At 37.5% G+C, this 144,179-nt stretch overlaps 2 protein-coding genes and 1 long non-coding RNA gene across 5 annotated transcripts; 2 read left to right on the top strand and 1 right to left on the bottom strand.

The window, feature by feature from the left end:
- The first annotated feature begins 31,346 nt into the window (after positions 1 to 31,346).
- On the top strand, positions 31,347 to 101,622 carry LOC129443147 (guanine nucleotide-binding protein G(q) subunit alpha). The gene is made up of 7 exons (XM_055203575.2): positions 31,347 to 32,591; positions 73,496 to 73,680; positions 74,622 to 74,776; positions 80,272 to 80,400; positions 86,275 to 86,404; positions 88,638 to 88,791; positions 100,649 to 101,622. Exons 1-7 carry the CDS (start codon positions 32,456 to 32,458, stop codon positions 100,837 to 100,839), a joined length of 1,080 nt encoding a protein of 359 aa, XP_055059550.1. The 5' UTR covers positions 31,347 to 32,455; the 3' UTR covers positions 100,840 to 101,622.
- On the bottom strand, positions 42,355 to 45,750 carry LOC129442392 (uncharacterized). Of its 2 annotated transcripts, XR_012368237.1 has the most exons (4): positions 45,418 to 45,750; positions 44,663 to 44,702; positions 44,389 to 44,536; positions 42,355 to 43,673 (listed from the first exon to the last, which is right to left on the bottom strand). It is a non-coding gene; the product is annotated as an uncharacterized lncRNA (long non-coding RNA). The 2 variants fall into 2 exon arrangements; XR_012368236.1 differs by having other exon boundaries at positions 44,663 to 45,749.
- Positions 101,623 to 113,427: 11,805 nt separating the features above from the next.
- LOC129443150 (TLE family member 5) lies at positions 113,428 to 140,906 on the top strand. Of its 2 annotated transcripts, none has more exons than XM_055203578.2 (7): positions 113,428 to 114,043; positions 128,781 to 128,878; positions 132,409 to 132,472; positions 135,967 to 136,011; positions 136,256 to 136,318; positions 138,327 to 138,401; positions 138,486 to 140,906. In XM_055203578.2, exons 1-7 carry the CDS (start codon positions 114,017 to 114,019, stop codon positions 138,711 to 138,713), a joined length of 600 nt encoding a protein of 199 aa, XP_055059553.1. In that variant the 5' UTR covers positions 113,428 to 114,016; the 3' UTR covers positions 138,714 to 140,906. The 2 variants fall into 2 exon arrangements, with proteins under 2 accessions (XP_055059553.1, XP_055059554.1); XM_055203579.2 differs by having other exon boundaries at positions 113,431 to 114,043; positions 138,489 to 140,906.
- The last annotated feature ends 3,273 nt before the right edge of the window (positions 140,907 to 144,179 follow it).

Here is a 144,179-nt window from a genome sequence, read left to right as displayed (position 1 = left end):
CTTGTGAGACACACAAAACACCTGGGAGTGAACAAAACCCTCATCTCATGCAAACCTGTGAAGTGAGTGTAACATCAGGCCAAACAGAGAGACCCAATCAGTGGGATCCCCCAATAAAGCTTGAACACCTAACGGAGGAACAACAACAGGTAGTACGACAGTTATTAAGAGAAGAGTGTAATGCTTTTGCCGCCGATGATAATGATGTTGGTTGCATTCCCTCACTGCATATGCACATTACTCTGCACGACAAGACACCTGTGCAAAAGACGTACATCTCTGTGCCTAAACCCCTCTTACAGGAAGTGAAGGAGTACCTCCAGGACCTGCTGAACAAAGGGTGGATAAGCAAATCGAGATCCCCTTACTCCTCACCAGTGGTATGCGTGAGGAAAAAGGACGGTAGCCTGAGACTATGCTGCGACTATCGAGAGCTGAATCGCAAATCTGTACCTGATAGACACCCCATCCCAAGAATCCAGGACATGTTAGACTCCCTGAGTGGCAGCTCTTGGTTTTCGGTCTTGGACCAAGGTAAAGCCTACCACCAAGGTTTCCTTGACGCAGAGAGCCAACCATTGACAGCCTTTATTACACCATGGGGGCTATTCCAGTGGAACAGGATCCCGTTTGGCCTTAGTTCGGCCCCAGCTGAATTCCAGAGGAACATGGAAGCTTGTCTTGAAGGTCTACGTGATACCATCTGCCAACCCTACTTGGACGACAACCTTGTACATAGCTCTTCCTTTAATGACCATGTGAATCATGTTCGCACAGTACTCCAGAGATATCAAAAGCATGGAGTCAAGCTGAGTCCCCACAAATGTGAGCTGTTTAAAAAGAAAGTACGTTTCTTGGGCCGCATCGTGTCAGAAGAGGGATACTCGATGGATCCTGCTGAAATAGCACCTGTGCAGGCATTAAAGCTCAGGTCACCAGCTACAGTAGGGGAGTTGAGAAAGATGATGGGATTCCTTTCCTACTACAGAACATACATTCCTAATTTCTCCCGTCTGGCAAGACCTCTCTACCAGCTGATAGCCGCACCACCAAAAAGTATGCTACCTGTTGAAACAAAGGGAAAGAGAAAGAAAGCGAGTACAAAGTCAAAAGGACAGGTACCACCCAACACTCCCATAACCTGGACACAGACTCACCAAGATGCATTGAATAACTTGATAGATCACTTAACACAGCCACCAATCCTTGCATACCCTGACCTGACGCTGCCATTTGTCCTCCATTGCGATGCATCACAGGATGGTCTAGGAGCAGTCCTGTATCAGAAATGTAAAGAGAAGATGTCAGTGATTGCATATGGATCAAGAACACTTACACCACCAGAGAAAAACTACCACATGCATTCTGGAAAATTGGAGTTCCTGGCGTTAAAGTGGGCGATTTGTGAACGCTTCAGAGATTACCTGTTCCATGTTCCACATTTTGAAGTGTACACAGATAATAACCCCCTAACGTACATCCTCACAACAGCCAAACTTAATGCAACAGGACATCGCTGGGTCGCAGAGTTGGCTGACTTTAACTTTACCATCAAATATCGTCCAGGCAGATGCAATGCGGACGCAGACGGTCTTTCAAGAATGCCACTAAACATTGATCAGTACATGAAACTGTGCACAGAAGAGGTAAATCAAGATGTTATCAGTGCTACGATGCAAGGCGTAACATTACCTGTGAATGATGCTCCTCTATGGACAAATGGAATCGATGTGCAGGCCATGCAGTTGGTGGATGATGAAGTTTTACTGCCTTCTGAACAGTGTCTCTCTCTGGAACAAATAAAGCAATCTCAACAGCAGGATTCAGTCATTAGCCGTGTTTTGATGTTCAAAAGGAACAACAGTCGTCCATCTGGCCATACCCTCAGGAAAGAGCCGACGGATGTTAAGATGTTGCTGAAACAGTGGACAAGGCTTTATTTGGATGAGGGAGGGGTCCTCTACAGAAGAGCAGGAAAGAGAAACCAACTTGTTTTACCAAGAGAACATCACCAAACTGTCTATAAAGAGTTACATAAAGAGATGGGACATCTTGGAGTGGAGAGGACACTAGACTTAATACGTGAGAGATTCTACTGGCCTCAGATGCAAAAAGAAACGGAGAACTTTGTGATGCGCATATGTGAGTGCTTAAAAAAGAAGAAACCTCACAGGACTCCAAAAGCTCCATTGGTCCCAATTCAAACTACATACCCATTCCAGCTAGTGTCCATCGACTTTCTCCATCTCGAAACATGCAAGAATGGATATGAATACATACTTGTAGTGATGGACCATTTCACACGCTTTGCTCAGGCCTATGCCACAAGAAATAAATCAGCAAAAACTGTGGTGCAACATGTTTTTGGAGATTTTGCTCTCAAGTTTGGCTTTCCTGAGAAAATCCATCATGACATGGGGAGGGAATTCGAGAACCACCTGATGGATCAGCTCCAGAAGACTTGTGGTGTACGTGGATCTCACACAACGCCCTATCATCCTATGGGCAATGGACAAGTTGAAAGATTCAACAGGACACTCTTATCCATGCTCAGGACACTGAGTGATGTTGAGAAAGCTGACTGGAAAAATTCACTGTCTAAGGTGATTCATGCATACAATTGCACCCGCTGTGAAGCAACAGGGTTTTCCCCATATTACCTCTTATTTGGCCGCTCACCCAGACTTCCCATTGATCTCATGTTTAACTTGCCAATGGATGAAAAACACCAGAATTATGCAGATTATGTGAGAAACTGGCAGACCCGGATGCAGGAAGCCTACGGAATTGCATCAAGAACCGCAAACAAAGAGGCACAGAGAGGAAAACAATACTACGACAAGAAAGCCCAAGGTGTTGAACTATGGCCTGGCAACCGAGTGCTGCTTAGGAACCTCAGTCAAAGAGGAGGGCCAGGAAAACTACGTTCACATTGGGAAGATTGTGTATACACTGTGATCAGTAGGAAGAGCCCTGACAGTCCCGTGTACGAGATCAAGCCTGAAAACGGTGGACCAAGCAAGATAGTACACAGAAATCTTCTGCTACCTTGCGATAGTTTACCAGTAGAAAATCCTGTTAGTCAGAAACAGCAAAAGCGTAGGAGCGTGGGCAGAGCCAAGAAAAGTGAATCGCCAGAACAGTACAATGACTCAGACAGTGATGATGATGACAGATATGCACTACGCTATCGATTTCCACCTGGCTCAGACCAAAGTGAAACTCATACCACTCTAAATCCTGAGGCTGAACCATTCGAACCTATAGCACAGAGAACAGAATCCCCTGAGCACTTTTCTGTCCATGAAGAAATGGAACACCAGGAAATCCTGACGGCAGAGGAAGACAATATCTCACAGGCGGACAACATCTCTGAAGAAGAGGATCAAGAAACAGAGTGTGAACATGAGGATCGAGAAATGGAGTGTGAACAGGAGAGGACTCAATCATACACTTACCCTCAACGACAGAGACGCCAGCCAAAGATGTTGACTTATGATGCCCTGGGAGAACCGACGGTGGTACCAAGAACCTCAGAACTGAAAGAATTAAGTTTACATCCCACAGATGGACTGAACCTGTGGAGGCCCTGGGGATAAATGGAAGATATGACAGTAAATTAGAGACAAATAAAGGAATAAGAAGAAGAGGATATATATTGGTGACCTGTAAAGTAAGCAGAATAGAATAAAAGTTGACAAGATTTAGTGAATATGTGGCCGATACTGTTGGAGTCTAGATTTATGGTAAGATTGATCTATTATAGATATTACTGTTTATATGCTTTCATTATGGGTAGTAAGAGACAGAATAAATGCTAAAGTGCTTAGTCGAAAAACTTTACAATAGTAAATAACCCCCTTTATTTTTCTAGAAGTAAACCATGGTAAATAGGGGGCTGACTAAATGAATGCACTTTATTGATGCTTACTGATAACCTACCTTTTGTCTTGTAGCAGAAACCAGGTCGTCCAGGAAAAATAATCCTTTTGTGGTAAAATGTAGAAATACATTTTTTTTTTTTTTAAGTGGGGGAGGGTGTAGAGGAATGGAATTTAGTTGCCTAGTACTTTATTTTATTTATGTTCAGCAGATATAAATATAAAGAATGTTTAGCTTTTTCCACACTTGCTATTTGTGCATTTTAAAATATCATTGAGATCTGTGTGGGTTGGCGAGTGACGCTAGGGGGCGATAGAGAACAGCCTTATGCTTCATAAAACATATGAAGAAGTCACACTGCCAGCAGTATAGAAACATCCAACAACTCACAGATTTGCCTTTGTGTTTATTGTTTCTACAGGTGAGATCTGTGATATATATCTGCACAAGTCATGGTTGAGATAACGTTCCTGTGTTTATATAATGTTTTACTGTGTATTAATATGTAAATTAGAGCGTAAATCTTCGCATCAGCGATTCAAAGCAATATCGCGTGTGAGTTGGCCACGAGCCAAGATCGCACGAGTGAGATGAAACAATGTAATGTGTTGGTATTTGAGAGTAAATATATATATATGCAGTTCAGTAAATATGTATACAGTTTAATTGTTAAATAATGGATGTTACAGTTAAGGATAAATATTATGCAACCATTAATTGTTTAATGGGTTTGAGTTGGAGGCTATGTAGCAACATAATATTAGTATGTGGCATATGCATTTCATACATTTAGTGAAAATACAAGTGTTTTTGTTTTTACTTTATCTATAATTTGTAAAATCAGTTTGTAATTAGTGAAATATATGCAACGTCTGTTGTGTAATATATGCTTCATAAAACATATGAAGAAGTCACACTGCCAGCAGTATAGAAACATCCAACAACTCACAGATTTGCCTTTGTGTTTATTGTTTCTACAGCTGTGACAACAAAAATAAAAACTGCTTTATGTGACACCAGAAATCTCTCTTTTCTGTGTGGGTAACAATAGCTTACCTGAAACTGACCACCTTTTCAACACCTGGCGTGGTTTAAAGTTACCGGAACATCGTAGTTGAACCATTTCTTGGGATAAAGGTGTTTCTCAGTTTGCTTCCCGTCCGTTAAAATTGGTAAGAAACAAACATAAAGGTGTTTGAGTGAGCTTTTTAAGTTTAACGCGACGCCTTCAGACACTGCCTCAGCTACTCATCATCTATGCGGCCGGAAGTACGTTGACAAAATGAGCGCAATGGCGCCGCCCTTGTTGTCGTGAAAAATAAGTTGAATAGATAAAGTCTGAAAATGCTGGGTTATTTTCAACCCAGCATTGGGTCAGATTACCCCGGAAAATGTTTTTTGACCCAACAATTGTAGATGAAACAACCCAGCATAGGTTAAATTATTACCCAGCGGGTTGGGTTTGTGCCTTTTTGGCCCAGTTCTGCTTTGAAAATAAACCTATTTTTTGAGTAAATCTAGTATATTTTATCCTACTTTTTTCTTCAGCCTGTTTTGCACAGTGAAGCAACCAAATGATTCATCTGCAAGACTTTTTGTGCATCTCGATGTGGCTTTCAATGGCTCTATACAGCCAAGAAATCTCAAGTTTTTGGCTCTAACAAGAATGTATAACAAGAGAACATTTGGGGGATGTGTGAAAGGTCTTTAGAGCAATTTAATTCAAAGTCCAGTTGAGTCACAGTCTCTCATTACCTTTCCACCCACTGTTCTCTCCCAGCAATGCGCTTTTCATGATCAAAGGATTCATTCTGTAGTTAAAGGCAGTTCACACAAAAATATACATTTGTTCTCATTTATACCCTCATTGCATTTCAATCCATGTCATTTTCTTCTTTCAGGTTTCAGGTTCAATATATCAGGATTTGGTAGGTAACACCCTATATGTCAAAAAATGAAATCTATTATGAAAAGTGTATTTTCACCAATAGGTTTATTTGCCATTTATATTTATGTCGCATTGGAAAAAAACAGATGTTACCACTCTGGGTTATTTTCAACCCAGCACTGGGTCATAAAGGGACGAGCTCAGCTCGCTGGGTTGTAATTTAACCCATTCTGGGTTGTTTCAACCCCAAATCCTGGGTTGTTTTAACCCATTTTTGGGTCAAATATAAAAAAATTTGGGTTAATTTCAACCAGCTGCTGGGCTTGTCCCTTTATGACCTAATGCTGGGTTGAAAATAACCCAGCATTTTTTCAGAGTGACATAACAGGTTTGAAAATATTACATACATTTGCGGGTTCTTTATGGACAGCTAATCTGTTGCCCCGCTTTAGCTCTGAAGCTCTGATTGGCGCCGATGCAGCCGAGCTCCGCCTATGTATGCGCTCTATCAGAGCCCGTCTACATGTTTTCCAGTCAGTTACAGTAGTACAGGCGAGAGAGTGGTGGAAAAGACGAGGACTGTGCATCGGCGTTGTTCAGCAGTTGTTAGGTATGTGAGTGGAAATACATCTAATCAGGGCTCTCAAGTCTCACGCATTCACCTTGACACACACGCATTTCAGTCAGTTCACACGACTTTGTATTTCTCACGCTGAGAAGTAGGAGATAAATTGTCCTGCTAATATACAATTAATGGACGAGGCGCAGTTCTGTCGAGTTCAGCTGCTTTTTTAAAGTGTGCTGTGCTCAACTTTACGCAGCGCCATCAGCGTCAGAGTACCGCGAGAAAATCTTGCGAAGGAGGCTGATTTCCAATCGCTCTCGCGTTACTCTGACGTCATCCACTTGTCGTTTCTTGCAGCGCCTAGTGAAGTCGTCACACCTATTAATTCATCCTACAAGCCTATTTTTTTTGTTCTTTAGTACATTGATATGAAATAAGGCCAAAATGTAATTTTAAAATGTATTTAGGTAACACTTGTAATACATTTGAACCCATATTTGTATGAAAGATAAGTATAAGATTACTTAAAGAGGTATACATTTTTGAAATACGAGATAGTATGTTAAATGCATTTCAGTTCATATTCATGACATCTGAAAATAACACTGATAAGGACACCTATGTTTTTAAGATTATCTTAAGTACTAAAAAAATGCCTTCTTCATTTTTGTTTTGCTTTTCCCTCCATTGTACCGAAAGTGAATCGAACCGTGGCACCTGAACCGAGGTACGAACCGAACCGGGACTTCTGTGTACCGTTCCACCCCTATACTTTATACATATTATACAAACTTTAATATTTTGGCCAGAAAAAATATATTATTCCAGTATGGGTTGTAAAATTACAAATGTATTTGTTGCCCATGAAATACATTTTAAATATTCAAAATATATGAAATATATATGATATGATTTTTGTCTTATGGGACTTTAAGGTTGTTGCCATTAGAAATGCATTAGCTAACATGAGCAATATGGATTCTAATAATATTTACTAGCATTTATAAATTTTTGCATTAATGTTAACAGTTACAACTTTTGATTTTAAAAAATGCACGAGTAAATGCCAAAATGAACATGAAATAACATTGTTCATTGTTAGTTCATATTAGCTTTAGCTGTTGTTTAAATGTATTGGGTTTGTTTGTTTGTTTGTTTTTCCTTTTGATATATTTGTTTTACCCTTTGCATCCCAAAGCGACTCAAGACGTCGACTCGCGGTCATGCCGGTATACCGCTGAGTCTGAAGTAATTAGTACCTTTTATAGTTGCGTTTTTGGACTCATTTCCCTCTCAGTTTTTATGCAGCCAGCGAGGTATGTTTGTGTATTTGTGATGGTTTATTTCTTGATTTATTTGCTCTTTTGATTGTGTTTTTGGATTGTTTATATTATATTGTTTATAAATAGTTCGACGGTGGATTAAGAATGAATTAAATAAACGAAATAAATCCATCAGTAAACGAAGAACTTTGGTTTGCGTGTTTCCTGGAGGGGAGTGAAATTAGCATTGTTAGCATTAACTTACATGTTACCAATATCAACTTAAATTTCTTAATTTTGGTCTAAACTTTTTTTTTCTAAGTCATACAAAGCTATTGTAAGCTAAAAAGCTCAGATTAAAGGAATAGTCTACTAATTTTCAAAATTAAAATATGTTATTACCTTAACTAAGAATTGTTGATACATCCCTCTATCATCTGTGTGCGTGCACGTAAGCACTGGAGCGCGCTGGGACGCTTCGATAGCATTTAGCTTAGCCCCATTCATTCAATGGTATCAAACAGAGATAAAGTTAGAAGTGACCAAACACATCAACGTTTTTCCTATTTAAGACGAGTAGTTATACAAGCAAGTTGGGTGGTACAAAATAAAACGTAGCGCTTTTCTAAGCGGATTTAAAAGAGGAACTATATTGTATGGCGTAATAACACTTTTGGGAGTACTTCGACTCGGCGCAGTAACACCCTCCCTCTTCCATTATGAGAGGGAGAAGGGGAGCGGACTTTTCAGGCGAGTCGAAGTACTCCCAAAAGTGCTATTACGCCATAAAATATAGTTCCTCTTTTAAATCCGCTTAGAAAAGCGCTACGTTTTATTTTGTACCACCAAACTTGCTCATATAACTACTCGTCTTAAATAGGAAAAACGTTGATGTGTTTGGTCACTTATAACTTTATCTCTAAATGGTACCATTGAATGAATGGGGCTAAGCTAAATGCTATCGAAGCGTCGCAGCGCGCTCCAGCGCTTACGTGCACACACACAGATGATAGAGGGATGTATCAACAATTCTTAGTTAAGGTCATAACATATTTTAATATTGAAAATGAGTAGACTATTCCTTTAATGAACAGATTTATCCATCCACATCCCGTTCTCTACAAAAACGTCCATGAAACACCAGTGGGAGTCACATCAGTGGTGATGCTGGAGGATGTGATATCGGTATAGGATCTTTAGGCAGGTGTCAGCACACATGTCGCACGTGATTAAAACCTCTGTGATGGATTTCTTAATCTCCCGAGATTTTCTCGTAATACCATCCTAATAATGTGCAGGGTCGACCAGCAGAGGGATCAATCTTTCTAAATGCCACCTCACAAAGGAGAAGCACTAGTTAAACCGATGAACTCAGCTCTATGAAGCAAAAGCACATGATCAATATTTCCTCTCCTTTGATAAGTTCTGGTTGGTCAATGCTGCATTGAAAATGTAAGACTGACCCAGAGCAAGTGTCGGCAGGTGCCGGTGCTCTCCAGCGTGGAAGTCAATTACGAAAACAAAAGCAGCTTGGAAATGCCACTTTAGTAAGGAATGATTCATATGGAGGCTACGCAGCACAGCTGTCGTGTTCCCTTTTACAGATGTGCGACAGGGAAACGAGTCAACACCAGCAGGGTCGGCTTTACATCAGTTGCTGGGGCAACTTTCAATTTCTCTCCTCAAAGTGTGTGCTCTCGTGTGACAGAAATGAAGGGAAAATAGCAAAATATATATCACATTACACAATCCCAACTCCTCCCGCTGTGGAACTGAGTACAATTTGCTTGCAGAGTAATTTGCAGTAATGGTTATTTACCAAGGGAAACGACTATAACGTTTCTTTCGAGTCTCAGCCACCAGAAAAGTGAACCGTTTACAGGCTATTACAAATCACAGTGGTCACATTTTGTTCCTGTAAAACATAACTAGAGGCAGACAGAAAACAATAACATGTTTTGGAGGTGCAGTTTTAAAAGCCCGAGCATTTATGTCTTTATTTTTAATTGACATGGTCTTCAACACATTTGAAGATCTCTCCCACACTTTAGTCAACACAGATATCTCAATAAATAGTTTAGAGCCCAAATGGGGACTTATGTCTTGCTTCAGCTGGGTTTACATTAAAACGTGAAGCGAATCTTTTCAAAATTTGCAAAAAAAGAAAAACAATCAAATGCGCATTAGGTGCGTTTCCATCAAGTTGTTCGAGCAAATGAAGATGGTATTGGTAACCAACAGTAAATAAAACAAGGCATGCTTAGAAAATGGAGATAGGACTGCATGTAGTCACGATGGGGCAAATTATAAATCTATTAGCATTGCAGCTTGTAATTGCCAAAATAAATACTGTGCACAGAAGAAAGAATGCAACATTTTTCAATAGTATCTTTCTCAGTGTTGGGGATAACACATTACAAGTATTGTGTATTACGTAATAATATTACATTTCTTAAGTAACGAGTAATTACGTTATAAATGTACATGTTAAAGGGATAGTTTGGCCAAAAATGATATTAATCCCATGATTTACTCACCCCCAAGCTGTCTGAGATGCATGTGTCCATCGTTTTTAAGACAAACACATTTTCAGTTATTTTAGAAAATGTTTTAGATCTTTCAGTTAATCAAATGTGAAGTTACGGGGTCCACGACCTTCAAGTCCAAAAAATGTGCATCCATCCTTCACAAAATAAATCCAAACGGCTCCAGGATGATAAATAAAGGTCTTCTAAGGGTAATACGCGCGGTGTTGTTGTAGAAATATCTCGCATCCGGTAATGCCGCCATCTTAGACTCCTCTGTATTTAGTAGAGAGTATTAGCGTGTGTACGCACTTTTCTTAGTGACGTATGACAAATTCGGAGGGCGGGGGCACAGAGCAGCAGCAGAGTAACCTCCGTACGCTGCGTAAAGCTCTGATCTTGAATGTGGACGCGACTAAGATGGCGGCATTACCGGATGCGAGTTATTTTCGTTTATAAAGTTTTAAATGTGGATATTTCTTCAACGAAACTGCACGGACTACCCTCAGAAGGACTTTGTTTATCATCGTGGAGCCGTTTGGATTTATTTTGTGAAGGATGGATGCACACGTTTTGGACTTGAAGGTCGTGGACCCCGTAACTTCACATTTGATTAACTGAAAGATTAAAAATTTTCTAAAATAACTGCAAATGTCATCGTCTGAAAAATGATGGACATATGCATCTCGGACGGCTTCGGGGTGAGTAAATCATGGGTTTAATATCATTTTTGGCCGAACTATCCCTTTAATATTTGAGTTACTTTTTTAAAAAAGTAATGCAAGTTACTTTTCAGTTTAATTAATTTGATGTAAAAAAAAACAATGTAGTGCATTAAACTGAATGTATTAACATAGATTTACGTACTCTATGTGTGCGCGCCTGCGCAGTTTCAGTCAGAAACGGAGATGGCAGGCCAGAGCTTGACATTTTTAAGATGAAAATAGTTTCTGAATGCAGAACTTTTCAGTCATAAAAAACACCTGCAAGGCCTGAAAGAGATCAAACCTCAGCCAAGTAAGAAAAAGTAACGCAAAAGTAACTTAAAAGTAACGTAAGCATTACTTTCCATGAAAAGTAACTAAGTAATGCAATTAGTTACTTTTTTGGGAAGTAACCTAATATTTTAATGCATTACTTTTAAAAGTAACTTTCCCCAACACTAATCTCTCTGCGGATTTTTGATCCAGGCACTAGCAGCAAGGGTCTAGAGCAGTGTTTCCCAATCCTGGTCCTCGGGCACCCCCTCCCAGAAAGTTTTAGATGTTTCTTTATTTAACACACCTGATTTAACTCATCAGCTTGTTAAGGAGACATGTTTACCATTTTGGAAGGAGGCTGATGAGTCGAGTCAGGTGTTTTAAATAAGGAGACATCTAAAACTTTCTGGGAGGGGGTGCCCGAGGACCAGGATTGGGAAACACTGGTCTAGAGGGTATGCAACGAGGTCACTTTTCCATGTGACCCCGCAAGAGCTTGCCCTGTTGAGTAGCAAACATTCAACAACTGGTTTTCATATCGGCTGCTGCGAAAACGCCAGTAAAAGTGACTATTATCAGCTTAAATTTAATTAAGTTGGACTTAACAGTGACGCTAACAACTTTCTAAACAACCAGTAGTCTGTGGACAATGGCATATGGCCAGACATTGCTTTTCCTGACATATATGTTTGTCTTGCCTAACATTATTAAACCATCCCACCTTTGGATGTTTTTTAATAAAGGCACGCTGACAAAACTTTGCAATTACACAGAATTAGAATACTCATTGGTATTTTTTTTTATCCCAAAATTTACATACCTGACATATGGTTAGTGCTACTGATTTACTTCTCCTTTGAGTGTTTTTGCAGTCTGGAAAAAGACCACTCCAAATTTTGTTGAATCTGTTAGCACAGTCGATCACACAACTACATTCCCCATTTTAGACGCATTTTTCTTGCTATGCTAATGCTGTCACACTTTTTGCCACTCAGTGAGCGTAACCGCAGTCACTTTCGCCGAAGGTGACGTCACGTGCATACCCTCTATTAAGACGACGTCGAGCCCCATATATTGTAATGAGAACATCAGTGGAAACAGTTAGACGTTCAGTCCGGTGGGTTTCATGTTAACTCTGGCAGAATTTATTCGGCAAATGCGTTTCCATCTCACAGTATTCGTCTTTACTCTTTTTCGCATAGCTCAAAAACCACATCAAGCGATCGTAAAAACTTTTTTGCAAATTAAGGGATTTTTATCAGGAATTTGGCATTTCCATCACTCGTTTTTGATGCGTTACCATATTTTCCAGACTATAGGTCGCTACAAGGTATAAGTCGCATCATTAAAAAATGCGTCATGAAGCCGAAATAACATATATAAGTCGCAGTCATAGAATGTAAAAAAAGATGGACGACGCCTGTTCGCTCTCTTCCATTGGTGAAAAGTGAAACCGCCAGCGTCCCGATACGCCGCTGACCTCTTGGGTCTTGAGTCTGCGCAGTAGTGATTTCGGGACCAGTCATGCGCAGTAGTGAGCAGGAAGTAAAGCCGCGAAATCAAGACCCCGCCCTCGCTCTCGCAGAATGCGCATATCACAGCTGTCAATCATGACGTGACACCACCGTTTTTTATATCATTAAATAACTAACTAAAAACAAACTTATTTTTAAAACAAACATTTGAATTTACATCAGCGTGATAAAAACTACAGTAAATGACAGAAACCAGCTTCGGAAAAAAGATAATTGAAGTGTAATTAAATTGTTTAGTTGGTCTCAAGTCCCATTGAATAACATGGGGAGGTGGGGTTTATGACCTATACTGGGACCAGTCACTGGGGGGCGATCGAGACGTTTTGGCTTCACTTTTCAGGGCTTGTGCGGCACGCTTGGTCGCAGTGGACTATATGCCGCATTTATTTAGAAAATTATTTCACAAAATCCAAGCCGAAGAACAGACATTTAATCTGAAAAGGCAAGTTATTCAACTAAACAATAGCACAGAACAGCAGGCTGAATAGATGTCTGTACGTTAAAGTAATATTATCAGTTATTTAAATGATAAACAATAGCATACAGAACATACCTGGAAGGCTTAATAGGCTAAATGAACCGAACAAGCCAACAAGCTTGAAGTTCGCAGGCTTGTCATTCCACATGAATGAATTTGTTGAATTACATAAATGTAGAAGCAGCATATGTTGACTCTTGATGATGTCTCTTGCATCATAAATGTCAAAATTACTTCTGACTATAAGACGCAGCACCAGCCAAATTATGAAAAAAAATTTGACTTATAGTCCGGAATATACAGTACTTTAAAAAAGACACTTCTTTATTATATTAAATGTATTTGGATGTATTAAATTGTAGAAAATATATAATCCAGTGAGTTTAAATAATTTTAAAGTAAATATTTGCTAGTAAGAGAGGAATTTATAGTTTAAACTTAAATTAAGTTTTTTTTACCCCACTGGCAGATGTTTTTTACGTTTTAAGCATAATCTTATTGTCAATGTTTTTCAGAAAACAAGACTTGTTCCTTCATGCCATGTTCTTTCTCAAGTATATCTATCTCAATTTAAATTTATTTTTAGATATTTTTACTGGAACAAAACAAATACTAAAACTTTGAAAAAAAAACTATAATGATGTTATTTTGAAAGGAGAGTTTTCCGGTGTATTTAAGTTATTTACTTTCATTATATGGATATATGCTATTGTAGACTTTTCATGCTATATTTTATTCGTCTTTTTTCTGTCATATGTGCCATAGCGACTGTGTAATTCTGGTGTTTCTATTTGCAGGTATGACTTATCTGTGTGGATAATCAACTCCATGGTGATAAACAATTCTGACAGTGAAAGCTGAAACAATAACAGATGATGCTAACATTACATGATCAGCAGCAGAAAGCCCAGAAGCAATAAAATAACTGTTATTCAGTATATGTGCCAATGCTCACATGTACAGTTTTAACAAAAGCTCATCTTAACTAAACAAGCTTTTATTTGCTTTATCCAAATAATTAGATATGAGTAAATATTTACCAACCTACACAAGCAAAGGTGGTTTGTCCATCAGTAGAGGTGTTTTATAAACAGAATAGACCTTATTTTGTTTATTTTATATAGATGTTTGGATACATTATGTAATAATCTGAGCAGTCTGATGTCTGCGCTGTCTTTCTGGGTATTGTGTTTTAAGCTTTGTTCTTAAGACTTATGCCTGAGGACACATCTTGGTTGGTATAATTTAATTCTGAGGTAGATTTGATTCAATTGACCTAATGATGATCCTAAATCAAACTAGATCAGGTTTTGGGATCATTTTATTACAAATGTTTGAGTTCAGATTAAGATTGTAGTAACACTTTACAATAATGTTGTATTTGTTAACATTAGTAAATGCATTAGCTAAAAGGAACTATGACCAATACTGCAGCCTTTATTCATCTTTGTTAATGTCAATACAACTGTTCATGTTAGTTCACTGTGCATTAACTAATGTTAGCAAATTTTCATTCTGATTTTTTTATTTTTAAGTATTCTTAAATGATGAATTAAGATTAATTAATAATACAAAAAAAAAACGTAATCGCACCGTGTACATTTAAAATATTGTTCAGATAGATCATAAAAGTAAATATATACACAAAAAATGGCTTGGTTATTTTTAACCCATGCTGAGTAAATATTAGACTGAACACACCACTGGGTTAAAATTGACCCAATGCTAGGTTGTTGGTTACATAACAAGAACCCAACGTTGGGTCCTATGTCCAATATTTACCCAGCATGGGTTAAAAATAACCCTGCCATTTTTAGTGCATATGAAGGAAGCAGCTTTTGTCTCTCTTCTTTAGTGATTGGCCAGATTATGAACATGCTCCACTCAAAGTTTTCCTTTATAACACTAAAGATGTTTAATTTGGACCCTTAAAGGGCTCATATTATGAGATTTTTTTAAGATGAAAAATAAGTCTTTGGTGTCCCCAGAGTGCTTATGTGAAGTTTTAGCTTAAAATACCCCATATATAATTTATTATTACATGTTACAATTCCATTTTGTAGGTCAGAGCAAAAAGGTGCCGTTTTTGGGTGTGTCCTTTAAAATGCAAATGAGCTGATGAAATGCAAACACTGATCGCCATAATGGTGGTTCGTTGCAATTGTGCTGTCAATAATTTTTTTCTTTCTGCACTAAATGGCCGTGCTGTGGTTGGAGTGCAGATTAAGGGGGTGGTATTATTGTAATTGGCCTTGCTACCTACCTCAGAAAACAGGCAAAATCTGAACGACCTAAGTTTTTCACATGCTTGCAAAAAAATGGCAAAACTAAGTTACTGGGTTGTTCTTTTTCAAGTTTTCTAGGTTGATAGAAGCACTGGGAACCCAAACATACAAAAAGTCAGATTTTCAGGCTATGACCCCTTTAATAGTGTATACTAAACTGTAAAAGTCAAAAGTTGGATCAACTTAAAAAATTACTACACCTAAAAAAATGTAATGTCACTTTAGGTGAAAAGTTAAGTTGAAAAAGACCATCTGAAACAGAATACCATACACAAAAGTGAAAAGTTGGATCAACTTCTGTTTCAGTAGACTTTTTTAAAGTTCAAAAGACTTCAGAAAACAACCGGGAGGATAAAATCATTATACTAGCTGTCTCAATATAGTTTTGCTCGTTCATTCTTCATAGCTTTGATTCACACTGTAATCTTTCAGGCTCCTGTGGTTGTTATTTCAGTTTTTACGTGTTTTCATCCTCGCTGCTGGTGGGCCTGTTTTAAGACCAACCGCTGGGTCTTTTCTATTTAATTTTCCTCCCTGGCAATTAATTGCTCTCATAATTGGATCTGTGCACCTTAATTGCAAAGGGTATCTTGGTTAGTTTCAATCTGTGATTGAGATGTTAAAAGAAATGAGGTTTAAATTAATGACTTGGGAAAAAGTCAAGACCCCATGAGATATCCAACTGTTTACATTCACCGCAGGACCCCGGCTACCTGCTTTCCTCCGCTAGTAGGGAACTTGTCAAAAAGCATGCTGTCAGGTTCGTACTTAAGACCGTTTCATTGCAAAACAAAAAGGATAAAAAGTTAATTGAAGGTGACAGTGCGGAGCTGAGTGGCAGGGTTGCACAGGGAATTGTGGGATTGAGAATGAGCACAGCAGGTAATGACAACATCAAAAAGATGGGAAATGCTTAACTTTATACAACTAAGAGGTAAAAACTTGATTTACTCAACCTAATATTTTATTTTTTGTTTTACAAATATACTGATAAATGTATAGCTTAAATGCACTGCAAAAAGTGAAAGTTGGATTAACCTCAAAGTTGAAATGACTTGATTGGTGAAATTCAAAGGTTGCATTATTAGGAGTTACCAATTTAAGTAATTTTTTAAGTGCAGGAAGTACAGTGGAAGTCCTTATATGGACACTTTAACCAGAATAGCGCAAGCACACTTCAACCAGCTGAAACGAAATCAACGTCACAGAAGAAATGTGGTGGGTAAAAGCAAAAAACTCTCTCAAGATCTTTGTAATCTTATTGTTGAAAAGCATTTTGATGGGAATGGTTATAGGCGCATTTCAAGAATGCTGAATGTTCCTGTGAGCACTGTGGGGGCCATTATCCGAAAATGGAAAAAGCATCACTTCACCATAAACCGGCCACGATCCGGTGCTCCACGTATGATCCCTGTCCGAGGAGTCCAAAGAATAATCAGGAGAGTTCTCCAAAAGCCATGAACCACTCGGGCAGACCTTGCATCAGCATGTACTGTTGTTTTAAAGAAACAGAAGACCGCCATGGCATCCATGCCTGCTCGCCACGCAAGACTCCATTGCTGAACAAAAAGCATGTTGAGGCTCGGTTAAAGTTTGCAAAAGAGCATTTGGATAAACCTGTGGATTATTGGGAGACTATAGTATGGTCAAATGAAAGCAAAATTGAACTTTTTGGCAGTCATTCTACACACCATGTTTGGAGAAGAAATGGCACTGCCCATCACAACAAGAACACCATACCAACAGTTACGTTTGGGGTGGAAGCATCATGGTTTGGGGCTGCTTTTCAGCAAGGGGTACTGGCAGACTTCATATTATTGAAGGTAGGATAAATGGAGGAATGTACCGGGACATTCTGGATAAAAGTCTGTTGCCATCTACCAGAAAGCTGAAAATGAAAAGAGGGTGGACATTTCAGCAAAATAATGATCCCAAACACAAGGCCAAAGTTGCTTGAATGGTCCAGTGAGAGATCTGAAGATCAAAGTTTATAAAAGAGGCCCAAGGAACCTTCAAGATTTAAAGACCATTTGTGTGGAAGAATGGGCTAGAATCACTCCTGAGCAATGCAGACGACTGGTCTCTCCATACAAGAGGCATCTAGAAGCTGTAATCACCAACAAAGGCTTTTCTACAAAGTATTAAATAAAGTTGTTCAATACTTATTCCCGTGTCATTTCACTTTATTTATTATGACTCAACTTGTATACTTAAATGTTCTGATTTCTTTGTATGAATTCAATATTTGGCTTGATGGCTACATCTGGTAGAAATTTTGTGTCAATAGTGTCATGACTCTAGTTTGATTGATTGCTATTTTGGTGTCTCTGTGTTTTTGTGTTTTGACAGCTTCACATGTGCGCGTCTCTATCACGGGTGTCATTAATGTGATCTTCTTCACCTGCGTCATTCACAGCTGTTGCTCATTTGTTGCCCAATCGGCTCAGTATATGAAGAGTTTGGTTCCAAAACGCAATAAACGCCATTTTTGAAAAAAATGAGTTACTGCCAAAATCAGTATTATATCAGGTCAGTAGTTAAAAGTAAATAATTAATTTTACGCAAAATCCAATACCCGCCGTGATATTCTGTCATCTTTTCTCCCTTTTTTCCCAAAATGCGACAAACGCCACAGCTCCTTTTTTACAGAATGCAATAAATCCATTTCTGATATTACAGCGGACCATTCACGCAATGTAAACAAACATGGCGGCGCGCTGAGTACACGGAGTCCTAGTTTTCCTCATCTACTTTGTACTTCGTGATCAACAAACAAAACAAAATAATACTTTAATAGCATTGCCAAACCTGTGATGGTTTTCTGTGACGGGAAAGAAACGTAAACCATCAACAGCTAATAATTTCCGCGAGAGGCACTCGGTTGCTTGCTCTCCAGACAGCATCAAGCTTCTCATGCTAAAACATTGTGTTCTTAATATAACAAAGTAAGTGTTTTGGTTAATGCCATTAATGTTTATTTTTTAATCATTGTATACCACTAGTCAACTAAATAAATATAAAATGGTAAAGATGAATGCACATTTATACATTGATTTAATAGATTTATAGCATTTTGAAATAAAAAACTGTCATGGATTTATTGCATTTTGTGGAAAAAATAATCTGTTTTTATAATAAATCTTTGAAAATCAAGTTATGGATTTGAATTTTTTATGTTTTTATAACCTAAAGATGCTATGTGAAAGTTTGTAACAGAAAATACTGGTTTTCATCTTGTGACTTTCTTGGTATAGAAAACACGTTTTTACCGAAATTTGTCAAAATGGATTTATTGCGTTTTGGAACCAAACTCTTCATATATTCCCCGTGTGTTTAGTGTGTCTTTGCAAGTTCGTTTTACATGTTCGTGCCCGCTAGCTCTGCTAGTTCTAGTCTTGTCGTGTTATCTGTGAATTTTGCTAATTATCGTTTGTGCCTTCTGCTGTCCTTGCCCTTGTAGAGTTCCCTGTTCAACTATCTGCCCGCCTGTGTTTTGGAGACTCTACATCGCTGTTTGATTATTGGAATATCACAAGTCTCAGTTTTCAGTTTGGACTGCTCTCAGATTTGTTTTAGTCTAGGACTAGTCTAATCTCTGTATGGGAAACTGCCCCCATGTGTTATGTGAGATATAAGTTGGAAAAACTTACCAATTAAAGTAAATTTTTAAGTAGATCCAACTTTTACTATGACTAGGGTTAAGTCGCTTTGGATAAAATATTTCTGGGGTTCTTTGTCCTTTGGAAATTTGTTAAAAATGATGTATGAATGGCCAGCATCCCAATACAAAACAATAGGGCTTTAAGTGCACGCTCTGGACTTCAATCCCTCACAGCCTTGTTTTGGAATCAATATGGCGGCAGACTGAAAAAGGTGTATTGATGTGAAGAACCTTTCCAGCACCATTATTTTTAAGAGTTTAACTGACTTTATCTGCACGACAAAATATAATATCATGTGCTGGAAACAACATGGGAGTAAAGAGGAGATAAACTCATATTCCGTTTATTGACTGTGTCATTTGAGAGATGCTAATCCTTGGCATGCGGTGCGTTCTTCTGCTGGTTGCAAACTGCTAACCACCCGCTTGCCAATCAGATGCCACATGAAACTTCTGCTTTCCCTGTGGATACTGCGCAGAATTCCACATATATGGTTGCTATGGGAAACAGAGGCTTGCCTAAGCTCTGGTGGGTATAAAGTGATCTCCACGCTCCCGGCTTAGATCCAGTTTAAAGCACATAAATCCAGGGTGAGCCCACATCAAAACAAAAATCAGTACTGCTTTTATTTCCAGTTGACAACCTGATTTTCTCAGTTTGGATGTAGTTGGTGATATCTGATCATTGTAAGAAATAGGCAACAGTCAATAACTGTAAATTTCTTTAAAGGCTTTATAAAAGAAAGAGATGTTTCAGTTATATATCGAGTTAATAACTAGTAGTACATTTACAGGTCTCATTAAGTGCTTTGCAGACTGACCATCAACAGAATTGGTAGTCAAAAACTTTTTACCAGAGTGAGAAGGACGTCTCTAAGGTCTCGCCATTGCAACTGCATAGGGACAGTTTTGCCATCTGTCTTCTAATGAGCTGCCGGTGGTTGCAACCGTGAAACAGTTTCTTTTGTCGTGCTGTCGGAGCCCATACTTGTTATTCACAGCCCTTTTAATTTTTGCATGTTTGTGGTCACCGACATTCCCATATCTCAAGCAATGAGAGTATAAAAAAGGACATTGTTGCTGCAAGATGCACAGACAAACAAATCACAGCCTTAACAATAAAGGTGATGCCATAGATGCCCAAACTTAGTCTTGGAGGGCCGGTGTCCTACAGAAGATGTATCCTAAATACCATAACCTATGGCACTAGTATACTTACCCATCTAGTGTATGAATTTCACCCCAAATAAAACACTTAAAGGGGCCAAAAAATGCATTAAAATAATATGATAAATTGTTCTCTGATACCTACATAAAAGATATACGTTAAAAAATTTCTTTGGCCAAAATAAATACATTTTAAATAAATGCTAAATACATTTTGTAGAGAGTAAAGCTTAATTAAATATATTTATTTTTACCTTCATATATAAACATATTTCAAAATGTATTTTAAGGGCAACAAATACATTTCTAATTTTACAACCCATACAGCAAAAAATATATTTTTCCTGGCCAAGAAGTATATAATGTAATGTATAAGTATATAAAAAGTATAAGTATATAATGTATAATGTAAAATATAAAATTATTATTAAGTATATTTTTGTTAAAATATATATTTAATTTTAATCTTTTCAAACCTGTTATGTGACAATGAAATGTAAATACAAATGCTTTAAAATTTATTTATTTTAAATATATATTTTAAAGATATAAACAAATAGGCCAAAACATACATCTTTGTACATTTATTATTACTATTATCATTTCAGTACACATATTTTTTTGCCCATTTTTGTATATTTTAAAAATTTTATATATATATATATATATATATATATATATATATATATATATATATATATATATATATATTTATTTTATTTTTTTTTTGTCATATGGGTGTGGCTTTATTAAGTGCATAAATTATCCAGAGACAGTTTTACATGTTCATTTACAACCATAGGATTTGCCTTTAGATTGAAATGGTTTATTGTCATGAATAATATAGTTGAGCTCTGCTCTGCTCTGATTGGTTGTTTCTCAGAGCGGCTCATGTCGGCTCATTTTAGTAGCTCTGCGTGTGTGTAAACAGACCTTATATATTTCAGCCTATATCAGATGAAGATACAGATTTTGATGCATAATCAATTGTTTGGAGATTGTTATCGGATGTTTCTAAGTAGTAAGTTTGTGGGGGGGTTTTTCAGCATGCACCAGCAAAACGTAAAAACGTAACTGTAAGGTCAATAGTAGAACTTCAGCCTAAACGCTAGCATATAGCATTTGCATATATCGCTAACTCAGGAGTAACAACTTTGTTATTAGCATTGTAACAACATTGTACTTAATTCAATGTGTAATTTAATGTGGGTGTTGAGACTGGTCTGTTTTCCAGCGGTCTTGTGTGTGCACAAGGTTTACATAAGAAACAATCACGTTTGAGGCTCACCATATGTCATCACCATGTACAGGACTCTTTTAATTCAACTATATGCATAGATACAGTTTTACATTCTATGGCACCTTTAGTTGTTTTTATAAGCAGACAATGGCAAATGAAGTCAAACCCATTGTACAATCCAAGTCAATGAAAATAAATTTGTACAGTTTTTTATGTAATTTTTATTTGTTTGTTTAACGTGACTTTAGTAAGCGCCAGACTGAGGTGTAATCGTCTCTTCAGTTAAACTTTTTCTCTCATGGTATCTGATGGCCCCTCTTTTCTTCCATCACACAAACAAAGGCCCGTCCCATTTCTACCCCCTTAAAACTTCCACTTGGTTTTGAGTGCCCTCGACAGTAAAGTCCCCTCAACGAGGGAAGTGGGGGTTAAAATCCTCCCACTAAATGGGACACCGCTATATGGAAAGTAGCGTAGGGAACCTAGCAAACGTGCTCACCAGCATACCAGCACCAAAACACAACATATGCTGGTCTTGCTGGTATGACCAGCATGGGATGCTGGTGATAATGCTGGTTTGGTGCTGGTTTAGCTGGTTCTGATGCTGGTTTGGTGCTGGTTTAGCTGGTTCTGATGCTGGTTTGGTGCTGGTTTAGCTGGTGCTGGTTTGGTGCTGGTTTAGCTGGTGTTCACTGGCAAACCAGCACCAAAACACAACATATACTAGTCTTGCTGGTATGCTGGTTTTTTGAGCAGGGATGTCCTACCCCTACACATGCATGCCCAAAAGCGAGGGTTAGGGCAAAAATGTGTAGTAAAAATGTAGGTATTGGGACGGGCCCATAGTGTAACGGTTACAGAGGGTATGATAGCACCTCTGCTATCAAGTACAACTAAATTCTATTTGAGCTGTTAATAGTCAGTTGTACTGGCATTTTCGCAGCAGCCCTTATGAAAACCAGCCATTTTGTTGAACGTTTGCCACTCGACGGGGCGAGTTCCGGCGTGGTCACGTGGAAAATTGACGTCAATGCATACCCTCTATTCCCTTAGTTGCCTTCATTTGCCCTCATGTTTTATTGTTTGCACCTGTTCATTGTTATCATCATTGTCATTAGTGTCTTCACCTGTGTTCTCCTGTTTTCATCTGTGTATTTATACCCCTGTCTTATGCTGCGTTCCAGGCAGGTTTTTGAGCCCGTGAATTACGACTTCAAAACCAAGACTTAGGACCTGTAACCCGTGCTTTTACAACCTTCTACCTGTGAAACTGCACTGGAACGGCAGTCAAACCCGTGACTTCCCACCCGTGAACTCGTACTAGATCGATGTACTCCCAGTTCAGAGTCGTGAGTCGTGGTTTTGAAGTCGTGATTTACGGATTACAGGTTGCCTGGTACGCAGCATAAAGTCTCCAGTGTTTTGTATCCCCGTCTTCATCGTCTTTCTTATGTAAGTGTAAACGTGACACAAAGCCGCAACCGTTGAGTGCATGAAGTGTTTAACATTGCACACTTTCGTTGAGTGCATCACCTGGGTACTTTAAGTACACTTTCTTTTTTGGTAGTCTATTTATACTAGAAAATGACGTAGGAGAGCGCATAAGTGTGCGATTTGGGACACACCTAGATTTTACCCCCAACTTGCCTCGGCACACCTGCCTGGAACTTCTAGTATTTGATTGGTGGTCAACTCTGCAGGACACCAGCCCTCCAGGACTGAATTTGGGCACCCCTTCCATAGAAGAACCTTTTGTTTTTTCTATGTGGTTCGATAAAGAACCATTAAAAGCTCAAAAGAACCTAACACAGAAAGTAAAAAGATGATGGTAGTGGGATAAAGGGGGTTCTTTAGACACTAAAGTTTTTTTTTGAGCAACCAAAATGATTCTTCTATGGCATTGCTGTGAAGATCCTTTTATTTTTAAGAGTAGCATTGTGGACACTACTGCGTTGAGCAAAACTGCAGGAAAACATACTGTATATGATGATGCTACATTCAGTTTAGTAAGAAACTGTTTACTCTTGCAAAGAGGAAACGCATCGAGCAATATGAGATGTTTATGCAACATATTAAATTATTGAGACTTAAAGGTGCAGTATGTAAATTTAGCGGTATCTAGTGGTGAGGTTGCAAATTGCAACCAATGGCTCCGTTCACTGCTCACCCCTCGCTTTTGAAACGCGTAGAGAAGCTATGGTAGCCACCACTGGATAAACATGTCATCGTTGGAGACAACTTAGTAAAAAAAGTTTGTCCATTAAGGGCTTCTGTAAAAACATTGTGGCACAAAATGGTGACTTCCATGTAAGGGGACCCTCGGTATGTAGATAAAAACGACTCATTCTGTGGTAATAAAAACATAACGGTTCATTATGAAAGGTCTTTACACCCCTGATAATATAGTTTTGTATATTATTTTGCATTTCTGTCAAGAGATCCTTCTAAAAATTACACACTGCGCCTTTAAATAGGCCTATGAGAAAACATTTGAGCCTTTCATTAACTGTTGAACAGAAAGGTTCAGATGTTAAAGGTTCTTTATGGAACCATTTAGCCAAAAATGTTTCCTTTATATGGCATCGTGAAGCATCTTTATTTTTATGAGCATGAGACAACAAACAGCATTTGTAGTCAAGCAGTGCCATCTTTTGTTTGAAAAAGCGTATAAATTCAGTACAATAATATTGATCACAAAACAAACTTTGCTGCCCTCTACTGTTTGAACCCTGTGCTGCTTATATCCAATGTTATTCCACTTTATAATAAACTGACATTCAGCTAACACTTTACTATAAGGATGTATTAGTAAACATTAGTAAGTGCATTAACTAAAATGAACAAACATTAAACAATATACTGTAGTTTTTCATTCTTATTAATGTTAGTTAATGTGTCACAGTATGTGTTTGGAGGAAGATGAGGAGACAAAGAATGAACTGAGTATGAATAAACTTAATATTTAAAACAATAAACAGGATGATGGGTAAATATCACAAAACATTAACATATAATTGACAATATAATGACAGGAATGACGGCACAATGGCAAAATCTAAACACTATAATGATGCAAACGGACAACCAAGGATAAAACAGACAATGGAGATTATAATGGTCATTGATGACAGGTGAGGATAATGACAAACACAGTTCTGGTGAGGGAGGATTATGGGATGTTTAGTCCGTAATGATCACAGAATGGAGAATAGACTTGGAACCTGACATAATGTCAATACAGTTATTCATGTTAGTTTGTGGTGCATTAACTAATGTTAACAGCAGTTACACTTGATTTTTTTTAGTAAATGCCAAAATTAACATAAACTAAGATAAATAAATGCCATAGAAATTTGTTGATAGTTCACGTTATCTAATGCATTAACTAATTGTTAACAAATACAAGCTTATTGTAACATGTTTCCAACATACAGTTAATTCCTATTAAAGATTTGTATAACATTAAATATTATTAGTGTTGTTAACTAAGCCAATGATGTCCTTTACTGCTGTTCATGCATAATGTAAACACACCATCTCTAACCCAAACTATAAAACTTCATTTAAAGGGACACTTCACCCATTTGCATTAATCTTTGTAAAGTTAGAACCCCAGTCATGTTTTTGAATGGTCGTGCATCATTTCCCCAGTTGCCACTGAGACAGGAGAAATACAGATTTCAGTGTTGCACTTCCTTCTTTCAATGATGTAAAAATCATCATTTTGTATCATTGAAAGAAGGAAGTGCTATATCTTTGTTGAGGGAATGAGACTACAAACACCCCTTTTCTCGGTCAAATAGGCATTTGTTACATATCGACTACAAATATGACGCACTTTCAATAAAGATGAATGTTTCTACGGCTGAAATGCTCCTTTAAGATGACGATTGCCTATTAAATATTTAATTGTTTCTCACTTTCAAATGATAATATAAGATTCTGCATACAACAACTATTATTTATTCAGACTATATTGCACATTTTATTACAGTAAATTCATCAGGACCTTTTCCCATGTATGCCGGACTCATTTACCTTCATTGTCATGTTAAAACGTTAAACATAACTATTCAAAAAGGAATAACATTTCAGTTTTCAAATTCATACAGTTGCAAAGCTTATTTCTCTGCAAACTTTAATTTTCAGATACATAGATGTTTTCCTGATATTCTAACAATGGTCAATATAATTGGTCAAAATAGACAAAAAAATTACATAACTTTTTGTTGTTGTTTTCATTTACATTTTACATTTCTATTCGTTTATTTAGCAGAAGTACAAGCAATTTATCTTAAGAAGGCAATAATGGGCTTTTAAAAATAGTTGTGTTGTTTTTAATGTCTACATATGTATTTTATTTATAAAGTAATACAAATAACTACATTTGGTTCTCTGTTAATTCATAATCTGTATAATAAATTAGGCATATTACAACTATCAATTATCAATTAAGCATAAGCATTTTATTTACAGCAACACAGCACTGTATGTGATCTCTTCATATGGTGGTTCATCAGGGAATTGCAGGGGGTTCGTGATATGACGAATAACGAATTAATTACAATTAGATGATAAAATACACAAATCATTTAAAATAAAAACATGAACAAAAATAATATTTATCTAATCTGCATGCCAATTAAACAAAAGTACAATAAATCAGATATGTTTAATGTGCCATTTACCAGATGAAGGTCCAATAACCGGACATATATATACTGCTAACAATAACTATTTAAAATACTACTTTACATCTCAGGGTAGGAAATAATTTAGGACATTGGGAGTTCGGCTGGGAGAAAAAACATTTTACAGTAGAGCAGTGGTTCTCAATTCCAGTCCTCGGGACCCCCTTCCAGAATGTTTTAGATGTCTCCTTATATGAAACACCTGATTCAGTTCATCAGCTTGTTAGTGTGTTAATTAAGGAGCCTGATGAGTGAAATCAGGTGTTTTTATATAAGGAGACATCTAAAACATTCTGGAGGGGGGGTCCCGAGGACTGGAATTGAGAACCACTGCAGTAGAGAAGGCTAAGACACGAGGGACATGTAGTACATGATTTGCCCACTAGATGTAGGCAGAGTTTCACAGTTGTGATTGATGAATTACAGTACAATTATAGACCATTTCAAAAGATGTAAACAACACTGGTCCAAAAGCACTACCTGTTTCACTTTTTTATCACTAGATAAATGTTGGGATAAAATACAACCAACAGAACACATAGAACTGCATCAAAAAGTTAAACAAACATCTTAAAGATAATGATATATGTGAAATAAATAAAAAACAGTCACAAACTAAAACAGGAAGTGTTTCTGGACCAGTGTTATTTACATCTTTTGAAATGGTCCATAACAAGACCTTAACTTGGTAAATAAAAATCACACTAATCTGAAGTTATGTTTATTTCTTATTGTCTATTGTTGTTTAGGCTGTACTGGCCTTAACTGTTTATTGTTTTATTAAATTGTATTTTTTCTAAATGGTTTACATTAAACTTTGTGTTATTCAACTAATTGCCCCAAATGATATGGATATACTGATCTACAAAATAATTTAACTGTTCTAACAATTCTTTTCCAATTGTATTGAAAGTTTTTTTTTTAATATATATAACATAAATACCAGTGTTGGACTTTTTTTATTCGAGGGTGCTCTATGCAAATTTCGTCACAAGATGTATGTAGCCACGTGTGTGGTTCCTTATTTCAAAATTTGTGTTCTGTGCGTCGAGTGATCCTATGTGCATCATGTGTCTTGTCAAAATAAGTGCCTGCTGCAGACGCGTCTAAAGGGTTTATGATAAAAGAGACGCCCGAGTTTGCCAGATACTCACATAATCTCATGAGTAATCAGAGTTTACAAGGAGTGTCTTGCTTGTATTTTTATCATAAACGGTTTTGACGCGTGTGCAGCAGGAACTTATTTTGACAAAACACGTGATGCACATGGTTCACATGACGCAACAAACACGTATTTTGAAAACGCAAGCAACACACGAACACTTATTTTGAATTAGCACCCCTCGGATGAGCAGTCACAAGCCACCACTGATAAATATTTTAAATACTAGATTTCATTGGATCAATTGGGTATGGGTCATCTACCTTTATCTGTCTGTCAGTCTATTATAAGTTTATATTAGTTATAATAATAAATGTATACTTTCTCCTTCACTGTGATAACTATGAGGAGGTGAGAGAGAAACACTGACAAAATCTCAAACCTCACCAAAGTTTTGCAGCTCTTCAGAATCGGATCAATCACACCCTTCTGCCTTCAAAAAAACGCCACAATGTTTTTTCCATCTGCGCTTTTTTAAGATCTTAAAAGTGTCTATATTTTGTTATTTTATTATACACTAGTAATGTCACGACCGGTTAAACACCGGGAAGTGGAAAACAAAAAGGAGAACCCAAACGCAGAGGAATGTATGAAAATATAACTATGAGTTTAATAAATATAACCAAAACACCCACGAGGGGGTAAAACAAGTAATAACAAAAACACTGTGATGAAACACAAAACAAAGCAGAACAAGAGAAACACTGGAACAGATAACTGGAAACATCCACACTGAAAATACGACAACGCACGCACACCACACAGAGAACACAAGGGCATTAAATAGACAGCACATCAATGGGGAACAGGTGAACATAATTAATCACTTAAGACATGATTACATAAGGGAGTAGGGTAAAAGTGACAAGACACTGGGAACACGTGTTACACATACATGATGTGAAACAACACGTATTCCCACATAAAACAATGCTGCCCTGGTCCTGCCCTCTGGATAATAACCAAGGTCAGGCAAGACCATGACAGCCACAAAACACTAGGAACACGTGTCACACAGATATGATGTGAACACACGTGTTCCCACGTACACACACTGCTGCCCTGACCTTGCCCACAGAACATAGACCTGATCTACACTAAGGTCTGGCAAGATCACGACAGCAACAAGACACCGGGAACATGTGGCAGCCACACACAGAATGTGATCCCACATGTCCCCACACAGAACATGATACTGCCACGGTCCTGTCAGATGCACTCAGACCTACATCTAGCACGGATGTCTGACAGGACCATGACAAGTAAACGTTTGAAGTGGATCAAAAAAGTTAATCAAAGTTGTCTTAAGACAAGAATGAATATTGGGTATTGGTGTTAAGACAACTTTTATGAAAGGTTGTGATCCACTTCAAATGTTGACTTGTATATATTATAGGCCAGATTTTAGACCAAGGAATGGATAGATTGGAGGAGCAGGGACTCCACATGTATAAAATCAAATTATGAATGTACATACTTTGTTATGATGTTATTAAATGGGACATATCACAAGACTTTTTAAACATGTCAAATAAATCTTTGGTTTCCCCAGAGTACATATGTGAAGTTTTAGCTCAAAATACCATATAGGGCTTATTCGCAAACACCGGAAGTCGCTAGCGCGGCCATCTTGTTGACATGACATCTGTCCTGCCCCTAGCCGCACGTAGATTTGAGTCCAGGGGAGCAGTAGCCTAATGGCTTCATCTCGTCTATATTAAGAGAAGATGAGCTTGATTATTGTGGAACAATATCAAATAGACCCAATAGCCTTAAGTAAAGATCCGTCCTTATTGCCAGCCGTAACTTATCCGGATATTTATAACTATATTGTTCATACAGTATCCGCATTCATCATACAAGCACTGAAGGGCCGTTCACATTATAACCATAACTATAACGATAACTATATCATCGTCCACATCACCAAACAATACGTTTATGCTAATTCGCTCACGGCACTCGCGCAAATCACTTGCCTTTAATGTTGCTTGTAATAAAAACTTTTGCAGATGTCCTCAACACGCTGCGTTTCGCGTAACTCTAAACAGTGAATCTAATAGTTTGTGTAATCTCTTACCTTTTGGCATAACAGTTATATGTAATAGATTAAAAAGCATTACGTAGTCAATTTTCACAGCAACTGGAGGTAATCTAATGTTATAGAGCTCAGCAATGAGCTTCACTGTCATTTTAAGTGGCCGTGCGTGCACTTGAAGTTCAAATAGATTTTAATGCTATCAATGGTTTATCCTTCATCAGGTGGGAAAAATCGCTCAGAAAGTGATCCCAATGATGTCGTTCATTGTATCTGTATCGTTATAGTTTTGGTGTGAGCTCCGCTATTCTGTTTAATATAAAACGATTTTCAAAACTATGTGAACGGCCCTTAATTCCCTACCTAGTATCAATGCCAGACCTATTATTATGTTCATATAGTTATTAATACTAATTTAATAACTGTCTCAATGTATGGCAGCTTATTTGAAAGAGCAGTTTTAGCCACTGCTTACAGCTAACCATATGTGATCAAATTATGGGGACAGACTTTGCTGTGAGCATATATCCCTAACGTTACCTGGGGTAAAATGATGGGGACAGACTTTGCTGTTGGGAGTCTCTCCTTCGCTGGTTCAACTCCTCTGTCTCCTTTCATGTTTTCTGACAGTCGGTATCGCATAAAAACTAATTCCGGGGTTCTTTTTGCTGTTGTTAGAACATCCGTGTATTACACCACACACCATCGCGTGGTTTAAAAAAAAAATTACACCCATGATACCCACGCTGCCTCGCTTGTCAATTGACAGACTGACAGTTTTATGTCAACAATATGGCCGCCGCGAACATTGGGGCTGTTTACACTTGGTTTTAAGATGTGTTTTCATCGATCGGATCACAAGTGGACGAGAGAGACACATTACGTTTACACCTGGTATTTAAATCCGTCTCTTTTGTCCACTTTCGACCGCTTCTGTGCTGAATACTATGAGGGGGTGGTCTGTGAGACGGTGGGCGAGTCTCTCTGCTGTCATTCAAACGCGAGCGGGAGTATTATGAGTTTATATGGACGCAAACTTATATTATGTCGGAGCTCGCTGCTTGTTTAGCAAGTATACATGCTGCACAGTGTTTTGTACGTTTATTTATTGGAGCTTTCTCTGAGTTTTCAGTGCAATTGATGAAATAGGATCGCGCAACTTTCACGCTTTCAAAACGAAACTACGGAGAACACCCGCAGTAGTTTTATCAATGAAAGGCTAAAAATAGCGCTGTTCACCGTATGTTCACGGCAGAAGTCAAAAAAGACGTAAAATTAGTGTTTAATACCTCAGATTAGATAAATGGGCGGAGAGAAGGCGGTCGCGTGTGGCTGTTCGAACGCATTCAACCACATGTGCGTTCCACAGCTCCAAAGCGATCCGATCGAAAGTGGTTTCGACTACCTCTGAATGTGGTTGAAAGTGGTCGAAAGTGGACGCGTTCAAAACGTTTTGAACACCGTTTACACCTGGCATTAACGTCGTCCACTTGTGATCCGATCGACGAAAACGCATGTTAATGCCAAGTGTAAACAGCCTCATTGATGACGTAGATCGAATAAGCCCTATAGATAATTTATTAAATATTTTATCTTCCTAAAAAAAGTGGAGTGTCCCTTTAAGATGGAAAAGTCAGATTTTCATGATATGTCCCCTTTAAAATTATTATTTTTACATACACAGATACTTTACTCAACGTGCTAAATACCATTTTAAATTTACTGAATAGTTTTAAAGGGGGGACCTTGATCAACCATTTTAATCAAGTTTTAGATCATTTTATATGGAAACCTTCATTTCAGTTTTTTTAATCATTCCTATTATTAGCCTTTCATGCATTTTTGTTGGATGCCTAATTTCTTGTTTTTCAAATATATATATTTTTTTCAATATTCAATATTTTTCAATATATATATATATTTGGAGGACCCCAGGTAATAACACCACAGTCCCATGTTATAGGCTTTTTATCCTCTTATTGCTATACTGTTATTGTACGCTATACTTCTTTTTATGTATAATGGATTAGCAAAGTTGTAGGTACACACGATCATCAAAAGGCACATTGAAATTAAAAATGCAACTTCTATCCACAGTTTTCCTTCAGAAAACAAGCGACACACCCCGGCAGTATGGGTTTTGTGAACGCCTGACTGACTCGTGCAGTCCACCAAACTTGACAGTTCCTGTTATCCTCCTCCAGAGCGCGTGCACGCACAGTTCCCGCCTCTCCTTTCCCGCTCGAGCACGTTCTCCCTGTCAATCATCCCAGCCGTGCGGAATTATTGACATCAGGTTTGTGTGCGTTCACGCAGCTCTGGTGATGTAGGAGGAGAAGCTATCAAAAGTGCTATAATCCATTTTTAAAGGCAACGGCCTTTTTCCTCCCCTCAGAATTGTTTTACGTTTTTGTGACTCGGGGCAGTCAACAAATACGGGAAAATATTTGAACATGAACTATTTTTCCAACGCATTATTCGTCGTAAAGCAGTGACGTCTCATCGCGAGACCCCGATCGGGCTGCGATTACTCCTTCGCCGAGGAGGAATCATTCGGTCTCCGTTGGAAACGGATAGACGAGGAAAAGTGGATGTCGCGACTGCGCGACCTGTCCCGTTTTCTCCGGGACCCGTGTTGGTGGTGAGCTGCAGCGGTGCCGCTGTGGGAGTGTCGCGCACGCACGCGAGGATAGTTTGCCCTGGATTTTTCAATCATTTGCCGGACCTCCTCCTCACCGACGCTATACTCCCTTCCTCATCCTCGTCCGCCCCCCTCTGTTTTTCTTTTTCTCACAGCTCCGTGATTTGTCGCGGTCCGTACGCGGGGTAGAGACTCGCGTCCACCGCGACGCAACCGAAAGTAGCGCGCCGCGAGGCCCCCGGCCCCCTCCCCCACTCGAGCCCCCCTCAGATCGTCTCCTTACCTTCCTCTCATTTTTGTCCTCCTCAATATTTTTCTCGGAGGAGGAGGAGGATAAGGGGATCTTTTCGTGTAACCCCTCTTTTTTGTCAACGAACAGAGTGATATTTTATTATTTTTCTCGGGATTTTTGAAGCCCCCGACGAGGCCGGGCTGTGCTCAGAAAAGCAGCGGGGATGACTTTGGAGTCAATGATGGCCTGCTGTCTTAGCGAAGAGGCCAAGGAGTCGAAACGAATCAACGCGGAGATCGATAAGCAGCTTCGCCGGGATAAGCGCGACGCCAGGCGGGAGCTAAAGCTGCTTCTGCTCGGTATGAGTTCCGCCGCCGTTAAAACTCACTCATTCACACATAACTAGTCCACAGGTCTGCTTTTAACTGGGACTTTGATGTGTATGACATACACCAGCTCAGTTTTAGCGTAGCGATAGTTTGTCTTTGTGCATTCGTGATCGTTTTTTCATTTTTTAATGTGAATGGTGTATATTTATTTATTTTTTTGATAATTTTACCTCATAGTTTACAGGCGATCTGTGTTAGCAGCGTGCTAAGGCGTTAGCGCCTAGCTGTAAGGGCCACTGGACAGGGCCTTGCTTGCAACACCACATAAATCTCAGCGCTCTCTCTCTCTCTCTCTCTCTCTCTCTCTCTCTCTCTCTCTCTCTCTCTCTCTCTTCTTCCTTTCTTTCTTTCTTTCTTTCTCTCATTCTCTTTCTTCCTTTCTCTCTTTATTTGTTTTGTATATGTCAGAGGCACAGAACGCGTGGTTATTGCATAATATTAAAGTCCATTCATGAATTGGTGGTTTATTTGTGAATAATGTGTTTGCAGCTGTCAGGTTTGTGTAAGTCACCCTAATGGGTCAATTAGAGTGGTTGACAACCACTGTGTGAATTGCATCTACGCTACTTGAAACAAGGATGTGGTTTTTATTGCACAGCGTAGTGAATAAATATGCAGATGTGCAGTCAAATCTGTACTCGATACTAAAGTTGCTTTAGGAAGGATGTATATAACTGGTGTGACTAAATGCAAATCAGATGTCATGTCCCCAAACTGTTGCGGTTTGTGTAACTTGAGAGGTGAAGAAAACGAACATTCGCTTTATCATGCATTCAAATTTTATGGAAAGTCAGCTGAATGTTTAATGCTTTGCAATGAACATTTAAAGGGGACATTTCACAAGATTTTTTTAGGATGTAAAATAAATCGTTGGTGTACCTAGAGTACATATGTGCAGTTTTTGCTTAAAATACCCCACAGATAATTTATCACAGCATGATAAATTTGCCACTTTCTAGGTGTGTTTTGGGTGTGTCCTTTTAAATGCAAATTAGCTGATGAAATGCAAACACTGATCACCATAATGGTGGTTTGTTGAAATTGAAACTCAATTTCTCTCTGCACTAAATGCCAGTGCTGTGGTTGGATAGTGCAGATTAAGGGGCGGTATTATTATAATAAGATCCCCTTCTGACATCACAAGAGGAGCCACATTTCAATGACCTATTTTTTCACATGCTTGCAGAGAATGGTTTACCAAAACTAAGTTACTGGGTTGATCTTTTTCACATTTTCTAGGTTGATAGAAGCACTGGGGCCACATTTATAGCACTTATACATGGAAAAAGTCAGATTTTAATTATATGTTCCCTTTAAATGCAAAGTTGTGCAGTTTGTTTTCAATGCAGTCTTTCCGGTGTTTATTTTTCTGTGTGTGCAGAGTCTGCAGACATTGGATCTCATTCACTAAGCATGTATACGCACAAATTTGTGCGAGAGATGTTCGTACTAAGGGTGTCACGATTTCGATTTTAAATCGAAATCGATTGAAATTAAGTCACACCCTCGAACTTCGAATTAAAAAATGGGATTGTCGATGCTGCCACGCCCCCATGTCACGTCCGCTCGGCTTGCCAAGCGGGGGGGGGGGGGGGAACTCTCAGAGATTTATATTTTAAACACGAGGGTTGTATTGCTACAACTCCTTGAAATGCATATCATAAACAGGATTACTACCTAGTAATCTGACTTTGAACAGAGCGCAGCTCTCTGCACATGGGCGAGAGTGAGAGAGGCGCCAAGATGCAACGGGTTATATTTTAAACAAAAGGGATAGTTTGCCTCAGCTCGCATGAAACACATAAAACTGAACAAATACGTTAGGATTACTACTTTAGTTTATGTTTAGACTTCGTACAGATGCGAGAAGCGCAGCTGCTTATGACGGATGGAGGATTTGGAGAATCGTGACACCCGTAGTGCGTACGGACGTTTTCACAAACAAATCATGATTCAACAAAAACTTTTGTATCAAAATTTCTTCAAAATGTACGGGGAAAAAAACAACAAGTATCATGTGTACGCAATAATAAAATAATAGGCTATAATTATAATGTAAATAATAATGTTTATATATAAAATTAACATTATAATGTTTAATAGTATAATATTTTCTATATTTTTATTCTTATAAACATTATCTATATTATTATTATTTTTTACTGGATATTATACATTATTATAGCCTACTTATTTTTTCCACACACATAAATGCGCGTAATGACAAATCTTCGGTAATGACAATTGCTTCGGTGACAAACTGCTCTAAAATTTTCTGTGGACCAGCTGTGCTTGGGAAAGCCCTTATATGGAGCTGGTTTGGGCGTGTTTTATGCAAATTGCCAACCTCATGCACGCAGGTGCTCATGTAGGACAATCCAAATTCACTAACGTAACAACAAAGTATAAGAACAAATTTCTGTGCGTACGCACGTGTATGCAGAACGTTTTCGTGAGAAGTTCAAGTGCGCATATAAATACGAAAAACATATGCAATTATTAGTGAATGAGACCCAATATTTCTAATTTTCAAACGAATGAGAAAAAAATAAATTAACACCCAACTCATCCGTAAGTGTAAAACATCAATCTTGCCAGTATTACCAAATGCATTTGTGCCACATGTCAAATATTGGTAACTATTGTATTTTTGTTTTACTTAATTCAACACAGTATTAATGCATTATCTCAAAATGGTGGACAGCAATTGCGTTATGAGGGCGTGAGAGCTCTGCACACTGGACCCTGGTTACTGCCAAAAGAGAATTGGGTGCCATATCAATATGTGAAATTTGGTTGTTATAAGTGCAAGATGCGCTCTTGTCTGTGACTCAGTGGGTTGGTGAGCAGTGATATCTGACACGGACAGCTTCATTCATTTCCTATTAGTCAGGACAGTTTTTCCGCCTGAAACCGCAAAATGAACTGTTCATTATAAAATGGATCATAAAGTAGAAACACAGAGCTGAGGGGAAGGACAGATTGGGAGAGATGAACAGAAGTGTGAGTTTCAGTCATTTGTGCTGAAATGTGGACCGGTTGATGAAACATTTACAACGGAAGTTGGATAATGGAATATTTAAGTGATGTATATGGGATGATTTCAAAAGGAAATCACCCAATTTAAATATTACTCATTTAACATTTCAAGCATCTGTTTATTCCAGGTGTTTTAGCTACAGGGATTATTAAGTGAAGGTTCCCACGGGTTCTTGAACTCCTTGAAAGTTTGTGAATGTGGGGAACGTCTTGGGTTACGTATGTAACGTATGTATGTACACTTGCCATACTTCCTGCATCCCTGTAACCCCATCTTTGGCAATATTTCAGATTGCGATATACTTCCTGGTTCCCGCGACACCCTGTCTTTGTCGTTAAGCCTCACCATTGGTTAAATTAGACATATTCAGGGGCTGTCCACACGGAGACGCGTATCACTGCATACGTATAAATTTGTTATCGTATTGGCGTTTCATCCACACGGATCCGGCGTTTTGGGAGACTGAATCCGCTATTTTTTGAAACCAGGTCCTAAAGTGGAAAAATCTGAAACCGACACCCTTGCGGTTTCGTCTGTACAGCCAATCCGTATATTTTGTGAAGCGAAAACGTCATCACATCACGTGTCGGAAGCGTCACACGTAACAGCAACAACAATAACGGCGGATTAAGTGATTGTGTTCGTGCTACAGAAGCTACTAAAGCCTACTAGCTTTATTACAGCAAAATCTATTGCTTCTATGCAATTGTGGTGACCAACAAGCGACAATGGACAACACCATACGTTGGTTATGCGCATGCTCAAAGTCTTCTTCTCCGTGTATAGTGTATATCTGTGGCAGAAGTACAGCGCCCCATACTGGTCCGGCATATATACTACACCGGTTTCAGTGGTTTCGTGTTTACGGATTATTTTTTTAGAGCAAGGAAAAAAATGATCGGATAGGGAATGCACCGGCTTCGTGTGGACATAGCCTCAGATGCACTTACCCCTGGAGGCATCCCCAAAGTGTCACCGCAGTGATGCAGCATGAGTTCCCTCAAAAGGGAACTGTAACAATGTATCTTAAAAGGTAACATAATGTAACCTTTCTCCACATTTAGTCCTTGAATTGGAGGGTATTGCACCTGGAATGTTCTTGAAAGGTCCTTGAATTTGAGGTTAACTAAGGTGTGGGAACCCTGTTAAGTCCATAACCACACTGCTATAAAGATTACGAATGGTATAGACCGTTTCAGCAGTAACAAACATAAACAAGCGGCTGCACGTAGCTTCCGGTAAACTCCGCTAAGAATAAATAACAACAAAGTTCTTTAAACGTAGTTTATTTATTAGGGGTGTAACGGTTCGTGTATTCGAACCGGACCGTTTCGGTTCAGGGCTTTCGGCACGGCGCGCACGTGCACCGAAAGCATTTTGTGTGCGCCTGTGCGGAACATAATACGTGCGTTTCCGCACGAACATATTAAGTGGCGGAAGTCTCCGCGTTCAGCGCAAGTCTTCTGTCAAACATATAACATAATTCGGCCCGCAGAAAGATTTTTATTTACTTAGTTGTATATCCGTTTGATTATTGATGTAAACGTTTACGTGTCGTATCTAAAAGCGCATGTTAAACGCGTGTCAACGCGCTGCTTTGTTCTTTCAAAAGTCCGTGAGAGGATGCACGTCTTTCGTTGCTACGCATTCATGAGACGCGCTTTCTGTGACAGCAAGAATAAGGAATGCGTGATCAGATTTTTCATCTGCACCTCACGTCAATCATATCATTGTCACAATGCGATCAGCTGGTCGGGACAGAGAAGAGCTGTAACCCGGGGTTACTCAGCTGTCACTCAGCTGCGGAGGGGTTCGTAAGTAAAGTCACAGCTTACATTGATGACACAAGCAAAGATTAGGAGAAACGTGCAAAAGATCAAAGATGGCTATGTATGCAGCTCACTAATCTCAAAATGAGTGTATAATAAGTATATCATCATGTTGCTTGCTATGCAGTTACACAGAGCAGTAATATTATTTTTATACAGAGATGGTACATAGCCAATTCAATACTGTGAGTTAAACAATCCAAAATAAATCAAAACAGAAAATTTTTAGTGGCAAAAATGTAGGCTAATAGTTCATAAATGTATTCAGGAATTGAATTTGTTAGTTCAAGGTTTTAGTAGAAAAAGTTTAAGAGAAGGTTAAGATAAGAGTTACCTTCTGTTATAAAATAATGTAAAAAATAACTTTGCAGTAGTATTTTATTTATTATTTTTTCATTTTATATATATTTTATCTGTTATACTTTAATAAAGTGTTTAAAAAAGTGTAAACAAATTGTAAAAAAAAGTTTAAAGTAATAAACAACCTGCAGTTTAATGTTTGCATTTCTCCCTTACTGTACCGAAAATGAACCGAACCGTGGCTTCAAAACCGGGGTTCGCACCGAACCGTGATTTTTGCGTACCGTTACACCCCTATTATTTATATAACAAGCAAAAAAAACAACACATAGATTACCTAGGAAACCAAAACATTTGTTATTTTCGACGAGGCATTTGTTCAAGAGATCCGTTTAGCAACTAGTCAGAGCATTAAAAAAACGAAACCCGAAGTAAGGTTCGGATCCAGACGTGTATCACGTGCTTCCAATGAAACCGTCTATATCATTCGGAAAAGCAAGGATGAAGCCCCAACCCTAAACCTAACGTCATTGAGGCGAAAGCAGATTGTGCTAAAAAGTACAAGAAGATTGTACGAATTCTTAATTAGACACTTTGTATCATAGTTACGAATTACCATGAGCAGGGATGGTAAAATGATTTGCAATGACACTTTATTCCAGAACAATATTCACTTTTATAATTTATAAAAACCTTTTAATGAGATTTCTTCATTTTATTTCTATTATCTTGTTCACAAATCAAGGGTGAATGGCAAAAAAACCCACACGAAATCGGATTTTTACGAATCCATTTTAAGCTTCTTTTTAAATTCTTTTTCAAATCATAATTCTGGAAATTGGCATAAGCCTTGCTTTTTTCTCGTTTCACGTTCTCACTCCACGTAAAACATTAGCACGTCAGAGGTTGTTGCGTCAACCAAATAGTTGTGTTATTGTCTGTGTGAGTGGAGACGGCATAAAGAAATGAAAACCTTTTATTCTACACATTGTCATATTGTAAGACAACGTTTTTGAATCGATGTGGCACTGCGCAGGAAGCACTCGCTGTATTTTTATGTCACACGCCAATTAGTCTGCGCAGCACTGCATGAACTCGAACACACTTATTTCAAACACCTCCATGCAACATCATTGCTATAGAAACCAATCCGGCTATTCCGAATAAACGGAAAAGCACCACAGGACAGACAAATTGTATCTAAATAGTTGTGATACTCAGTGTGGATAGTCAGTCAATTAAGTCGGATATGTAGAAAAATTGGATTTAAATGGACAATGTGAACATAGTCTAAGAGATGCTTGTCTGAGCGTGTGCAAGCGTAATCGACAAAGGAGTCGAATGTGTCGCTTGACTTAAAGTTTGATGTGTTACATGAACATAATAGTGATATAATCTGACTAAACTTTAAGTATCAGTTACTACAACAGATATTAAGTTTTGAAATTTTGGTGACCCTGTATGAACAATTATGATACTCTTCAATTGAATGAATCACCTCCCAAGCTTATCAGGGCTTATCAGGCATATGAATGCTCCGGGGCTCAAAGTAACATTGAATGATTCGACTTTTGACCTCTCTGAAAATACAAAAGTTTGAGCTTTACTTATGTAAGGGAATTAATAAGTACAATGTTAAGTTTTTGCCTGTATTATTCCAACTATTACTCTGCCTTTAAAGGAAGTACAAAAAGTAAGCTTGTTGTAGGTGCTTGGTCATCCTATTAATGGCCAATCCTAAATAGGTTAAACCTGTCAGCCTAACGCTGGATAAGTCTTGGCTAGTGTGGATTAACACTTTTTTAGGCTTTGTGAACACATTTGCTTCCAGTGTTGATATTGTTGTGTTCTGGTTGAAATTGTAAAAGCTTACATAGTTTACTTTAAATTGTAGTTGTTAGTAAGGCTGGGCAAGCCTTAGAAAACAAACAAAAAAGTTTTGTTTCATAAATTCAGGCGTATTGGCCTGGTTTCACAGACAAGGCTTAGCTAAAGCCAGGACTAAATTAAGATCTTTAAGTATCTTTTATAAACATGCCTTAGAAGAAACATTACTGGTATGTATCTTGAGACAAATCAATGGCACTTGCATATTTTGAGATCTGTCAGTGCAAGTTGTTTTCAGTCGAGACAGCTTAAACATGTGTTTTAGTCTAGGACTAGTTTTAAGCCTTGTCTGTGAAACCGGGGATTAATGTTTGATTAGGGTTGGGGGTATATCAAGTTTTGGTAATATCAATATTTTCCCCAGCGATATAAAGGATGAGACAATATTGTCTATATCGGTATGGTTTGATACGACCCTTCTTTGCTTCAGAAGCTCTGGCAGATATGAAGACTGAGGTCAGACGTAAGATTTCCAACCAACTCTCATGTTGTGCAGCTGTTTATTTTCAAACAAGGAGGAAACCCCTGCTTTTGACATTTATTTTTGTTTTCATAAAGAGGATTGTGACATTTCCCATGAGGCTTTGACTTGCATGTTAAAATTTATTCCACTTTGTAGAAATTATCATATCGACAACCATCCCAAAAGTACAGAGATGTGAATTTTGGTCAGCCCTATGTTTGGTAGCTGTGCTTTCATTTCATATACAGTCATTTTAAACCATTCATAAAAGTTGTTTTTAAGATTTTTAACAATACACGTTCTTGTCTTAGGACAACTTTGATAAACTTTTTGATCCACTTTAAACTTCCATTGTTATGTAAAAAAGGGGAGAAAGGGAGAGAGAGAGAGAAAAAATTGACAGCACAATTGAGTTTTTTCAATTTTAACAAACCACCATTATGGTGATCAGTGTTTGCATTTCATCAACTAATTTGCATTTTAAAGGACACACTAAAAAATGGCACATTTTTTCTCACACCTACAAAGTGGCAATTTTACCATGTTATAATAAATTATCTGTGGGATATTTTGAGCTAAAACGTAACATATGTACTCTGGGGACACTAACGTTTTATTTCTGAATTGTTTATTTACAGTGTTTCCCATATATTGATTTATTTGTGGTGGCCCACCACAGAATCAACACTGGCCCCCACAAATAAAATTTTCATGATTCCCATTTACATTTTTATTTCACTATTTAAAACAGCTTAATTCGGCTTAAAATATTATTTGATATATAATACAGATCAAATACAGATACAGATCAAAGAGTAGAAGTAAAACATATTTCAGGTGCCAACACTAGATCAAACGCAAACACGACATGTTGACATCACATATATGCTAATTAGCGGGTGACGTCATCACCACCACAGTTTCCTCAAAATCCTGTGGGAAACACTGATTTATGAATTGAATCATGTGAATTGTCCCCTTTAAGGACCAGAATGACTGCCCCTACAGTAGTGTGACACCTCTTCCAATCACGATTGCTCATTTATAAAATTTCATGAGTTTTTCTGGTGGTGTAATCAAAAACTATTCACAAAATTTGCTGCGTCTTTCGATCCGGTGAGGGGATCCCAGTGTCTTTAACAAATGTTAATCTCATGAATGCTACCCAGTGAAGAGATGTTCTCCTGGCGACATGGTAATTGAAATTCAGGGTCCACAGAGATGCTTTCAATTTTTTGTTGCATACATTGGCATGTGTGTTTAATGCTATAATGGATTGTTCAAATGAAGTGGATATTATGTAAGATATATTAATAGAACTGTTGCTTTTACATTTGGATTTTTTTTCTTTTGCCAGTGCAGACCGATTGGCGTATGACATTAAAGTAATACAAGATCGATTCAAGAGCAGACTGCTCCGTAATATGCTTTGAAATGTAATGTTATAAACTAGTCGGTCTACACAGATTGCAACACCTCTCACTTATTTAGTATTTAATATTTTTCTTAACACATGAAATATCCTCTGTTTGGAATGGGAATCTAATCTGATCAGAGCATTCTGAACTGTAAATGGTATTTCTTAAGCTTGGAGTATAGTTTGTTTTTATACGTAAATGCATGTGCACGATTGAACGCACTTGCAAAGCATAGTTTATTTGACTCATACGTGTACACAGACGTTCTACACATTTCCTGGGCTACATACTAAATTTTCCTTTTTCGCACATACACAAACTACGCAAACAAAGTACACACGGTTACAAAAATCCGGCGGTGCGTACATGGACCCTTGCGTATGCGTTGGCCAGTCTTACGTTCAGCTAATTCTGAACAAGCAAATTTAATTTAAACTGCTTATAAAAACAGTCTGGCGATTTTAGTATGTGAGTGTATTGTTCACAATATGTGAACATTGTTATATTGCTGTAGTTATTTTGGAGTGCTTTGTTTTTGGCTTTTATTCGTAATAAGATGAAACATAATATGCCGCGGTTTGAGCCCCGGCTAGGGCAGGTGGCCTTTCTGTGTGAAGTTTGTATGTTCTCCCTGTGTCAGCGTGGGTTTACTCCGGGTACTCTGGTTTCCTCCCACAGGCCAAAAACATGCAAGTTAGGCAGATTGGGGATGCCAAATTGTCTCTCCCCCAACCTGTGTATGGATCAGCTTGTCTGAATAAAACTTGTGTATGGATTAACTCGTTCTCCCCACACTGAAAAAAAAAATCCTTTCAATTTACGTAATTTTAATGTGTACATCGGTCCCACATGATCCGATTGTTTAAAACCAAAATAATTTTCCTCAAATAATTTTTATGTGTCAGACCAAAACATTTTAATTATTTTAAGTAGTCTAATACAAATATGTTGACTCAAAGTGATATTTCTCTTTACCATAACACATTTATTTTGTAATGTTTAAGTAATTTAATTATGTAAGGGGACTAGATTTTCATCTGTTATTCCAACATGCTTTTTTAATGCTTATATTATGGGATTATGTAACTCTAAAGCAATTTCATTATGTCTCTGGCACCAGAATAATCACCCATAATTATCCAAATGTTATTTATTTCTTTTTAAATACAAAATACATTTGCATTGGCATAAAAAGCGAAGAGTTTTGTACAAATGTTTAGTGATATTGAGGCAAACCACTGCTTTCAGATCATCAATTCATTTAAATCATTACACATTAATTCAATAACAGTCAATGACTATTATAACAATCAGCACATGCAGTACATACATAAAGGGGCAATTTCCCAAACAGGTTGTAGATTAATCCATGACTAGGCCCTAGTTATATTAGGATATTTTTACAAAAATGTTTACAAACAAACCTACCTTACAAAAACAACAATGGAGAACATCTTTAGACAAAACAAGGGCACTGATATATGGCATTGCAAAAGTCTGGGACTAGGAAAAGCCCCATCTGTGAAACTGACCCAAATGTTTAAAATAGTTCCTATCACAGTAGATTTAGAAGTGCTAAAGCACAAACACTGCATTCCAAAGAGACATGCAAAACAGTATGTACTATTATTTTTAAAATGGATTTACAAACTGGAAAATATCAATCCTTCAGAAAGTCAGAGCTACAGCATTTGTATAAACTGTTAATCATAGATTCAACAAAAACAAAATACAACAACCATTTCCAAAATCGACTCTGAGCAGCAAACGGTTAATGTATTAATAAGAGAAAACACTTAAAACAGATAAACAAAGTCAAAAATGAGCAGCACAGTCTTTCTGATACTTTCACTGAAAGAAACTGTTCGTTAAAGTTACTCTCAATGCAGTTCCATTAAAATCTTTTGGATTTCCTCAAAAATAAAGCGGAGATCAGGATAGCTCAGGTTTAAGGCATACATCAGCTCAAACAACATGGCTCGATGTTGCAACACCTTCATGGCTTCCAGGACTATACAAAGATCCTCTTCATCACAAGAAGCATGTTGTTTGAGAGCACAAATCCCAACACTGGTGTCTTCAAATGACCTCACTGATGCTGACTTCATCCATGCCCTGTACAAAACAAACAAATGTAGTTAAAGAAACAGAAAAAAAGGTTACTGTTACAATAAAAGTGTCATTGGAAATTAGTACAATGCAAACAAATATAAATGTAAGTATACAGTCCCATGTGCATTGCCACAGCATGTTACAATTGGTTACAAATACATGGGTTACAAAGCAAGGCAGCTGCACTGTCCACTGCTCTGTGTGTGTGTGTGTTTACTACACTGGGATGAGTTAAATGAAGAGGCCACATTTCAAGTGTGTGCTACCATACCTGACAATCACAGCAAAAGTGAATTCTCTCATTTTCTCACTCTCATGTTGTTACAAACCTGTATAAATGTCTTTGTTCTGATGAACATGAAGGAAGATATTTATTTTGAGAAATGTTTGCAACCAAACTGTTCATGAGCCCCATTCACTTCAATAGTATTATTTTTCCCCACTATGGAAGTGAATGGGGCTTATGATTGGTGTGGGTACAAACATTCCTCAAAATATCTTCCTTAGTGTTCATCAGAACAAAGACATTTATAAAGGTTTGTAAAAACATGATAGGGAGTAAGTGAGGAGAATTTTTATTTTTGGGTGAACTACCCCTTTAAATCTTCCCAGGTGTTTTAATGACCCGTGTGCCAAAAGATGTAACTAAAACATACTAAATGTTCTGTACTTCCAACAAGGTTTACACATTTTATGTCTATGAATCTATATTACTTACTTCTGTCATTTGATCATTAATTGTTTGAAGTCTTTTTGCTAGATGTCCTCCTTTCTGATAGAAGTGTTTCATCAGGTTTTTGGATTGGAGGTCCAGGTGACACGCAGGAACATAAGACAGTAGTGATTCTCTCAAATTCAGCATTTATCTGAAAACAAATTAACCAACCATTGTATATTTGAGTACTGCGAGTCAAAGAATAATACATGTATATTAGTTACAAAAATAAGATTTAGCTCCTAACAGCAGTAAAACAGTGATAGGAATTACTTACCAATGCTTTTGAGTGTGTAGTGCCTGCCAGGATGAGGCACCTATAAGAGAAAATATTCAGAGGTGAAATCAACACATAACCTCAAATGATTAAGACCACACATACACAGAGCAATAATGAAATAAGTATTATAGGACGCAATGTTGGACAAAATGAGATCTTAAAACAACAAGGTTCTCTTCTGAAAACGTCAGCTTTAAGGTGTGGCACTTCAAAGCGATTTTTTTTTCAGTTAATATACCAGACGCGAGACATTTAAAAAAAGAGCTTTTTCTAATAGAATCAAGTGTTGCTCGTGGCGTAGCGAAGTCACGAATAACTGACGCGGGTCTGTTCATCTGATTAAGCAGACAGTTTGTTTCAAACGCAATGTCATTATTAATGTAGTCAATTGATATCATCTGGTAAATTACATGTATAACGTTACTCTGGACAGAATAACTTTTGGTTAGTTGTTCTATGGAAACCTGTCAGGACAAATAAAACGCTGAGTAAAAAGTGCCTCAAAAGTCAACTCAAAGCTGACAGTTTTCAACTCAGATAAAACTACCAAACGTGAAATAACATTAAACAGCTGACGTTTTTAAAACGATGTGTTTTTCTTTATGAGCTTGACTGACTTACTCCACCTACCTCCTCCAAACTAATATTTACAACAAGTCATTGCAATGGCTACATATTGTAAACAAAAAAATAGTCTATCTAGTGAAGATATATCACGTATGAAGCGAACATAAATAAATAATATAACTTACTTTAATAACGTGGTGTCCGTCTGAGAGAGTTCTTCTGACTGACTGGCAGTGACTGCTGTGCTTAGTCTTCATTTTGGCGCCCAAAAAAACGATCTTTATTCTTCTTTTATGGCAATCACGTCCTTCTCAATGAGCTATACTGCCACCTGCTGCTCAGGAGGTGCCGTTTTGTGTCCAAACCCAATTTTATTGCTTTAAGTATTCAATTCAATAAATTTTAATCAATGTGAGAATAATGTGTTCATTTTACATTCAAACAAAACATTTTAATCCCAATCAATTAAATTATGTTTACACAAGGAATATAAATATTTTGTGTTGCATATACATGTTTATTTTATTTAAATTCAAAGACCCACTAAGTCCATTTTTTTCAGTGCATGAATATAGCCGTAGATACTGGAATAGCGTAAAGAAATAAAGGAAGAAGAAGAAACTTAATGTGCTTCAAGAAGGGCTTGGCTTCTAAAGCCACTTTAACTTTCAATTGTGGTATTTAATTTTTCACAAATATCTCCTGGAAGCAGCTTTTTAGCAGTGCACTCTGATCAGTCCCAATCCAGACCTTACTACTTAATGAGCAACATTAAGACTTGTCAGAGTTCAGTCCCATAATTCCCTTTTCCTGCTCTTTTCCCACATAAGGCTTTACGGTGGTTTCCATAGGCAATGCAAACAAGAGGATTTGAACTTCGGACCTCTACATAAGCAGGTGACGAAACTCTTAGACCGTACATAAGGTCTCTGCACTGGAACACTGGGCTTCTGTGCAAATGCTGAGCATAATGGAGATATGAACGCGCTGCTAACCTCAGACATCCGTCATGATCAAATAAGGCAATGTAGACTTGACCATGTCTCCGTTGTGACAGCTCTGTCTGGAGCTGGAGGGTGCCTTCCTGTCACTTCTGTCCATGTTGGGAGAGCTGATAGACAGAATTTATCACAAAACTGGCCCCTGCTCTGCTTTAAGAGAAGTGGATCATGCTTTGGACAATGCTGACAGTCAGTGAGCTGATTTTTTACTTAATCTCTACTAATTTCTGAAGATTCACATTTACGCTGCACTTGCGTTCTCAACGGCATGCTCGTGTGGTTTTTGCTTGCATTTTAACCCTCTGGGGTCTAAGGAGTTTTTAGGGCCCTGGAGAAATTTTTACCTGCACTGACATTTCCGCTTTTTTCAGTTGCTTAAAAACATAATAATGGCAAAAGTCTCATAACACTGTGTTCAGCACAAACTGGGCTACTATATTATATGATTAACATGTATGTACATGTTTGTATTTTTGAGAGAAAAATGTTTATGCATGGTTTTTGAAAAAGCAACATTTTTAAGTGACTGAAATAAGTCCACAAAACTCTTTCTAAACATGTTTTCCCAAGACTTTTCAAAACAGGATCTTGTAGTCTAGATTCTAGAGTTTTTTCTTTAAAATTATGCGGAAATCATTCTGTCTACTCATTCACATAAACAATATATTGATTTACAATTTCAAAGTCACTTTTTTGTTAGGAAAGCAATATGCAAGGATGGTGGGAAGCTCTTGAATAATCTGTGATTGACAGCTGAGGAAACAAAAGACTTGCATAATGAGATGCATAATGAGCCTTTAGGCAGGAATGTACTGTAAGAAGACAACATTATTCCGTCACGTGTTTGTTTGTGAAAGCAACAAAAAATAAATGCTTTTCAATGCATGATCCTGCGTTAAATAAACTAACTGTACAGAAATATACCCTGTTTGCAATCGTCTTTTATAAGAATACCACAAAATACCACAAGAATACCACAAAACACGCCAAATATGAGGCATCATGTGTTTGTGTGTGCGTTTGGCCGTCGATCGCGTCACACTGTCTGACGAAGCACAAACACGTCTGGAGAGAACTTTTTTGTCAGGAAAGCAATATGCAAGGATGGTGGGAAGCTCTTGAATAATCTGTGATTGACAGCTGAGGAAACAAAAGACTTGCATAATGAGATGCATAATGAGCCTTTAGGCAGGAATGTACTGTAAGAAGACAACATTATTCCGTCACGTGTTTGTTTGTGAAAGCAACAAAAAATAAATGCTTTTCAATGCATGATCCTGCGTTAAATAAACTAACTGTACAGAAATATACCCTGTTTGCAATCGTCTTTTATAAGAATACCACAAAATACCACAAGAATACCACAAAACACGCCAAATATGAGGCATCATGTGTTTGTGTGTGCGTTTGGCCGTCGATCGCGTCACACTGTCTGACGAAGCACAAACACGTCTGGAGAGAACTTTTAGTTACAGGTGCGAGTAAATAAGTATTTAGATGTGATGTTTGCAATCATCTTTTATAAGAATACCACAAAACGCGTCAAATATGAGGCATTGTGTGTTTTTGTGTGCGTTTGGCCGTCGATCGGGTCACACTGTCTAAAGAGCACATAGGAGTTCGCGTCTGGAGAGAAAACATTCGTGACTGGAGAGAACTTTTAGTTACAGGCGCGAGTAAACCACGGTTTAGATGTGATGTTTTTATTTTGTTTTTATTGGGAGTGGACACAAAAAACGAGACACTTTAATGTTTTAAATGATGTATAAAGCATATCTGTATGTCCAAAATCAGCAGAGAATTCTAAGGGCTCAGTCACACCAAAAGCGCTTTAAATGCTTGCAAACGCAAGGCGCGACGCACTGCCTTTTTTAAAAAAGAGCAGTGCAGCGCGGCTTTTCATATTGCTAAGCAACCACCGAGTCAGCTGTCTTGTCAATCAAATATTGAATCGTGAGCGCTCTTTTGCTGTTAAAGGCGGAGTCCATGATGTTTGAAAGCCAATGTTGATATTTGAAATCACCTAAACAAACACGCCCCTACCCCAATAGAATCTGGACCTTCTGTTGATAGACCCGCCCCACACATACGCAAACCGGCATTTGATTTGATTTGATTGGCTATAAGTGTGTTTTGGTAGTCGGCCCGTCTCCTTCTCCAAACCGTTTTTCAAACATCGTGGATAAGACACACACAGTGGCCAGAGCCAAACCGGGCCAGGTGGTCTCAAAGGAGCTTTAGGTGCGAAGGACGAGCAACGTGGGCTGTGTGCCATCATACTGCTTTGATGCTTGAGGAAATTTTGTGAACTGTTTGGGTTTGTGCCATGAGATGTTAGATATTCGTCTCTATATGTTTCTCTCACACTTTCTCAAACATCCATGTCTTTCTTAATGAAATTCTTCAAGGTGGTTGGATAAATTCTGTCCTCTGCTGCCTCTACAACAATATTTAGCCGCCATTCTCCTGCAACGTTAGGGATGAATTACACACTGCAAATGATTGCTGCCTTTTCTCCCTTAATCACCTTATTTTAACATCTACACAATTTTATCCAGCGTTCAAGCTATACATTTATCGCACATCAGTATGCTTTTCCCCTCCAAATCAAACCCACAGCCTCTGTTTTGCTAATGCGGTGCTTAACCAACTTAGCTACGTGAACACTTTATAGTTTTTTCCTGTTCGGGTTCAGTCACAGTACATGATGGACAGAAGTAGGGTGGGCGAAAAAATCATTCAGTGCGGTAACCGTGTGTCTAATTATACACCTTAAACCTCGAATGGCCTTGTCGACCGCGCAGCACACGAACGCTTTTTCACTTTTTCTTTTTCTTATCCTTGACACATTTAACAGATCAATTTCCTCACAAAGTAGGCCGTAGAAAAAACAGCCTGTTAAAGGGAAGAACAGATGACAGAAAGGGCTTTTAGTGCACACTTTTAGTAGATAGCTGCGACCGCGGGCGTATTGCCATCTCTGTGTTAGCAAGCATTCGATTTCTAGCTCGCCAACACCTACTCCCAATGCTCTTAACAGACGCTCGCATCCCAGTCGTTTTTTAAACAAAGGTTCAACTTTATATAATTTAATTCTGTATTAAACACTCGCTCAATGCTCTTCGAACTTAAAAAAAATACTTGGTTACCATCTGTTGCTGTGTTTTGTATGCTGATCCCTAGCGCTGGATGTTAGTGCGCTGATACTGAGCCATCAATACTTGTTTAAACATAAAGACTACCGTCATACTGTCACCTCCTTTCCTACGTGGTGAAAACTTAAGGTTTTATTGTTGTTTATATGAATGTTGCTTTTAATATGCTTTAAGATAAAATTCAATTTGAATGTTCCCCTGTTTCCCACATCACAAACTTGTAACCAGTCAACGTGAAGGCTGGGACTTTTTAATAGTTTATTTATAAAACCTTATAAATTATTTTTGCCATGTTTTTTTTTCAAGAGTTCAGTTTAGCAACTAGTCAGACCATTATATAAACAGCAACCGGAAGTAAAGTTCTGACCAGACGCGTAATCGCATCATCGCACGTGCGTCCGAAGAAACCGTCTATAGAGAACGATATATAAAATGCATTAGCATTCTGATAAATTATTTTGTAAATAAACCTTGTACAATATATTCTTACCCTCCTTCTTCTGAATCAGTTTTTAGTTAAAACAAATATGGCTAAATAAAAAAATATTTCCACTTGCCATGTGTTTACTAAATAATACTAAATAAATACTTAGTAGTGACTAAAGCGGCTGTGACTAACAGTCCTTCCAGAAAAACGCGGAGTTTTTTTGTGGTTGTTGCGGGCAAAAATCCTCGATTTTGCGGCATGTTTTCTTAAAAAATGCGATGGAATATGCGGGATATTTATGCAATTTATGTGATAGAATTGCGGGAATTTGCGAAAATTGCGGAACTTGCAAAAACTGCGGAAACTTGCAAAAGCTGCAATGATGTTCACGTCACATAATCACGTCACTTCATAACGTTCCCATGGCAATAGAGGACACGGCTGCGCTTTTGGGAAGTAAATGCAACATTTTTCAACTTTCTGCTATTATATATGTGACTTTTTGCTACGAAAATGCGGAGATTATGAAATCATGCAAACCCCGCATATTTTGTGCGCGGAAATATGTAATCAATGCAGTGAAAGTGCGTCGTATTTGGAAAAAATGCAGCCCTTAATCAGACTTTGGCTGATTATGCAATATATCGCGCGATCGCACAATCACGTTTTTCTGGAGGGACTGGACTAAGTGAAGATGGGGGCTAATTTGCATATTCAAAATCAACATGTACTAAATAAGGCATGGGTATAGTTGGTATAATGGGATAATGTACACTGAAAAAAATGATTCATTGAATTTAATCAATTTTTTTAAGGTAAGTGGTTGCAATCAATTTATTTAAGCTACATTTAAACAAAAGTTTTATATTTTATTTTACTTTACTAATCTTTTTTGTTTAAATGTAGCTTAAATAAATTGATTGCAACCACTTACCTTAAAAAAATTGATTAAATTCAATGAATCATTTTTTTCAGTGTATAGGCAGACGGTTGTTATCGCAGAAATAAGCCTGACAGTGTATCATACTGAAGGGGGTTATTGCTGCCTGTACATTATCTTGCTTATTACACAGCTATTTACTATTTATCATAATATCGGGCCGATTTTGCGAGTTTTGTGTATCGGCCGATACGTGGCTGCTCTTTGCTGATTTTTTTGTGGCATTATTTACAGACAGACTGCTGGCAGCCGCAAGCGATTGCACGTCATGTGACTAAAAACAACCAACCTTTCCATGACAACATCGAAAGCTCGGCCTAACAGCTGATCATAGCTGGACAAAGATTTTTTTCCATTATTGTTCAATTCAATTAAATTTTATTTATACAGCGCTTTTCACAATTGGTAATTGTTTCAAAGCAGCTTTACATTAATAGGACCAGTGAAAAGCACAGAAAATCGACAGATAGCACAACATAATACATGATATAATAAGCAGCTAAATTTGCTGCGGCTATGAATCAACATTATATATATATCTCCTTGGGAGATATATACTGTATACACATGTAAATGGATAAGGAGATTAAGCGGGTTCTGCCTGTTGCCATTGTGTCATTTTTATTATGTAAACTGAGTGAGCAAAAGCGGTATCGGCTCAAGAAAATCGGCAGCCTGTATCGGTGATCGGCTAGGGCAGATAAAACAAAAATCGGTATCGGCACACACAAAAAAATCCATATCGGTCAATCCCTAGTAAGGAGCATTAAATATTGATTTGAAATATTTTACTTGCTCATTTTTAAAGCATGCAAACCCTTCTGCGAGGAAAACAAGTTTATTTTCAGTTTTAAGATAAGATGTTCAGATGTCACGAACACATTATTTGGTTTAATCATTTGTAAATACAATGTCATATATGTTATTAAAAGACATATTTATATTTAATGTTGTGTAATATTAAACTGTACCTGTCAAAATGATTTGCAGCATTTGGGTTACCATGTGATATCAGTTTTGAGCCGTTATTATCTGGAAATAACAAACCTGCAAATGTCACGACTGGCCAATCAGAATTAAGCATTCCAACAAGCTATTTAATAAGCTATTTTAAAACATGGGGATATTTTGTTCACAAAAAAATATTTTGAAGGGATAAAATTATCGACCACAGGGGGACTTCAAAATAAGTGTTGGTTTGTTGCTATTTACATGGCAACATGGCTTAAAAAATAATAACTACATTGTTATTGACTCGAACCCTGGAGCATTTCCTGTTTTCCTGTAGTAATGCCGAGGCATGAAGCATCCCAACATTTCCCTCCTTCACTCAATGGCAGTGCCAAAAAAACATGAGGCTGGGCTTGCCATTCATTAGCTTTACATTCCTTTCAGAAGGCAGCGTTAACTACAAAACAAGGCGACCAGTGTGATGAACTGCATAGCTCTGAAAGATGACAGACGGCTTTAAAATGAGAACTTTATAGAAGCACTGAAGTGAACCTTTTTAAGAGCAGAGAAGATATTTGTGCTAGCATGTTGTCCGGCTGACATAAGAACAGCTGTGCTTGAATAAATGAGGGGGTTACGTTAGTTTTACGCAAGTTTGACCAGCAATTTTTTGCCTTCTGGGTGCTTTGTTTTTAGAATTGATTTATGGGATCGTAAATGACAATGTGATGAAGAAACATGGCTATGCACTAATGCGTTAGGCAGGTTGTCTCTGAATTTCTGCCCTCAAGAACAGTATTATGCTGATTTAGATGTTTTGAATATGTGACGTGCTTGTGAAAACACAGCTAAAGTAATATTTGTGATTTTAGACTTTGTCTTTAAGCCCAGGCTCTTCTCCTGTGTGCCAGTGTGTGGAAAACACTGTTTTTAAACCCCTGCGTATCTAACAACCTCTCTAATGCAAGGCAATGACAGAGTTGCGCATTTTACAAGCTCATGTGCGAGTCATGCGCATTACAAGTTCAGGTGCTAGAGGGTCTCCATGCCGCGCATTCATGTTTTGTAAAGCTATGATTATAATAACTATCGCCATGAAAGCCCGCTATCGGCCATATGTCTGACGATCGTTGATACTCGATATTATCGTCTATCGGCACAACCAGGGCTCAAAATTAACTTTTTTATTTGGTAGCACTGGTGCTCCCAACTTTAAAGAGTTAGGAGCACCAGCAAAAATTTAGGCGCATCCATCCAAAAATTAAAAAGCACCACAACTACAATGTAAATGTTAATAGATTTATTTTATTAAAAATAAAACACCACCACCGGGCTTTACACGTCCCATGGCCAGCATTTAAAAGTTGGTCTTCTATTTTATTTTATTTTTTTGCTGCATAAATTCCTAAATTAATACCCAAATGCTGTTGAAATAGTATAGCAGCAATAATAATTTAACAATTACAGGTAACATGATTAAGATTACATAGAAAATCTAGCAAACACGTAAAACACTGATTAATTGTGACATTACAAAAGTGACCCTAATATAGAAGGCTAATATATATTGGTATTGATAACTGCATTACCAGGATGATTTTACTACTAAATAGGCAATGTTTTAAAAAATACAACAAAAACATACCATAAGCATTGTCGTATTCCACAGCAACATGGACCACAAGGATGTTTGTCGAATGTCCATTCACCAGCGCATGCACACATACACCATCAAACACACTTTGACAGACAGGTCGGTGTCTCCATCAATAATAAACACATTTGTCATGACACGTCTTGTGTTTTTGGCACTTTCGCCATGTTTAAGCAAGGTACGTCTGGCACTTAAAATGTTTTGATTCCGCCATTAACGCCATTTTACAGGATTTACAGTAAACACAGTAAGTTACATTTTCATAGCGGAGACACTCGAAATCTTTAAGCCACTCTCTCTGAAAGGTTTAACGTCAACTCGTATTTTCCGGTGGTGGCAGGCACGGAGCTATGGGCGGGCCTGGGCGGGCCTGGGCCCGCCCAGATTGACAGCTGGCCCGCCCAATCAGAAATGTAAAAAATACTACTCTGTATAGTTAGACATGTATACTACTTTATGTGGTGTAATTTATCTATTGCATGTTATGTTAAAAACAGTAAAATTATAAGTAAGCCTGATAACTATTTAAAAACTATTAAAGCAGTTGAATGTTGCGTTATAATGAAATATTCCCGAGCAGCTTTCAGCCATGATCACTTTGAGAACTTTTTTTGCAAGCAAGTAGAAAACGTATTTTGAATAACAACACGTTATAAATATGTGCTGCGCGCTTTCCTCTCAATAACATAAACACACAACAAATATGACAGCGGGGTAAAAAATAGAAAGAAAACATCTGATCACAGTGATGTTGTTTGATATAGCGATATAGCAGCACTATAAGTCACGCCACGTTTATTGCTACACTTTATACAATATAGCCTATTGCTTTTAAGCAACAAATAGCCTATCATAACAACCTATAAGCCTACTGTGTAATTGAGACATTAATTTAAGAAATGCATTAAAGCAGAAAGACGTAGGCTGCGGAAATATAGTGGGTTCACTTCAATCCACACCACAGACGTTCTTGGTTTGCTTCTTATTTATTAAATCGAGGCAATTGTTTGATCAAACATTGATTAATATTAAGATACAATTTATACAAAACGAAATTCACGTTAAAGAAAGTCTTTCTACAAAACAAACCTCGCAAAATCGCTTGCCCGACGTCCATTACGGGCTATGGCGAATTCCTGTCGGGCTAAAAAAAAATTATGCGCCTTGGCCGTCGGGCGGAGGAAAAAATATTGTAATGTGTTTGCATTCTCTCAGATTTAGTTAGGTAATTATGTTGTATGTAATTCGGCGTCATCTTGTTAGCCATTACTATCCTCACTAACAAGTGAAACTGTCAGGAAATGAAGTGAAAGCTTTAAATCCATTATTCCTTTCGTTCACGTCTGATATGCGCGCTCCTCGGCTCCGCTCTTCACGAGTAGGCTTGCTCTTGTGCTCATCAAAAAGTATATTAAATGTTTATTTATTTGTCATTTCGTTTAACCCCAGAGTCTAACATTATTCTAGCAGTTCCCTTTTTCTTTCTTTATTTAGTAAGTTAACTTAAATATGTGAGAACGAAAATATATTTTTAGTGATTTGCATGAAGAGAATATGATGTTAGAAGCTTCATTTTAAGCATTTAGTAGCCGTATTTATTTAAACACTTTAATAGGTTATTTAAAAAAGTATAAGGTTTTTTTTGGTTCATTTATATTTCCTGTCACTGTGTGCAGGTTCTTTTTTGTAGGCTATGAGAGCCCAATTTTTTTTTACCAAAAAGGCTTAATAAATGTCACGTTGCATTACAATTTAAAGTATCAATAATGTCAAAAATGTGACGTGCAGTTCGGGTGTGTGTGTATGCTGTTTAAATTAGTGTTCTGAAGTTTTGACGAATTTTATAGACTTGTTATAGTTTCTTATTCAAAAGTGACACCCATAGATTCAGGCCCACCCGGACTTAATCCATGCCCACCCATATGTCACGTTCTGCATCCGCCACTGGGTGGTGGAGTTACATTTGAATCCGGATGGTCGTCAAAAAATACTGTAATAACCTTGGCTGTAATCGGCTCGCTCTCGTCATGCTCGCGACGCGTTCGTCTTTTCACATTTCCGCGCTTCACGACAACATGGAATGACTGACGCTCATATTAGCCAATCTGCGGTCTTCATTAAACGCAAGAACTTAATGGTGAAATTTGATTGGTTATGTATCGTTGGAGAGAACATTGAACCTGGGACAGCGCCAGCACGCAGGATCACAATCAACTCGCGTCACAACAAAATGGGTAGTCGCACAAATGCTCCCAAATATATTTTAAGGTCGCACAGATTAAATTTCGGTCGCATATGCGACCAAAATGGTCGCAATTTCGAGTCCTGACAACCCTAGTTTGCAGATGATATTGTGCTTTTATCTACAGAGGTTACCTAAACCTAATATAGGGACCAGAATATTTGTCTCTTTTAGCAGCTATACAGTGTATTTTTAATGCACTTTAGATATTTTAAGAAAGTACAGTAGAGTTGGTGTTATTTGACTTAAAGGTCCCATTCTTTCTGTGTTTTTGAAGGTTTGATTGTGTTTACAGTGCACAATATAATATTTGTTCATGTTTCACGTTTTTTTGCTGATGTCTTCCTTGTCCTATGAAGTCCCTCCATCAGAAATACGTAACGAGTTCTGATTGTGCAGTTTGTTTAGTGTGTTGTGATTCGACAGCAGATGGCTAGATGTCATCTTACCACAGGGCGCTTGCTCACTTGTAGCATTGCACACAATGGAGCATGTAGTTTTAAATGACCATACAGGGCTCTGCACTAACTTTTTGCACTGGTTGCACTGGTGTGCCTAACTTTTTTTCTCAGGTGCACCAGGACAAAAGTTAGGTGCACCCAAATTTTTGACTGCATTGCATTTAACACCACAACATGCTTAATTTCATTATTTCATGCTGTGATTCTTTTTCCCCTTTTTTCCCTATTTCCTAAAAATACTTTTATTACATTGCTTTGTCCCCATCTTTCATTGTAGTTTTAATGATGTGTGCAGGATTTGCCATTGCTGGAAACACAAAATAAGATTTCAGTGTTAATGAGATATTAGTCGATATAGTGGTAATAGGTAAAGGTGTTTCATGTATTTAGGCTTCCTTCTCTTGTGCAAACTCGCTCTGTTTTGCACGCAAACATTTTGTCTCTCTCTCTCTTGTGCGCACAGACTCGGACACTTCCGTGCATTTTGGCTCTCTCTCTTTCGCGCATTTTCTCTCTCTTTCTCTCGCGCATTTTCTCTCTCTCTTGCGCATGCGCACACAGACTCTGACTCTTTCGTGCATTTTGGCTCTCTCTCTTGCGGCATTCGCTTTACATTTGTCCACAACCGCGGCTCATAGTTAAGGCAGTTTCATCGCTTTCCGCACGTCTCCTATTGAAAAAGAACTAAACACTTGCAGTTGCCGCATGGGTGATTCTCACAAAAACTTGGTTTTAAACATGTCAAGCATGAAAATGTAAAAATTGCTTAAATTAACTTTTTAGTCTGGAGTAAATGGGAACATTAATTTAAAAACTTTTACTTATCATTTAACACTTTTTGTAACATAATTAAAAAAATTAGTCCTAAAAAATCTCATTACCGCAACAGTCAGAAAACATCAACACTGACATTTTCAAAATGACATGACAAACCTGAAAGAACATAATTTGGAGATTCTGCACATGCATTTAAAATCAAAGTATTATGCTTCTATTAATTAAATTAACATTTAATAAGCATCTGTTGCGGTAATGATAATCAAAATGTCGTGTAAGCATTCTGACAAGACAATATTTCAAATTAACTGTAAAAAAATGATCTTACCTGGTAGCCATCTTGAAGTAACTGGTCCATGTGCTTGGTCACTCAAAATCAAACTTTATTAAAATTCTGTATGTGTGCTTAAACTGTTCTCAAAAAGTGTTGCGGAGGATGAGAACATCAGGCATGGACACATCATTTTCCTAATTTCTCTTCATTATTATTATACATGAATATTCAGTAAATATTTTTTCTGTCATCTAAAGTAGTCTAGCAAAACATCCATTTATTTTTTTCTTAATATTTTTGTGTTAATTTGATTAAATTACAACATAACGCATGTTCAAACACAGCCGGACACATTGCGGTAATGAGAATTTCAGCAGAAAATGAGACAAAATTTACAATTATAAATTCTTATGTTGAAATCACACATTGTGCAAGGTAGAACACAGTATTGTGTTAATTCTGATGCTTTTTAATGTTACTATATTACACATTTTAAAGCTAAAATCATTAGTGCCGTGGTGTTTCAATGGTTTCGTGAGAATCACCGTCATACCGTGTGAAACGCCCATAATAAGGGAGGGAGGTGTCCTCCGTTCACTATCTAATTGGTTTAGACAACGGTGTATGTGTGTATCTAATGTACATCTGTTGTTGAACCAGAAGAAGACTTTCGAGTTGCGGAGACTTTTTTTGACTGGGCCCACTGGTGCAACCTCAGATTTTTTTAAGTCGCACAATTAAAAAAATAGGTCGCACTTTCGAGCCCTGCCATAACTTGCTCAATTTTCGACCTATGTCACAGCATACTTAATAAATAATTTTCATGAATCATGTTAAAGCATTCAGAATTATAGCCACGTTAATAACGTTTGTAAGAAACCAAACTGTTTGAAAATCTGTAGAAAATTAAGCAAGTTATGGTCATTTAAAAGTACCTGCACCATTAAACACAATGCTACGAGTGAGCGAGCTGTCTGAGGTAAGATGGCCGCCAGGTGATGACGTTAGAGACCCCGCCGTAACACATCTAGCCTTTATACATATCTATGTTTGAGCCAAAGCTAGCGACTTACGTATTCTTGTGGGCGGAGTTTAGTCAAAAACTCTTTTATTGACGTCTTTCAATCAGGAAGTAGAGAGCTCAAACTAGCCGTTCGCTGTAGGCTTTGAAAGGGGAATTCTGTTAAAGAAAATATCGCCTGGCAATGAACTTTGAGCTTTATCATTTTGCAAGTATTATTTATGCTCTAACAGCAACATTACACACTAACTAAAGTTTGCAAAATGGGATCAGGAAGAACGTGACCTTTGATGGTAAATATTGCAGTCAACATAGTGAAGCGTAACAGAGCACTTCCTGTGTGAGTCACGTAAACCTCAGCAGGTAATCTCTTCAACACATGCAAATTCAGCGGTTGCACTGCTGTATTGATACACTGACCTCAAACAGTTTACTGTGGTTACAGCTGCCTGTAAACAGACTATCTGTAAAATTTGCATGCTTTCGAGGATCAGCCCTGTCACTTCCCCTTCGCCATATAACCAGGCAGTCTGCAGTGATTCGGTCCATATTATAACATCTGGAGGAGGAAACAGGCTTGTGGGAATAGGCGGTTGTGTGTTGTCAGGTGCTGTGATTCTATTGAATACAGGAAATACTTCATTAAAACGAAGCTGAATTTGTTTTGTTGACCCCTGTGCGCTCCCAGTACTGCAACTTCTCTCCCTACATCCGTTTTTTCCCCTTTTTTTTCTTATTTTCGCAGAATCTGTGTTTGACTCAGTTTGACACAAGTGCTCTTGTATTTTGCGTATGCTGGGGATAGACATGGGGGTTTGCGGGCGAACTTGTCGCCATGGCAACAACATAGTTTTTCGGCTCTCATAGCCCATGTGGTTGTGCGCTGTCCTCTTTCCCATCAGTACATAGCCACATGGTCTCGGGCCGGTCTCTGTATGAGACTCCTGCAGGACTTAAGGGACGTTTGTAGCCTAGATTAGAGTAACTTTTCTTGCATGTTACCTGCGTCTCTGGTGTTACACGGGCAACTCGTGCTGGCCTGTAGCCCGAGGTACTGCCTTACCCTACATCTCGAACCTCTCTCCTATTTCCAGTGTTCTTGGAATAATTATTGGGCATGAAAATTGGCAAGTGACTGCCATGCGTCCTGGGATGCTGTCAGCCCATTTCCATGTTCCAGTAAAGGCTTTTCCCTGGTTTACTGGATCTAAAACGGTGACTGAACCAACATTGTCATACTTATGAGATAAGCCTGCGGGTATTTGGGGGAACTGGCATTACGATATTTTGATGTTCTGCAGCATTTATTGCCATATAACAAATACTGGGTGACTTCACCAAATTACTTAAAAGAACTCTGTTTTGAGAGGACATTATCGTTTTTCAGTGTAAGCGTAACATTGGCAAAGGCATACAAAATAGTTTTCTTTTGTCTGCGATGTGACTATTGTAGATGCGCACAGTGCATACTGAAATATAGATGCCAAAACAAAATATTGTAAGGGGCATATTTGCTGGAAAGTTAAACAATGAAATAATTGACTGTGTTGCTGTTGTAAGTTTAAAGGGCACCTATGGTCCGATTCACGATTTTACATTTCCTTTGATGTGTGAGTGTGTATTAGTGCATGTAAACGATATTCAAAAAGATACAAACCCCAAAGTAAACAATGGCGCAAGTTATCGTCTCCAACGTAAATCTCCTTTCTTGGACTACAACAAACACATGGATTGTAGGTAACAGTTTACTTCCTGGGATTGGTGATGTAGTAAAGATCGACATTATCTTAATTCCTCCCACTTCGGACTCATCCTGTAAGTTAGCTCCTGTTAGCATTGCATTGTAAGCGAATCTTTCAAACATGGTAAGAAGAGTCACATTTCCCGCGGACGTCAGAGGTATTCAGGCCAATCACAATTTACAAATTAGCTGGCCAATCAGGGACACAGAACTTTTCAAATCGATGAGTTTTGTACAAAATCAGTGCGTTTCAGAAAGAGAGTGAAATCTGGAGATACAAAAATGCACGGTATGTGGAAAATAATGTGTTTTTTTAACCATAAACAACGCGACACATTGTATTATACTAAATACACACAATAACATTCTTTTTAAGCAATGAAATAGGTGCACTTTAAACAAATTAATAAAGAATTAGAGCGGCAATACCTGATCTCATGAGAATTCGTACTTTATTTTATGAGTTTGCTAAATTGTATGAATTTATACGAAGTTAATCATGAAAAAACTTATGATTATTATATAAAAAAAACAATAACGAAACCCTAACCCTGTCGCTAACCCACAGGCAAAACTTACAAAAGTTGTATGCACGTACAAATTAATATGATTTAACCACCTCATACAAATAGCCGAAATATGTACGAATTGGCATGAGAGAGCATTGGCAATTCTTCGTTAACTCTTTCCCCGCCAGCGTTTTTAAAAAAAGTTGCCAGCCAGCGCCAGCATTTTTCATGATTTTCACCAAAGTTTAATGCCTTCCAGAAAATGTTCTTCTTTAAATATATAAACAAACAATATATCAATTGAAGGATCAGACCCCCTGCTTTTAAACAAAAAACCCGTTTCATCCTACCTTCTCTTTTTATCACCTCTCAAATATGGGTAGGTTTCTAGCCTGGGTGCCAGCCGATCTTAGCCCCGCCCACAACAGTTTGAGAAACGGGAAGATCGGTCTGGGGTTTCACCGTTGAGGAGCTACTATGCTCGACCCAAAGCTGGTCGACCAATCAAATTGTCAGAGCGGGCTTTATACGATGATGGACAGATGATCAGTAACGTAAATCAACCACGTCACCAAAGAGCGCGTGTGTTGAATCTGTTGTTTACAACGAAATGGCTGCCGCGGTAGAAATCAGATGTCTGGATTCTGACATTGAGTCTGTTCTAAAAGATATCGACAGAGCATTGATTTTAAAAGAGGAACAGAGAAACGCGAGCAAGGCATTTGTTGATGTTTTTGCCGTCCTTCCTACGGGATTCGACAAAAGTTGTTGCACTTATCAAGTTAAAGAAGCAACTGAAATGGGTATCACGGCGATGCAACTCGGTGTGCACGACGAGATGGATATAATTAGCGGTCGTTGCCAGCTTCTTTTCGGAAGCCCAGAATCGTGGAGGGACATGCTAGGCTCCGATATTTTTCAAGCAAACCTAATGGGTATCGTCGTGGATGAAGTTCAAATAATGTACAAATGGTAAGAGATAGTCTTATTGTATGACTTAATGTGATATAAATGAAATGTTGTAAACATAGTAGGTGTTGATGTACGTTCGCTAACTCAGACTTGTAGTGTGTGTCATTGTAGCGAAAATAACTAGCAGTTCGGTCAAGCTGCAAATACGTAATTTCAACAAACGTCTCACAGCCCGTTGCTCTGATTGGTCGTATGTCTATCCAATTGAGTGCAGAGGCATTTTTCGTTTGAGACACGCCTCATAATTATAGCTCAATGGAGCGGTATCAGACTCAAATTCTGACTAGAATTGAGTATGACAACGTCAGGCTAGTAGGTTTCTTCAAAAACACCCAATTTTGAGCAAAAAGCTGAGATAATTCAATATTTGTGAGGGACTTTTGGTGGATAATAGCGGTATTGCGGAAAGCCGGAAATGCTCGTCATTGGCAGGGAAGCGTTTTCTCTTAATTGACAAGTTATCTCGGCAATGGCGGGGAAAGAGTTAATGTTGCCTCTATATCGCCATCTCTATTTGAAACATGAAATTGCATGCCAATATACATACTTATTTTTTAACGACAAAAAATTATTTTTATTCATTTAGCAGAAGTTTTTATATAAAGCGACTTTTAACACTTTTAAAAAAATTTTACAGTTACCTGCAAAATTGTGCCCGACAGCTCAAAATACGCATCATTGTTAAGCTTGCCGAATACAGTCGGGTTAATTAAGAGCTTCGAACACTGCTTTTTATGTACTTGCTCAACAACTGTTGTTTTATGGATTCCAAAGAAGTTTGAGGTTACAGCTTTAAATAGTTATTTTAAGAAAAATGCACAAATGCCGTGTGGGTCTACTTATAAAGTAAAATTTTATTTACATATATTTAAAATCATTTTGTCTCCTTAACTGCTATACTTCTCTTTCCCCTTAAGACCATCTTCTTTTGTAGTTCTCCTCCGCCAAACCTGCTGTCCCGTCGCCACCTCCTGTGTTTACTTTTATTAGAAAACTGAATCGGAAGTGTGACCGCAGGCCTGCACTGTACCGAATGGAGACTGTAATAGCTGCCTCCTTATTTCTAGTTCATTTCAAAAAATAAAATAGAGAAATTTTTGAGTTATGATTGTCCCTCATGCTGGACATAAAGGAGGACCGGCTCTTCGGAGGAGCATTCAGAGTGATTTAAGAGGATAGAGGATGAACGTCTGTTCACTTACACTAAATAGAGTGAGACAGTTAAAGACAGATATAACAATGGGCGGTGGAGTGAATGTTGGACGGCTGCTGTGATCTTGTGACAGGGTCACGAGAATTATAATTATAATCATCTTTAAAATGATGCTGTTCCTTTAAATCGGCTGGGTTTCCAGGAAGATCTATTAGCTCTGCTTTATGAATGAGTGTGTTTATCAAAAGGATAGCTACAGCCTTGGTGCTGATTGGTCAATAGCTGTTGTTTATTCACAATAAAGCACAGCTACCGAGAATCCTTACATATATTACATAGCAACGTTCTATTACAATTCGCATGCCAGGGACTGTCATCTAACGAAAGGATGATGTTGACTTTATTTAAACACAATATCATTGAAGATATTGAGGTAAAAGTTGTTCCAAGTTCACCTTATACTGGAGCATTGTGGAGTTGTTTTTTAAAGCATCCTTTATGGACTGGCGAAACACAGTACTTACAGTAGAGTACAGTATAATAATACAGCTGAAATGGAAAATACATTTATATTTATTGGTCTCTTAATAAAACAAACAAAGGAGAGGGACATTGTTGCTACAGAGTAGGGCTGCACGATTAATCGTTTTTAAACCGAAATCGCGATGTGAATGGATGCGATTTTCGAATCGCAAGAAATGCGATTATTTCGATTCAAAACTATTAAATATAACAATCATTTAGTACGCAGTTTTTGACAGTGCGCTTCATGCGCATTTTACGTTTGATGCAGTTTAGACCAATAGAGTGCATGAACACTGAGGTGCTGACTACACGTCATCACACCATTTGGAAAACATGAGCGCGAGCAGCAGTTCAACTCCTCAACAAAGTGTACGGCCATATGATTTCCGCGATGCGGAAAACACGGACAGAATCGCGAAATGCATACAAATGGAATTAACTGCACAACGCGGAATGTCATGAAGTTGGCAGATTTTGGATTCAGTCATTTTAAAAACGCATTATAACTCATTAACCGGCAAATGAAAGGACAGAAATGCGCGAAAACATTTCCCTTTTGTGTAATGTTGGACTTAAAGAAAGGTGTATATACGTCCGTTTCTCGTCATGCATCGCAAACAATGACAAGCGCCTCATCAGACTATAAGCAGGTTTCATTAAAGCCCGGAACACAGCAGACGAAAGAGGTACATTATACTTTCTTGCACGCGCACATCTGCACCGCTTTGAATATTTACAGGCATGAGGGTTCATGAAGCGCGCACACAGAGAGCAGTCAGCACACGCGTGATCACTTAACTTAAGTTTTCTTTCTTGTCTAAGTGAACATAAACAGCTGGATGTTTATCAGTATATTGAAGCAGAGCAGTTTTAAAGCTGTCTTGTGTCTTAAAGTGACAGTAACCTGGTGCTTTCTGTGTCAGAAATGTTTATTACACACCAAAAATTAAAATCACTCCTTACTCTTAACTGAACAAGCTTCTGCAGCTCCACATTTAAAATCCTACAGTGAGGACTGTGCAGTCTTTTATTTGTATTTTTTGCTTATGTTAAATCTTAGATTCTAATAACTAATATATTTACATTTATTACAGATGCCTGAAAAGTAAAACAAGATGAGTATAGTCTTATGATTAAAAGAAAAACTAAACATTTGCTTGTCAGAAGCATTATTGTAGTGACAGCCAAAATACATTGGCCTATATGTTATTTTAAATAAAACTTTCAAAAAAAAAAAATTTAAATTGTATTTTTTTTTATGTTCTTAGATTAAAAGTTTGTCTGCAGAATAGCAAAGTCCTGCAGACAACTTGGTACAATGTTTAAGAGGTTTTAAATAAACAGTAGCACAGCATCTTTCTTTGGTGCTATTAAAACCACCACAACAAACCTGGATGTACCTCTTTTATTATATACTAATGAATCGCACTTTAAATCGCGAATCGCAATTTTGATCAGAAAAATCGCAATTAGATTTTTTCTCCGAATCGTGCAGCCCTACTACAGAGACCAATATTATTGTAGCCTTAAACCTTGAATGCATACACGTTTTTCATACCAAACCCTGCAAATATTTACCTTCAGACATTCTTTCTTTCTATGATGCACTTCATGGTCATAGCCAAAGAACAGGCGGATTTGTGTAACAATGGCAGATACGCATTTTGCCTTTTTGAGAAAATAATTTGCTATCTTACTGATTCGAGGCAAAGAATATTCTCAGTAATGTAACACAAATAAATTAGGTAAATGTAAACATTAGGGCTCCATATTAACTAACTGCAACTAATCGTTTGCAGAATAAAAGGTTTTGTTTACCTCATATATGTGTGTGAGTTGTGTATAATAATTATGTATTTATAAAAGAGATTTACGTTGGAAACAATAACTCACATTATCGTTTACTTTGGGGTAGGGATGTTAAATCGGTAAAACGTAACAATTGTCGAATAAGCAAGATCATGCACGTGTGTGCGGCGCATGCGTAAAACACATTCATCTGGAGAAAAAATGAAGCGAGCGCTCAAAAGTGAGAAAATAATTTGCATCCTACTGATTCGAGGCAAAGATATTCTCAGTAATGTAACAAAAATCAATGAGGTAAATGTTAACATTAGGGCTCCATATTAACTAACTGCAACTAATCGTTTGCAGAATAAAAGGTTTTGTTTACCTCATATGTGTGTGTTAGTTGTGTATAATAATAATTATGTATTTATAATGTGTGTATATTTATATATACATAATTATTATACACAATACACACACATACATGATGTAAACTAAAACTTTTTTATGCAAACGATAAGTTGCGATTAGTTGTTATGCAGCCCTAGTTAACATAAATAAAAGTATAAAGCTAAAAAATTAATTTGATCTTGGACAAATACATTGAAGGAGTTCATCGGTGCCTTCTAGAAACAATCGAGATATAAAAAGGATACGAGATACAAAACGTCAGAGTTGAAAATGAGTCATGTACTCATCGGATTTGTTTGGAGTTACAACAGAAGCTATTCAAACTTGAGAAATGTTTTGAAAATGTCATGCTACCTGCTGTGAATCAGAGGTCATTAGAGTCAAATCTGGTTTTAATAGTTCCCAAAATAGGCTTGGATTTTGTTTTGATGAACTTCCTATAAGCCAGGATTCTTTGTGTTTTAATGCATCCCTATATTTGGATAAGATGTTTTTGTGATGGGGAAAATCCCCTTTTCATGTTGGCATTCGGCAGCACTCATAATTTATGATTGCACGGCCAATGAAACTTTTCTGTTTCGTGTTACTGCTAAAGTTTTGTGTTATCGCAGAGTTAAAGTGCACCTATTTCATTGCTAAAAACGTTATTTTGTGTATTTGGTATAATGCAATTGCATGTTTATGGTTCAAAAAATTGGTTGTGATTGGCCTGAATACATCTGACATCAGCCGGATATGTGACGCTTCTTACCATGTTTGAAAGATTCGCTCACAATGCGATGCTAACAGGAGTTAACTTACAGGCTAAGTCCGAAGGGGGTAGGAATTATGATAATGTCGGCCTTGTCCATGTCAACAAGCCCAGGAAGTAAACTGTTGTCTACAATTTGTGTGTTTTTTGTAGTCCAACAAAAGAGATTTACGTTGGAAAACAACAACTCACATCATCGTTTACTTTAAGTTAGGGATGTTAAATCAATAAAACTTAACGATTGTCCAATAAGCAAGATGATGCACATTTGTGCGGCGCCTGCGCAAAACACATACAGCTGGAGAAAAAAATGAAGCGAGAGCTCAAAAGTTAAACTAGCTATGATCACAACGATGCTCAATGCCAAACACACAAATGGTCTTTTTAACGTCATGCTGGCTGCCAACGCAATGAAATGGCATCCGCAGTGAAACTGATAGGGTTCGATACAGAAAATGCGATTTTAACAGACGGTGAGGATCCTGAAAGCAAAGACCTTCTTCAGGGAAGCCTGCAAGATTAGCATAGCAACGCTGCTAACGCTGCTATACACAGGGAAGGAGACCAGAAGCCGTATTTAATGAACAGATTAAAATGTAATCTTAAATTCTGGCAAAAAAAACTGTCAAATGTACATTGTAACTGAGTGTCGTAACACTCTGAACACCATATATCACTGATCATATATCACTGGCTGAGGTGCTACATGCTAGCCAAGTTGACTGTTGCGTGTTTTTCAGTGGAAGGTTGCCATCTTAATAATATAAGCATCTTTGCTGAAAGTACGCCGCAGGTCTTAGCTGAGGTGATGATGGGAAAAGTGCCCTTTGTGTGCTTCTTGGATGCAATTACCAAAAACGGTGTATCAATCGGAAAGCGAGGTGAAAAACTACAAAAATAACACTTGATGATAATGAAACTTTTATTTTGACTTTTTATGAATGCATGGACTTTCATGCGACTGATGCAAAGTGCCCATGTGAGGTGGAGTTATACACTGAGTCTATTAGTCATTATATTTCATTACGAGAAAAGTTTAAATAGATGATTTTATCAAAACACCAACTACATTGACTCATTTTACAAACCCACTAGCATGTTATTTAGACAAAATAAAATATTTAAATTTGCGCAAGGAAGCTGTTGTTTTATGCACACTTTTTTAATTGGCTATGCCACTGACAAAAAAGGCTTATAGCATTATTACTGTTAACGAATATTCGATTGATTGATTGATTGATCGTTAATTTAAACGATCATCGAATATGGAAAATTGCATTAGATTGACCTCCCTACTTTGGGGTTTGTACCTTTTGCATATCGTTGTACTAACATGAACATATACTTGCACACCTAAGGAAATGTAAAATCGTGAATCGGAACATAGTTGCTCTTTAAGCATTAAAGAGTAGTTTGTAATTTGACCCATTAAAATCAGTTCAGCTCTCGATAAAGGTGATTTGGTGTTGTCTATTTGTTGTGTTATAAAGCATCATTGTGTTTTGATTTTGGGCCTGTTGTACACATCACCATGTTTAAAGGTGATCTGCATCATTACGAACTTACAGAGAGAAACATTAATTTTTTTTTCATCTCAAGGATTGTACAACATTATTGCTGAAGTTTTGCTTCGTGTGCAGAAAATGAATGTTTCTTTTAAAGAATAAACTTGAAGGTACAATGGGTGAATTGGCTGATTTTTGTATTGAATGGGTCTGTTTTCATTTTTAAACATCTCAATGAGGCAGATACATACACCTATTTTTATTTCCAATAAAACAGTAATTAAAGAGATCACAAATTCTTTTTGTTTTGCTGAATACATAAAGATATTATGAAATATGTTAATAATCAAACAAATCTGGGGCACCATTCACTTCCATAATTTTTTCCTACTGTGGAAGTCAATGGTGTTTGATTACAAACATTCTTCAAAATATCTTCATTTGTGTTTAGCAGAACAAAGAGATTTAAGATGATTGTGGCGTGTTTGATAGTAAAGTTATTTATGGAAGTTGAAGTTATTTATGACTGTAGTTCTGCCCCCATTAGTGGGTGTTTCACCTGAGACTGAAAATTCAATCATCATTTGTAAAAATGGACTGATTTTGTTTGTTGGTTTAATATGAGAACACACATGCATGTGTCCGTTTGCGGATCAATTGACTTCCGCAGGGGTGTTGAAGAGCTTCTGTCATTTTGTATTGGATGTCTTTGAAATACTCAACAAATAGACCTTTTGCGTGTTTGCAAACAGAGATGACGTTTTTTGTTGATGTGTTTTCAACTGGTGGCAGAAAGTGACAGCTCTGCAGTAGCGGTGTGAAGTGTTTTAGCATGAAACTGTGATTTTTATGGATACGGTGTTCTGTCGAAGTCTGTTTCCCCAATGTTTTTCTTTAGTTTAATGTTTCTTATAGCGTTTTCACCATGTTTCATTTATTTTGTAAGTTTAAATGGCTTGGCTACTGATATGTGTGCATGTATGTAATGTACATGTATTGTTCTTTAGTGGTAAATCAATTATTTTTACAGTATGAATCGCTAAAGTACATATAAAAGCATTAATATCATGTTTTCTATATAATATCATTTATTAAATATTTTATAATTTTCCTGTTTTCTATTATTTCTTCCTTAAATTTATAGCATACGTGTTTGTTATAAAACTATTATGTTTACATACAAATTAATTTGTATAAGACTGTTTATATATTAATAACACTTTACTCATGTGTGTGTGCTATATTTATTAAGTATGGAACATTATAATTTTAGGACAAACATAAAGAAGACATATGTAGGGTTCACACAAGACGCGGTAGAGGCGGAAAGCGCGAGTCATTTACATGTTAAGTCAATGCAAAGACGCGATTACGCATCCTGCGGCGCGGTATGTTAACCAATCAGGACCTTGCTGTACTAGTGACGTGATTACAGGAAGCGAGCAAAGTCTCAGCGGAATGTCTTAAAATGAGTTCATAATATCAATAATATCACCATTTATTAAAGGATAATTCTGGTATTTAACACTTTGAGTCTCATTTCTGGTTTGTTTTGGATGAACTACACTGCCCTACAAAGCCAAAGCGCAGTAACTACGCATTTGGTCAAAATTGAGTTAAGGGTTAAAATGGGCTTTGCGAGATCTGTTGTGTCTTGTGACAAAGTCTCCTGGTTCAATTTTGTCCCATTTCAGAGAAACATGTGTGCCAAAATTGCAGTAACATGTTTGACTGGCTGGTGTAAAAAACTTTAAAGCCATTTTTCTCAGTTTCAGTGTTTGCGTAGATACTGCACTTAGCCTTTGGAGGGCAGTACAGTGATGGACACAGAAATTTTGACAATGGGTGTGTCTTGACTTTTCGACTGATTTAGAAGCGTCTCTTGACTGCTTCAGAATGAAAGTCAATGACCATGCACAAACATGTCATTAAAACAACACTTAACGTTCATTTTCAAAACTGTACTACTCACCGAGTGGTTCGTGGTGTTCGTTGATGATTAAAAACAAATATATTGGCGCAATGTATGATTTCAATCCGTGTTATTTGCTATAGTGGAACTATTTTTTCAGATAGTCGTAGTCCAACAAACTGTAATAAAACGGTAGCTTACTTTCAAAATCAAGTTTATTTATAACACTTACACCATCCAATATGTTTTTTCATCAGCAGAACAATAAAGAAGATATTTTGCAGAAACCCCAGTGCTCCGTCATGCAATTCAATAGATAGTCCCCCATAACTCCGTGTGACATATTGACGTCTTGTGAAGCAAATCAATCAGTTTTTGCAAGAAACTGAACGTTATTTACAACACTATTAGCGTAAATGCCAAAGTAGGAGGCGTGCTTTCCGTTCGAGGCGATCTCTTCCACTGGTGCCGTTTGGTGGCTGTTGGCTATGGATGTTGGTCTCTCTGCGCCACCTATAGAGCGGGAACATGAAGCGCACCTCCTGCTTGGCAAAAGCTCTGCATTAACGCTGTAAAATATTTATATATATATATTCGAATCTCAAAACTGAAAATCGAATGTCAACCCACGGAACGAATATTCAAATATTCTGGTCCAGCCCTACAAATATGGGAAAAATTTCTTCTGAGAGAAACCGAGCGAAAAAACTACAACCACATGTAAACAGTCCCTTTTCTGTTTCCCGGCGGCGGAGTGATATATCAGCGAGCAATGAGTCTTCCAAGAGAAGTCAATGGAATTTTACAAAATGCCAAATAAAACACGACAGAAACTGTATTTCGCTACACAACTTGTTTTTAATCATCAACGAACACCACGAACCACTCGGTGAGTAGCACAGTTTTGAAAATGAACGTTAAGTGTTGTTTTAATGACATGTTTGTGCATGGCCATTGACTTCCATTCTGAAGCAGTCAAGAGACGCTTCTAAACGAGTCAAAAACTCAAGACATGACCCATATTTCTGTGTCCATCACTGTAGTTCATCCAAAACAAACCAGAAATGAGACTCAAAGTGTTAAATACTGGAATTATCCTTTAAATATTTCATAATTTTTCAGTTTTCTATTATTTCTTTTCCCCTTATATCATGCGAATGAAGCGAGTAAACTCAAATGTTCAAGCGCCCAACTACATGCGAATAGCTCAACAATTATATCGAATCAACAGGCACGTCGTGCTTACTAGCTAGCAGCTTGCTCAAACAACAAAATCACCAGCTAACTTCAAGTTTGCAAGAACTATAGACTAATACAATAACATGCTTAAATAACCCCAAAACATAAGTCCAATTACAGTTCTCACGTACACCGTTTTATCAACTGGCTATCCTCCAGACGTGACGGACCAGGTCTTTCTCATTTCGGTCGTGTGGCGCGCATGCATGCTCGCGGTGTGAAGCGCGTCCGCGCTATTCTCCGAGATGCACTTTTTATTTTTGTTTTTTTTGGACGACCATGTTAAAGGTAGGGTAACAGATTTGATCCTGAAACATTTTTTGTTATGCTGGTTAAAAGTCTCCTTACATCCTGATAGCAATCACTGTGTTAAGTTGTTTAAATGTATTTGTAGAAATTTATGTCATCTGTGAAAGGCGTAGGACCAAAAAATGTTCAACAAATCATAGATTTCGGTCCGAACGGACGTTTCCATTTTTGTCCCTCATACGTAAGCATAATTTGAATGCCCACCGCGCAGCGAGTCCACGCAGACACCATACGTCATCGGCGCGTTCACGTGCGCTCACCTCCTGCCTGTAAACAGTGAGAACAGCAAACTTTTCTGCTAAATTGACAACCTACACAGGAGGCACAAAACTAAAGGCATCTTTTATAACAACAACAGCAAAAACTGCCTGGATCAGCAAGAGCAAAACCCCAAATGAACATCGGTAACTTTACTGCTTTACCACGAGATGCAAACAGCTGCAGGACGCAAAGGGTCTGAAAGAGTCGTTGCACAGTTTATTTTGGTAAGGTAGGTACGCGATATGTTTGTATTGAGATGGATTCAGATATTCTACTTTGATGAAACATTGTGTTGCTTATGAAATTTGTGTTCGTTTACGGATTAGCGTAACGATATAGTTACTACGTCTACACAACCGAACGTGTGCTTAAACTAATTCTGATGTAAACCAGTTGTTTGGTTATTTCGGCAGTGTTATTCGACTTTGTACTGCAAAGTTGTCTCACTGCTGAATGAGACATGAGATGTGACCGTCTGATCTGTGCGTGTTCATGTGTTTTGGAAGAGGCGTGACTTTGGATGGCGGTTTGACTTGAGGGTGGGATCGGGATTTCATTGCTAGGCGGCTACCGTTAGCATTTTTCAAAATGTGTTACCCTACCTTTAAGGCGGTAGGGTTTCCCAAATGCAAAGTGCTTCGGGAAACCCTGGTATTTGTGCATAAAGGATGGAAGTGAGGAAAGTTTTGTTTGTGAATGAGGTTTGTAGTTTGAGGGGCCTAGTAGTTCATCCAAAAATGTCAGTTTTGTTTTTATTTACTCCCGAATCCTGTAAAGCTCTTTCATTGGAACTAAACAGGACTTGTTTATAGATGAGTCTCTAGATGGGTTTCTTCCTCCTGAGGTGATATAAAGTGTGATTTCCCCACCACAACCTACACAAAGGTTTCATCTCCCTTTGCTGTGGCTACAGTTGTCGCACTGTAGATAACGGAAGTCGACATAAAAGCAAATCTGACCCGGTTTAATTTTTTTTCTCCACATTCCTGATTTTATTATGGATGATTCATCTGTAGACCAGAAAGTTCCATAGAAAGTTTGTCAGTATGAGGGTGGGCTTGTGTGTCCGGATGTGTGGGTAAGTTCACATGTGAGACGAATGACAGAAACCCTTTTGAAGCTGAGACCCTGTACTTGGGATTACAGTGCTTGTGTTATTTATTCAGTAATGAGGGTTTGGGACTTTAAGCACCTAATCCTGTGAAGAAGTTTGGTCCATAACATAACAGAAATAATTGAAGACCTCAGATGCAAAACCCTTTAAGTGTGTCTGACGTGTTTTTTTGTAAATGAGCTCTTAATAGATTCTGCAAACAAACCGGTATTTCTGAATGGCCTGATGCCAGGATTTAGTGGATTTGATGCAAAAGCACGGCTCAACATAAAGGACTGCCCGCTGGCCCGGGGCAAGCATGAGAGACGTTTTGGCCAGTAGAAAGTATTGTCACTTGCCCGATCAGGCCAGTGCTTAGTCACTAAAATATTTTTTCATCAATGTATATTATTTAACATCTTGGAAGTAGACATTTACTTGGGTAAAACACGACGAAAGAAACAATGCAATATTTGCACAATTTGGTGTCAGTTTACACGTTCGTTGGAACATGTTTGTTGTATATGTATACAATTATATTTGACTTTTGAATTATTATTTTTAAATGTGTGACACATATTGGTACCTCAAAGGTAGTTATTAGTTCCTTAAAGGAACACGCTGACTTTTAGGGATTTAGCTTATTCACTGTATCCCCCAGAGTTAGATATGCCCATACATTTTCATCTCTTTGCATCCCGTAACTCTGTCTGACGCACCCACCGCTAGCCTAGCTTAGCACAAAGACTAGAAGTGAATGGCTCCAGCTAGCATACTGCTCCCAATAAGTGACAAAATAACGCCAACATTTTCTATTTATATGTTGTGATTTGTATAGTCACAGCGTGTACTACTACTACACCCAAGTAGTAGTGCTTCATCGTCTGAGAATATAGTTCCCAGTATGTATACAGTTAAAAGATGGCTGTCTCATATGACCTTGCTATTGTACATGCTGTGACTATACAAATCACAACATATAAATAGGAAAATGTTGGCGTTATTTTGTATTGGAAGCAGTATGCTAGCTGGAGCCATTTACTTCCAGTCTTTGTGCTAAGCTAGGCTAGCGGTGGGTGCTTCAGATGATAAAGGTATGTATGAACTTGTCTAACTCTGGGGGATACAGAGAATAAGCTAAGTACATGTGATCTTTTGAACCTGGCCCTTACCTTTGCCCTTTTTCCCCAGGCACGGGTGAAAGCGGCAAGAGCACGTTCATCAAACAGATGCGCATCATCCATGGCACCGGTTACACGGACGAGGACAAGCGCGGCTTCACCAAGCTGGTGTACCAGAACATCTTCACGTCAATGCAGGCTATGATCCGGGCCACAGAGACCCTGAAGATCGGCTTCAAGTACGAGCAGAACAAGGTGAGAATGGATAAATTTTTAGATTGTGGTAGATGGGTGTGATTTAAGCTTTGTGTGTTAAATATGTCATGGCTCTTCATTATTTTTTATTAAGACTGAATGCACACGTGGGTTAGGGTTTTTACTTTATTGCCATAAGTGAAACTGTATATTGTCTAGGACCGCCAATGGATAAAAAAAATTCCCAGAAAATGAAGCGACAGGCTGATGTGTAATTATTTCTCTCTGTTATTTGTGTGAATGACACTCATACTGTAAATTTATTCAGTAGTGCTCTTCACTCATCACATTGACACATAACAACAACAGATATTCATAAAAATGCTTGCTGCGTTGTAACTACACACAGTTGAATCTTATTTTCACTTTTTTATTGTTTAAGAAAATTGCAGCTATTAGAATAATGAACTTTTGATGTTTACTATGTCTCTATTTTCTTTACATACATTGTGTCTCATATTTCATCTCCTTACTGACACATACCATGCAAAATCCGTTATTGTGGAATTATCCCACATCTTTTAAGTTTTTCCAATTAATTTAGTTCGGGGCTCTCAAACACAAACTGGCTTGGGACCACTTCTGAGTTTAACATCTCGTCGGAGGGCTGTTTTAAAAAACGCCACGAGAGTGCAACCTCCCAAGCACCGCTGGTTGGCAACTATAAGACTTAATATAATTTAACGGATGAGTTACGAAAAAATTAGGGCAAAATTAGCTATATAGAGTAGACCAAAAACACTTCTGCTGTAAAGTTGGGCATTTTAACATAGGGGGGGTCTATGGGATTGACTGAAGTCGGCCACTAGTGGACAGTCAATGAATATCAGTTTAAGTCACTTCTGTGTTGGCTTCAAAATAAAGAAGGCTGCCGTTTTGTATCCCTCCTTATAATCCTCCCTTGCTTTTTTCTCAAACTCTTGGTTTTCCCTGAATGGCAGGCGAACGCTATGCTGGTAAAGGAGGTGGACATTGAAAAGGTGGCATCGTTTGACCATCCCTACATCAACGCCATAAAGATGCTGTGGTCAGATCCGGGCATTCAAGAGGCATACGACAGACGCAGAGAGTACCAGCTGTCAGACTCCACAAAATAGTGAGTTTTCAACTACCGCATTATGTACACACACCCATCTACACCCATCTACATTTTCTTTCATACTTATTTTTAAATCTGAAAGGATAAAACAGAAGAAATTCACTTGATGTTAAGCACATGCTATTGTTGTCTTCTGTCAGCATGTAATTGACATTGTAAAAGCATAAACATGATTTAGTGAAATTGGTATTACGAGTGATACAGGCTATTTTTGCCGGATTGGGTATCGGACTGACAGGACTGATCTTGATTTGATAGTGTGGTACAGTAAAGGACAAAGTGTTATAATAGATAAAACACACAATAACAGTATTTTAAACATTATTTAACCGATTAAAACAGCTCAGTAAGCCTTTGGATGGTTGCAATACGTAAAATATCTCTTCACTTTGCGTTGTACTGTTTATGAACTTTCCATTGCGAAACAAGGAGTTTAAAAGGAGTTCCCAGTGAGTTTAAAACTGTGCTTGAATTGCATTATTCTGCGTCTGGGATGCACATGAGCACTTTTGCGTCACTAAGCATTAGGGGTGGGCAATACAGCCTCAAAATTATATTATGATAATTTAAGAATTTTTGCGGTAATGATATTTATGACTGTATAAAAAATTATGGAAAAGTAAGGGCATTTTTCATCCAATGAGCTGTCACTAGTCCCTTTCACACATACAGTCTTTACTGGTAATTTACTGGTAAATTGCAGTTAACATGTCATGTGTGAACAGAACCTTTCCGGTAAATCAGTGCTCCCAATTTACCAGTAAGACAGGTTGTAAGATTAACGGTAATTTGCCGGTAAGCGCTGTGTGTGAACGAAAAATATAGCGTTACCGGCATTTAGATGACGTCAGACCGCGCTGACAGATCAGAAAGCCAATCAGAAAGTTTTTTATACAGGTGACGCGGTTTCCCCCAGACTGTTTACGGACGTTTCCACACACATGTTGCTTAAAAGTCGAGCACACCTGAAGTTAACATCCACATTTCTTCACCAAAGTTGTTTAAAACAGCTTACCATCTAATTGCCAAATTGCCGACGTCCTTAGCACACCATCTGTGAAGCCTAATGTGCAAACGCGCAGGTTCCGTTTGTTGCCGCCTAAAGCTTCCGTTTGCCACAGATGTGAAAACAACAAAATACGGACCGTGGATATTAAGTCATAACCCGCCGTTTACAAATACGACACGGACGGAGCTCGCCGGCCGCGCGCCACAGGTAACTTCCGCTTTCTCTCCGAGTTTACCGGTATTTTGATACTGATGTGTGAATGATGTCTTACTGGTAAAAAGACGGAACGTCACTGCATGTGTGAACAGCACATTTTTGTATTTACTGGTAAATTCATTCTGGTAAATTCATGGTAATTTACCAGAATTACTGTGTGAAAGAGGCTATTGATGACAGACTACCTAATTCAAAGTGTAAATCCATTGTCATAAGTTGGCAGAAGCAGAATTAAATTGCAATAGTAGTGACATGATCACCCAGCATGAGTTAAATGTAAATAAAGTACAAACTAGAGATGAAATGGTATAAAAATTTACATCAATATGACACTCTCACAGATTTTCAGTAATTTTCACAGATCCCAGTAACTTAAAGGGATAGTTTGGCCAAAAATTATATTAATCCCATGATTTACTCACCCCCAAGCTGTTCGAGATGCATATGTCCATCATTTTTCAGACAAACACATCAGAAGGACTTTGTTTATCATCGTGGAGCCGTTTAGATTTATTTTGTGAAGGATGGATGCACACTTTTTGGACTTGAAGGTCGTGGACCCCATAACTTCACATTTGATTAACTGAAAGATCTAAAACATTTTCTAAAATAACTGAAAATGTCATTGTCTGAAAAATTATGGACATATGCATCTCGGACGGCTTCGGGGTGAGTAAATCATGGGTTAAATATCATTTTGGCCGAACTATCTCTTTAAGTCATTAGCTAAAAATTTTAATTTTAAAATGATTTTACATGTAAGTGTACTTTTGTTCGCATAAGCCTCAAATAAACAACATTAACATTAATCATGGCACATTTGGGGTCATGAGATAAATGTTAATCCAGTTCAGATAAAGCACAAGTGAATAAATCAGATTTTGATTTAAACACAGGCAGCGTTGGGGGTAACGCATTACGTAATAATATTACTTTCTGAAGTAACAAGTAAAGTAACGCATTACTTTATAAATATACACATTAATATTTGTATTACTTTTTTTAAAAGTAATGCGAGTAACTTTTCAGTTTAATTAATTCAATAAAAAAATAAAATAATTAAAGTGAACATATCAATGTAGAATTACGCACTCTGTGTGCGTGAGCGGGAACAGTTTGAGTCAGAAATGGAGATGGCAGGCCAGAGCTTGACATTTTTGCGATCATAAAAAATACCTCCAAGGCTGAAAGAGATCAAGCTTCATCCAACCAGGAAAAAGTAACGCAAAAGTAACTTAAAAGTAATGCAAGTATTACTTTCTATGAAAAGTAACTAAGCAATGCAATTAGTTACTTTTTTGGGGAGTAACTTAAAGGTTTTGCAGAGGATTTTCTTTTTCTGGGTGAATCATCAAGATTATTGGTCCTCCTAGTTGTCAATCAGGAGTGTTGCGCAATTGCATTTTTTAAAAAAGTGGAGAAGGCGATTATTTTCTAAAATTCGCTATACTTTTAAAGGAACAGTATGTAGGATTGTGGTCAAAACTGGTACTGCAATCACACAACTGGTGGCCAATACACAACATGACAACATAAACATCAGTTGAGGGCTGCAACTCCACTTTTTAAATGACAATTTCCTGGCCAGACACTGTTGTGAGTGATATAAGTATTTGAAATGGAAATTATTTCTTAATGTCTAGTGACATATCAGGGCCATTTTATGTTTCATTGATATAAGTTTCTTACATACTGTTCCTTTAATATTGTAATGCATTACTTTTAAGAGTAACTTTCCCCAACACTGAACACAGGAGAAATCAGCACGTCTTCTGTCTGTGTCTATGGTCTGTGTGTTGTGAGAAATCGGGTGTACTTTAGGACCCAGGAGCGGATGACGCGCTCGCGCCTCGCGTCAGTCGCTGAAGCTTTAAACTCATCAGATCACATAATTTAATGGAAAATCAATAGAAAAGATGGATCTGTCTAATTAAATATTAAGTAAATGTGCGTCAATACAACTAGAATGTGAACATTTTGGGGATTTAAATTCAGTCGTTAAAGTAAGTTACTGTCATCACAGTGGGATCAGTTTAACAGTAACTAAAGTAATTTGCACAGTGATGCTCGGTTGAGTCATTAGTTTACTTTTTGGCCGCACATCACCCGCTGCTAGTATCTCCTCCTCGTGTACCTTTACAGCTTGGTTGTCCTTGTGTTGCTGACATGCTGCTTGTGTTGTTACTGTGCGCGTTAGGGAACGTAAATGCACCATACGTCATTGCGTCGCTATATCATCGATATCATGATTTGACCTTTTTTTATCATGTAAAAAATTATACCCGTATTATCGTGAACAGTTCGATATGGCACACCCCTACTAAGCATTGGAGCCTTTGATATTGTGATATATATATGAAGAGTTTGGTTCCAAAACGCAATAAATCCATTTTGACAAATTTCGGTAAAAACGTGTTTCCTATACCAAGAAAGTGACAAGATGAAAACCACTATTTTCTGTTACAAACTTTCACATAGCATCTTTAGGTTATAAAAACATAAAAAATTCAAATCCATAACTTGATTTTCAAAGATTCTTTTTTCCACAAAATGCAATAAATCCATGACCGTTTTTTATTTCAAAATGCTATAAATCTATTAAATCAATGTATAAATGTGCATTCATCTTTACCATTTTATATTTTTTAGTTCACTAGTGGTATGCAATGACTAAAAAAAATAAACATTAATGGCATTAACCAAAACACTTTGTTATATTAAGAACACATTGCTGCGGTTATACTTGACGTCGTCTCTTTACATTTTCACAGCGATCAGCTGTAAAATGTTTTGGTCCCGCTCGATTTTCGTTGACTTTGAGTAAAATAATGTAATGTTTTCATAAGATCCTGTGGGTCAATGTTTTAGCATGAGAAGCTTGATGCTGTCTGGAGAACAAGCAACCGAGTGCCTCTCGCGGAAATTATTAGATGTTGATGGCTTACGTTTCTTTCCCGTCACAGAAAACCATCACAGGTTTATCAATGCCATTAAAGTATTATTTTGTTTTGTTTGTTGATCACGAAGTACAAAGTAGATGAGGAAAACTAGGACTCCGTGTACTCAGCGCGCCGCCATTGTTTGTTTACATTGCGTGACTGGTGGGCTGTAATACCAGGAATGGATTTATTGCGTTCTGTAAAAAAGGAGGAGTGGCGTTTGTCGCATTTTGGGAAAAAAGGGAGAAAAGATGACAGAATATCACAGCGGGTATTGGATTTTGCGTAAAATTAATTATTTACTTTTAAGTACTGACCTGATATAATACTGATTTTGGCAGTAACTCATTTTTTTCAAAAATGGCGTTTATCGCGTTTTGGAACCAAACTCTTCATATATATATATATATTTTGATATATATTTGACTTAAACATTTTAATCAAATGTAATGTTTTATGACCCTGTACAATTTCTGAATGGGTTTTGAGTCCATCAAGCTTGTATTTCTGAAGCCAGATCTAACAGAAAAGCTAGGCGACAGTGAGTCTCGTCCTATTTCTTTTGCTGGCCTAATAAAATATGGAGGCAGTCCTGTGTGAATTTCACCCAATTAATACACTCAAATCCATGAGGCTTCGGATAGGTTAAAACATTTTTGGATGATGATGATGTGATTGGCACCCCCTGCTGGTTTAATGGGGTAATACAGATCACATCATTAACATCAATTTTTCAAATTGGAAATGTTATAATAATACATGCTAGACTTTTTAGCTTATTGCCCTAATAAGAAAAGTGCAGTGTTTTGCGAAATATTTAACTTAAAAAAAAAGAAGTGAATCAGAATAATTTTTTAGGTGCGTGTGTGCAAACTAGATTTAAGGGCAATGGGCCCGTTCACACCTGATACAGAATATAGAGTTAACATTCTTAACTTGTTTATTTAATCTTACTGACATACATCAAGAGTTCAATGTTTTTATTTAAAAACACTTTTTTTATTTTCTTCCAATATGATCAGTGGATGCCCCTTGCTAAAATAAGTGTACTGTAGCTATGATACACTGTACTACTGTTTCAAATGTATATTTTTGCATGAACCATATTGTTTTACATACAAATTTTAGGTATAAACCATAACCATAGTCTACCTTCATCGGATCACACAAAAAATTGTACTACCCTATGTATAACCACAGTGTAGAGATCCCTTATTATATCTGTTAACTGGACCAAACCACCTGCTTGTAATGTTTATTTAATAAAATAAATAAACATGTGAAGGAGTTAATCATGTTTTACTCTCTTTATCTGTCTTTTCCTGTAGCTATCTATCTGACCTGGATCGTATCGCTGAACCCTCCTACCTTCCCACCCAGCAGGATGTTTTGAGGGTTCGAATCCCGACCACAGGGATTATTGAATACCCATTCGACCTTCAAAGTATCATTTTCAGGTAGAGGACACTAACCAATTACTCGTTATCTTTTGTGTGAAATTTGGGAGCTGAACTAGAGCACATTTTTTCTTAGTCAATGTAGGTTAGAATTGAGAATGCATTCATGTGAGATATTAATATTTTCCCTGAATTATTCTTGAGACCTAGCAAGTATGTGACCTACAAGGATTGAATTGCATGTCTGTGTTGCACTTAAATTGATATGTTGTCTTAATTGAGCCATCTAAACTCACAAAACAGATTTCATCTTATCTGGAATTGGGTGAGAAATGCTAGCTTGGCCTGAATGTCATTGGTTAGCTTTATATATCTGAGGGTCTGTATTATAGCTGAAATTGCAACAAGAAATTTGCTTATAGATAATTTAGCTTGACGTTCTTGAAGACGCACCGATATATTGGCCAATAATCGGTATCAGACCATAAAAGCCATTTTTCACAGCTGATAGTTTAAAAACAGCCAATAGTCATGGCCGATATATCCTGTTTATCAAACGGGAATAGGAAAATGTAATGAATTTTAGGGCTGTCATGATTATGAAATTTGGCTGGTGGTTGATTGTCTAATAAATTGTGGCGATTAATTGCCTGTTTTAGTGCTTTGACAATTATGACGATTAATTGTCTGTTTTATTGCTTTGACATTTAATTCTCATACATTTTTTGTGTTTTTTCATGAAATAATTTTTTCACACATTGTTGTGATTATTTAAATTAAATATTTTGCAAGCTTTACCTGGCAGTAAATATTAATACGCATAACACATATTTAAAAGTAATTATTTAATTAATATATCTTTCAAAATTCTTCATAAGAAATAAACACAATAAATAGTAGCTTTAAATAGTAGCCAATCCTGCTAAGGTCATATTAGTACTGGACCGCACATGTCTGTAGTGGCTGCAAAAAATAAATTCCTGCAGCTCCCCCTTGTGTTTTTCAGAGAGATGTGCAATCATTGCGGTGATCTGAGATTATCGCGAAGAGGTCAAACAATCGCGATGAGACGATTATTTAATCATTGTAGCAGCCCTAATGAATTTGAGGTCAACAGTATTACAGCTCAACAGAGTAATTGCATTTTTATGAAGGAATTTTAAGAGATCAGATTCAGAACGGTTATCAAAACATACACAAAGTTTAAAATTAGTAAATTGTCATTTTGGCTTCAGTTTTTTTTTTTCATAAATTGCAGTGTTTCCCATACATTGATTTATTTGTTGTGGCACACCACAGAATCAACACTGGCCCCCACAAATAGAATTTTCATGATTCCCATTTATATTTTTATTTCACTATTTAAAACAGCTTAATTCGGCTTAAAATATAATTTGATATATAATACAGATCAAATACAGATACAGATCAAAGAGTAGAAGTGAAACATTTCAGGTGCCAAGACTAGATCAAACGCAAACACAACATGATGACATCACATATATGCTAATTAGCGGGTGACGTCATCACCACCACAGTCTCCTCAAAATCCTGTGGGAAACACTGAATTGGGTAAGTGCGCATCTAGTGGTTTTGCAGATTAACATAAAAATTAATCAGGAACACTTTTTTATGCAAATGCTTTCACTTAATTGACGAGTTAACTCATCAGTGGCAGGGAAAGAGTTAGTGTTCAATTATTATATGAATAAATAACATTCAGAAAATTTAATCTTCATTCAGTTAATGCAAGTAAATGGAATGACCAAACTATCGGTATCGGCCAGTGTTGTTTATGGCAGCCCTTTTAGTTTTAGTCTTAGTCTTTAGGACAAAAATGCTTTTTAGTTTTAGTCACATTTTAGTCACTTATAAACTTGATAATTTTAGTAAAATTTTAGTCGACGAAAACACAAAAAGGTTTTAGTCAAGTTTTAGTCGATGAAAACGCAAAAAGGTTTTAGTCAAGTTTAAGTCAATTTTAATAAAAATGTTTAGTTTTTTACAAATTAATTTAGGTTAAAAAGTATTGGAAATGGGCTTAGGTTTGACAAGTAGATACATGTAAAACCTTAAAGTGACACCATGTAATTTTTCAACCTTCATAATAAATTTTCAAGACCCTTGTGATAGTACATCGACTTTAAATAGGTTGAATGACATGTCTACCATAGCCTGACGGGGTCTGTATCACTTTAACTCGTATTTTAAAACTTAGGGTTTCTGGTAGTAACCAGAGCACAAAAAAAACTACAAAATTCGACTGCTTTACGGCATACGTCACTTCCTCCACACAATTTGTTTTTAACGTGAATTTTGCTGGAGGCTTACTTAAGGAATGTAGAGAGCAGCTTCTATTATGTGACTCTGTGGCACAGTCTTTAGTGTCACGGACCTATGACACGGGCGACCCGGGTTCGATTCCCCTTTAAGGCAATTTTTTTATATAAACTCTTGATTCATACATAAATGCGATCTTCTTTATAAATGACGGCGATTATCTTGCATATAGTTCCCTGTATTCACATGCGGTGTTCGCGTATTTACCTTTCTTTTACTGTGTCTATGATATTTACATTCCAATCCAGGATGCAATAGCAGTCAAACTTGCTCAAACTCACAAAGTGTAAAACCAAACCCTATTCATTCACCAATGAGATCCGAGCGTTTCTCTCTTCTCTCTTCCTCATTTGCTGCGTTCCGCTGTCACTCGCGTGACGTATTACAAAGCGGCAGCCTTTAGGTCTGCTTGGACCACATCGGTTTACTTGGATTTGGAACGACAATTTTCACACAAAAGAGAGGAAAAACGAGCGCCATTGCGGAAAATCCTGGTGGCGAGGGAGAGAGAGAGACGATGCAACAATATTTGTTTGGGAAAAGGCAAGGAAATACTTCTGGTCGTTTTTCAATTGGAAGGCTGCAGCCTCCGGAGGTCAAATATGCAGGCTGCATACGTCATCAAGCCTGGGTTATTAAGGTAAACTGAGCATTACATTCGCAAGTCATAAGCATACTGCAACAATTTACGATTAACTAAGTATAATAGTGAACTTTATAATTGTTAATATTCTTGATGACGTATGCGGCTTAGAAATACGACATCCGGAGGCTGCAACCTTCAGACTGAGAAATGGCTTCTGCCACGACGAGTTCCTCATCAGAAAGTTGTAACATGACTGCGTTTCTCCCTGTTGTCTCAAAATGTTGATCATTTAGCGTTTTAAATGTTTAGTTTTTAGTTTAGTTTTAAGGTTGGCCAGTTCCTTTCCTTTGCGACAGTGCTGCGGCGCTTGTGAGCTCTAGGGGCGCTAGAAGTGAAAAATACGTGTCTAGCACCCCCTAGTGGCCAAAAAGTTTCATGGTGTCCCTTTAAGCTTACCTTGAAATGTGTCACAAGCCAATTGTCGAGTAAAATTGAATGTATATGATATGTTAACAGCGTGTCTTGTTAGTTACCTTTAAAAAAAATATCAGCATGATGAGCCTTCAGGCTTCAGTTAGTTTTGTAGTTAGTTAGTTTTGTGCCCACATTTACCGTTGTCTCCCAGTATGCATTCCGTTTTTCTTTCTGATGGATTATACTGAAAGTATGTCCATAAATCATCTTGTCGTTTCCGTTTATTGGCGTCATCGCCACCGTCCTTCGAACTCACCACAGCTGCAGGTGTGTTGTTGTTGTGGGATATCTGGTGCGCAATCTAACGCATTTCGTTATTGTCAGCGTTGACGAAAACAACACTGGTATCGGCAGATATAGGTCTAAATAATCAGCTATTGGTATTGGTGGAAGATGTTATATTGGTGCTCCTTGAAGCATTATTCAGTGTGCAGACTTTAATTGTTTTTCATTATTATGATATGACCTCACATACACTTTCTGAGATCACTGTTGCATGCCAGATGATATGAAAATTCATAAAACCATAAAGGAGATTATTTCTGCCATATTGACTCAATAAATGATTACCATCAGCTCTGTGGTTTTTAATCTCTTAAACCCTCATGAACCTCGTGGGGAGCTTGCCGGAAGAGTACCTCCCAGAGTTTTTGAATCGCTTTTCTCCCGCTGTCTTTTCGCACGTCTCGCACCCGCCGCTTCTGTCTGTCCTCTTGCCAAAGTTGTTTGATGAGTACAGAGTGAATGTGGAAGCTTGTCCTACATTAAAAGCGCGTGTATGTTCAGAAGTAGGTCACCCAGCCTCTGGCCAAAGGAAACGAGGACGTTTCTATCTGGAGGAACTTTATTTTAAGCAGCCAATCCTACAGGGCTTCATTAATCAAAGGCCCCTCTGTGAACTGCTGGATCGGGGCTCTGACGCCACTAGGAGGCGCTGTGGTCCCTCAAACCCCAAATTACTGTCGCATGTTCATTCTTCACTGCTGCTATGTTTCTGAAATCTAGGGCTATGGCTGTGTTCAGAATAGCATGCTACTTTTATGCTTGTGCATACTATTCTGATGACGAAATTTGCATCATGCGCACTGTACACGGACCCTCGCGTATGCGTAAAAACTGAACCATACTTCTAGGTAGGGCTGTGTAACAATGAATCATGACTAATCGTTTGCAAAATAGAAGTATTTATATATAATATAAATGATATAAAAATTTATATACACATGCAAATTTTCTTCAATACTTTTACTTACATATTTATAATACACAACACACATATATGATGTAAAAAAACTTATTTTGCAAACGATTAGTCGCGATTAATCGTTATGCTGCCCTAGCTTAAAGGAATATTCCATTTTCTTAAAAGAAAAATCCAGATAATTTACTCACCACCATGTCATCCAAAATGTTGATGTCTTTCTTTGTTCAGTTGAGAAGAAATTATGTTTTTTGAGGAAAACATTGCAGGATTTTTCTCATTTTAATGGACTTTAATAGAGCCCAACATTTAACACTTAACTCAACACTTAACAGTTTTTTCAACGGAGTTTCAAAGGTCTATAAATGATCCCAAACGAGGCATTAGGGTCTTATCTGGCGAAACGATTGGCATTTTTGATAAGAAAAATAAAAAAAATGCTCTTTTAAACCACAACTTTTCGTCTAGATCCGGTCCAGCGCGACCTAACGTAAATGCGTAGTGACGTAGGGAGGTCACGTGTTACATATATAAAACGCACATTTGCGGACCATTGTAAACAATAAACTGACACAAAGACATTAATTAGTATCAGTTGACATACAACAACGTTGGAACGGTCCTCTTTCAACACACTTGTAAACACTGGGGAGGAGTTTCACGTTCGTCCTCTGTGACCTCTTGACGTCATGACGTATTGCGTGGGGTCACGCTGGCGCATCATGACCGGATCTAGACGAGAAGTTGTGCTTTAAAAGTGCATTTTTTTTTTCTTGTCAAAAATGACAATCGTTTCGCTAGATAAGACCCTTATGCCTCGTTTGGGATCATTTAGGGTCCTTTGATACTCCGTTGAAAAAAACTGTTACGTGTTGAGTTAAGTGTTAAGTGTTGGTGTCAATTAAAGTCCATTAAAATTAGAAAAATCCTGCAATGTTTTCCTCAAAAAAACATAATTTCTTCTCGACTGAACAAAGAACATCAACATTTTGGATGACATGGTGGTGAGTAAATTATCTGGATTTTTCTTTTAAGAAAATGTAATGTTCCTTTAAGACCTTTGTACAAAGGATTGTTGCTTTTAAATACTGTTTTTAGAGTTTTTCTTTGTTGTATGTAACCAGCAAAGGATTGGGAATCCCATTTTATCATTGCAAATAAACATTACATTAATTTTTTATGAGACTTACAAATGTTTGTACATAAATTCGACATAGTCGAAAATATAAGTGCATATATTTGCATGTTAGGTTTCTATTGCTTTAAATTGAATGACTTCCTTATGATTTATGAAACAATGAAGCAAACATCATCTCTGTCTTCCTCTCTTCAGAATGGTTGATGTCGGGGGTCAGAGGTCAGAGCGCAGGAAGTGGATACACTGTTTTGAGAATGTGACGTCCATCATGTTTCTGGTGGCTTTGAGCGAGTATGATCAGGTTCTGGTGGAGTCGGACAACGAGGTGAGTAACACCTACGCCTTAACACGTGACATCATGGTTGCAATGGCAAAACTTATTAAAATATACATTTATCTGATATACAGGTCCAAAATCACATGTCTACCTTTTAGTTGAAATATTAAAGGGATAGTTCGGCCAAAAATGATATTTAACCCATGATTTACTCACCCCCAAGTTGTCCGAGATGCATATGTCCATCATTTTTCAGACAAACACATTTTCAGTTATTTTAGAAAATGTTTTAGATCTTTCAGTTAATTAAATGTGAAGTTACGGGGTCCACGAACTTCAAGTCCAAAAAATGTGCATCCATCCTTCACAAAATAAATCCAAACGGCTCCACGATGATAAATAAAGGTCTTGTTGCATAAATATCTTGCATCCGGTAATCCCGCCATCTTAGACTCCTCTGTATTCAGGAGAGACTATTAGCGTAGTGTACGCACTTTTCTTAGTGACCTATGACAAATTCGGAGGGCGGGGACACAGAGCAGCAGCAGAGTAACCTCCGTACGCTGCGTAAGCTCTCATCCTGAATGCGGATGCGACTAAGATGGCGGCATTACCAGATGCGAGTTATTTTGGTTTATAAAGTTTTAAATGTGGATATTTCTACAACGAAAGTGTGCGGATTTCCCTCAGAAGGCCTTTATTTATCATCGTGGAGCCGTTTGGATTTATTTTGTGAAGGATGGATGCACACTTTTTGGACTTGAAGGTTGTGGACCCCGTAACTTCACATTTGATTAACTAAAAGATCTAAAACAACTGAAAATGTGTTTGTCTGAAAAATGATGGACACATGCATCTCGGACAGCTTCAAGGTGAGTAAATCATGGGTTAAATATCATTTTTGGCCGAACTATCCCTTTAAGATGCAAATAGAGAATTAAATCTGAGCCCTTATTACATTGAGAGTTAATCGCATACAAAATAAAAGGTTTTTTTTTGCATAATATTTGTGTCTTATTATTATGTATATTTAAACAGAAACACACACATGTATACATTTCAGAAATGTTTTATTTATATATCAATTTTGTTAATTTTTATACGCACGTGATACACGTCTGGATCCGAACCTTACTTCTGGTTTTGTTTTTTTAATGGTTGCTAAACTGATCTCTTGAACAAATGCCTCGTCGAAAATAACAAATGTTTTGGTTTCCTAGGTAATCTATGTGTTGCTTTTTGCTAGTTATATAAATAAACTACGTTTAAAGAACTTTGTTGTTATTTATTCTTAGCGGAGTTTACCGGAAGTTACGTGCGGACCGCGACAGCCGCTCGTTTATGTTGTTACTGCTGAAACGTTCTATATAAAAAATAAATAAATTTAATACACATGTAAATGTTTCTTAAATACATACATAAATGTGTGTGTATTTATTTATACATAATAATTACACACAGCACACACTGATATATTATGCAAAAATGTTGTATGCGATTAATCGCGATTAATCCTCCTCCACCCATTTATGATGCCAGTTGCACTACCAATATAAAAACAGCAGTATATTTCCAGTTGGAAGATTTAGGCATTAATTGTTACTAACACATTACAAATCGCCTGGTGGTGATTAGGGCTGTCACAATGATTAAATAATCGTCTCATCGCAATTGTTTGACCTCATCGCAATGATTTCAGATCACCGCAATGATTGCACATCTTTTTAAAAAACACAAGGGGGAGCTGCAGCACCTGTATAAACGAGACCGTGGGGCGCTTCTTAACTGACAGTGTAACGCAATACATTGCAAAGCAATTCAATACAGTTGAAAAAACAGCATTTAAAGAAATGCTGCAAAACTTTGATAAGCAGTTTGAACTGCCAGGTAAAACATTCATTTCCAAAACAGCAATTTCAAATTTACGGAAGTGAAGGATGCTCCGATCAGACAATTAATCGTCATAATCGCCAAAGTCCTAAAACAGACAATTAATCGTCATAACCCCCGCAATTAATTAGGCAATAAACCGTCGGCCAAATTTCTTAATCGTGACACCCCTAGTGGTGATTCATATCTCATTTGACAATGAGGTTAGAAAAGTTCTAATTTGCATTTCAATTAAATAGTTCACTCTCGAGTTCTAATAATATTAGCAGAAATGTCAATTTTTATTTGGTTTCTAAAATATTTGAAAAATGAGTGTCTGATATAAAAAGGCCTTTATTCATACAGTAATGATCACATCATACACTAAAGATGCTCTCATGGTTCTTTTTAGAATCGTATGGAGGAGAGCAAGGCTTTGTTCAGGACGATAATCACATATCCATGGTTTCAAAACTCCTCCGTCATCCTCTTCCTCAACAAAAAGGACCTGCTAGAGGAGAAGATCTCTTACTCACACCTGGTCGACTACTTCCCTGAGTTTGATGGTACGTCTTCTCCTTAAATTACCATAATACAATCAGATTTTTCATCTTGATTGGGTTAATTCAAGCTGTAACAAAACATTTCTTTTACAATGTTTTTGCTAAAGTATTTGTGTGAGATGTCTTATACAACAACGAGCAATCTTATACAACATGAGCTTATAAGTACAGATGCACCAATATGAAATTTTCCAGCAATAGCCGATTATTGAGACTGATATCTGCCGATACCGATAGTTTGGTAGTTATATTAACTAAATTCTGAAGACTAAACTTTCTGTATGTTATTCATTCTTATTACACGGCTCTCTGGAATGCTTGATTCTGATTGGTCAGTTGAGACATTTGCAGGTTCGTTCTTTTCAAATAATAACCGCTCCAAAGTAATAACGCATAGCCGGTACTACTTGTACGAGTAAAATCGCTCCGCGCCAATAAAGATTACTGTTTGGCGCCATCTTGTGACAAACACTGGACAACCACAATTAAGAATGGAAAATTTTGACATTAATTTTAACATGTACAGAAAAAAAACAGGATAGAAGAACGAACAACGACAAGACACAGAGAGCTTACTGAGACTGAACTTGACAAAATAGAGCTTGACAGCTACGAAGCCAACACACAAAAAAATACAGAATGGGTATTAAAACTTTTCAAAGACTGGCTAAAGAGAAAAAAATGGAGACAGACAAGTATAAAGCAGAGGATCTTAATAAGGTATTACGATCATTTTATGCATCTGTGCAAAGTTTCGCGGAAGGATAAAAATGTTAATTTAAACAAAAAAATGCCAATAAAATGTTTCAAATTCATATTCATGTCCAGTTTTTATTCTTAAGTGGCAAGTAGCCGTGTAATAAGCGGGATAATGTAGAGGCAGCCGGTAGTTATCGGGAAATAAGCCCCTTCAGTGTGATACAAGACCCTCCGCTTCGCGTCGGTTCCTGATCACACTGTCGGGGCTTATTTCCCGATAACTACTGGCTGCCTCTACATTATCCCTTACATATAATGACCATTAATATTGAACATTAAACTAGTGATGTGTTATTACATTTTCTACACAGAGAGCTCAAACTTATTGCATTTTCCTGTTCTCTTTTGATTGACAGGATGTTTCCTGCCATGACTATCAGCTGTTTTTAAACTATTGGCCGATAATGTTAAAATTGCTTTTATCGAACGATACTGATTATTGACCAATATATTGACGCACCTCTACTTAAAAGAATGGCACCAGAATTTATTGTCATAAACTGTTTTTGAGGAGCGTGCAAGCTGTGCAATAATTAATAATGTTATACCACGGGTCTGATGAATGCTGTATTCTGATTGGCTGAGAAATGTTTAGTGGGTATGCATTAACTTCTGATAACCGCACACCTATCTTTTCAAATGTCTAGACCGACATTATCATAATTCCTCCCTCACAGCATGTAAGTTAACTCCTGTTAGCATTCCATTGTGAGCGAATCTTTCAAACATGGTAAGGAGCGTCACATTTCCGGCTGACGTCAGGTATTCAGGCCAATAACAACGTACAGATTAGCTCGCCAATCAGGGACACAGAGCTTTTCAGATCTATGAGTTTTTTTAGCAATGAAATAGGTGAACTTTAACACACTGTGTGCCACAGTAAAAATGAGTTAAAATAATTGGTTCAATCATAAAAACGATCAGGATTTTACCTAGGATTGTAGTAGGGGGGAATATCTGCCCCAAATCAGCCCAATTATGTTTTGGTGTGTGCCGTGCAAAAAAGACAGCATAATATGAAATTGCCCAATGTGTCCAGAGCCGGGTTTCCCAAAAGCATCGTAAGGCTAAGTAGATCGTAAAAACGATCGTACGAATCCTCTTAGAATTACGGGCTGTTTCCCAAAAGCTTCGTAACTTAAGTTGCACTTGAAAATTGTCGTAGATCTACGAGTGCTCTGGAGTAATCGTTCATTCATAAGTGCATCGTAAGACAACAGAGTTACAAGGTCACCTACAGGACAACCAGCAAATTGCACTCCTGCAATGACTATAATGTAATGTTTTAAATGTTTATTTATTTATTGGGTTCTTTGTTTATTTTATATTAAATATATAATATAATATATTTAAAATTCAAATGAGAAATCAAATTTAAATGACTTAACATAAATTAATAAAGAAGGAAAACGTATTTTGTACAAGTTGGTAAAAGTTTTTTGTATTTTGGTAAAAGTTGGTATAGCAAATTGATAAATGGTTCATACCGATTGCTGCTAAAATTCATCTAAACATTGTTTTGAAGGGAAATGGCATATAATTAAAGAAACCAAATAAATATTTACGGTACAATGCAATAATCCATAATAATAAATAAACATAGATAATAAACAACAAATAATAATAATAATCTAAACTATAATAGAAACGCAGAAGGCATTTCCCAGTGGGACGAGTCCTAACTAAATGCGGAAAATAATATTTAATAAATTATTAAAACATTTAAAAAGTCATTGAACAATAATGAAAATATATTAGAATATTAGTGCACATCGGCTGAAGATCATTAGCCTAAACAAGCTTCTGCTACAAATTCGAGTCATTCTATTGGTGACATTTCAGCACTTGACAAATGGATAGCGACTCGTAAGTAGCACTTAAAACCCAGCTGCAAGCGATCGTTTCACGTGCATCTTTGGGAAACGCACGTAAATGAACAACGAATGTTCGTTAAGTAGCTCGTAGAAAGCGCTCTTAAGAGCTAAGTTCAATCGTTATCAGGAAACCCGGCCCAGATCCCTTTTTTGATCTCTTCAGATCTCAGTGCCGCATAACTATCATCAGATTGTGAAATAATTGTAATGTATGTCTTCTGTAGATCAAAACAAGTACATTTAAAGTATTTTTTAACTGCATAATTCCCATAAAACACTACTTGTAATCCTGAAAGGAGATCCATTGCTGTTACTATGGAAACAGGAACAGATCTGTGGTAAGGTTAGATAAGTAAATGTCTTCATCTCAGAGCTGGTTGGTTTATTTCAAGGTTATGAGATAGGAGATCATGTTGGGTTTTGAGTAGAGGTCTTCTCGGGTCCAAAGAAATGTACCCAAACCGAAATGACCCAAGTCTCTTTTTACCCGAACCCGAGGTAATTTTATATATATATATATATATTAGGGCTGTCAAAATTATTTTAACGCCACTAATTTTATTAACGGAGATTAACGCAACGCGCAATTTCTGTTTGACCCTTGGTCCAGCCCATAGTTGAATGAACAGAGACGCAGACAAATGTGACTCTCTCTAAATGAGTAAAAGGTTTTCATAGAAATAAGAACATTAAGCAAATCGTCTACCAAATCCAATGCTCTAAATGCTCGTTGGACATCTGATATGATCTTTATTTATACGTCTGAGAGGTGTAACGTTACCGTCCTCCTGCGTCCTCCTTATGCTTAATCTTCTACAAAAATGCGTCTCAATTCATTTTGGTTTCGCTTTTATGCATGACTTATAAAATAGACTGCAGGACTTGCTTGATCTTAAAATAGTCATTAAGAGAGTCATTAAAGTTCGGTACCTGATTAATGTTAAAGAGTTATTAAGAGCGACAAGACTCAAAAGCGATCCCCTCACGCTGACTGACTGACATCTGAAGCGCGTGCACACAGACGCGCGAGTGCGCGACCCGGATATATAGACATCTACACAAAATTACAGTTTTACAAATATCTGTTTTTATAAGAATTCACGCAGGTAGGATCTATAATCTGTTATGTCTTAAGTAAATGTTTGGTTAACTGTTGGGTAAAACTATCTGATGTGTAACATTATATTAGATCACTTAGATTTTAAGCAGTCTGTCACAATGTCAATCAAACAAAAGGAAAAAAGTTGATGATGATGTTTTTGCTTTGTGTGTGCTAAATCTATTAGTTTTACCAGTGATTTTAAGGTATTGATGTGGTAATATAATGTATGGATGTGGTAATTTTTGTGGTAATTTGACTCTTTCAACTTCAAACACGTGTAGTTCTGTCATATTTTGTTATATTTCAACAAATCATGCATTATTCTATGTTTTAATAGAGAATGTCAAAATGTGAACAACTATTTTTTTTTTTAAATTTGCTAATTCTGACTTAACTTGCCAGCACAGGTCACAAATAATGCAGCAGCAAACAAAAATGGAGAAAGAAAAATCTTCTTAAAGGAAAATTCGTATACAAAACAATGGCTGGTGATCCTGTTAAAAATGTAAACAGGCTGTTGTTAACATACATTTGCATAAAGCATCTATATATGTATATATGATTAGAATATTAAAAACCTGAAAAGTGTTAAATTAGGGTAAATTTAGAATGGATAAAAATGTGCGATTAATTTGCGATTAATCGCAGTTAACTCATGAAATCCTGCGATTAATCTAGATTATTTTTTTTAATCTATTGACAGCCCTAATATATATATATATATATATATATATATATATATATATATATATATATAATTTATTTTTTTATTTTTTTAAGAAAGACCCGACCCGAGACAAGCCTGAGAAAATTAGACTCGAGTCCCTTTTTTTAACCCATCTGGACCTGAAAGTAAATGGCATCGACATGTGGGCAGTCTGCAGCCCTGCAAACACCAATCAGACAAAAAAGAATAAAATTTGAGGTTTTTCACAGGTTATGGAATTTCTGAAATATCATGGAATATCAAGTCAGGGAATGGAAAAAAACTATATAAACATATATGTTTCAATATAGGTTTTGATATAGGTTTTTAATATATGTGACATAAATAAAATTGGCCGTTTTCCTATATTATATGTACATATATGCACATATATGTTAACCTATATATTGGTAAAATTATTAAAATCTGTAGCTGCTAATAAATGAAACATAAATAAAGGTCCAACCAATGACAGTCTGCACCTGGAGGAGCCAGGATTCAAACCTCCAACCTTCCGATCACAAAACAAAACGCAATCCCACCCGCCACTGTTGGGATTCGAACACCCAACCTTCCGATCATTAGACAACTCGCTCTACCAACAGTAGCTGTTAAATTGTAAACCATTTTGTTATACATGTCCTTCTTTTTTCCACTATCTTCATACAAAAGATAGACCTTGTAAATGTTTTAGGAAACGTGCAGACATCATGACTTTTCTCCCTGTAATTGCCATACACTCTTAAAACGAATGTGTTAAAATAACACATCTAATGTGTTGTCCTTAACTTAACACAACTCTGTGTTATTTTTGTGACAACACACTTTGTGTTGTTTTAACAGATCTTGTCCCTTTTCTTTATTTAAACTCAAAATCAAGATGAAATGACACATAGTGTGTTAAATAGGATTAACACATCCTTTCATAGAGTGTAGTTAAATTCCATAAAATGCCAATTACATGTGACACCAATTTCATGTGTTTGCACATACATAAGTTCTTGCTTTTTTTGTTAGTTCTTAGTTATTGCCTTGATAATAGAAAATATGAGCTGGGCATGTATGACATTTGCCAAAGTGAGATATGAGCTACAAAATGACCAGATCCTGCTTTATAGGAGACATAACTTGTATGTATAGGGCTCATATGTGGATATAAAGAAGCAATACAGGAGACCTATATGGCCTGTATAGGCACATATATGCACCTCAATTTTGCATATATGCAGCATCAGGGGTTAAATTGGGATTTGTTATGTGGGGGGGGCTCTGCGGGGAGGGTACTTTAAGGGGTAACATGTTTAATACTGATGACAGCAAAGCCAAATTAATCAGTGGCGGAGCCAGAGGGGTGTCCAGGGGGACACTGGACACCCTTGACACGTCACTGGCCACCCCGTGTGCCACCCCAAATTTAATGCGCTACTTTCACTTAATCGCTATGTTTATTTTCGACGTGCGGCAGCGCAGCACATTGTTAAAAACCAACATTATGAATATTAACCCTCCCTGCGGTCGCGGCGCAAACTCTTTATTTTTCAATCACTGCGCAAAGAGACTTGGATTACTCTGCTGATTTTGGACATACAGATATGATTTATACATCATTTAAAACGTTCAAGTGTTATTTTTTTGTGTGTCTATAAAACTGAATGTTGTGCTTTTCACAAAATTAAGAAAATATACATAATGCGCGTTCTGTTATCTCTCCATCAGTGACGTCTTTTCAAAAACGCGTCAGAAAAATTACTGTAACTTAACGAATACTTTTCATACCATCAGAAGGTAAATCAATGGTGTGTTTTAATGACATTCTGGACCTCTGATAGGATTTGATAAGTTTCAACTTTAAATCTGTGCCAGAGATTGACCACAAATATTTTATAAAGAGTGTCTGAATTTTAAATTATGCAAATCTATGAGTTTGACACCCTATATCCATTTGTTGCACATGCCATTATGCACAATTGATCAAACTTTAAATGAAGTAAAAGGAATCAACCTCCTTGAATAATTCTATATGCATAAGATAGGCTACCCAAAAAGATTAAATTAACAAGAAAAGGTACAACACACAGTACTGTATCATCAACATGTCTAATAAATTAGCAATAGAGATTCCCTATGCTGGTCAGCAGCTAAAACAATCGTAAGGTTTGATTTGTGTAATCAAAATACATAAATGTATTAAACTATACAATGAGTTATATGAAGTGTTATCCAGTTAACATACTGTAATTAGATGAGTGACATACATACTTTAGTCCTTAACACGTTTCTAGTCTTCTACTAAGTTTCCTCAACGTGGGCACCATTATTACCTCTCTCTCTCTCTTTCTCTCTCTCTCTCGCGCTCTCTCTCTCTCTCTCTCTCTCTCTCTCTTGTCTCTACAATGTGAAATGATCCTGTGTGAAAGCGCGTTCTTGAAGTTCCTGAGTTTTTTCGCTCGAGTTGCATAACTTGCGCGAAGACGCGTTTAAAAGGAAAAGCGCGTGTTTCCGCGGCAATTGCGCCGCCCAATTCGCGTCATTTGCATCGCCCCGTGCGAGGACGCGTCTGATTGCGTCTTTGCATTGACTTTGTATGTAATCTATTCGCGCAAATCGTTGAACTTGCGTTGGTGAGTATGCCCCATAAAGAATGGAAACACATTATTCCCTTCGCGTCAGTGCACACGCACCAGCGCAGCGAGTACACATGCACAAGCGCAGCGGGTACACTGGCACGAGCAGAGCGAGACCTTCAGCCTATGTGCCGGAGCTTAGCCCCGGACGGCCCCGGGCCAATTTAAACCCTGTGCAGCATATATATTATCATATATGGGCATATATGCTGTATATGTGCAGCATATATGTGCATATTAGCTGCATATAGGTTTCATATATGCGCATATATATTATTATATATGTGCATATATGCTGTATATGTGCTGCATATATGTGCATATTAGCTGCATATATGTTTCATATATGCGCATATATATTATTATATATGTGCATATATGCTGTATATATGCAGCATATATGTGCATATAAGCTGCATATAGGTTTCATATATGCACATATATCACCATATAGGTTCTTTCCATATCAGGAATTCTTTATTTTATATAATTAATACTTGATGTAAAATGTAGTCCGCTTGTTAAGTTTTTGAAAATATACATACATGGATACAGGTCATTGAAAGTGCTTAAATCTATTTTATGGAAGAAGTTTTCTATTAAAAAAATCCATATAATTCCCAGTGTAGTGTAGGATAATATCTTAAAAATTGTAGACTTTTTAATCACACTTGCTAAACTGTTCGCTTTAAATGCTTAGGTCTTCTGTATGCAAATGTGGATTCATACCAAAATGCTTTTTTGCATTAAAATGTTCCTGAGAAGGGAACGAGACGCTGTGTCTCCCTTGCAATACTTCCTGCATCCCTGTAACGCCGTCTTTGGCAATATTTCAGATAGCGATATACTTCCTGGCTCCTGCGTCACCCTGTCTTTGCCGTTAAGCCTCACCATTGGTTGAATTTGATATACACATTCAGACACTCTTACCCCTGGACAGTGTTGGGGGTAACGAGTTACAAAGTAACGGATTACAGTAACTACATTACTTTTTTGGGTAACGAAGTAAAGTAACGCATTACACTAATAATATTGGTAACTACACTACTTTACTAGACTATAGGAACGCGCTTTCCTGCGTTACCCAAGCAGTGTTTGCCTGGGTGTATTTAAGTGGTGCGTGCATGCGTGTCCCTGTACGTGTGCCGTTGCCATAGAGATTGATTTGACGGAGCTGCTGGTGCAAAGGGGAGCGGGAAATGAAGACGGAGGGTTTCAGCCACTGGGGCGATATTCACATTACTTTCAGCGTATTGCTCGAAAGGACAAAAATATTCGTGTGAAATGCACACTATGCCCACACGACAAGTGTCTTTCAACTGCTGACAACGCGATGAGCAACCCGTCTGAGCATTTGCAAGCCCAGCTTAACTTACCGGTCAGGGATCGAGAGGTCCGAACCCGAAGACGGAATTAGGTAATGAACCTCAATCGAGTCAGAGCCAGAGCATAATTCTTTTAAAGAAATTATTTGAACGTAACCCGAACAGCAATGTCGCGTGCGCTCAATTTATAGAAAAAAGCCAGGGGTCAGGACCGCTGTTTTCTTCATAATCTTACTTCCAAATCTAATCCTATAAACTTTTCGGTGTTTGATGTATCGCTGTTACCGCCCTGCCAGACTGTCTTAAATAGAGAAATAAGTTCATTCCTTGATTTGCGTTGTTGATTCATTTATAAATAATTCCCCCAAGGTTTATGCGCAAAAAGCATTAAAATGAATAGAACGTGATGATTACGTCTTTCTTTGGTGAAAAAATAATAAAATAAATAAGCCTACATGAAATGTGTTTCCCTTAAATAATTAGCAAATTCACAAAACGAATTCAAAAGTAGCCTATAGCCTATATGAGTTTATTTATTGTGTGACGCGCTCCAAATCCGATGCAGCACAAAAAACATTTTTACCTATTTAAAAAAGCACAGTGTTTGTATGACCATAATTTAAGGTAATTTAAGGTAATGCAAAGTGCAAGCTCCTCACGCGTTTCATGCCATCACCCGCGTGGGTTTACACAGGGCAGCGAGAAAGAGACATTAAACTTTAAACATTTAACATTCTACTTGAGTTTTTTTGGACATCCCTTTGGAATCACTGCAATCATATCATCAATTTATAAGGTAATAATAAATATAAGCGCAGCGCTTATGAGTGTTCAAACACTGCTGACCGCTCAGCTGTCAATCAGCCGACCCTCACAAAGTTTCACATTAAATGATAATATATTTGAACAAGCATGGTCCTGTGCTTATTTCTGTCAATGTTCTGCATGAAGATCTTTAAAGGTTTCTACTTACATCACGATTTGCGGTGCGGCCGGTCGCAGTCTTTATGTAAAACGGGTATGAAATAAATTAATGCTGATGTCGGATAACGGGTCAACTGTTATTTTAATCGCGCGGATGCGGGTTATCAAACAGGACTGTGCATGACTCGTATAAGGAAAATGGAATGACAACATGAAAATTATAAAATAGCCTACATGTTTATATTCTGTATGAAACCACCATGGGCGCTAAACTTGCGGTGTTAAAGGGACAGTTCACCCAAAAATAAAAAATTCTGTCATCATTAACTCTCCCTCATTTTGTTACAAACCTGTATAAATATCTTTGTTCTGATAAACACGAAGCAACATATTTTGAGAAATGTTAATAACCAAACCAAGCATGAGCCCCATTCACTTCTATAGTAAAAAATAATACTATGGAAGTGAATGGGGCTCATGAATGGTTTGGTTACAAACATTCCTCAAAATATTTTCATTCATGTTCACCAGAACAAAGACATTTATACAGGTTTGTAACAACATGAGAGTTACAAATCTGATTTACAAATAAATTATAAAGAATTTTAATTTTTGGGCGAACTATAAATCCGATGGGGTCAAAAATTAGGGTGCACCTAACTTTTGTGCTGGTGCACCTAAGAAAAAATGTTAGGCGCACCAGTGCAACCAGTGCAAAAAGTTAGTCTAGAGCCCTGGCCGGTCATTTAAAGTAGTCACTCATCATCAGCCGACCCCGCCTAAACCATGTCCATGTATCTATGTGGTAAATTAAGAAAAAGGAAAGTAAAGTAATAAGTAGTGAAGTTACTTTTCAAATGCAGTAACTAGTAAAGTAATCTCATTACAATTTTAAGAAGTAACTAGTAACTAGTAACTAATTACATTTTTTGAGTAACTACCCCAACACTGCCCCTGGAGGTGTCCCCAAAGTGTCACCGCAGTGACGCAGAGCGATTCCTTCGAAAGGGAACTGTAACAATGTATCTTAAAAGGTAACACAATGTAACCTTACTCTTCCAAATGAAACTACAACCTAAACATCCGTTCATTGGCATTGTTTATTCATTTCTACCCTGAAAATGACCTTAAATGTGCAAATAAAATTGATTGACAGGTCTTTCTCAATGAAAATCAACCTATCACCAGCCACACAATGTCGCAAGCGTTCTTGGCAAACAGAGGAGGGTTGTAAATGGACTCGATGCACACAAGGTATTTCGGGTTGTCTCGGGTCACGATGCCGGTAATATTATATGCGACCTGTGTCCGAGGCACACGTGAAACTTTTAGACCCGAAACCGCTCTGTCTCGGGGCGGACCTCAGGTTTTTATGACCCATGAAGACCTTTACACTGTAAAAAAAATTCTTATAAACTAGGGCTGGGTATCGATTCAGATGTTCCAGATCGATTCAATTTCGATTCACAAGCTATCAAATCGTTTCGATTTCGATTCTCGGTTTAATTTTCGATTCCGGTTCTCGGGTCGATTTTTATCCTTGATTCAACTCAATGAATATAGATTTAATTCAAATACTATATTAATAAAAAAGAACAGTGAACATAAGTTTACAAGTGGGTAATTATTAAAAAGAAATTAAAAGCCACAACACTATCGTTGTCGTCTTGCTTGCGAAATGTAAAATGCTTCCATACCTCTGACTTTTTATGTGAAGGTGGCATCAAAGTCGATGAAGTACCTGAAACCACCATTTTAAGCACTGAATGAAAGAATGACAGGCTCCTTGCTAACGTTGCGCAAGGCAAAAAAGAGGGTGACATCTAGTGAAGAAGTAATTTGATTAACGTTAAACTTACGTTCAATGTTTGCAGAAAAAAATGTGGAAAAAAAGATTCTGCTCTTTGAAAATCGATTCTGAATCGACCACGTTATAAAAAACGATTAATCGAAAATTAGATTTTTAGCCTAGCCCTATTATACACAAGTTTTTGCTTTACTTGAACTTAACAACATTCAGTTAAATAATTCTAATTTGTTTTTAGGTTATGTTAACTATATACTAGTATAGAGTAACACTGCCAATGGGATCAAAAATAGCTTGCCTTTCTAAAAAAAATGCCTTGCTATGTGACTATTGCAGTTGCGCACATGATGTCGAAGCAAACACCAGGGCCCCAGACTAACTTTTTTTACTAGGAGCACAGTGGCCCCAAAGTGAAAAATTTTAGGGGCGCAACCAGAAAATTTAGGGGCACATACCGTAAATCAACATGCTAACCAAATATTCACATTTCTACTAAGTAATACACTCTATTACTAATAAATACTTTGATGATAGCTGCAGAAAGTACAATGTGCTGTTTCAAATTCAGTGTCACATCACAAAAAAGGTCACATTTACTGGTCGGACATGTGCGACTGGAGGTAAAATTCAGTGGCACACTCTCAAATTTTGGTGGCAGTCTGGAGCCCTGTAACACGATATATTGTGCAGCTCTATTTTTGAAGCGTGTTTGGTTAACCTACACTTGTGTTTTTCGCAGGGCCCCAAAGGGATGCCCAAGCCGCACGGGAGTTCATCTTGAAGATGTTTGTGGATCTGAACCCCGACAGCGACAAGATCATCTACTCGCACTTCACCTGCGCGACAGACACGGAGAACATCCGCTTTGTGTTCGCGGCGGTGAAGGACACCATCCTGCAGCTGAACCTGAAGGAGTACAACCTGGTGTGAGACGTCCAGCGGTTCCAACGCCCCTCACATCAGTCAGCACAGAACAGGCACCCGCAGAGCGTGCGCACACTGACGTCCACATATGACACGCACACACAAATCATACACACTATCTGCAACACACCTTCGATTTTTTTTCCTTTTCCAGCTTCCCATTGTTTTTTTTGGCAAAGTCTGTCCGCTTCCCAGCGGCTCGAGTCAAAGGCCTCTTCCCCTTTTATCAAATTTGACCATCAAATTTGACAAAGGGCGTTAGATACCGACTTTCATGCGTTTCAAACAAACGTTGGATTAGCGGAGTTGTGATGAGCTTGCGGACGGAGCCATCCGCGATAAGCCGGCCTGAAAACTGGAAGTGACTTTTTCCTTCCTCTTCTGCATCGTTCGCTCCGATCACGTCATCTGTTCCGAGTGTTTCTCGCCTGGATGAATGAAAAATGTGGTTTTCACGGCCCTGCAAAAAAAATCACGACATATTTGCATACTTGTACATGGACACAAGGACTAGTGCTGTGGTGCCGGAGATTCCAATCGGATTCCCAAACCAGGGATCCAGGGGGTTCCTCTGATGGTGTGGAGAACTTTTCTCTCGCAGAGATGAATATCTCAATGAGGCTTGTCTTCGATGAATGTAAACTTTATGTGAGAGCATTGCAAATGCAAAAAAACAAAAAGATAAAAAAGATAATGAACGAAAATAGTGTAAGAATGCATATATAAGCAAAACGATACAAAGCACGAGAAGGAGAGATGAAACTAATTAAATAAATCTGTGTATATTGCTGAGATGATCATTTTAAAACCTTTTTAATGATAAGTAACTATAGCTACTTCAAATATAAAATAAATTATAACAGCAGTCGAATTAATGATGGATAAGAGACAGTTAAAGATTCAATTTCTTTTTTTATGTGTGCGAAAGATACGCATACGATAAGTTTTGTTCTGCAGATTTCCACTTTTAATGTTAAAATTATTGCATCGCTTCTTCCCGCGCGAATCTTATTTTATCTTCCAACTTTCCCGGTTAAACGTTTTACTTTACTACAGCAGTTGTGATTTAATAGTTTGGCTGTTTTGAGAGTGTACATATTTTGTCTCGCTCGGATACTTTAGCGATTCTGGCTTGTAGACTCGCATTGTCCAGCCGCCCAAGTGCACAGTATTCATCGTTTACGCAAACAATACACCACAGTTAGTTTTGGTCGAAGTATTTCAAACACGGCAACCCGAGTTCCAGTGGTTTTGTGCGAGGAATGGGGGGTCAGGTTATCATTTATGCGCTGAAGTGTATATTTATATTTGTAAATACGTATACACATTATTGCTTATGTACAAACGTCTGTGGTACACTATCTTTGGCAAAAAATCACTTTGGTAATTGTGTACGGTTTGTTGGTTTTCAGATGAATTACGATATTATTGATACTGTGATTCTTCTGGTTTTCATTTCTCACTATGAATACAGTAACATAGCAGTAATGTGTGGAGGACAAAAAAACGACACGTATGGTTACGAGCAATAGTCTTGAGAAAATGGGAAAATAAATATTTTGTAATTTTTCCCAGATGAGAAACGGCACCCTCTACAGTGTGAATGTTATATGAGATTAAAAAAAATAGGTTTAAGCAAAAGATAAGATTTTATTTATATAATTTATGGACCAGTTGTTGATAATTGTTTCCTCTTTCTTTCTTTTTTTTTTAAAGCACTCCCAAGTTAGAGACAGAAATAGGAGACTAGTGTCGATACTGCTGTATAAACTTCCGTTTGATACAATTATTCACTTATTTTTATTCGTTTTTCTCCTACCATTATTGTTGCCATTAAAGGAATAGTCTATTTATTTTCAATATTAAACTATTGTATTACCTTAACTAAGAATTGTTGATACATCCCTCTATCATCTGTGTGCGTGCACGTAAGCGCTGCGACACTTCGATAGCATTTAGCTTAGCCCCATTCATTCAATGGTACCATTTAGAGATAAAGTTAGAAGTGATCAAACACATCAACGTTTTTCCTATTTAAGACGAGTAGTTATACGAGCAAGTTTAGTGGTACAAAATAAAACGTAGCGCTTTTCTAAGCGGATTTAAAAGAGGAACTATATTTTATGGCGTAATAGCACTTTTGGGAGTACTTCGACTCGCCTGAAAAGTCCGCTCCCCTTCTCACTCTCATAATGTTACTGCGCCGAGTCGAAGTACTCCCAAAAGTGTTATTACGCCATAAAATATAGTTCCTCTTTTAAATCCGCTTAGAAAAGCGCTACGTTTTATTTTGTACCACCAAACTTGCTCGTATAACTACTCGTCTTAAATAGGAAAAACGTTGATGTGTTTGGTCACTTCTAACTTTATCTCTAAATGGTACCATTGAATGAATGGGGCTAAGCTAAATGCTATCGAAGCGTCGCAGCGCGCTCCAGCGCTTACGTGCACGCACACAGATGATAGAGGGATGTATCAACAATTCTTAGTTAAGGTAATAACATATATTAATATTGAAAATGAGTAGACTATTCCTTTAAGTTTCCACGCAGTATATTGTAACCACACTTTTCACTTTCCAAGATTTGTTTTTTTTTAATCAAATTTCCAAATGATGTGTAGGTGCAGTGCTATAAAGGAACATAGGAAATGTACCATATGAAAATAGACGCTTTTTATCTGTGATTGGAGATCTGTTTGCAAGTATTATTGACTACTTTTTTTTTGGTTTACTTATAAAGTCATGGCCTGCTTCCTTCATTGTGTATGTGTTGCACAGATACACGGTCAATATTTTATACAGGTGATGGTTCATTCATTTTCATCAAGGGCTAAGATAAATTGTCAAAAACCAGAGAGCGGGCAGACAAAAATAGTTGATCACAGCTTCAAGTTTAAAGTCCGAGAATTTGCAAGTGATCATTTTAACCAGAATTGTACCCATGCCAAATTCTCGTTTATTTATAATTTCTTTCACTGTATTAAGTCATCAAGTATTGCCACGGTCATCAACCTCTTTTATTTTAAGAAGCACAAGTTTTATCCGATTGTTAACGTATTCTTTGTAAGCTAAACCCATGTAAGTCAGTGTTTCAGTCACAGTATTTGTAATTTCGTAGCGACTTGGATTTAACTGGTGACACAAATCCATTTGTGCCCATTAAACACTAAATAAGCTTTAAACACACGATATTGGAGATGTTTCTCTTAGACACCATAGTGTTAGCTGTGGTTGTGTATTGTTCATTTGACATGCTGTATGTCTCTGAATGAAGCTTAGTGTACTGCGACTGTTGAGATTGTGGATCAAAACGACCCTTTGCTCTTGTATTTAGTCAGTAATAACATGAAACCTTGTTAAAGGTTCCTTCATTGTATCTGAGATTTTGAAAACCATCAAATGATGCGTCACTTGTTCAGTGGGGCTTTGTTTGACTTTTTTACGCACTTTTTTGCTTTTTCGTGCCATGGGGAAAATGCGTTTCCGTTTGAGCTACACATATCCGGTCACTGTCTTCAACACGAAGTGTGTTTCCTCAACGTGCCAGTTTTAAAAAAATCTTGCATTGCTGTTCCTTCTACCTCTGTGAACAGCATAATGTTTTGGGGGGCATTTCAGGATCGTAGTCACATGACAAGCACACTTGTTTTGGTTGTAGGACACTGTAGATTGGCCAACCTTAAAGGAAAACACCACCATTTTACTATGTTCTTCCCTCAACTTAGATGAATTAATACATCCCTATCTTTTTCCAATGCGTGCACATAATCTTTGTACAGCGCGTCGTGAATGTGTTAGCATTTAGCCTAGCCCCATTCATTCCTTAGGATCCAAACAGGGATGAATTAAGAAGCCACCAAACACTTCCATGTTTTCTCTATTTAAAGACTCTTACACGAGTAAGTATGGTGGCACAAAATAAAACGTGGCGATTTTTAATAATGAGAACTATATTGTATGGCGGAAGAGCACTTAGTTAGCACTTCAACCTCGGCGCGCAGCAGCATCATCGTCACTCCTGACCGAGGTCGAAGTGCTGCAAACTAAGCGTAACTTAGTAGTTACTCGTGTAACTACTCAACAGTCTTTAAATAGGGAAAACATGGAAGTGTTTGGTGGCTTCTAAATTCATCCATGTTTGGATCCTAAGGAATGAATGGGGCTAGGCTAAATGCTAACACATTCACAACGCGCTGTACAAAGATTAAGGGCATGCATTGAGAAAAAATAGGTATGTATAAATTTGTCTAAGTTGAGGTAAGAACATAGTAAAATATTGAAAAACTGTGGTGTTTTCCTTTAACAGAACAGATTAATTGGATCTTGCCAACAGCAAGCGTATGCTTCTGTGTTGTATCCTACACTAAACACGTATACATATTTAAGCCTGATCTTTGGATTTCTCTGCATTTCTGTGACTAAAAATGATGGTGGTCAGGCTGTTGTAAGGAAACTTTATTGGTCTTTCTGCTGACCAACTAGCTGGTTAGGATGACGGATAGAAACACAAGCACAGCATAGACAAGACAGGCTCCAACAATGCCAGCCGACATCAGTTGTTATGCATGCGTGCTGGTATGGAGCTGATGGTGGTGGCGAATGGTTGAGATTCTGACCCAAATGAAAGCCTTTGCTTTTAATCCTGTTTTTATTATGATACATTGAAAAGCGTTAGGACCACTTCTTTACCACATTTGGGATGTTTTCTCCTCTCTTTTGACCCTTTTATTTTGTAATTATGCCAGATGTAAATGTTGTATGATATTGTGCGTGCCAATCCGCTTTCTCTGAGATGGACTCATGCCAAGTGCCAATTGTCGTCCAAATCACATGCGGGATCGGAAAATAGACACGGTCCCCGTATTAAATGAATAAAACACTAAATATAAGAGTGAACAGTTTTACTTTGTATTTAAGTTAGAAGATAAACTGCTGTTTTCTCTCTTTTTTTTTAAGGAAATGTAATTATTAAAGCATGTGCTCTTTTTGTCCAGGTGGGAGTTTAGGTTCAGACGATTACATTGAGATCCTCCGGATGAGGACATTTATTTACAGCATTCTCGCCATGTTTTTGTTGTTTTTATTTGTATTCGTTTCATTTCAACCACTGTTGCCTGAACCTCATACAAACATGGAAATGATTTTCATAACCGCCTTCTAAGAAACACAAATGATAAAGTATCTGTTTTAAATTGAAATAAATTTGTTCCTATACTTGCTGACAGTCTCGGGTCTTGTTTTCTTTGCCATGTTCAGGTTTTTGTCCAGAAGGGGGGCACAGTGTTTGCAAAATGTATTCAGCCTTTAGAAAAACATGAAGTCTCATAAAGTATTTGCTTTAAACGCTACATAGAGTTTTACAGAATTCATTTTTTCTATGAATCCGAGTGTTTTGTTTGCTGTGCAAGTGCAGTTTTGGTTGGGATGCAATTCATTTATATTCATGACAAATTGGCTTACCTTTAATAAATGTTTAATATTCATTAAGCAGTAACTTAAAAAAAATATGAAATATGAATAGCATAAGTCAAAGTGATAAATGTGAATGATTTAACTTCTTGAAATTCAGCAAAAAATATGAGCTTTTGAAGATGCTATACAAAGTTTGTAATAAAAATGTCACACGTATGCATATTTAAGTGTGTGTGCAATTCAGGCTAAAGTTTAATAATCTGAACATTAATTTCGATAATTCACATTCTTCAGGGTCCCACAGGTTATGGAATTTCTGGAATATCATGGAATTTGGGTCTTTTCCAGACATTGAAAGTCACAGAATTGTATATTTTTGTCAAAGTCGTGTAATGTGAGAGATTATTGTTTGCTGCTTTAAATTTTATTTTTCATTTATCAAAAAGTAATTTGCTTTTTAACTTGAAGTTGTGACGTAAGGAATACCATTTCTGGGTCCAAGCCTCTGCTCACTACAATTGAAACAGCCGTTTATTGGCACTGTTTATTCATTTTGGGCATTTAAGCTACAATTTTTAAACTCAAGTGGGTGGTTTCCCAGACAGGGATTATCTTAAACCAGGACTAGGCCTCATTTTAATTAGGAAATTTACTAGTTTTAACAAACATGCCTTACTAAAAACATTACTTGTGTGCATTTTGAGGCAAAACAAAGGACTAGTCTAATCCCTGTCCAGGAAACCGGCCTAAGGTGTACACTACATTATCCAGGCTCAAGGCATCCCGGACAGGTTATGGAAATTCAGCTTTTTAGTCAGTGAAAGTCAGGGAATTTGACATTTAATTTGTGAATCGTGTATTGTAATTAGCGTTCAAACTTATATTGATTCTAAGTGCAGTTTTAACCCTAATAATTCCCTTGGAGTCAATCTTACCCTAAGCCACTTTTATTTAGTTAAAAAAACATGGTTCCCTTCATCTCAGTGGAATAAGATTTTGTGACTTTTCCAGATTATCTGTCAAGATTCATATAAAAAATCTGGGCTTGATTCGGACGTTCTAAAGAGGTGAAAAAAAAAATTCACCAAAAGAGGCCCTTTGCGGGTAAAAATGACCCCAATTGAAATGAATGGGAAATGCAAAAAAAAAAGTTGTCTTGTTATTCATCAAATAAAATCAATGCATCCAGAATAAATCTGAAAATTTTGACACAGAAAGGAAGGCCTGGTACTATTCAATTCAATTTTATTTATGTAGCGCTTTTCACAATTGTTAATTTTTTCAAAGCAGCTGTACATTAATAGATGTAGAAAAAGCATAGAAAAGCGAGCGTAGTAATAATGTAACGTATACAGTAAAGTAGTAAGTTAAGCCAAAGGTGGCGGACTCTCCAGGGGATGAAAAACCCCCTACACTCAAAAAAATGAAATGTTGGATTTACTTAAAAATATTTTGTCAACCGGTTCCACATAATTTGTTAAGTAAACTCAACGAACAATAATTAAGTTCATTTAACAAAAGAAGATTAAAACTTAACAAACAACAGTTGATTCGTGAGATTGTACATAAAAAAATAATTAATAATGACAAAAATTTGAATAATGCCATTTTATAAACTCCACCCCTTTTATCTAATAACTCCTTAACACTGAATCAATCAATCAATCATAATGCAGCTGCTTAATACAACTAATCATATAAGCCTCTTAATTATAACTTATCAAGTACATAACAAATATATTTGAAATGTAATGTTACATTTCAAACCATTCATTTGTTTGCTTTTGTTCTAATAATATATCAGAACAAGTTAATTCACTCATAGTTGGCCACAGGTACCAATATAATCTTGCTACACTTCTGCAAGAGGGTGCCAGAACAACAACAATTACCCATAATACACTGCAACATCATTAGCCAATGAGATGCCAGTCTGTATTGGTTTTATTAATCTGTTAATTTTACACAACAATGTTATGTTGGCTGAACAAATAATTTTTAAGTAAAGCTGACAAGACACACCTTTTTGTTGAATAAACTCAATTAAATTAAGTTCACGTTGTTAAATTAATTTTTAATATAAAAATATTAACTAAAACTGACAAAGGCGAAAGTTCTTTTTTTTTGAGTGTAGGAGAAACTAGAGCACAAATGCAATATAGAAAAGACATGCTCAATCACACACAAACAGACACACACAAAGGTAAGACTGCCACAGAGAGTATTTTTTACAGAATTTGGCAAAAAAACAGCCACAAATGCAAAACAAAGATGTAAAATACTCACACAGGTGTGTGCGTGCCCACACACACACAAACATAGACACGCACAAAGACACAGTAAAACTTGCACACACATAAAGACACAGACACACAAAAAAAAGACAAAGTCACAAACACACACATGCGCACACACGCACACAGACAGACAAAACACCCTTACATTTAGTCAAATTTCTGTGGCATTTTGTAAAAACAGACATTTAAAAATGCATCAAAAACTACAAAAAATGTATACTATTTGAAATAATTTTTAATTTTAATGTCATTTCTAATGTTTATATTAACATAAATTCAGAAAATGTATCAATAAAGTAATGATATTGAGCAGTTGGCAACATCCAGTGAAATAAATGGGTCTCTATGGGCATCTGCTGGTCAAAATGATTTATTTCCTAAACTGTAACCATAAAACTGTTTGTTTTTTCTAAACACCAAATGGTCGAATTCAACACATAACATCTTGATCAATATCTAAAAACAATTTAAATCAAATTGAGATAATAATTGTTTTGAATTTTTCACAAAAATTTGATAATTTACAGGCAAGCTAATGGTGTAGTTGAGGAATTGAGTGGCAAACAGGTACAAAAGTACTTCATATCTCCCAAAACACAGCATTAATGTATATATGGGAAGTAAACAAAAAAGTATATTATTTGTATCATTAAAAATGTATATATTTTTTGTAATCACCCTTTTAATTTCTGGGGTCATTTTTACCCCCAGGGAAATCTAACGTATACAGGAAAATAGGGGCTTATGAGGGTTAAGACGCTATACAAAATATTTGTAATAAAATATATTTTTAACACGTATGCATATACAGTCTTGTTCAAAATAATAGCAGTACAATGTGACTAACCAGAATAATCAAGGTTTTTAGTATATTTTTTATTGCTACGTGGCAAACAAGTTACCAGTAGGTTCAGTAGATTCTCAGAAAACAAACAAGACCTAGCATTCATGATATGCACGCTCTTAAGGCTGTGCAATTGGGCAATTAGTTGAAAGGGGTGTGTTCAAAAAAATAGCAGTGTCTACCTTTGACTGAACAAACTCAAAACTATTTTGTACAAAAATTTCTTTTCTGGGATTTAGCAATCCTGTGAATCACTAAACTAAAATTTAGTTGTATGACCACAGTTTTTTAAAACTGCTTGACATCTGTGTGGCATGGAGTCAACCAACTTGTGGCACCTCTCAGTTGTTATTCCAGTCCATGATTCTTTAACAACATTCCACAATTCATTCAAATTTCTTGGTTTTGCTTCAGAAACAGCATTTTTGATATCACCCCACAAGTTCTCAATTGGATTAAGGTCTGGAGATTGGGCTGGCCACTCTACTAGTGTGTTTTGGGTCATTGTCTTGTTAAAACAACCATTTCAAGGGCATGTCCTCTTCAGCATAGGGCAACATGACCTCTTCAAGTATTTTAACATATGCAAACTGATCCATGATCCCTGGTATGCGATAAATAGGCCCAACACCATAGTAGGAGAAACATGCCCATATCATGATGCTTGCACCTCCATGCTTCACGGTCTTCACTGTGTACTGTGGCTTGAATTCAGAGTTTGGGGGTCGTCTCACAAACTGCCTGTGGCCCTTGGACCCAAAAAGAACAATTTTACTTTCATCAGTCCACAAAATGTTTCTCCATTTCTCTTTAGGCCAGTTGATGTGTTCTTTGGCAAATTGTAACCTCTTCTGCACATGCCTTTTTTTTAACAGAGGGACTTTGCGGGGGATTCTTGAAAATAGATTAGCTTCACACAGACGTCTTCTAACTGTCATAGTACTTACAGGTAACTCCAGACTGTCTTTGATCATCCTGGAGGTGATCATTGGCTGAGCCTTTGCCATTCTGGTTATTCTTCTATCCATTTTGATGGTTGTCTTCCGTTTTCTTCCACGTCTCTCTGGTTTTGCTCTCCATTTTAAGGCATTGGAGATCATTTTAGCTGAACAGCCTTTCATTTTTTGCACCTCTTTATAGGTTTTCCCCTCTCCAATCAACTTTTTAATCAAAGTACGCTGTTCTTCTGAACAATGTCTTGAACGACCCATTTTCCTCAGCTTTCAAATGCATGTTCAACAAGTGTTGGCTTCATCCTTAAATAGGGGCCACCTGATTCACACCTGTTTCTTCACAAAATTGATGACCTCAGTGATTGAATGCCACACTGCTATTTTTTTGAACACACCCCTTTCCACTAATTCAACTAATTGCCCAATTGCACAGCCTTAAGAGCGTGCATATCATGAATGCTGGGTCTCATTTGTTTTCTGAGAATCTACTGAACCTACTGGTAACTTGTTTGCCACGTAGCAATAAAAAATATACTAAAAACCTTGATTATTCTGGTTAGTCACATTGTACTGCTATTATTTTGAACAAGACTGTATAAGTGGAATTAAATATCCAAAAGTGATTAAATGGTTGACTTACTCTCAATGTCCCCCTTCCCCGTGAATATTAAAAAAAAGTAAAAAAAAAATGTCAGAATGTTCTCTTTCTTCAAGACAATGTGACCCTGTGTGTGAAATCCAGGTTAAAGTCTCATAATTTGAACATTTATTTAGATATTTGACATCTTTGATTAGTCAATTTTATATATATGTTAAGGTTATAACAACAGGGTTCCCACGTGTCCTTGAAATTCTTGAAAGTTTGTGAATCTGGGAAAAACTATTCAAGGCCATGGAAGGTTTTTGAAAATAAACATACATAGATACAGGTCATTGAAATTGCGTGAATCTTTTTTGTGCAAAAAGTTTTCTGGAAAAATCTATATTGTTTCCTTTTTAGTGTATGATTGCACAAAAAGTCTAGACTGTTAGTTTTGATTGCTTATATCTTCTGTTCTGTAATGAATTTTAATCCATACCAAAATGCTTTTTGGTATGCCTTTCACACATGTAAGCTGTAACAATGTATCTTACAAGGTAACACAATGTAACCTTGCTCTCACTGGAAATTTGTCCCCACATTAAGTCATTGAATATTAGGGTATTGGATTTTGAAATGTCTTTGAATTTGAAGTTAACCAAGGTGTGGGAACCCTGTTTCAAAGAATGTTCTTTACATTTTGAAAAATTATTTTATGTAGAAAACATTAAATGAGTATGTATGTTTACATATGTATGTTCATTACATATGTATGTTTTTTTTTTATTATTGCATTTTCATTACACACAAAAAGCATAACATCTTTGCCTATAGATGCAGTTCCAAGTATCGCGGGTAGGAGTCGCTGTCTACAGACCGAGGACGAACAAACACGCACTTCCGGCCTCTGTCATTTTATCCATTTTTTGTCGTTTCATCCAGTTGACGTTTTAAAATGGGCATCCCGCATGCGAATGGACGAACCCTAGTATGGCAAAGGCTTGAGTCATGAATATTAATGACGTAACGAGACGTCCTGGTTTAGACGTCCATGACTGGTTGAGAAGCGGATGAAATCAAATACTAATATTTAGTGTAGTAGCACAAAGGGTTTTAAAGAGAAATACAAATAAAATAAACATGACGTGGTAAATAAAATAATAGAAAACATAAGAAGGAAGTTTGAAAAATAAACGTAAAATATAAACATTTTCTTAAAAAGGAAAAATATATTTTATTATAAATAATAATAATTATTATTATTATATTCTACTCTTTTCCCGGACAGGGTTCAAATTAATCCAGGACCAGGCCTTTGTTATATTAGGATATTTAAGTAGTTTTTACAAACATTCCTTGCAAAAAAAAAAAAAAACGTGATACTGGGCTGCGTTCAGCCCCGACAAAACGTTGCACAACGTTTATTAAACAGAAACGGTGATGCGTTGAACGCCCTGTTGTGATGACGAAAGAGTTGCAACTACGGTAGCTGAGAGGCCATTCTTTGTGTTCTTTTTTAAATGTTTCTGAAGCCTGATGAAATCGTTATAAATGTGTGTTAAATACTGTAAAATACTCTCGATGTTACAGTCACTGACCTTGCCGTCCAGAATCAAAGATAACATTCCAACTTGAACCCATTGAGCGAGCTGTCTCTTTACTATCGCGTGGTTTTATACATCTTGCCGCTGATTGGGCCGACATTTCTGACACACCCACCAAACAAGAGAAAACGCTTCTAAAACCTGTTGCATTCCGTTGCACACCGTTTCAAGGAAACATGTCGTTCAACCCGGAAACCGTAGCAAAACGTTGCGCACCGGTGTGAGATTGAACGTGCCCCTGGTGTGCATCTTAAGACAAAAATCTTAAGGCACCGATATATGTTAGGGATATATGCAAGATGTTTTTAAATTAAGACAGCTCAAATATGCATTTTAGTCTGGGACTGGGATAAGCAATGTCCGGGAAACTGACATATCGCTTTTATTGTTTCCTAATCTTTGTAAGTCGCTTTGTTCTATCGAAATAACGAATAAATTTTTTTGTTATAACTAAATAGTTAATTCGTTATCTCGAGAAAACAAACTTTGTTATGTTGACATAACGAAATAATTAATTAGATAACGAATTAATAAGTCTTTATCACAAGATAACAGTAAAATATATAATTATATTAAAATAAATAATAAAAAAATAAAAGTCCATGGCCTTTCTCGGCTTCCGTAGCTTTGGACAAAAGCAAAATGCCTAACTGTAAATGTAATGTTAATGATTCCTAAATGCCCTGATGTTGAATGCTGTTTTATTTGTAAGTCGCTTTTTTATAAAAGTATCAGCTAACTAGCATAAAATACATTACATTAAATTATTTATATCTTTTAAAAAAAACATTAAAGTACAATTGAACAAAAAGTAAAAATCAAGAGTTTTTACGATAAAATTAAGGTTACCAAGCAACGTGAGCGTGACGTGATTAATATTCACAAGCAACGACGCTCCCATAGTAGAATTCGAAACGTGGCGTGTGGCGTCGTCACATGAGTTCGTCCATACGAGTGTGGAGAAGCGACGGAAGACGCATGATTTCCTAACACAATCTGCTTTTTTCACCCCGACTAGGCAGACAGACGAAAAACTCAGTTTTATACGACAACACTTCGACGCTTTTACACCCGTTTTTATGCATTTTGCGCATTTACTTCACAGTAAACCTAACTGTTAGCATTAGCCGCATAGCTCGACTTTATTATTGCGTCTGTGAACATTGACTTCAGCTTTGATCAGCCTGCCCGTGGATTAATCGTTCATGTTGGCCTATCTCAACCGAAGACTCATTTTTCTTATGTGCAACCGCAATGTCACATAGTAAACACAATCTGTTGTGTAATTGCTATTCGAAAGGCTAAACAAGTGTGGTGAAGAAAAAAATCATCTTGTAACACTGGAGATCAGATCCAGGAAATCTATTCAAGAGATCAGACTTAAGCATTACTGATCAAGTACGACGAAACCAGACCAAACAAAGAGGACGAGGATCTACAGCCACATCACTTCATATACAAGGGCGAATAAAGCGCATTTAAACAGTTTGATATGATGTTTCCACAAGCTAGGCACTCGGTAAGCGTCTCATTCATTTACAGTTATACAATGAATCACCTGCTGTAGCATTGCATATATTCTCAGATTTCCAGCATATGCCTTCGTTTATGTTGCTGAAAGTACACGTGCCACTGTTTCAGGTTGCAATGCAGTACCAAAAATTACCCATGGTGCTTTAACGTGTTTGTTTGGCTTGGTATAATGGTACAGAACCGTGTTTTATGGACATTGTACGATGTAAACACCATATTTGTTGATGTTCCTTGGTTGTAGATCATATTATGCTTTCTTTGGACATGCACTATGGTTTTGGATGAGTATATTATCATGTTTTGTGGACATTCTACAATGTAAATTGCATGTTTTTAGGTTATACCATGTTCATTGGACATACCATGGTTTCTTTGGATATCGTGGTTATGGATATTTATAGTGCTGTGTGTGTGGTGGACAGGGTTCAATGTAAACCAGGGTTGGATAACGATTAATCGCGATTAATAATTTGTAAAATATATCATATATTTGTGTGAACTGTGAATAATAATTATGTATATATAAATATGCACACATGCATTTATAAGTTTAAGGAGAAAAATATATTTTTATATTTAAATAAGTATTTATATATATAATATAAATTATACATAAATATACATTACAAATGTATACACATGTTAATATTTCTTAAATATATACATGCATGTGTGTGTATTTATTCATACATGCATGTATATATTTATTCACAGTACACACACATATATATGATGTAAACAAAAACCTTTATTTTGCAATAGATTAATCGTGATTAATCGTTATGCAATCCTAATTAGGGCTGAGTATTGGCAAGGGCCTCACAATACGAAACGTATCACGATACATGGGTCTTCATACAATACATCATGAGACAATGCGTTGCGATACATTGCAATGCTTTTTCTTTTTTATCAAAAATGTAACAAATAGAGCTGATTTTTTTACTTTTTTTAACCAAAGTGTGTCCACACGAAAACTGCAGGTGTTTTAAAATGTTCAGCCATTTTTTCACTCCCGCTAACTTCTGAGACATTAGCCTCTTTCGCACAGTAATTCTGGTAAATTACCATGAATTTACCAGAATGAATTTACCAGTAAATACAAAAATGTGCTGTTCACACATGCCGTGACGTTCCGTCTTTTTACCAGTAAGACATCATTCACACATCAGTATCAAAATACAGGTAAACTCGAAGAGAAAGCGGAAGTTACCTGTGGCGCCGGGCCGGCGAGCTCCGTGTCGTATTTGTAAACAATGGCGGGTTGTGACTTAACATCGTCGGTCCGTATTTTGTTGTTTTCACATCTCTGGCAAACGGTCGCAAAGTTGCTCGTGACCAAACAACATTGCGTTAGGTTATTATTTTTTTTTTAAAATATCGATAGTAGAGATGGAAATATCGATACAATGTCATGGAAAAAAGTATCACGATAGTTAGCTGTATCAATATTTTTGCACAGCCCTAATCCTAATGTAAATACCATGTTTTTCGGGATTCCAATAGTTATTATACCATGGTATCTTTTGACATATTTTGGTTGTTTAATGCCATTATTTGTAAGTAATATAGTTAAACTGAACCATAATTATAGAGCATTCCATGGTGTCTTTGGACATGTACCATGGATATGTGTAGTACTGGGTTTTGTGGACATTTTAATTGACAAATTTTTAGTACTTTTGTTTTACTATGGTTATTGAACATACTATGGTTTCTTTGGACAAGTAGCATGGTTTTGGATGAGTGTAGTATTATGATTGGTGGACATTGTGCAATAGAAAGGCATGTTTTTAGATGTACTGTTGTTTTACTATGGTTGTTAAGCATATGACGATTTATGTACTAAGGTTAGGTTGTGTGTAGTGGACAGGGCACAATTTAAATACAATGTTTTTCGGATGTCTTATAGTTATACCATGGTATTTTTTGGCATACCATGGTTATAGATAATATATAAAGTACTGTGTTCAGTAGACATATTACAATGTAAATACTAGGGCTGGAACTAACGATTATTTTCATAATCAATTAAGCGGCTGACATGGCTGCAGCATGCATAGTGATATTTATGCACTGCCCGAAAATAGTCCCCTTGGTTATTTTCAATAGCAGGGGACTATTTTCAGGCGCCTCCTGCAGCCATGTTACAGCAGCAAAGTCCTTGAGTATTATGCCAGAATGAGAGTATAGTCCTAGTCATATCTGCCTAGAAAATCACAACTTTTAATTTTCCGTCGGTCTTGATACACAATGTAACTACAGAAGGGTCAAGTTACAAATATGAAAATATCAAAACTCTTTGGTTATTTTTAGCGCGATGCAAATGGTCTAATCAGATTCAATGGACTGAATGGATTCAAAACAGTAAAAATCAAATGTTTAACTCTAGGGGAGCTGGAAAAAAGTGAAGTGTCACTTTAAATGTAAAAAAACATTCTTTGTCAGCTGTCTATATGGATGTCTTGGTGAATACATTTATTCCTCAAGAGCATTGTTGAGTCTTGATATAAAACAAAGTTGTCGCGTGAAGTGATGACTTCAAGCGTCCTCGTCGTTCTCGCTCACGCTGATTGACGTGTGGGCGTGCTTTTCCAGGGGAAGTGCCCATAAAAGGAATATGATACGTAACGTCTATCCATGGTACGTAAAGCCCGATATATAGTCGTGCGTAAGTTCTACGCCGTAGCCTGTGCGTAGCTCTGCATAGCCTGACGTGCACCTCGCAAAAATTTTAACAGGGCATCATTTTTACGCAGACCGCAAGCGCTGTGATTGGTCCACCAGAACCCCTCCCGTCAGGTAAAAAACTGCGTCATAGGTATTTCCGTTTGCGATGGTGAAAACAAAGTTGAGCCAAGTTGAGGAGTTATTTAACTCAAACTGCAACAAAAGTCGCTGTTTATTTACTTCCATCATTGCTGATCTTCTCAAATCATACACAACAAGTTGCTGTTTCTTCTTTGTTTGTGGGTTAACTTGCCAAGCTTCTTCTTCTCTGATGGTCACGCTGCTACTGTGGTTACACGCATGGATACTGCCTACCAGCATTCTGCGCGTGTGTTTGCACGTCGATGCGAAGGACAGCGCAAAAGTATAAATGAAAACCGACGCGGAACCTACGCCGTAGGACCTACGCACAACTATAACGAGCCCTTAAGGGGTACCCATGTTGGAAATGTTCAGAAACTTTTTAGGAAATAGGAGGCGTCACAAGCTCAACTTTTTTTTGACACTTTGCATTTGTTTAATATGAGGATTATGATGATTACAACTCTTTAACTGTGTTAATTAGTCAGAATGCATGAAATACAACAAATTTCATAATCTATTATTATCGTTTTGATCAATTAGGGTAATACAATGGTTGTTGAGTACCAGCGTTTGTTCTGTATCCTCTTTCCATTAGGCATAAAAAAAATTTGTTTGGTTCCGGTTTCCGACCAACCCTGCCAATTTATGTGCGACCCAAATTTATTTTATGAGCTTGGGGAAGAAATAATACACATTAAATAAATACACAAATATAAAAACTTTGAGGCGAACTATAATTTACCTTTTAGTACAGCACCGTTTTTGTAAAGCACGCGTCCTCCAGCAACAAACAAAGCAGCTACACGGTCGTTAACACAATAGTTCACAGCAACGTGATCTTTTGCCCTGCCGAAAGTTGTAAATTACAGACAAAAAAAGACGAGCTGAATAACGATATGCAAGTGGGCTTTTCTCTTCCAGAGAGCACAAACCAAGGCTCATTTTTGCTGGCAGTAAGTGAATTATAATATTTGAATTTATGGTATTATGACCAGGGCTTGACATTAACACCCGCCAAACGCGGGTAAGATTTCAGCCGTAAGGCGGGTTGTAGTTTTCTTAAAAATTATGCGAAATGATAAACAATACGCAATGCGACACTTGGAAACTACAACTCCCATGAGCATTCTGCACCCAGAGCAACGCACAGAGATCTGTTGAGAGACGCGCACGCGATCAGCGGGGCGTTGCGGACCAAAGCGTCACCTTCCAGAGAGCGCGCGAGAGCTGATGGATTTGCGAATGCACAAGAGGACGCAGTCTGAGCGCATACACACTTCGGGAAAGATAAAACAATTGCATGGAAGTGATTGAAGAGATATAAATTGCGTGCACACTCTCAGTGCAAGAGCGAAGAGAAATTCAGCGCATACCTGAATGCACACGAAATCAAAAGAAACCCGCCATCGAGAGGTTCGCGCATCATTTTAATGTAACAATAATGCCCTCCCGACATTTGTCATTAAAAGTCTTAAATCACTTTTATCAGAAACCATTTAGCTTATAAAATACATCTGCATGACAGTAAAATTAATGTACATATCTTGACAGTATTTACTGCTGTTGTTAATAAATATTTAAAGTGGTTATCAATGGGTTTTGTGTTTATCTTTTCAGTTTAGAATTAGTGTTTCTTCTACACCCCTGTTCTACTTTTAATATATTCATTCAAAGTTAATCTATTTATGCCTTACTTACTAGCATGTTTTTCATGCACCTTATATGATCTATACTGATATACCAGCTATATACCAGCTAATAAATGTTGTCTTAATTCGGGTAGTGCATTTGAAATTCAGTCTGCATCTAATTTAGCAAGTAAATTTGCTCGAATTAAAGTCATTTTAGGATGCCAAAGTCAAATTTAATCATATAAAATTTAACTTTGGCTAGTACCTTTGAAAAACAACTAGCCACTTTGGCTGGTGAGCAAAAAAGTTAATGTCAAGCCCTGATTATGACATTTGTTAAAGAGTTCCACTTTTATACTTTAGCCACAGGCACACGTAAGATATTTTACATATCATACAGTGTTTCCCACACATAAGTTAGACTAATTCTAGTTAGACAGATTCAACACCAGCCTCCACATATTGCGTTTTATTTTTTTACTTTAAAACACGCAGTGTATTCGTTCAGCTGCATTTACTGTTCCTGCTCTCTCTCTCTCTCTCTCTCTCTCTCTCTCACACACACACACACACACACACACACACACACACACACAATTAAAAAGAGATAATCCGTGGAGATACGTGGCTCTGCGCTGCGTGAGACAAACACGCAATATGGCCAAAGTCACCTCAAATATATCCGCTATTTAATTTAAATATTTAACAATTTCCTACCTATCCCTTGCTGCCACTGTAAAAAAAATAAAAAATAAAATAAAATAATTTCCCTACAGACCCATGACCTAAACTGACAACCAACCAGAACCAAACTTATTTTTTTTTATGCCTTAGCAAAAACTTTGTTTTTCACTGTATTATTTGCAAACACTTATGTTTATATTTATATATTCCATATTATCCAAAGCAACTTAAGGGCTCATTATAGCTGTGCGTAGGTTTTACGGTGTAGGTTACGCGTTAGTTTTTATTGATACTTTTGCGTTGTCGTCCGCGTCAATGTGCAAACACACATGCACGTCAGGCTACGCAGAGGCTACGGATAACCTACGGCGTAGACCTTACGCACGACTATGAATTGGACTTTACAGTGCATTTAAAATGTTTTACGCTTTATCAGCTCTCTGCTAATGCGGTGCTCTTCCATTTGAGATGCAGAATCAAGTGTAATGTTGCGAAGATGTGAAATTGTGACAAACCCATTATAAAAAGAATTTTTGCTGTCCCGAGATGCATTGAATAATCATTAAGTCTAGTGGAATAGATCACTTTAAAAGATTAACTCTAAATATGTATCAGTGTTCACCACAGAGACGATAATAATCGTTTCACATTTAAGCCTTGATAAACGCTAAAAACCACACGAGTGGCTTTCAAATCATTCTTCATGTCATTGTATTTCTGCGGTCTTATGTAAATGCATGTAAATACAGTGGTCAGGTTTCAGGCAGCATGTATAAATGAGAGTGGCTGTGAATGTATTCTGGTTTAGGTCGGGTCTCTGGGTCCGAGATGCTTGTTTGCACACCAGTTGCCTGGTTCCCTCCCTATAGAGGCTTAATTGTGTCGTTTCCATGAATTGTTCCTGTGCACACAGTGGGCAGCTTGTGTTAATGAGTCCCCAGTCATTATTTTGTTTGCACTCGAGTCTAATTGCCTTTCCCCCGAATGCACACACAGACATATGTGGGCACACAAACACAGAGACGCTAATGAAAACCTCCTCGTGAGAGCTACTTTAAATAAAGCCTTTTTGCTATTTCAGAGAGCAGAAGTTGAGAGATCATTGTGCTGTATCTGTTAAAATAAAAGAATGGGATGGTTGGACATCTGAATTTAAGAAATTTCAATGCCATTAGATGATTAGAAAATGCATGGTTCTATATTTCTAGCTGTCTCACTGTTACTTTAAAGGGCGCCTATTTTGCCCATTTTACAAGATGTAATATAACGGCGTTTAGTTTGGGTCGGTCGGGTCAGCTCACCTCACTTTGCCGTGGTTAGCTTTTCCATCAAGTTGGGTATCACTTCGCAGTGGGATTATAGCCGTATCGTTATATTTGCGCTGCCTACTGCTGTGACATCATACAAGTGAGAGCATGGTTTAGGGTTGGGCGATGTCCCCATAAATTGGCAGTCGACGATGGTTACGTAAACCATCGCGATGGACGATGATATCGTTAGGTGGGGGGGGGGTAATTTTAATTTTTCGTTATTATTCGTTATTATATAATTATTATTCGTTATTTTACTTTATTACTTCCACTTAAGAAAAGTTGTGCACTTTTTATTTTAATATATATTTTACATAAATACTATTCTGTACTTAAAATCTATAATTTTGTTATTTTACTATCCCAACTACTATAGGTTGCACATAAGGGGAAAAAGTAGCTTTAATCCACTGAAGAAGAGTTGTGCACTTTTAAGCACTTTTTAATCTCTTTACATAAATATTTTTTTCTATTTAAAAGCTATAATTTTATTATTTTACTAACCCAACGACTCCTCCGCGCTTTCCAAATTTTGCACGTAAATATCTGTGCATATGTGCCACCAGTACTCCGTCAGAGAGCGGGTCTTCAGCACCACGGGGAGCAGCCAGCACTTCAATCCGCAGCTTATTAAAACTAGACAAAGTGAACAGGGCCAGACACATCGAAGTTTAAACATGGTCTGTGTATGTAAATCCCGCGTTTCGGTCGGAGTGTTGTTCCCGTTTTCTTGTTCTTGACGTTCGCTGAATTCTGGGTTTAATCTGCCGCTTCAGTGCAGTATAGCCTCAATGTAACAATGAGCACGATCTCCCGAGACACTACAATAGGCTACTAATAAATGATTAATATGGGCTGTTTTCTTGTACAAAATTAATTATTTTAAGATAAATGTACAACATGTAAAAAGACAAGATTCTAGCAATGTCAAGATTAGGGATGGGCATTTTCCAGTAACTTACTATTACCAGTAATTTACTATTACTTTTAATATTTAATTTTTTGAATATTTAAGCTCTTAAAGAACGAATATTCGTTTATTTAAATTATGTTAATTAAGACATGCGTGTTTTGTATTTTTCATTTTGTCATAATTTCACAGAAGGCTTAATTAGGAAATATCCACAACAAGCTAAACTTATATTCTGTATGTATATATATATATATATGTATGTATTTTTAAGTTGAAAACATTGTAAAAAAATATATTTTATTTATATATATTTTAAATTCTTCTTAAAAAATATCCTACAGAAAAAAATGCGTTAAAACTTAATGCGGAGCGAAGTCTAGTCAAATCCTTAGTTTCAAGTCGGTCGTTAGTATTAATTCATTACTGTTTGATCTTACATACATTATATTATACCAAATATTATACACTAACCCCAAATCTAAGCGAAGTTTGAGGACTTGCGAAGTTTAAAGTTTGAGGACTTGACAAAGTAGGCTATCATCATTTAAACAGACTCAAAACACCAAGAGCCCGGAGCAAACGAAAAAACACATCTACATAACCGACTGCTCAGTCGCCATTTAAATATCTTCTCAGTTTAGTTTGACATGTATTTGTGAATAAAGAAAACCGTATTTATCCTACCTGCTTCGGTGAAAGCCCGTTCTTCTGACTAGATACAATAATGCTTTGCTTTAAACTGCCATGTGCAGTTATCCGGTTCATTTTCAAAAGAGCACCGCATATAATAAATGTTCTCCGTTTCATTTCGTTCTCCGTGTCTGTCTCCTTATTAACAAAATAAAGTAGACTTTATAACAGAAAGCTTACAAATCTCTCATGATGTGTTGATTCGGGCGGCGGAGAAGCACGTTTAATAACACGTGAGCCCTCACTGAGCCAGTGGCCAAATACGGCGCGGCGCGGACAAAGTAACCCGGAGATAAAAGGAAAAACTTAAATTCGTCTGCATTGCCAAACAATCAGAAATACATACAAATTAATGTTCATGTATATTTTACATTTAAGTGTGTAAAAGACAGTATAGATGAAGTGAAAAAGCATCAAATAAGTTGTTACCCTTTGGTGGCACATTAAAAACAAACAAACAAACATTCGAATAGCATTTTTTAAATTCGAATTATTATTGCCATTCGAATATCCGTGCCCATCCCTAGTCAAGATCAAATGCCTGACAGGATATTTTCACAGACTAACACACGTCACGTCTCAGGCATAGACTACAGTATTTAAAATAGCATATATGCATTAGTTATATTTTCTATTTAATTTATAGAGCAATTCACGCAAAGATATTAGGTTAACTATAGTCTATATAGAAGAGAGTAAGTGTATGTCGACTCGCAGCGGAGTGGGGAGGGGGCGTGGCATCACGATGGTGTCTCTCCATCGTGATGTCAGTCAACCATCACGATGGACGATGATATCGTCTATCGGCACAACCCTAGCATGGTTGTACATTCCCATACATTTATTATTTCTCAGTTCTCCACAAAATTAAAATTGGCATATACACATATAATGCTGACGTGCTCGTCGCGAATGTTCCGCCACAAACTGCAAGTTTGGAAAAAACTGGTATGGTGTTCCTGATTCTAAATCTGTGGATGTTTTTCATCGCTAAAAGGGAGTTTGGGAACTTATAGCAGAGCACAGATGACATGTTTGCTCGAGCGCAAGCTAGCATGAAAGTAAAGCTAATCTTTTACATTATAGCGATGACGCTGGTAGTGACGATTCTCTGAGACCAATTAGTGATCTACAGTGTTTTCGCTTCACATTTGGTATCAGCTCGGGTCGCTTGGAACCCCAACCGAGGTGGTACGAAAAAAGTATTAGGTACTACGTACTGCACCCAATGGAAAAGCTCCCAAAAATAAGCCTACCCGACCCAAACTAAACCAAACCGTGGGGTTCTATGCAAAGGAAAAGCGCCATAAGTCTCAGGTGTGCCCAGAATGTGCGCATGGATCAGCTCCTCCGTGAAGGAAAGAATGCGCATCCTGGTGAATTTCGAAAAAATAGAAAAAATGCGCAGTAACTCAAAAAGTCTTGCATCTTTCACAATTACTCTAAGACCATAATGCCAATTTCGCGCGTGGAGCAGCAGTTATTTCAATGAATTATTTGAGACCCTTTTCTTTAAATTTGTCTTGAAATAACGGATTAATACATTAAACTCTTGGTTAAGAAGTTATTTTGATGTCTTCTTGCTGCTGATGAATTCTTTAAGTACACTGTCCAAAACTGGGCTTTAAGCCTCTTAAATGTCAGCAGAAATGGCCATCAAGAGAAGATTTACAGCAGGATCTCAAATCATGGATTAGAAGTTACTGTTGATTCCTCCATTTAGTCTTTAGTCTTAGAGGTTTACTGTTATGAAATTCAGAGCCTTTGGAATCAAGCCTTTTGGTTGATTAAAGATCACAGAACACCAATCTGATGTAAATCTTGGGTATGTATAGAGTAGTATTTCATCCTTCGTATGTCCAAAGAGTCTTTCGTGTTGTCAGATTTATAAAGGACAGAACAGCCTTTCCGTTTTTTCTAAGAAAACCTCTGAACTCATGCATGCATGCCTCAAATCCTGGAAGCTGAGTGAGGCACGTCACATCGAGGAGCTCACCCCGCGACCACACGCTCTCACTTCCTTACAGCCAGTAGCGGAGTGGCAATCGGGAGAGTCTGGACTTTCCCAGTGGGCCTGTCTGATAATAGTTATACATTTGAGTTATATTAGCAACACCGTCTGTCGGCGTGATGTGCGGCCGATTTTCCGCCGCCCACTGGTCAAACTGTGCAGCCTCTCTGCTCAACAAAGTATATAAAAGTTCTGAACCTGTTCGGCAGGTCCAACATTTTCCAGGATTTATAAAAATACGGGGATCCGTGAGCGGTCCCTCCCCAAATGGCATAGCCTGTCGACCTTTGATGTAAAAAGCCGCTGAACACCTAATTAGCATGGTAACTTTGCACTATACCACATTATATATTTCCTACTATGTATATATGATTTCCATATTATATACGCAAGTATTAAACGGCAAGAATTGTCTCATCTGTCTCTATGGCTCAGGCTGAGGCTTACATCCACTTCTCCCCAACGTGACGTCATCGCTGGATTGCATTGATACAAAAAAAACACGTTAATACCAAAAAGGTAAAAAAGTATTTAAGACCATTTTTGAGACATTTTAAAAATGATATACATATCTTGAGTGAATTATGTACCCATTAATCAACATTGGTGGTTAACCTGCAACACGCTCTTTAATTTGGAACCGCTTCATCAATCAGTTGTAAACGATTGGCAAATCGGGGCCTTGTTTGTAAAAGCAGGCATCTCTGAAATGCAGTTAACAAACATAATCCCATTCACAATTACCATGCTGTCTGGAAATTTAAAAAAAAACTGCATTTACTGCGGCGCTGTGTCCCTGTTGTTCGGGCGGTGCGCGGCGCTGTGTCCCTGTTTCTCGGTCAGCGCTGCGTAAATGTAGATGCATAAATATACATCTGAGGAACCATTCAACTTCAAAGCGTAAATAGTGCAGTACGAGTTGTATGCACCAAACTTTGTTCAAACTTTGTTTTTCAATTTTATCCTAAAATTGAACAGAGATGTTTTCTTTAGTTAAGAACTCCAATAAAAGTGCCTCTTTCTTTACAACCCACAATGAAGTTTTCAGAATCTGAACTTCTAAGAAGTTTAATAGATCAACACAATCATTATAATATCATGAATGAGCCTGATGCTACATTGTTTCTCTCATTTTGAACTAATGTGAGTGTGTAATTGTCACATTTCATTTGTTACTTTGTAACAAAGGCAATCCATAGTCGTGAGCGTTTAGCACACGCTTTCTGTTGCCACTCAAAATACCTTCATTGTCTTCATAGCAAGGCCCTGGCAACCAACACCGAACACCTTAGCAACCACACACCCCTCTCTCTTTCCTATTAACACGTGTGTAGAAGGCTGAGCACTCAAGCATCGCACACACACAGAGGTCTGGCTTCATTATGTTGGCATTGTGTTGTGAGGGTGTACAGGGGTCTGTGGGACATTATTAAAGACAACTGAATTAACAAGACCCCCCTCTCACTACAACACCCCCAATAGAGAGAGGTTAAACCCCCCTGACACACACGCACACACATTGCTACTGCTTGTTAATGTGTTTGTGAAGCTCAGTCATTGTGTGAACGCACACACACGCACACATACAGAGCATGGGTGTAATTGCGAGATGTTTTTTGTCTGTTTCAGAGGGAGTTGAGTGCGCTACATTGTCTGTTCCTGTGCTACAATAACACACCAGACGCAATTTTGGAAACAAAAATGCGGATAAGACCCTGGAGAGCTGTTATTGTGTGTGTGTGTGTGTGTGTGTGTGTGTGTGTGTGGCAGATGTCTAGGGCAGGGAGGCCAAAGTCCTTCATTAGCATCACAAAAGGGGCAACATTGGAGGGCATTTACCCAAACAATAAGATTTTATTATATTTTTTTGTTTCATCCTAGTAATTTAACTGTTGATGTTTTTAAGTCTCTGTTGTTGTCCCGTGACTCCCATTACTCCCTCACTGCCTCTTTTTTCTTTGTCACTGGAAAATGTTATTACTCAGCAATTGCGTTCACAGTTGTTGTTGTTTTATTGAGGTATCAACTTGGTCTCGGATGTTTCTTCTAAAATTGCTTACAAGAAATAAAAACAGAAACAACTGAGATAATTAACTCATTTATTTATTTGTTTTTTTTACTCATTTATAACAAGCCACTTGATTGGTGGACTATAAAAGAAGCTGATTTGTCTAATTTGTCATAACTGCAACTTTCTTAGAACTGATGCCATTTATCCGAGCACATCATTAAAGCCCAGGCGCTCTGAAATTTCCTGAATGCCAGAGAGTGGGAAACCCCGCTTGCTGGTTTTCACCCTGTGCCCCTAACAACCTCTCTAGTGCAAGGAAATGTCAGAGCAGTGCGTATTACAAGCTCGGGTGCGAGGAAGAGTCCGAGTTAGGGCCGCATGATTAATCACGAATCACAGTCTCGATTCATAAATATATGCAATCTTATTTCTAAATGACGGCAATTCACTTGCATATTTTTCCCTGTATTCAGATGCTGCATTCACGTGTTCACGTATTTACATAATAATCCAAGATGCTATATGTGTCAAACTTGCACACTTGCGTGACGTGTAAAGGCGCCAGACCTAAACACATTCGGTTTTCTTGACGGATTTGGAGCGGCAATTTTCACAAAAAGAGAGGAAAACCGCGCGCCATTGCAGAAAATCCTGGTGGCTACGGAGTGACGATGCAATTTTGGTTCCGGAAAAAAGCAAGGAATAACCTCTGGACGTTTCCGAAGGCTGCAAACTCCTGAGGTCGCATATGCAGGATGCAAACGTCATTAAGTCTGGTTTTAGTTAACCAAGCATTACATTTGCAAGTCATACATATTACAATAATTTCTGATTAACTAAGAAAAAACAAGCGTATTGTCAACCTTGGACAAAAATCGTGATTCACATTTTATCAAGAATTGTGCAGCCCTAGTCCGAGTCATGCACTTTGCAAGTTTAGGTGCTAGTAGGACTTCGTGCCCCACGTGTGTTAAACGCTCTTGCGCAAAGTGTAGCCCACAAACCCTCTCATGCGAGGAAAAGCATGCAATGCCCATTTTAATGTGAAACTATGATGATGATAATGATAATAATTAGGGGTGTCACGGTTTTCCAAATCCTCGATTCTATTACATTTTCGATTCTAAGGTCACGGTTAGGGATGGGACGATTACCAGTTTCATGATTAACCACAAAAAATGTCCTGGCGGTTTTTGCACAAGAAGGCATTTAAGGGATAATGCATTGTTTTCATTCGGGGTAAACTTATTAAACAGAAATAATTTCAGGGACATGCAATAATAAATTGTGATTTTCAAAAATAAAACTTGTTCAAATGTTTTCAGTGTGTGTATCAGTTCTTTTTGAACATTTCCATCTCATTTGAACAAAACCATGTTAATATTGATAACCGTGATTTTCATACCGTCCCATCCCTAGTCACGATTCGAGAGCTGCACTCTGTCCGAAGTCAGATCAGGTAGTAGAGTTGTAGCAATACATCCCTCGTGTTTAAAATATAAATCTCTGAAAAGTTTTTTTCCCCGCTTGGCAAGCCGACCGGATGTGACATGAGGGCGTGGCAGCATCAACAATCCCATTTTTTTAATTCGAGGTTCAAGGTTGTGAATTAATTTCGTGACACCCTTAATAATAATTTGAAACTAGGATGGGCAAACATGCCAACTATCATCATAAAGGCCCATGAAGACTATCGTCCATATGCCTGACTATCGTCGATAGACCATAGCATCGTTTATCGGCACAACCCTATTTACTACTAGAGGTAGACCAACTAATCGGTACCGATTAGTTGATGGAATAATTGCAAATCGCAAAATTCCATGCTGATAGTTCTTCAGAGCTGTGTTGTTTGTTTGATATTATTATAAAGTAATTAATTAATCTGTAATCTGCAAGTACAGACCAACCGGTGTTATCGGTAAAATTCACTACCGGTCGACCTCTAGTTGCTAGGTGTTTGCTTTTTAAATCCAGTCTTCCTGTCTCTCTCTCTCTCTTTTTTCCTCTGGCTCTCATGTTTATGGGTTACAGGTGCTGGTGCTGGTTTTTGTTCCTCTAATTGATTTTTAATAGCATGAATACTACAGGGATTACAGAAACACATTTCTCTCCTCCCCGAAAGACACACAGTGACACACATCAGAAGAGATGTAATTTTATGTGTATTGTGAAAGATACTAAAGAAAAAATTGAATTGGATTATATTTGTCAAAAGCACAAAGAATTCAGTAGTTTTTACCACATTTATCTGGTCAAGCTCATTGTGTTTTGAGTGCTCAAATTGATCTCTTTAAATAGATGTGTCTGATTTCACACTGAACACAGCTGCACTTACCATTTAACTCTCTCGCTCTCTGTCTCTGGTGTAATGGTCTTTCTGTCTTGTACTGGGGTCATAGGTCAGTCACCCCTGTTTAAGCAGGTCAAAGGTGCAAAGAAGCTTTTTTGTTTTTTTGCAAAGCTTTATTTTTTTGTAAGCAAACCTCAAACGTGTGTGGTGGAATTGTTGCAACTTGTTTGTAACGGGATAACTGGAAAAACTGGGTTTTAGTGACGTTCTGTTCTAGCGGGCTGTGAGGAACTACGATTGGTCACTGGGACATTTGGATGTGTCAGCACCAGATCTGATTTCTTTTTTTCATTGGCTGTTTTCCAGGCTTCGTCTCAATCGACACAGCCGCTCAAATTCACCACGTCGGACTCTTGTGATCGCATCAAGGATGAGTTTCAGTTCCTGCAGGCACAATATCACAGGTATGCAAACAAACAACCGTGTGTTTATGTCAGTCCTGCCTCCTGCCCAACGCCTGCCAAAACATTCATATCCATATATTGAATTGCATTATACGGATTAAAGGGATAGTGTACCCCCCCAAAAAAATTGTCATAATGTACTCACCCCCATGTTGTTGTAAACCTGTTGTAAACGTTTTTTGCTTCTGTTGAAGATATTTTGAGAAACGATAGTAAGTTGATGATACGCATTGACTTCCATAGTATTTGTTTTTCCTACTATGGAGGTCAGTGGGTACCATCAGCTGTCTGGTCACTATCAATTATCAAAATAATCTTTTTTGTGTTCAACAGAATAAAAATACTCATAAAGGTTAGGAACAACATGAAGGCAAGAAAGTGATGACAATTTTTTTTTATTGGATAAACGCTTTCGATCAAAGCTCACACGACACTCAGTTGTTTACCTTCCTTGTCCATTTGAACTCAACATCACTAAAAATACGACACCGCCCGTGTGAATATCTCACCAGGATGGTGTGAACGTTGCTTCCTGCCATCAGCTGTCAGCACTAGAGATAAGAGCCACTGTGTAAGCGAATAAAGGACATCACACATCAGAGGAAGGAAGAGGGAAATTGAGAAGAAACAGATTAATGTGTTGATGTTTTAAGATCTCAGATGTGCCTGCAGACCGCTCCAAAGCTTTAAAAAATGTTTGTGGCTTTCAGGAAGATGCCGTAGTAAACAACGTAAATATTTTCCTTTGGTTACTGACAACTTTCACAAACACTCCACAATACTGTCAAATAGATCCGCTTTTACACAACCCTGTAATGTAAAGAATCAAAATGTTGTAAACTTTGTTCGAGAAGTGTTAATAAACTCCACACAAACACAATCCTGTAGGCCGCCGTCATTTTCGAAGACTTGCACTTTGAAAGCCGTCTTCAAAAGGTTGCATTTTAAGAACCCCAAGGGGCATTTGGTAATAAGATGTTTTCGTAGATCGGATCACAAGTGGATGACGCTAAAGACAGATGTAAACTGTGTTCAAAACGTTTTGAGCTCGTTCACTTTCGACCACATTCAGACGTTGTTGAAAACACATTGCTTTTGTGGTTGAAACGCGCATGTGGTCGAATGTGTTCAAACAGCCACAAGAGAAGCCACCTACTTTCTATCTATTTATCTAATGTGAGCTACTGAGCACAATGTTTTACATCCTTTCTGACTTCTACTGTGAACACACAGTGTGTACAGCGCTATCTTTAAGTGCGATTTATAGTCGTGCGTAGGTCCTACGGCGTAGCAGCGACGGCGTAGGTTCCGCGTCGGTTTTCATTTATACTTGTGCGTCGCCGTCCGCGTCGACGTGCAAACACACGCGAAACCGCTGGTTGGCAGTAATCACGCGTGTAACCACAGTAGCAGCAGAAGTCGTCACAGAAGAAGAAGCTAAGCAAGTAAACCCACAAACGAAGAAGAAATAGCAACTTATTGTGTATAATTTGAGAAGACCAGCAATGATGGAAGTAAATAAACAGCGACTTATGTTTCAGTTTGAGTTAAATCACTCCTCAACTTGGCTCATCTTTGTTTTCATCGTCTCAAACGGAAATACCTATGACGCAGTTTTTTTTACCTGACGGGAGGGGTTGTGGTGGACAAATCACAGCGCTTACGGTCCGCGTAGAGCCGACGCGCTGTTAGAAATTTTGTGAGGTGCGCGTCAGGCTACGCAGAGCTACGCACAGGCTACGGATAGCCTACGCCGTAGCTACGCCGTAGGACCTACGCACGACTATAAATCGCCCTTTAGGCTTTCATTGATAAAATCAAAGCGTCTGTTCTCCGCGTCTTTCATTAGTTTCATTTTGCAAGCGTGTGAAAATTGCGCGATCTTATTTCCTCAATTGCGCTGAAATATCAGAGAAAGCTCTTACATAAACGCGTACAAACACTGTGCAGCATGTTTACTAAAAACACAAGCAGCGGACTCAATATTAGTTTGTGTCAATTTAAACCCGTCATTTCTACATGAAAGCAGAGGGACTCACCCACAGTTTTCACAGACCATCCCCTCAGTAATCAGGACAAAAGCGGTCGAAAGTGGACAAAAGAGACGGATTTAAATACCAGGTGTAAACTTCGAATGTGTCTCTCTCGTCCACGTGTGATCCGATAGACGAAAACACATCTTAATAACAGGTGTAAACCGGCCCCAAAACGCCATTGGAGCGTAAATGAACCGACAAACTTTTTCGTTTACATTTAAACCCCCAAAAGCCTGTTCAACACCTATCACAACTAAATAAAGCTAAATAACACTAGGGCTGTCACAATTATGAAACTTGACTGACGGTTAGTATTTGTGACGATTATGACAATTAATTGCCTGTTTTAGGACTTTTAATTCTCATAAATTTTTTGTTTGTTCATGAAATCATTTTCACACATTGTTTTAATTATTTAAATTAAATATTTTGCAAGGTTTACCTGGCAGTAAATATTAGTACACATATTTAAAAGTAGGGATGCACCGATATGGACATTTTGGCCGATACCGATAAGCGATAACTCTTTATATTTGGGGGCCGATAACTGATATATATATATATATAGGCCGATAAATATTCATATTAATTTCACAATGAAAACTCCCAGACCGCGGACATCTTGTCTTTGCGCTAGACTAGCATACTCGTCTTAAGCCCGCAACACGTGTCATCTTCGTGCTATGTCACAGAAAGCACCAATCAAAACTCCACATGGCCAGCAATGAGCAAGTGAAGTGGTTCAACAAACCAAAATAATCCATCATTTATCGGCTTTCATTTATCGGCCTAATTTTGCTATCAGACCGATAACCGATAATAATAAAAATAAGCAGTTATTGGCCGATAACGATATGTTGGCCGATATATCGTGCATCCCTATTTAAAAGTAATTATATTAAATTTTATTTATATAGCGCTTTTCACAATAGTTAATTGTTTCAAATAATTAACTAATCAATAAAGTCTCTGAAAATAACTGAAAATAAAAATGCAATCAAATTAAACTGACTATACCAGAACAGGCCTTAAATAGTAGCCAATATGTATCGCATTACAATGTTAGTTAAGAAGTGCCATATGATACTGTCTCATTTATACAGGTGCTGCAGCTCCCCCTTGTGTTTTTAAAGAGATGTGCAATAATTGTGGTGATCTGAATCGATTATTTAATCATTGTGACAGCCCTAAATAACACTTTATCTCATGCATGCAAGATAAAACCCATCTGAAAAAAAACTATTGTAACAAAGAATGTTAAAGATTTTACATGATTGCAAAAGACAGACATAGTGAATTTTTCTATTAGACTTGTAGTCTAGCATTTTATTTTATTCTGTTATAGACATATCTGTATGTATATTTTATCTATTTATTTATTTGAAAAATGAAAAAATCAAAATCCATGGTTTGAGTCATTATATATTTTTAGTAAAACGAATGTCTTTTTAACCACAGTATAACATTTCTATTTCTTTGTCTGTTTTTTGTCAGTCTAAAGTTGGAATGTGATAAACTGGCCAGCGAGAAATCTGAAATGCAGCGTCATTACGTCATGGTGAGTAAAATGTGCATAATTATAACATTTACAGATTTATGCATTTGGCAGACGCTTTTATCCAAAGCGACTTACATTACAAGGTACACATTTTTTATTAGTATCTGTGTTCCCTGGGATCCCCAAAGAGCAAACCTAATATACCATAACAAGTCTTGCTATATTGAGTTTTTTTATGACTTTCCTAACTACTTAAATGTAACCAGACAGGTGCAACGTCTATGTTTTAGTTAAAATATTTCTATTTATATTCTCATCCAAGTTTTGTCTGTCGCAAGATTCCCTGCACATTTGTTCACAATATTTAATCACTTTTTTATTTTAATGCATTTTTAATTTTTGTCTACACTCTCAGAAAAATAGGTGGGTGATTCTCACGAAAACTTGGTTTTAAAAATGTCAAGCATGAAAATGTAAAAATTGCTTAAATTTACTTTTTTTCCCACCAGACATTGAAAAACAAAGTCTGGAGTAAATGGGAACATTAATTTAAAAACTTTTACTTATCATTTAACACTTTTTGTAACATAATTTAAAAAATTAGTCCTAAAAAATCTCATTACCGTAACAGTCAGAAAACATCCACACTGACATATTTTCAAAATGACATGACAAACCTGAAAGAACATAATTTGGAGATTCTGCACATGCATTTAAAATCAAAGTATTATGCTTCTATTAATTAAATTAACATTTAATAAGCATCTGTTGCGGTAATGATAATCAAAATGTCGTGTAAGCATTCTGACAAGACAATATTTCAAATTAACTGTAAAAAAATATCTTACCTGGTAGCCATCTTGAAGTAACTGGTCCATGTGCTTGGTCACTCAAAATCAAACTTTATTAAAATTCTGTATGTGTGCTTAAACTGTTCTCAAAAAGTGTTGCGGAGGATGAGAACATCAGGCATGGACACATCATTTTCCTAATTTTTCTTCATTATTATTATACATGAATATTCAGTAAATATTTTTTCTGTCATCTAAAGTAGTCTAGCAAAACATCCATTTATTTTTTTTCTTAATATTTTTGTGTTAATTTGATTAAATTACAACATAATGCATGTTCAAACACAGCCGGACACATTGCGGTAATGAGAATTTCAGCAGAAAATGAGATAAAATTTACAATTATAAATTCTTATGTTGAAATCACACATTGTGCAAGGTAGAACACAGTATTGTGTTAATTCTAAAGCTTTTTAATGTTACTATATTACACATTTTAAAGCTAAAATCATTAGTGCCGTTGTGTTTCAATGGTTTCGTGAGAATCGCCCAGGTACACAATTTGCACCTAAATGATACATATTAGTAGGTACCGTCCCAGTGGCAGCTTCTGTACCTTTATTCCACCAATGTTTAATTCATAAAAAAAACTTTTTTTATAATACATGTTTGTATGTATTTTCATTTGTCGTTTGTTTTGCTGTTTTTCTTTATTCTTTGTATTTGGTTTCTTTATTTAGTTCTTATTGATTCGTCTGCGTTTTGTCTCTTTTTCTAGATCTGAGTGGTTATTCGCTCATTTATTACCTTTCAGCGTATTTCATTCGTTCTCTTTAACTCTTTGCGTGTTGCTCTCTTCAGACCCTCGGGTGGTTGCACCTTTTCATACATGTATCATTGATCAGTCGAATTGCGAGTGATAATGCAATGTACACTTATTGATCTCTCGCTGACCGATCAATAGAAACAAGCATGCGTAACAGCTGTGTCTGAGCGAGACCTCCGGTGTTTGGCCTGGATGAAGAGATCAGCTGCTTTAGCCCAGAAATAAACACTGAATACAGCCGCCTTTGTCTGCTCCCTCCTGCCTGATCTAAAAAAAGCTCATGTTACATTTTCTTTTTGAAATATCTGTTTAAAGTTATCTCGCGCAAATGAAACCCAGAAACCATGTCATGCTAGGAAAAGTATGCATGCGCATGTTAATGTAAACCTATGATGATAATAATAATAATAATAATAACCATCGCCAACTATCGTCATAAAAGCATCTCTTGGCGATATGTCTGATGATCGTCGTTACACAATACTATTGTCTATTGGCACAGCCCTAGTCCCCAGTGCTTTTATCAACCTAGAACAGCGGTTCCCAAACTTTTTTCCCAACCGGGTTGGCGCACCCCCCAATCACCACTTAAAAAAAAAAATAAAACGCAACAAATCTTTGTTGTCTTGCCCTAAATACTTATGTTTAATCATGCACAAATAACCAGGGACGTAAAAAGTTGGGTGTAAGTCCTACGTCGGGCTTAGCTACGTCTAACATTGTGAAAAATATTTACGCCTGTTGCCCAATCTGAAACTACGACCAGACGCAGCTATGCTCAGCTCAGTAGCAGTCTTCTAAGTTTGTATCAAAAACTAATAAATTATAGTTTTTTATTTAAAATAAAAGCGATTACAAAGGAAATGTAACAACCCAGTAACTTAGTTTTGGTAAACCATTCTCGGCAAGCATGTGAAAAAATAGCTCATTAAAATTTGTCTCCCCTTGTGATGTCAGATGAATTTTTTACCATGTTTTCCCCAGTTCAATTTTCTGTAAATACATGCAAATAAAACATCATTTTTATTAAGAATTTGGCAGAATTTTTTTAGTAGTTGACAGAATGCAACAAAATTATCTTTTTACTTCAACACATACCTATAAATAGTAAATCTAAAAAAAGTCCGAAAGGGACCACAGCTGCATTTATGTACCAATGAAACAGGCCAACATACACCTGTTTTTCATAAACATCAAACAATTTCCAGCAATCTAATGAAAAATGCATTTAAAAGAAGTTTTCTTAGGACCTATCGTCATCTGCACTTTGATGCAAAAGCTGTCCTTGGGACACGGTACCTATTTAACTCTTTCCCCGCCATCGTCAATTAAGAGAAAACGCTTCTCTGCCAATGACGAGTTTTTAGGGCAATCTATATTTCTGCTATTATCCACCAGGAGGCGCACTTACCCAACTTATAAAACCCTAAAGAATCCACTAATCCAAAAACAGTAAAAACAATGTATTTTTTAATTATCGCTCTGCATCTGATCTCTAACAAAAGTCCTTTACAAAAATGCAATTATTTCAGCCATTTGTTCAAAATTTTGTCTTTTTTAAAGAAACCTACACATATTTGAGAGGTAATAAAGGAGAACAGATAATAATAATAAAGTAATAAATAAATTAATCATATTTTTTAAAGCAGAGGGTCTGTTCTTTCATTTAATATATTGTATATTTATATATTTAAAGAAAATCATAAAAATGCTGCCGCTGTCTGGCAACTTCAAAATAAAATGCTGGTGGGGAAAGAGTTAATAAGGCCCTAATAGGTACCCTTTAGGTACAAATATGTATACCATTGAGGTACCAATATACACTCTATATTTGCTACGGTCTCAGACTCTGCACCTAAAATGAAGAAAGATGTGTTCAGTATTGCTGTGTATATTTGCTATTCTCAAACTTCCTCTTCATGTGTTTCTGTCTGCAGTATTATGAGATGTCATACGGGCTTAACATTGAAATGCACAAACAGGTAAGAACCACAGCAGTCTCTCTTACTCCCTGTCTTTTAAATCGTTCCTAAAAATAAATGCTATTTAGACCTGCGTGCGGTTTCTTGAGAAATCACAGATGTTGCCCCGCGTTGTATGGCTTGTGCATATGCAGCATCCTGGATTTAGTTGTCTTGCATCTCACATTTGTGCAACTTCAGCATCCCCAGCTGTCTCATTATTGGAAGTAAATCCAAGAGTAATGTGTGTTTGTTTTGTCCGCAGGCAGAGATTGTAAAGAGATTGAATGGGATCTGTGCGCAGGTGTTGCCGTACCTGTCTCAAGAGGTCAGACTGTGTGAATTATTTATGATACACGCACTACAATGAGTGTCAGACTCATTAGTTTGATATAAGAAATGTTTGGTTGCCTCTTAAGGGATCTGATGGGGCTCTTAATGTTTGATGTAGAGTTTATTCTAATAATTGTGACCCTACATGTGAAAACCCATTTTAGGGGATTATACTTTTATAAAAAAAATAATTCTGATAATCTACTCACCCCCATGTCTTCCAAGATAAACTTTGTTTGCAATGGTGGATCGTCTACTTTGCTTTGCAAGACGCGCGCATTCAGGTGCGAGCAAGAGTCCAAGACGCGCGCATTCAGGTCCGAGCAAGAGTCCAAGACGCGCGCATTCAGGTCCGAGCAAGAGTCCAAGACGCGCGCATTCAGGTCCGAGCAAGAGTCCAAGACGCGCGCATTCAGGTCCGAGCAAGAGTCCAAGACGCGCGCATTCAGGTCCGAGCAAGAGTCCAAGACGCGCGCATTCAGGTCCGAGCAAGAGTCCAAGACGCGCGCATTCAGGTCCGAGCAAGAGTCCAAGACGCGCGCATTCAGGTCCGAGCAAGAGTCCAAGACGCGCGCATTCGGGTCCGAGCAAGAGTCCAAGACGCGCGCATTCGGGTCCGAGCAAGAGTCCAAGACGCGCGCATTCGGGTCCGAGCAAGAGTCCAAGACGCGCGCATTCGGGTCCGAGCAAGAGTCCAAGACGCGCGCATTCGGGTCCGAGCAAGAGTCCAAGACGCGCGCATTCGGGTCCGAGCAAGAGTCCAAGACGCGCGCATTCGGGTCCGAGCAAGAGTCCAAGACGCGCGCATTCGGGTCCGAGCAAGAGTCCAAGACGCGCGCATTCGGGTCCGAGCAAGAGTCCAAGACGCGCGCATTCGGGTCCGAGCAAGAGTCCAAGACGCGCGCATTCGGGTCCGAGCAAGAGTCCAAGACGCGCGCATTCGGGTCCGAGCAAGAGTCCAAGACGCGCGCATTCGGGTCCGAGCAAGAGTCCAAGACGCGCGCATTCGGGTCCGAGCAAGAGTCCAAGACGCGCGCATTCGGGTCCGAGCAAGAGTCCAAGACGCGCGCATTCGGGTCCGAGCAAGAGTCCAAGACGCGCGCATTCGGGTCCGAGCAAGAGTCCAAGACGCGCGCATTCGGGTCCGAGCAAGAGTCCAAGACGCGCGCATTCGGGTCCGAGCAAGAGTCCAAGACGCGCGCATTCGGGTCCGAGCAAGAGTCCAAGACGCGCGCATTCGGGTCCGAGCAAGAGTCCAAGACGCGCGCATTCGGGTCCGAGCAAGAGTCCAAGACGCGCGCATTCGGGTCCGAGCAAGAGTCCAAGACGCGCGCATTCGGGTCCGAGCAAGAGTCCAAGACGCGCGCATTCGGGTCCGAGCAAGAGTCCAAGACGCGCGCATTCGGGTCCGAGCAAGAGTCCAAGACGCGCGCATTCGGGTCCGAGCAAGAGTCCAAGACATGCGCTTTGATACATCATCCGTGACCTTTCTACGTGATGATGTAATACGTAAGGTCACGCTGGTGCATCACACGACCAGTGCAAGACAAAAAGTTGTGGTTAGAAAGTACTTATTTTTTGCAAAAAGACATTTCCGTATATAAGACCCTTATGTCTCAGTTGGGATCGTTTAGAGCCCTTTGAACTACATTGAAACTGTAAACTCTTGAGGTCCACTAAAATCCACTGTATGGAGAAAAATCCTGAAATGTTTTCCCTTAAAAAACGTAATTTCTTCTCGACTGAACAAAAAAGACAAACATCTTGGATGACATGGGGTGAATAAATTATATGGATTATTTTAATGAAACTGCTCCTTTAAGTCATTTTTTTCTACATAAATAATGTAAAGAACTTTCTTATAACCTTGATATATTTAATACTGACAAAGTAATAAATTGAAATCAGTGTAAAATCGGTTTCAAACTTTGACGCATAATTTGATTATAATACTTAGCCTGAATTGAACAGACATGATGACATTTGTATACGTATTTGTAAAGCACCAGCAGCAGGTCCTGGGGGCGATTGAGAGAGCCAAACAAGTCACTCCTCCTGAGATGAACTCGATCATTCGGGTAAGCGTGCGTGCAAAGTTTTCCCCGACATATTTCTACGCTACGTCCATGTTTTTGTTTCATTGCTTGTTTGTTTAATCGCAGCAGCAGCTTCAGGTTCACCAGCTTTCTCAGCTTCAAGGTTTGGCGTTACCCATGGCCCCTCTGCCAATGGGCTTGACTCAGCCCACCATGCCCGCCGTCACCTCCAGCTCTGGTCTCCTGTCGCTGTCCAGCATCCTCGCGTCTCACGCTCACCTGGCCAAAGAAGAAAAGAACGCACGCGACGCAGCCGACGGCCACCGCGATGACGACGCCGACAAATCTGACTAGCACAACGGAGACTGAGAGGGATGACAGGAGGAAGAGAAATCTGTTCAAATCATTTCCACTTACTCTTTCTTTCTCTCTCTAACTAGATTCAATCTCACTTTCTCTTGTTCTTCCTCGCTGCAGTCTGTCCCAAATATTCTGATATGAAGAAAATGAATCATTTGTTTGAATCGAAACTTTGATTCACTTGCTTCACTCACAGGCATTATTACTGATGTTCATATTTAGCTATAGAGATTACCGTAGTAGAGACTTGGGTGGACAACACTTTAGCAATCAAAAAGCAGCCAATCAGAGCACCCAATACATCATAGTAGTCATAAAACGCACCCCTGTTAACCATTCGGAGCATTGTTTTGCATTACATTTTCTTCTGAATATGTAAAACTATTTTCTCTTGTTAATTATTTTAGCTTTTTTTGACTTTTTAAGGTTACACACACACACACCATGGGCCTGATGTATAAATGTTGCATACACAAAATTTATATATAAAAAAAAATGTGCATCTGAAATCTTATAATCTTGACCACATGTCTCTTATATTTTGACCACCCGCAAGCTTAACTAACTAACCTTGCATCATTATGAAAAGAAGGTCCAAAAGCACACTTGTTGGTTAGTGAAGCACTTGCATTGGTCGGCTCTGAACCCATCACAATCCGATCCAATCCGTGTTAACCAGTGATTATCTTCTTACAGAGATGTTAACTTTCTCGAAGCCTTGAGCTGACACAAGTCCCAATAGTCTAAGCGACAGTACTGTCACATGTTGTATATGCGATTTCAATAGAAATGATCGACCCATTCTCACTGAAAATGATTTGTCTAGCGTTAGTTTGCAGTGTATGTTGTTCCATGTGTGGCCAGAAGGTTGCACTGTTTAGCAAATGAGTGCGTTTTGGGTTATTTGTAAAGATGTGAGAGGATGTTTAAAATGGCATACTAGCATACTACCATTCGTAGCGTAGACATTATCTGCATGAAATACATTGGATGACTACGTCTGCTAAAATGTGCATTAACGACACTTCACAAAATCGTGTTTCCCATAATGCACCCGCGCATTGCAAGACTAACAGAAATAATACGAATTTAAAGGGATAGTTCACCCGAAAATGAAAAATCTGTCATCATTACTCGCTCTCGTGTTGTTCTAAACCTATGAGTTTTTATTTTTTTATTTTGATGAACACAAGAATATATTTTGATGATAAGCGCACAGCTGCTGTAACCATTGAAACAAATATTATGGAAGTATTGGGACAAATGATGGTAAGCACACAGTTGATGGTACCCATTGAATTCCATCATATTTGTTTTTCCTACTATGGAAGTCAATGGTTACAGTCAGCTGTATGCTTACCATCATTTATTAAAATATCTTCTTTTGTGTTCATCAGAAAAAAGAAATTCACACACGAGGATGAGTAAATAATGACAATATTTTCATTTTTGGGGTACTGTCCCTTTAAGTAACTTTCTTGGTTACTCTGTAAAGGGTTGCTAATGATATAACTGAACAGATATGCAATGCCACAATGAAACATTATTGTTTGAACACTATTTTGCATGTTATATGTTTCCCATAGTACCTTTAAAAATAGTAGGTTGTCTACAGTCTGCGTTTGGTGGTCTGCAAGTATTCGATTTCAGACATAGACATGGCGTTTTAAAGACATGCTACCTATGGGTGTGAATAAGTGATGGTGCATTATGGGTATTTTTTCCATTTTTAAGTCAAGTAAATGTTTATGTGCCCATAATTCATTTCTTTTCATTGTTATCACGCTGACAGTGCTCATGTGTCAGTGTGGTATACATGCTGAAATCTAGTCATATAAATGGGTTAATTTTATTTTTAGATTTGATTTCACTCGAAAGTTTTTCCAAAGAAAATGAGAAAGGGTTAATTTTTAAAACGATGCGTGCTGCCGCGATGGGCCAGTTTATATACATATATAAATATATCAATATACATATAATTTTGTAAAGATTTTTGTATGTATAAAGCTACATTTATGGTGTATGCGTGCCGGAGGACACCCGAGACCAGTTTTGAGTCGTGGATGCTGTGATATACAGAAATCTGTCATTATGTAAAATGGTCTGGCTGCTTAGTTGCTTCACATTCAATACCTCTGCCCTTGTCTCTATATTTCTACTGGACCTCAACTGACCCCCCCCCCCCCCCCCCAAAAGTGACTCGCACATTAACTTTGATCTAAGATTGCATTATTAAATCGTTGATTTGTGTTCAAATGAACCTTGAGCATGATGTAAAGGTGGTACTCCACCTCTTCTTTTTTCGAAACTCCACCCACCTCCACGTGTAGCCCCTCCTTCTTCTGATTGCAGTACTTATTTGCAACATTTTTAAGCTTAGTAGTGGGTATTTTTAAAAATTTGTGTGTGTGTGTTGTATGTGACGCAATGATGTACCTGATGAAAAATGTATGTTGTTTGTGTAATGGAAACTGTTATTATAACTTCATTTAAAAAAAAAATAGTTAGAAGAAAAAAATTAATAAAATGTTAAAACATTTACTATACCCGAATGAGAGATTGAGCAGTAAGGAAGTATTTATTGTGCCTTACAAATAAATGATTCATTGGAACTTTCTCTCTTGTTCTGTTTGTTTTATATTTGCATTTCATGCATTTAAAGTGCATTATCTGTATGTATGTTTATTATATCTCTTCTGGCATAGCCCTCAAATGTCCTCTGTGCCTCCTTGTCTTTTTATTTGGTGTTTGGAAAAAGTTTCTAGTTCAGTGTGCCAGATGTCATTGATTTCGGCTTGTAATTTGCAGTAGAAGGCAACATTTTTGGTGAAAAATTAATTAAAACTTAAAGTTGGTTCCCCAAACAAAGCAATCGAAAGACCTAAAATAAAAGTTTTAAGGATAACTTGGGTAACTAGTATATGTTGCATTGGAAAGTCATTCTTTAAACATGTCTATTCATGTTTTTATAGAAGAAGGACACCGTAGGCATTTAAAACAGCATAGGGGTGAGGACATGACAGAATGAAAATGTTTGGCTTTCTCTTTAAAAACAGAAAACAGTTTTTCCTTTGACCAACAGGTGATGCTGTTGCCTTACAGTGATTGTAAAATACATACTTTGCACCATTAAAATGAAATTTTATAAATATTTTATAATTTAATGTTGATACACCATCTTATAATACTGAACATATAATTGAAATCATTACCTTATATGTTTAATAGCCAAAATTTTTATATTTTTATGTTAATATAGCTGTGTGTGTATGTGTGATGAGCAATCTGTCTGAAATGAACTGGAATTACATGCCATCATTGTATTTCATTTTATCTCACATCAGCTTCATTCATCAGACATGACAACACGGTGATGGCTCATTGCTTTAAACACACACGCCATTAACCTGTAAATTTCATTAGTCCTGTGTTAGCACATGAAGGCACTACTATTACGAGGATATATTGTTTTTGTATATTACATCGTGCACGTTTTAACATTTTATAAATTATATTCGATTAAAAAAAATATATGAAGTGTAACTTTGCTTTAAAAACCTGTCAATTTTGATTTTCTTTTTATTTTTATTTAATTGGTAAAAGCTTTACTGGGGTTACTGTGTGCTTTTTTACTTTGTTGTAATTAATTTTGGGTCAAATTTGCTAATGTTTTTGGCCTCTTGTTATTCATTTATTATAAAGGAAAGGTTAAAAAGTAACTTTGAGATACAATTTAAACATGCCTTTAACCACTTGCCTGTCACCCCAGCCTTTTGAGTGGTCTTGTTTTAAAGAAGACAAGGTATTTCACTGATGTTTCTGGAGGTGAAAATATTTAACAAAAAAAATTTATATATTAGTTTAAATTAATTTTAATAATTAAAATAATGCAGTAACATGTTAATTTGATAAATACAATTATAAACATGAAAATGTTTTAAAAAAATTATGTAAACATGAGGCCATAAGTCTCAAGTAGTTGGTATCCAAATTTCAAGTTAAAATCACAAACAAAATGAGGTTTGTGTCACACTTTTAGTGGTTTTACCAACAACGGCCACTGGGTGTCAATAGTTTGATGAATTCCCTTGTCACAAATTAATAAATTACTGTCACTGCATTATTATAACTGCTAAAACATTTAAACGTCATTTCTTTCCAAAAATTGTGATGAAATATGAAAACTACATTCTTAGAGCTTTCCAATGATATATAGTTTGTCAACATTTCTGTAGATTTATACCATGATATAGTGTTATGAATATATAAAATATAAAATATGCATTCCTATGGGGGGGGGGGTCATGTAACAAAAAACTGTTACTACATTATTTCTATCATCAGATGACCTTGAAAGTGTTAGAAGTATGTAAAAACAAATTGGGCCTACATGTTGGCCTTTGACCTTTTAGAAATTGACTCTTACTACATAATTTCTTTCCCAAAATTGTGATGGAATATGAAAACAACACTCTTAAAAGCTTTCCAAAGATATATAGTTTGGCATGGCATGAAAATCTGACTTTTTCCATGTTTAAATGTGATTGGGTACCCAGTGATTCTATCAACCTACAAAATGTGAAAAAGATCAACCCAATAACTTAGTTTTGGTAAACCATTCTCTACAAGCACGTGAAAAAATAGGTTGTTGAAATTTGGTTCTCCTTATGATGTCATAAGGAGCTCTTATTATAATAATACCACCCCTTAATCTGCACTATCCAACCACAGCACTGCCATTTAGTGCAGAGAAAAGCACAATTGAGTTTTAATTGCAACAAACCATCATCATTGTGATCAGTGTTTGAATTTCTTCAGCTCATTTGCATGTTAAAGGACACACCCAAAATGGCACATTTTTGCACACACCTACAAAGTGGCAATTTTAACATGCTATAATAAATGTTTTATATCGTCGCTGCCCGATGAAACTCACGTATGTCCAAAACGGTTACTTTTCAGGAAGTAAAAAAACCACAATAAATCAAAAGCAGTTGAATGTAGCGTTGTCATGCTTGGTACGGTATGTTTACATGTAACCATATTCTTGCCAGTGTAATGATATAACCCACATTTGACCAAAATTGAGTTTAAATGGAAATACGTGCATATTTTATAGTAACGATGGTCGATGTGCGTTCTTTCCGATCATTAATTAGAATGGCCAAGTCGCGTTTCATATTGACAGATGAATACACTCAGTTTATTAAATAGCCTACGTCTTAGTTTATTAAATACACTTAGTTTATTTAATATTTATTATACATTTATTAAATGTCTCTTGCAAGCTATGAAGGGACAATGAATCAATACACTGACATGGTAATGCTAGACAGCAGGGGCGTCAGTTGGTGTTGAAAATTGGTGGGAAAAGATCAGATAAAAATAGGGATGCACGATATATCGGCCAACATATCGTTATCGGCCGATAACTGCTTATTTTTAATATTATCGGTTATC

The sequence above is a fragment of the Misgurnus anguillicaudatus genome, unplaced genomic scaffold (assembly GCF_027580225.2).
Source record: "Misgurnus anguillicaudatus unplaced genomic scaffold, ASM2758022v2 HiC_scaffold_26, whole genome shotgun sequence".
Lineage (NCBI taxonomy): Eukaryota > Metazoa > Chordata > Actinopteri > Cypriniformes > Cobitidae > Misgurnus > Misgurnus anguillicaudatus.
The sequence above is the reverse complement of the archived record's forward strand: the minus strand, read 5'-3'. Positions and strand labels throughout refer to the sequence as shown.

Excerpts from the sequence above, each read along its gene's own strand:
- LOC129443150 (XM_055203578.2), top strand. The coding sequence starts at position 114,017 with ATGATGTTTCCACAAGCTAGGCACTCG. Across the intron at positions 136,319-138,326 it reads TGCCGTACCTGTCTCAAGAG|CACCAGCAGCAGGTCCTGGG; the intron begins GTCAGACTGTGT and ends GTATTTGTAAAG. Across the intron at positions 138,402-138,485 it reads AGATGAACTCGATCATTCGG|CAGCAGCTTCAGGTTCACCA; the intron begins GTAAGCGTGCGT and ends GTTTAATCGCAG.
- LOC129443147 (XM_055203575.2), top strand. The coding sequence starts at position 32,456 with ATGACTTTGGAGTCAATGATGGCCTGCTGTCTTAGCGAAGAGGCCAAG. Across the intron at positions 32,592-73,495 it reads GCTAAAGCTGCTTCTGCTCG|GCACGGGTGAAAGCGGCAAG; the intron begins GTATGAGTTCCG and ends CTTTTTCCCCAG. Across the intron at positions 86,405-88,637 it reads TGGTGGAGTCGGACAACGAG|AATCGTATGGAGGAGAGCAA; the intron begins GTGAGTAACACC and ends GGTTCTTTTTAG.